The following is a 144,179-nucleotide window of genomic DNA, read 5'->3' as shown; positions in this document are numbered from 1 at the left end:
GATATATTAAAAATACATTTGTGTTGTTTATTTATACAAACAATTTAAAAACAAGTTATCCTTAAAAACATAAAAATCACGAGCAATTAATATACATTTTATTACAGAAAACGAAAGTCGACGCAGCGTTTCGGTGATATTCGATTGATGTTTCACCTTCTTCAGGACAGTTTTCTAAAGAGTGGAAAATATGTGTGTTATTATTCAATACCCGTGTTGCTGACACCAAACTATCATACCTTTCTACCAAAATCCATTCTGATCTATCTCTTCATTATAATTCATTCTAATGTTTACCAAATATACATTTATAACGGCATTTCATAAAGATACATACTGCGATGTACATTCTGAGCATTTCACGAATAAATGTCAAACAAACATATATTTAGTATATCTCCATCTTCACCATTTGAGAACGGAGTTTATTTTAAATGTATGTGGGTAGGCACCATGACATCTACTTTTCTTAAAGCAACAATTCTATTTCCAAATATATCAGTCTATATTATGGTCCATTAAAAGTGTTGATAGACTTTCACCCTACCTCACTGTTTTCGTGGGGGTTCTACAGTGTCTGTGGAGTACTCCTTTACAATGGTGGAATCACTCACAATGAATATCTATAAATAATATAAATTATATTCTCAGACATATAATCATAGCCTCACTGGATTCTACGTCATCTCAGACTGGTGTATTATACATACCAATTATAATGTTTTCAATTTCTAAGGACCTTGGAGGGAGCCACTGTGTCTTTGTATTTAAAAATGCACTGGGCACATGCTGAAACAGCCAACAAAAACAAATAGACATATTGACTCAATGAGACTTTTTAGCTTTTATCGGTAAGTAAAACATCCAATAAAAAGGAAAGGCTATTAACTTGCCTAAAAAACGCAACTATTCAAGGAGCCTGATGTTAATTGGAAGTGATAACCCCCCTTAATAAGGATGCAATTATGATTGTTTTAATAATTATTGACTTATTGTAGCCATGTAGTAAGTCTTCATTTTGTCCACTAATTGCCCGTATAAGCATCATTGACTCTCTAAATATCAGTACTCCGACAATGGATACCATAAACGGGGGAATAAGGGCATATTAGTAGTTATTCACAGCCGCTATGGAGACCAACCCATTAACTTACCTTGGCTGTCCTTGTACAGTGTACCAAGGGTACCCAGGGCATAAGTGTACCCAAGGCCTACCAGGGGCTGCAGCATGTATTGTGCCACCCTTGGCTGGCCATCTAAACAGACACAACTGTCTGGTAACACAGCTGGGGCAAGGTGGTGTAATCACCCTTTGCTCTAGATATATTATACCTCTATCTAACTCCACAATGGACACATGTACTCCTATAAGTCCCTCCTATGGCAGGCCTTATCAATCCTGAAAAAAAAAAAAAATATTTACAACAAGGGGTGGTGAGGGACAGAGTCTCTGAATTAAGCAGAAAGCTCTCACCCAGTCAAGAGATCAGGGCTAGATCCAACACCGTTTTTTAGCTCACTGCACCATCCCAGTTTCAGAACCTGGCTGTATGCAAATTAGTCTGTTCCTGTCCCAGTGCATGATGGGAACAGAGCAAACCAAACTACAAAAGCCAATTCTTACACTGGGAAGGAAACAAGCTCCCAGGGACCGGTTTCTGGCATTACAGCCGTCTTCGGCCCGGTTTGCTTGAATCCTGATGGTGCAATGAGCAAGGGTCTCACATCTGAGAATACCCTTCCACGCTTAGGGTGGACAAAAATATTTACAACAAGGGGTGGTGAGGGACAGAGTCTCTGAATTAAGCAGAAAGCTCTCACCCAGTCAAGAGGTCAGGGCTAGATCCAACACCGTTTTTTAGCTCACTGCACCATCCCAGTTTCAGAACCTGGCTGTATGCAAATTAGTCTGTTCCTGTCCCAGTGCATGATGGGAACAGAGCAAACCAAACTACAAAAGCCAATTCTTACACTGGGAAGGAAACAAGCTCCCAGGGACCGGTTTCTGGCATTACAGCCGTCTTCGGCCCGGTTTGCTTGAATCCTGATGGTGCAATGAGCAAGGGTCTCACATCTGAGAATACCCTTCCACGCTTAGGGTGGACAAAAATATTTACAACAAGGGGTGGTGAGGGACAGAGTCTCTGAATTAAGCAGAAAGCTCTCACCCAGTCAAGAGATCAGGGCTAGATCCAACACCGTTTTTTAGCTCACTGCACCATCCCAGTTTCAGAACCTGGCTGTATGCAAATTAGTCTGTTCCTGTCCCAGTGCATGATGGGAACAGAGCAAACCAAACTACAAAAGCCAATTCTTACACTGGGAAGGAAACAAGCTCCCAGGGACCGGTTTCTGGCATTACAGCCGTCTTCGGCCCGGTTTGCTTGAATCCTGATGGTGCAATGAGCAAGGGTCTCACATCTGAGAATACCCTTCCACGCTTAGGGTGGACAAAAATATTTACAACAAGGGGTGGTGAGGGACAGAGTCTCTGAATTAAGCAGAAAGCTCTCACCCAGTCAAGAGATCAGGGCTAGATCCAACACCGTTTTTTAGCTCACTGCACCATCCCAGTTTCAGAACCTGGCTGTATGCAAATTAGTCTGTTCCTGTCCCAGTGCATGATGGGAACAGAGCAAACCAAACTACAAAAGCCAATTCTTACACTGGGAAGGAAACAAGCTCCCAGGGACCGGTTTCTGGCATTACAGCCGTCTTCGGCCCGGTTTGCTTGAATCCTGATGGTGCAATGAGCAAGGGTCTCACATCTGAGAATACCCTTCCACGCTTAGGGTGGACAAAAATATTTACAACAAGGGGTGGTGAGGGACAGAGTCTCTGAATTAAGCAGAAAGCTCTCACCCAGTCAAGAGATCAGGGCTAGATCCAACACCGTTTTTTAGCTCACTGCACCATCCCAGTTTCAGAACCTGGCTGTATGCAAATTAGTCTGTTCCTGTCCCAGTGCATGATGGGAACAGAGCAAACCAAACTACAAAAGCCAATTCTTACACTGGGAAGGAAACAAGCTCCCAGGGACCGGTTTCTGGCAATACAGGATTCAAGCAAGCCGGGCCGAAGACGGCTGAAATGCCAGAAACCGGTCCCCGGTAGCTTGTCTCCTTTCTGGTGAAGAATTGGCTTGGTAGTTTAGTCTGCCCTGTTCCCATGATGCACTGGGCCAGGGACAGACTGATTTGCATATAGCCAGGTTCTGAGCTGGGATGGTGCAGTGAGATAAATAACGGTGATGGATCAAGCCCTGATCTTTGGACTGGGTAAGAGTAGTCTGCTTAATTCAGACACTCTGTTCATCACCACCCCATTTTCTGAATCGTTATCAATCCTGAAGGCAGAGTGCTTGGAATTATGTGAGATGGTGCTCTAGCATGAGCTGAGCCTGCTGCAGCTTTCAGAACCATGTCCTTATAGCTGTTCCATGATAACGCTATACCATATATATATATATATACACTGGCCCTTACATTCTACGGAATAGAATTAAGTTCTATGCTCCAGCACGGAACTTACGTTCACAAGCCTCAGCCAAAGCAGCCATCACACGGATCAAGCTATCCAGGATGGGCGGACGTGCCTTTTCACACATTGCTGCCAAATGTTGGAATGATCTGCCCATCAACCTCCGACTCACGGACTCCTACCCCATCTTTAAGAAAAAATTAAAAACTGCATTATTCCCCACACCAGAATAACCAATAAGTCCCAGGTAATTGCCCTAGGTTTTACTGCTCAATCTCGCAGCGCCGTGATATCCTGGTAGGATGAATGTTGCGCTTTACAAGTATACATAACAATAACAACAATATACTCTTAAGTGCATTATAATCCTTGCGGTTATTGCTAACTTTGGCATAGCATTATCAAAACATGTTGAGTAAGGTGTCATACGAATTGGAATACTACCCCCTCGCCAGTTCTGGCGATGGGGGTAGCATTCCACCCTTTAAGAGGGACACAACATGTATGTAACTAGAACCCCGGTTAAAGTTAACCCGAGCCTCAGCATCACAAAATGGATGCTGCTGCCACAGACACAAGTCGGACCTCCTGCTGCTGGGAGTCCTTCCAGCAATGGAGGCCTGGACAAAGGATTTCCTGCCTGGGGAGGTGCTAGAACCACCCCAGACAGGACTTTGTGTATCCAGATAGGCAGGGCTGAAAGGAATGAGACATGCCTGGGGCACACAAGGTGTCCCTGTGCATACCCCGGTTCAAACCAGTTGCTGGGTCACTCCAGCCCCAGCTCTGGCACGAAACCGGACAAAGGATAGGGGTGTAACCACCCCCTTCCTGGTCCCACCAATGGGAGGGACCTAGTCACAGTACAGAGCCCTTTAGCAGAAAAAATGTAGGAGCTGGTCCCATTCCAAATTAGATTATCCTGAATTGAAACTACAAAGAAGAAACTCTGGACTTCGACGTTCTGCTCCACAGAAGACTGAATAATTCTCCCTTGTGGCCAAGGAGTGACCACCCTGCATCTGCAGGCACCATCAAGCATCCTAGCGGTTAACTTTGTTGTCCTTCCTGCTGGAACCACACCTCAGAGCTCGACGAGACCCAGACTCCCAGACCTCTTCGACCTCTACCCACATCTGCAGCACAGCTGAGACCTGTGGGTGCGACGAGACACGTGGGACCGGCCATCTTTGAAGAACTGCACTTCGCTTCCAGCACAACCTCTGAGGCACCCTTGAAAAAGTTCTTTGGGGATTGAGAAGCCCCAGCCCCGGGCAGCACCTGCACCAAAGACCAGCCCTCCAGCATCCACGAGATCTGCGTGGGGCCCTTTTGCTTGATTGCTGTTCGACGCGTTGTCTGGTCACTTGCCGGCTGGCTAGTGGCCTCCTAGACGACGAACCTTGAAATCTACACCACTGGTCTGGTTGCTCCATGCTTCCTTCCAAAAGAAAAGCACCCCGGACCCTCCTGGGCCGCACCAGACGCCTTCTTCACTCACCGCGTGGGTTGCCTTTGCCAAGGCTTGTTGACTCCAATTCCGGAACAGACACCGCCAACAGTGAGAGCCTGCGTGGGACAGCTCGTGCCTCCATCCTGGTTGTCGAAGACACCTCCTGGTACACGTGGCTGCAGAGTCAAGCATCCACTCTTCACCTGATCGCGACAACATCATCTGGTTCCTTCCTGGTTCCACGCGGGTCACTGGCTAGTGACTGTGAACATTGTCCCCCCTGCTTTCAGGTCTCCATCTTCCTTGATCCACCCTTGGATCACTCCGGACATCTTCCTCCTGGTCGCCTGCAGCATCTTTCTTCAAGGCTCCATTGACTTCAATGCGGAAACCCGACACACTTTCACACCTATGCACCCGCAGCCCGTGGGTGAGGTAACAAGAGCATTTTGGTGCTCATAGGTAGATTGACTCTCCTAGTGTCCAGGTATCCTGTAGTTTCAGTCTCAACCAGTCGGAACTGTCTTTACTTACCTATTTCGTAATTTGTTCATGCCCATTGACTTTGCATTGGAACCCGCGTGTGTGTTCTAACACTGCACACATGTCCCGTGGGCCTCCTGCTCCTTACCTAGAGTTAGGGTAGTGTAGCCCCAGTGATTCTACAGCCTCTGGGCATCCTTATTTCTTCTATTGTTCTACTTATACCATTTACTTAGTATATGGTTAGCCGTACCCCTAGGGCAACATTGTAATTTGCGCGACTTATTGTATTTTTCTTAAGAGTATTGTTATGTGCTTATCCCTCTGATCTCATAAAGAGTTCAGAGGTGTTTGTTAGTAATAAATATATTGTTTATTTTCATAACAACCTGTGTGGTGTCCTTTCATCTGGTATTCAAGGGGTTATATGTGGTAAAACAGCTGGCTTCACATGCCAAAATAGTTTAGCCTAAGACTGCTTTGTCCATGCTACCATTAGGATAGCTGGTCTATAAGGTTGACTTACAACCAATCACCATAAGGGTTGTTTGGACTGATACAAGGTGATCACTAGCACTAGTGAGCATCATATATCAGGCCAACTTCTCACAATCAGTAGGGTACCTCACTTCCTTTGTAAACGTGTACTGGAGTAAGCCAGCTTTATGCAGGTGCACCGGGTTCCAATACCTGGAACTGGGGTCTTCACTCCTGTAGCAGTTTACCATGGGTGGCTAGCAATGTGTCCCAGTCCCCCAACAATGAGTCAATGTACATTATATTTTGGCAGAAAATCTTGCTGCTCGACTGTTTGGGGGTCAGGTAGAGATGATCTAACAGCAGACTGTATGTGTCTGACATCACTCCAATGAAGTATCTTATTTTTCCTCCCTAACATCTTATTGGTGGTCGTGCTATATCCTAAATGTTATACCTCTTTTCCCTTTTACACAAAGTGCATAGCTGCCAAGCTTTCAGATTGCTCTGTGTGACATTTTCATAATTTCAGTGTAATTGTGAGTGACATTCAACAACTATGAGTGACACTTTGACGCAAACAAAATCAAGCAATGAAGATGAGGGAAACATAAATATAAGAAATTACACCCAGTTGAACAACAAGAAACTCTAAGGAGATCTTAAAACTGCTGCAAAGCACCAGAATTGAACCCGACTATGCCAGGATGTGAGAGGCCATAATGCCTGCAAATGAGTCTCATGTTTCATAAGACCATCCTCTGACAAAAACAGGATAGATCTTCCATGGGTGGACTTAAGCAGACCCATGTGCCTCCCTCTGCATGTGCTGACCATACTGTGCTGAGAAGCCCCTGCACGTACAGAGGCAAGCCACAATAACAAATGCTGGTCTGCAGCTCTGCTGTCTCAAGCAGGCCTCAGTCCCAGCATGCATTGCTTTTCATAAGCAGGTGCAATCCGATTGCTTCCTCAATTATGTTTTAGAGGTGGGCTGGTGGGAAATCTCTGAGCACAACTTATCCCACAATAGGAGAGACTGCTCACACATCATGCAAACATTGTGCATCAGGCCCAACCTCTTTCCTGCAAAGCTTATCTTAGACGGATCCATTTGTTAACAGTAAATGAGGAAATGTGCCACATAAATTGTCAGAAAAGTCATAACTTTCAAACAGAAATAACAAAGTGGAAATAGCTGCAATTCTTGCCTCGAAGTGAGGTTTTCAACAAACCAACACGAAGGCTCTAAAAAATCCCTTTACAACTTTCTTGCATGCCTGTCTCAGGAATATTGCGACCTGGATGGACCGCAATTTTCTAAAACTCAATGCGGATAAGACAGAGGTCTTATTCTTTAACCAACCATCTCCCCTTGCCTCCAACTTATGGTGGCGGGAAGAATTGAACGTTGCCCCTCTTCCCAAAGAGCCGGTCAGGAACTTGGGCGTCGGGTGGGACTCAGGTTCAGACAGGCTCTGCCGCCTGCTTTAGCAAAATTAAAATGATTAAAAAGTTCATTGACTACCTTCCCAGCTATACTCGCAAAATTGTGGTCCATGCACTTATTACATCGCACCTAGACTATGCGAATGGACTTTACCTGGGTCTGTCAGAGGGCCTGCGCCACAGACTCCAGACGGTCCAAAATGCTGCAGCCCGCCTGGTCTGCGGCGACTCGCTCAGACAACATATATCCCCCTTCCTGCGGGAGCTGCACTGGCTCCCCATAACCAAAAGAATTGAGTTCAAGGACTGACACTAGCCTTTCGGGCAGCTAAAGGTCTAGGATCAGCCTACCTTAGAAAGAGACCCCACCCCTACAATCACTCTAGAGCTTTACGATCTAACACCAAGCATCTGCTCGTCACCCCCAGATTTAAAACAAGACAAGCATTTACAATGCAATGGTCTCGGCATTATTAAAGGTAGAGCTATTGGCATTGCTCATGACTTTTTTTTTTAAATAAATCATAAATAAATGGCATTGTCATTTACAATTGCCAATAGCTTAATCGTTAAATAAATGGCATTGTCTTTAGGCAACAGGCATCCGTATACACATTTTATTTACTTCACGCCGTCATTCAACAGTATAAATATGTGCTACATGTTACAAAAGTGCAAGCCTTATGGCCCCCTTCTCGCATCTTCTAGAGACTATTATTGAGCTCCGTCCAAATATATGGGTAAATGTTCAGGTATAGATCAAGAGACCACACAAAACAAGATAGGGGAGCAGAAAAGGAGAGAATGAATGAGAGAAGGTGGACGAGACCGTCAGAAGAGCTGCGAGGAGAAAAAGGCGGGATAGACAGGAAAAAAAAGACAGAAAGGGGTCGAACAGAGATAAGAGAGAAGTAGTAGAAATGGTAGCCACGGAGAGCACTTCTTCAGACAGTCTCAAATAGTTCAGTTGTAAACTGCGACTAGTCCGCTGCCCGCATTTTACTTCGAAGTGCATCAGGAGAGAACAATGTTCTATAGGTTTTTATGAAAGAAAAATGAAGTTCCTTCTCCATGACTGCCAAGTCCCTTCCTCCAGAAGTGAAGGTATGCATAATCTCCCGAGTGACTGGTGGCATGGACCGACATTTGTTGGCGAGCTGTCCGGCGCCATACCACCGTCTTGTCTCTCGAGGGACAAGCTTGCTGGCCTTTTCAAGGTGTGCATGCATGGGCAGGGAGGGAGGAATCTGCAGAAACACGTCCACCCCTTCCTTTGGGATGGTCTTCCCTCACGCCGCCGACTCACGACCTCCCAATTCCACCCTGCTTTCAAAAGCACTTTCCACTCTGTCAGCAGCCCCCCCACCTCCCCTTAACCACAGTGCGTGGCCGGACACGGCAGGCCGCAGCCCCCAGGCTCACTACTCCTTTACTGGCACCTGTGCGTTAGGGGGCCGACTGTGCATCTAAACAGCCTGTTATCCAATGCATACACCGAGGTACGTCACCTGTAGGGACCATTGGAGAGCGATGGTTGTGAGAGCGTAGGAAATGCAGTAAAGGTGCAGCGAGCAAGAGAAAGTGAGTAAAAGAGAAAAACAACGCAAGGCAGATTTAGAGAAAAGGGACGGATAGATAGCCAGGCGGTTGAGTTAAGGAAGGCAAGGCGAAGGAGCGGAAGACACGACAAAACCAGTGGGGTGAAAGAAAAGAAAGGGACGTAGAAAAGTAGAGTTTGAAAGTGAAAGTAAGACAGAAGGGGCGATAGATAGTTACGTCAGTCAGACAGTGAAAGACAACAAAAGCCAGAAAATGGCAAAGAAGCTAAATGAGGATGGAAAGAGAGTTGAGAAGCGGTTTGAGATAGGGCGAGAATATGGGATTAGAAACTGCATGAAGACAAGGCCTGGGAAGTGAATGACCACAGGGAGTGGAGGTAATACAAGATAAGGAAAGCACAGATTATTACGAATGACAACATAAAATAGTGGATGGTAGGAAAAAAGGTTAGCATATTAATAAAAGTAAGAAGTAAAAAACATACATGAACTTCCTTCAAAACACACCTTACTGCAGTGTTGTGTCTCCATTGGCGCACGCACCGGAAGTCAGGCAATGTCGCCTGTGACTGGGGCGGGGCCGCGTCCGGACCGGAAAAGGAGGCAGGCGGACTAAATGCGTATCGCGGCCCGGGGCTCCTGTGAGCGGTGGAGAGCCCCGGGGCCGCCAGCAGGAGGTTACGCAAGTGTTGCGGGGCTCCCTTGACCAAGAGGGAGCCCCTTGAAAGGAGCTGGCAAGAGCCGCAGCGGCGGAGTCCCCCGAGATTGGCCCGGTAAGTTAAAAAGGGCTGGGGGGGTCTTGGTGAACTTGTGTGTGTGTCTGTGTGCGACGGGGGGGAGCACTCGTGTGTGTGTGTGCGCGTGTGTATGTGTGGGGGGGTGTCTGTATGGGCGCTCGTGTGTGTGTGTGTCTGTGTGAATGAACGACAGCAGCTGCCCACAGCGAGCGCGTTCGCGTGCGCATTTCAAATCGCCTCCAAGGCGATGCGCGCGGCCAGGATTGTCTCCTGGAAAGCAGACACGGCAACAATAGGTTCCCGGCGAGAACACGCTTCCGCGCGCTTAACCGAGACCTAAAAACTAGATCAGGAGGTAAATCTTTCGAGGTGGGTGCCACCAAATGATTGAACAAACTTCGGCTTCACCTTCGCCTGATCCAGTCGGAATTTGAGTTTCATATGTCTCTCAAGACCTGGCTATTCTTCTGCCAGGATTAGGTGTGCCCTTGTCCTGCGCCAAATGCTGTCTGTCTACTAGCGCATGGACACCCCATTGGGGTAGCTGCTCCCTTTATAAATACCTAAATAAAATAAATAAAATTAATATCATACATCACTGCCTGGCACGTGCCTCTTAGTAGATGATCAGCATGACCACGCGCTACTAGCGCTATTAATTTAAAGCCATTTTATTAGAAGCAGAGAGAGATTTACCTCACTCCAGGAACTCACTTACCTTGTGTGGCTGGCGAGCAATTCGGTAATAGGCTACCTCAGGGGCGCAATGACTCCTGCGGCAAACGCCGCGGCCGTGTATGAATCCGAGGCTCAGTGCACTTGTGCACCTCTGCACAGAAGTCTAGTGGACTGGTGGCGTGCTCTCTGTGCTGCCGAGGAACCACTCGAGCGGCCGCTGCGGTCCGTGGGGCTCATTCAGCTGCCAGTGGGACGTTGGGTCTGGTCGCGGGATCTGCATTTTTAGATAATTTACCGAGGCACATGCGGAACAGGCAGCACTGCCTATGCAGCCTTCAACTGTATTCTCATGAACTGCAGCCGGTAGCAGCAGGACGTCCCGCCTTGGCTATTAAAGTGTGTGAGTGATATCCTAACCAGACCTCACCTGGCTGGCTTATCTCTCGGGAGTCGTCACTGGGCATTGACTCCTGACGATAGTGACAAATGTATCAAAGCCACGTGGTGCTGTCGGGTGAATATGTCACATTGTGCCAGATTAGCAGCTAGAGCTGGGGACTCTGAGCCAGCCCCCCCCTCAAGCATGACAGGAGCAGTGTGCACAGCTTGTTGCCAGTCCAGCTTAGTTTCAGTCTCACTATGGTGCATGCCTGCTAATGCTCTGGCTTGACAGCTGAGGAGGTGCTATTATGCATGACTTTGCATTTCAGTTCGGTGATGGGACCACCACACTGAAATGCGTTAGTGTAACGCCTGATGCGTGGCACAAGGCAGGGCTGTTTTAAGGGTACATTGGCGATACCGCCAGGGCTGTCCTGGGTCGAGGTTAAATTCAAATATGAGATTGGGAAAGGTAATGCAAGGTTAGGTAAGGTAAACTTTTATTGTTTTAAGTTATTTAAAACCATAACAGTACATAGATACTTGCATATAATAAAAACATAAAAACACATGGTGTCATAATTCATCAATTCAAGCCGGTACCATGCACATACCATGAGGATAAAATCCAGTAACCTCACAATCTGTCTATAGTGCCGCACACTTCTGTCCAAAGGAGTGTGGGTTTAAGTCAATGGATAGACTTCTTTGAAACATCAAGGGAAAGCACTGGACAAATAAGCTTTATAATTATCCCCTTTATTCCCCACTCCTGTCAAAAGAATAAACGAGGATAACCCCTCGTGAAACCAGCTCAGTGCCACTTTGTACGCTTACCACCAGCACAGTTCATAGAGTGAAATATACAGTGGCATCAGGTGGAAGGGGTTATTTCTTCTTAACGATCTCTAAAGATCTTTATAAGATCCTCGAATAGGTTTATTAGTGCAGCAAATAGGGGCTCAGTAAACAGCTTTGTGATCCAATAGATGGTCGTTTATGGCGAAGTCATCGGTTTTAACCAATAGCATCTTACATTTTTTAAGCAGGGCAAAGGCAGATTACATACATGAGGGATTCCTGCTTGAAATCGCGCAGTCGACAATTGTGGTTGGTTGGTGAGATCTTTTAAGCGTCCATATTAGTAAGCTTTTGATGGAATTAGCCCACATCACATCCTTAGCAGTGTCTTTTTGAGGGGCGGGCTCATGGAGTTGGATAAATATCAGGTTTTTCCCTGGTCCTGATAGAAAGACATGGATAGATCCGCATGGGCCATTTGCCCTGGTTCTTGTCGGTCTTCTTCCAATGATATTACTTTTGTATATTTGACTAGCATCTTAGACATTAGTTTGTGCTGCAGTTTTTGTGTGAGTATACTGTGGGCTCCATACAAATTTCTATTCCTGAAGACCACGATTATCATGCCCTGAGGGATCCACCCGGGGCCAGCGTGAGCTCAAGAACCTAGCCTCATCATTACTGCTTGCTTCTTCAGTCCAAATTCGAATCAAATTTGGGACAATGGATTGGCAAATGGCAGAAGAAACAACTTTATAAAAATTCTTATGAGTGCCTTTTCCAGCCATTTGTCAACTCTGTCTTTAAAAATAAGGCATCAGTTAGTAGGGGTTGGGATAAATTTGGGTTCGATTACTTTGCAAATGCCGGTTAGGTCTGGGCAAAGCATGTTTTGACAGTTTCTTGAAGAACATGATCATAGACAGGGAGATATTTTTAAAATATGCTAGATGAGTTGCGTGTTTCCCTGCCTAATTAAAGTCTTTGTCTAAATACCTTAAGCTTGGAACTACCTCCCAGGGTACATCTTTCATAGTAAATTTAACCTTTAGTTTGTTGTACGTGTTGTTACTCCTGGTGCCACGGACCATAATTTTTGTTTTAGAGTGGTTTTCCTTGCAGTACTGTGCAAGAGTTTCCAATGATCGTTGAAGCCCTACTGCAGGATGGTCGAATAGCAGCGTATCAACTGCATATTAGAGACAATGAATGTGGGTGTCAGCTTGTTTGGGAGGAAAGGCTCGGCCTGAGGATAATGCGTCATTTATATCTGCTACATAGAGGTTGCACAGGAGCGGGCCTAATATACATCCTTGGTTCACCCCAGTAGTGGTATATATCTTATGGGTCATTGTTCGACCTGGCACCATTGTTGTGGGTCTCCCTTCCATTTTTCGCTGTTGCCTCCTCTGTTTTTGGTGGCATTAGATGCACTGGGCGCTGTGCCACTGCCATTCAGTGCCACCGGGCAAATGCTCCCTGTGTAAATATGACTGTAAATTGGTAGATCCCTAAATGGCTTATTTGGGTTATCTATTAGTCCCTAGTAGTGTGGCATGTGTGTGCCCAGTGCTGGTAACCCAAATGCTGCTGGTGAGCCTGCAGCACTGGTTTGCGCCACCCACAGAAGCAGCTTGTAAAGTGTACCTCAGACCTGCCACTGCAATGTCTGCGTGCAGTCCAGTAATGCCATCTTGGCTGTGAAGTGCCCACACTTCCCAGCCCCTGAACCTTCCCTTCGCATCATGTCAGTCACCCCCATGGTAGGTGCATTGTGTCTGTAAGGCAGGACGTGGCTTGATAATATGTGTAGCATGTCCTGGTAGTGAATTACCCTCCATTTTGTTTTTCATTGCTTCAAAGCTACCTGTTCTCCATAGGTTAGAATAGGCAGACTGGCTATTACATCTTATAGTCCTTACTGTTCCAGGGAACATGGTAGAAATTCGAGTTTAGTATGCCTGAGCTCAGAATAATAAAATACATATTTTAGCAAAGTTGGTTTTAAAATTCTGTGTTTGAAAATACCACTTTTAGAAAGTAGGTATTTTCTTGCCTAAGCCTTCCAGTGTGCTCTGCTGTTATGTGTATTGGCTGTCTGGGTTTAGAGGGGCAAGGCAGGCTGAGTCAGACCTGGGTGGAATAGAAAGATCTGCATTGAGTATTGGGGAGGGGTAGCTCATTGACCTGAATAGGGCTGTGCCTGGCAAGGTGAATGCTTGCTCCACCTCCTACTGTGCATCTGATGGCAGACCCCTCTTTCTTAAAGGAAGGATGCAGCCTGGTTAACAAAGTGACCCATGCCTGAACAGAACTGGTTCTGGCTGGGTTCAGTGACTAGTGACTTTTGGGGTATAAATATCTGTGCCCAAACCCCTACAATTTGTATTGCTCCTGGATGTCAAGAAGAACCTCTGTCTGTGTCACTGAAGGAATCTGCAGGAGAGGACTGTCCTTGTGCTTGTGTGCTGTTTCTTGGATTGGCCTGCAGTAGTTCCCCTTGGACTTGGAAGAAGAGGGAAAAGGACTTTTGAGAGACTTTTATCTTTGCTAAGCAATCACCCAAGGGCTAGAAGAGAGCTAGCCTCCTGCTGGAGTCACAGGCACATCTGACTCCCCCACCAGCCTCCTGATTCCTCCCAGTGAGGATTTCTATCTGCAGGTGAGGCTCCTGTGAGTTCCAGGGCCTCTAGTTCTGTAACAGAGAAGAGAGTGCTGAAATCGTTGCTAATGCCCGTTTGCGAGCCGCCGCAGCTGAAGAGCGTAAGAAAAATCATCGTGCTGATGCCGCCGAGCGCTCGCAAACCAAAGATCATCGCATCGCACGCTTGCGGGCCACAAAGTGCTCGCTTATCCCAGAGATCATCGCATCACACGTTTGCGGGCTTTTTAAAAGCTCGCTAACCCCGGATCACCGCATCGAGATCGTTGTATCACGACATCGCAGAGCGGGCGCCGTGCGCCCACCATTTTTCTCGCATTGCACCCAGATTGTAGCTCCCTCACGGGGCGCCATTTTCTTTCATTGCAACAAGGTCGCACACGCAACCAGACCAGCGCATCATCCTCCCTTGCGGCAAGGATTTAACGCATCGCTGGCCTAGCGTGAAGAAGTATGTCACTTTGTCCCGCAGACCGGCGCATCGTCCTCCCTTGCGGCAAGGATTCAACACATCGCCAGCCTCGCATGAGGTAAATCATCGCTGCAGCCTGTTTGCGACATTTTTTCTGTTTGCTATGAAATCCAAATACTTTGTAAGTTAAAAGGTCGCAGAGACCCCTGCTTTGAACTGAACCCCTGTTTGAACTTTTTTTCCAGCTATTCAAGAGTACCCCCATTTTTCAGTATTATGGCTTTTTACCATTATTGGTCTTGTGTTAAGTCTATATATAAAGATACTTATTTTTTATAACTACTTGTGTGGTGTCCCTTTGTAGTGTCCTTCACTGTGTTACTGTGTATGATCATAAATGCTTTACACACTGCCTCTGAGATAAGCCTAGCTGCTCGTGCTACGTTACTAGAGGGTTGAGCAGGGGTTATCAAAGGGTTTAGCCCCATTACTCTGACCTAGGAAGAATGGTCCCTACTTGAACTGTGGCCAGCCACTCCCATCTAGAGACCCCCATTTCTAACATTGGTGGTCAGCGGTGAGGATCTGGACTTGCATTTGTGATCGCATACAGTAATTATAGTGTACACTACTAGTGAGTGCAGACCATAACGCAACCACATACATTTCTGAAGTTTTTGATTCTATTTTTTATTGATATCGCTAGTTATTTCTACAATGGGCAAGCCCAGATCCAATGCCTCTGAGGATCTCTTCTGGGAAGAAGAGAGATTAGATACCTACAATGCCAAGCAGCTCAAGTATTTTTGCAAAAGATTCACAGTCCCTATCACAGGCCTCACTAAGAGGGAGGAGTTTTACAAAGCAGTGAAGGCCTGGCTAGAAGCCAGGGATGCCCTTCAGAATGTGGGAGAGCCTGGGGAGGAGGGAGAGAATACAGGAGAGCAGCAGGTGGCAGTAGTAGATTTGGTAGGTGGTAAAGCGCTTTCAGGCCCGGGCCCTAGTGTGTCCTCAAGGGGCCTGTCTCCAGAAGAGATGGAGGACAGGGAGAGAGATAGGCAGCATAATCTGGAGATGGCTAAGCTCAAGATGGAGGGTCAGAGGGACCTAGAGAACAAGAGGTTTGAGGTTGAGATAATGAAGATGAAATTTGAACATGAGAGAGTATTGAGGGAGTTGGAGATTAAAGGCAAAGAGTGTAGAGATCTCCCCCTCTGGTAGCAGCATACCTGTAGTGCATACTGAGAGTAGAGTGTATATACCCAAAGAGGTTATTAAGGATTTCCACAAAAGTGAAGATATTGGACAGTGGTTTGCAGCATAAGAATTAGCCATGGTGTCCCACTGGGTCCCTGAGAAGGATTGGGGAGCTGGGTTGTGGGGGGGCTTTGTTAGTGAGGGGAGGGATACCTTGTTGGACCTACCCCAGGGAAGTAGGATGGTTTATGCCCACATAAAGGAAGGTTTGATGACCCTCTATGGTTTAACTCCTGAAATGTATAGGCAGAGGTTTAGGACCTGCAAGAAGTTAGAGGGTACCACGTGGGTTGAATATGCGTCTTGTTTTTGCAGAGCAATGGAGCGTTGGGTAAAAGGTAGCAAAGTAGAAACTTTTGAGCAACTGTATGATTTGATTGCATGGGAGCATTTATCTAGTAACTGTTTTCCTGAGCTACGCCAGAACCTGATTGATTGCAAGCTAACTAACCCTAGGAAGCTTGCTGAGGAGGCGGACCGCTGGATGAGCACCCGGGTTCGCAAGGGTCCAGTGGGAGATTCGTTAAGGGTGGGCAGGGTCCCCAGCAGAGAAGTGGGGTGGACAGGGATAAACCAAGGGAGTTTCCAAGAGGGCCCCAAAGTAATTCCCAAGCGAACCAAGCAGTGGTCTCCCAGCCTTCCCCAGAGCAGAGGTCAGTGCCCCCGACATGTAGGCCTGTTCAGAGGGGGTCCCTTTCTTGTTATAAATGTGGTCAAGAGGGCCACCGGTATTTTGATCCCCAGTGTCCTCTGAGGGACCAACCTGCACCAACCCGTACACCACCCCGCCAGCTTGCTAGTGTAGCCCTGGGAGAGGAAGAGATGGGTGCCCCAGAAGGGTGGGATCCCGTAGAATTGACCCTTGTTTTATCAGGAGACTTTGAGATGGTCCCTAAACCTGCACTGCCTGAAAACAGTAAGAAGTACAGGCAGTGGGTGACCATCAATAGCCATAGAGTGGAGGCTCTAAGGGACACAGGAGCCAGTGTCACTGCTGTCAGCTCCCGGTTGGTGTCCAAACAGCAGGTTGTCCCTCACGCATTCTACCCTGTAATGTCGGCAGACAACTCAGAGAGCCAATGTGAGGTGGCTCAGGTTCCTTTTCAGTGGGGGGGGGGGTCTCAGGAACTCTTCAGGTAGCTGTGAGGCCCGCCATGACTGTAGACTGTCTGTTGGGCAATGATTTAGAGTACTCCTAGTGGGCTACGGTGGAGAGGAGAGCTCACTTACTAATGTTGGGTCTGCCTGAGTGGGGGTGTGCTACCACTAGGTCCATGGCAGCCAAGGAGGGTGTTGAGAAGGATCTGGGACTGGAGAGTATGGCCCTGATCCCTGCCTTAGAGAGAAGGGGCAGGGGGCACAGGAAGCCGGCCCCCTTGGTTCCCACAGCCCAGGAGGGAGCAGACCCCGAGGGGGATGCCCTAGAGCCTACCGGGGAGCAGAGTGCCAACCAGGGGGTCCTGCCTGAGCTGACCCATTGGCAGCAGGAAGGAGGGCCCACCAGGGATACGTTTTGGGAGCAGCAAAGAGTTTTCCTTTCTCTTGAGGGCATGCAGCAACAGGCTGCAGCCCAGGCGGCAGGTGACCAGCCTGGTTCACATCTGATTTATTGGGGGAACGGTCTCCTGTATAGCGAGCCTAAGGCTGCTGAGCTGGGGTCAGCCTGTGTGCTGGAGGTGCCCGCATGCTTCAGAGCCTTCCTACTAAGGTTGGCTCATGAAAATCCATTGGCAAGACATCTGGGGCAGACCAAGACCTTTGAAAGGCTGGTCACCCACTTTTATTGGCCCCAGATGTGCAAGAGTTCAGACACTCATTGCAGGACATGTGAGACTTGCCAGGCAAGTGGAAAGAGTGGGGAAAAGTTCAAGGCCCCACTCCAGCCCTTTCCAGTTTTTAGTACCCCATTTGAGCGAGTGGGCATTGACATTGTGGGGCCTCTGGATCCCAGGACAGCCATGGACAACAGGTTTATCCTGGTGGACCATGCCACTTGGTACCCTGAAGCCATGCCACTCAGGACGGTGAAGGCCCCCGTGGTGGGACGTGCACCGATGTCGTTTTTCTCCCGCGTGGGGTTCCCCAGAGAGGTGGTGTCTGACAGGGAGGCCAATTTCATCTCCCAGTACATGAAGTCCCTGTGGAAGGAGTGTGGGGCAACATATAAGTTCACCACTCCTTACCACCCCTCAGGTAATGGTCTGGTTGAAATGTTCAACCGGACCTTGAAGGGCATGATTATGGGCCTAGAAGAGCCCCTGAGACGTAAGTGGGACGTCCTCTTACAATGCTTGTTGTTTGTCTACTGCAAGGTGCCACAGAAGTCTTTATGGTTCAATCCCTTTGAACTGCTCTATGGCCATCCGGTAAAAAGGCCTCTGAGTCTGGTCAAGGAAGGCTGGGAGCAATCTCCCAGGAAACCTCCCCAAGATGTTTTCAACTACATCTTGGCCTTCAGGAACCAGACTCGGCATTTCAGAAAAATTGCTACGCCAAATCTGGAAGACAGCCAGGAGGAAATGAAGTGCTGACACCACCAGAACACCACTCTGGTCAGAAGGTTTGGGTACTGGCCCCAGTGGAGCCTGGTGCGCTCCAAGATAAGTGGACCGGTCCCTTTGAGGTGGTGAAGCGCAAAAATCCAGTTGCCACTTGGTGTACTTTCAGTCTCCCAGGAACCCCTTGCGAGTCCTGGATGTGAACCGCCTGAAGCCCCACTTTGCGAGGTCTGAAGTGGGCATGCTTCTGGCCACAGATGCTGGAATGGAAGAGGAGAGTGAGCCTCTTCCTGACCTCGTTTGTGCCGGAGAGAAGGGTGGGTCAGTGGAGGGTGTGGTCCTCTCTACCACACTGACCCCTGAGCAGCAGAGAGATTGTCACCAGCTGTTAGGGCAATTTTCTGATCTATTTTCCCGTGGTGCCTGGTGTCACTGAGTGGTGCGTCCATGATGTGGACACCTGAGACAGTCCTGTCAAGCACAAGGCTTACCAAGTGACTGGCCGAGTCAGGGCCTACATTAAGGAGGAGGTCTCCAAAATGTTTGCCCTAGGGGTGATTGAGTCCTCTAGCAGCGCATGGCCCAGCCCCGTGGTCTTGGTACCAAAAGCTGCCACGCCTGGTGCCACCCCTGAATTCAGATTCTGTGTGGACTACTGAGGTCTTAATTCGGTCATGAAGACCGATGCGCACCCCATCCCCAGAGCTGATGAGCTCATAGATCGGTTGGGGACTGCCCGGTACCTCAGCACGTTTGATCTAAAGTCTGGGTACTGGCAGATCGCCTTAACTGATGGGGCCAAGGAGAGGTCAGCATTCGCCACACCAGATGGGCACTACCAGTTCTGTGTGATGCCCTTTGGGATGAAGAATGCCCCTGCCACCTTTCAGAGGTTGGTTAACCAGGTGTTGGCTGGGCTGGAGGATTTTAGTGTCGCCTACCTGGACAACATTGCAGTGTTTAGTTCCTCCTGGGAGGACCACTTGCGCCACTCTGGGAAGTGTTGATGGCGCTGCGCAGAGCAGGCCTCACAATCAAGGCCAGTAAGTGCCAGATTGGGCATAGCTCTGTGGTGTATTTGGGACACCAGGTTGGGAGTAGCCAGGTGGCAACCCTACAGCTGAAGATTGAAACCATCCTGGCATGGGAGCCCCCCAGGACCCAGACCCAGGTGAGAGCCTTCCTAGGCTTCACGGGTTATTACAGGAGGTTTGTCAAGGGGTATGGAAACATTGTTGCTCCCTTGACTGAGCTGACTTCCAAGAAGCAGCCAAAGATTGTGAATTGGACTGATACCTGTCAGAAAGCTTTTGATGCCCTCAAGACTTACATGTGTGCAGCACCCGTCCTCCAGGTGCCTCAAAGAGGAGGGACTAGACCAACCTGTAGCCTTCATCAGTAGGGGGTTACTTCCCCGGGAACAGAGGTGGAGTGCAATTGAGCGTGAGGCATTTGCTGTGGTCTGGGCACTAAAGAAGCTGAGACCATGCCTGTTTGGGACTCACTTCCGGGTTGAGACAGACCACAGGGCCCTCAGATGGCTGATGCAGATGAGGGGTGAGAATCCCAAATTATTGAGGTAGTCCATTTCCCTACAGGGTATGGATTTCACGGTGGAACACCGCCCTGGTAAAGAAGACGCCAATGGTCTGTCCAGATTTTACCACCTTAGTGAAGAGAACCCCTAAGGAGATGGGTAGTTCTCCCCACATTTCAGATGGGGGGGACACGTGTTAGACCTGGCACCATTGGTATGGGTCTTCCTTCCATTTTTTGCTGTTGCCTCCTCTGATTTGGCTGGTATTAGATGCTCTGGGCGCTGTGCCTCTGCCATTCAGTGCCACTGCGCAAATGCTCCCTGTGTAAATATGACTGTGAATTGGTATATTCCTGATTGGCTTATTTGGGTTGTCTGTTAGTCCCTAGTAGGGTGGCCTGTGTGTGCCCAGGGCTGGTAACCCAAATGCTGCTGGTGGGCCTGCAGCGCTGGTTTGCGCCACCCACAGACGCAGCTTTGTAAAGTGTAACTCGGACCTGCCACTGCAGTGTCTGCGCGCAGTCCAGTACTGCCATCTTGGCTGTGAAGTGCCCACACTTCCCAGCCCCTGAACCTTCCCTTGGCATCATCTCAATCACCCCTATGGTAGGTGCATTGTGTGTGTAAGGCAGGACATGGCTTGATATGTGTAGCATGTCCTGGTAGTGAATTACCCTCCATTTTGTTTTTCACTGCTGCAAGGCTACCTGTTCTCCATAGGTTAGAATGAGAAGGCTGGGTATTACATCCTATAGTCCTAACTGTCCCAGGGAACATGGTAGAAATTCGAGTTCAGTATGCCTGAGCTCAGAATAATAAAATACATATTTTAGCAAAGTTGGTTTTAATATTCTGTGTTTGAAAATACCACTTTTAGAAAGTAGGTATTTTCTTGCCTATGCCTTTCAGTGTGCTCTGCTGTTATGTGTATTGACTGTCTGGGTTTAGAGGGGCAAGGCAGGCTGAGTCAGACCTGGGTGGAATAGAGAGATCTGCATTGAGTATTGGGGAGGGGTAGCTCATTGACCTGAATAGGGCTGTGCCTGGCAAGGTGAATGCTTGCTCCACCTCCTACTGTGCATCTGATGGCAGACCCCTCTTTCTTAAAGGAAGGATGCAGCCTGGTTAACAAAGTGCTCCAGGCCTGAGCGGAACTGGTTTTGGCTGGGTTCAGTGACTAGTGACTTTTGAGAACAAAGACTTTTGGGGTATACATATCTGTGCCCAAACCCCTGATTTTGGTATTGCTCCTGGATGTCAAATAGAACCTCTGTCCGTGTTACTGAAGGAATCTGCAGGAGAGGACTGTCCTTGTGCTTGTGTGCTGTTTCTTGGATTGGCCTGCAGTAATTCCCCTTGGACTTGGAAGAAGAGGGAAAAGGACTTTTGAGAGACTTTTATCTTTGCTAAGCAATCACCCAAGGGCTAGAAGAGAGCTAGCCTCCTGCTGGAGTCACAGGCACATCTGACTCCCCCACCAGCCTCCTGATTCCTCTCAGCGAGGATTTCTATCTGCAGGTGAGGCTCCTGTGAGTTCAAGGGCCTCTAGTTCTACTACAGAGAAGAGAGTGCTGAAATCGTCGCTAACGCCCGTTTGCGAGCCGCCGCAGCTGAAGAGCGTAAGAAAAATCATTGCGCTGCTGCCGCCGAGCTCTCGCAAACCAACGATCATCGCATTGCACGCTTGCGGGCCACAAAGTGCTTGCTTATCCCAGAGATCATTGCATCCCACGTTTGCAGGCTTTTCGAAGGCTCGCTAACCCCGGATCACCGCATCGAGATCATTGCATCACGACATCGCAGAGCGGGCGCCGTGCGTCCGCCATTTTTCTCGCATCTCATCCGGATCGTCGCTCCCTCGCAAGCGCCATTTTTTTTCATCGCAACAACATCGCACACGCAACTGGACCAGTGCATCATCCTCCCTTGCGGCAAGGATTCAACGCATCGCTGGCCTAGCGTGAAGAAGTCTGTCGCTTTGTCCCGCACGAACCCGCAGACCGGCGCATCATCCTCCCTTGCGGCAAGGATTCAACGCATCGCTGGCCTCGCGTGAGGAAAATCATCGCTACGGCTTGTTTGCGACATTTCGTCTGTTTTGCTACAAAATCCAGGTACTTTGTAAGTAAAAGGGTCGCAGAGACCCCTGATTTTTCCAGCTTTTCAAGAGTACCCCCATTTTTCAGTATTGTGGCTTTTTACCATTATTGGTCTTGGGTTAAGTCTATATATAAAGATACTTATTTTTTATAACTACTTGTGTGATGTCCCTTTGTAGTGTCCTTCACTGTGTTACTGTGTATGGTCATAAATGCTTTACACACTGCCTCTGAGATAAGCCTAGCTGCTCGTGCTAAGTTACCACAGGGTTGAGCAGGGGTTATCAAAGGGTGTAGCCCCCTTACTCTGACTTAGGAAGAAGGGTCCCTACTTGGACTGTGGCCAGCCACTGCCAACTAGAGATCTCAATTTCTAACAGTCATAACTCTATTTGCTGTTGTTTTCACTTGGACCCAAGTTCTAGTATAAATTGATCTGATTGCTCTGAGTAAGTTTCCTGATGTGCCCCACTTGAACAGCTTCTGCCAGAACCTTGCTCTGTCCACTTTATCAAATGCTGTTGTAAAATCAATCAATGCGACAAACAGCCGCTCGGCATATTTGATATTGGCAGCTTGCATTAGAGAGGCAATGATAATTAGGTTATTCCTTGTTCCATGTTTGCGCCTAACACCAAACTGGGTAATAGGGATCAAGAACTTCCCATTTGCCCATTCCTCTAGCTCGTTGTTCAGAGATTTTGTGAAACATTTGACCTTGATATCTAAGAGGGCGATTATCCTAGAACTAGCTGGTTTATCGATTGCGCACTTTGCAGGTCTTGTACCTGCGATAGAGGGCGAAAGCCCTGTCGCAGCGAGACCTATTGCTGTCGGCTCTGCTTACAAGGAGCCAAAAGGGAGACAAGAGATGGACACGTGCAGCATGCCGGAATCCGATCAGATCGCGCGTGTGAACACGCGCTTCGATTCCGGCATGCTGTTCACACACACACGCACACACAAACAAATAGACATGCGCACGCACACACACACAGGCACACACACACACAAACACACACATCCCCTCCCTCTCTCCCCACCACTCACCGGGCTTTTTCCGCGTGTCCCTCCGCAGAGGGTCAGTCTCGGCAGCAGGCTCCAATTCAGACTCGGAGCTCAGCGTGACTTCTCCGGTGATCCTCAGCTTGCGCGGGACAGCCGATGTGCACGCTCACGGCGAGGCCATCTCGTGTGCTCCCACCGCCCTTTCAGTTTCGCGCGCTGAGACAATGCCCCCGCTGCACTCCGATGACTCCGTGGGCTTAATATTTTACAGTACCTGGAGGGAAAGGCTGCAAAAGGAGGCACCAGCGGATCCAAACCTAGATGTACATGACACTGCATTACGCCGCTGTAATAAGGTGGGCGTCCTGGCAAATCCACCGCCTTTAATTCCCGCCATTATGTTAAGTATTCCAACTCCCACACACTGGCAACATTCCCCCAGATATAAAAGCCAATTTATGTAATTGGCCTTTCTTCCTAAAATGTTCATTCAAATCACAGAGCAGCAGCTTCTTCCCGAGTAACTGTACATCGAGAGGCGGTGGATACAGGGCTCGCACATGGTACGCGGAGCTGTGATGCCTCCGACGCTGTGACAACATCGATCGGGAGCGGGAGGGGCGCCTGGGGGACCTTATCCCTCGGAGCGGCGCTGCTGATCCGGGGATTATCCGTTTGTCACTGGAGTGGGCCATGGTTTAGCTGTTCACAGGCTGAGCCGGCACCTGGCCGGGAAAGATTGGAGCAGCTCCGACAGCAGGTAACGCGAGTGGACGCAGATCACACTGCCAGGCAGGCAGCGCGCCGAGGGCTTGAGATGCTGTCAGGGAGAAACAGAGCAAATAAACCCGGGTGCCTCTGAAGCTCCTTCCATCCCGGAGAGCAAGTTCTTAATCTGAGGCTGGATGAACACATCACCTGCTTAACGGCTAAATTACTGAAGAAGAACAGGCACTGGTAAATCCAACCGTTCCGGATGTAACCTGGGAAGAGAAGCATGCGCACGTGTGCGTTTGTACATGTGTCAGCACGAGGAACCAACTGAGGGACAGAGATGTATAAAACGGTCCCTCATTTATAGCAATATGCGCTCCTTTGATCTGCAAGGGCGCAGAAATAGCATTAGGAGATAGAAATCCTCCCCAGGACTTAGCAAGATGTGATTGACTAAGTAAACCCAATAGTTTAAAAGGGCCGGCCCAAAGATCACAGTATATATTATGGAAAATAATAGTTCGATTTAATTTAGACATGCACAGAATCCTAAATCGAGCCAATTTGTTGTTTTCCTTCCAAGCAGTGCTGTTAACTGGAGGTATGACTTGGGTGACTTCAGCCACTCCTGGTTTTGTTAAACAAAGACTTCCATCACCTGCTTCCCTAATTTGCTCATCCTTAACTACCCACGTTCTAACTTTTTATTTTATTTGCACTTTTGCATGAAAAAATATTTACTGATTCAAGCATCGGCCACCATCTTGAATTGATAAATAAAAAAAGTAAAGCAAATTGCACCCATGACATTCTTCTGGTGTGCAAGCTTTCTGATGCATGCTCACACATAAGTCATCATGCACCACTGGAATGATGCAGATGTCAGCAGCAGCGCCAGCCACATACCACACCACCCTTCGTCTCTGCCTCGGCATCAGACTTCAAAGGCTGCCGCTCCCCCGCCCCCCCGCGTGCACATCACGCACCACCATTTGTCTGTGCCTCAGCATCAGACTTCAAACTCTGCCGCTCCCCCGGCCTGCCCCCTTCCCCCGCCACAGCAATGCAGAGAACTTGTTTCTGGAGGGAAGTAAAAGCCTACTATGCTTGTTTACAGTAGCCCTGCTCCTCAAATGCTTTGTTGCGGTGTTGCCCGTCTACGCCCGTCCGCGCCTGGACCGCGCCCAGCGCCAGACCCCCTAGTCCTCGCAATACCCACCCCACTCGCTTAACGTATGACGCCGCTACTCTCCTCGCCATTAACCCCTGACGCTCCCCACAATGCTGCGTAGCTACCCCAGGACACACCCAAGGACCTTTCGCATGCCACTCATGCAAGTTCAACTGCAGCAGGACTCACACCAAATCCTCCTCCTTCAAACACAGCTCCGACCCTACCCACCTGAAGTACATCCTACTGAACATCCGCTCGGTCCACAAACACGCCACCAAACTCTGGGACCTACTCGACACCACATCACCGGACATCACCTTCCTTACAGAAACCTGGATGAACGCATCATCAGCGCCCGACATCGCCATAGCCATCCCGGACGCTTACAAGATCATCCGAAAAGACCGCACCAACCAAACAGGAGGAGGCATCGCCATCGCCCATAAAAACACCATCCGAATCACAACCAGCTCCGACGATAACCTCGCAACTGCCGAACACCTTCACTTCCAGGTTCACACCGACCCCAGGACCCCACTTAGAGGCACCCTCATCTACAGACCACCAGGAACCCGCACACAATTTAATGAAGACATCACGGACTTCATCAGCCCACATGCCCTCACTTCCGAGAACTACATTTTACTGGGAGACCTCAACTTCCACCTGGAAAAGAATAACGATAACAACACCACCACCCTTCTAGACAATCTGGCTAATCTCGGACTCAAACAACTTGTTGACACCCCCACCCACCTCGCCGGACACACGCTCGACCCCATCTTCACCTCCAGCAAACATATCACCTTCAATCACACCACGGCTCTTCATTGGACGGACCACAGCTGCGTTCCCTTCAGCTACAAAGAGACCACGACCCACATCCCACCACAACCTATTCCTCGAAGAAACTGGAACAAAATCACCACCGACCAACTCTTCACATCGCTTAACCAAAACGCTCCCACCATATCATCGGACCCAAACCAAGCCGTCACCAAACTCACACAATGGATCACCCACAGCGCTGACGAATTAGCACCCTTGAAAAACCACCAGATCAAACAAGGCGGCAAAAAGGCCCCTTGGTTCAATGATGACCTTAAGAAATCCAAGAAGCTATGTCGCACCCTCGAGAAAACTTGGAGAAAAAACCCAACCACTGACAACTTGACCACCTTCAAGGACGCCATCCGCAAACACCAACAACTGATCCGATCCACCCAGAAATCAGCCTTCAAGGATCGAATCGACAACAACACCCACAACAGCAAAGAACTATTCAACATCGTCAGAGAATTTACCAACCCCACCGCCGGCACAAACGACATCACCCCCTCCCAAGACCTCTGCGACTCCCTATCCTCTTTCTTCCACAACAAAATCGCCGACATTCATAACAGCTTTGAAAACCTGTCCGAAGAACAACCCACCCCACCCACCTCCGAACCAAATCAGCAATCTCACAACCTCTGCACCTGGAACCCAATCACGACTGAAGACACCATCCGCCTAATGAACTCCATCCACTCAGGATCACCAACCGACCCATGTTCCCATCACATTTTCAACAAAGCAGACTCCATCATCGCACCCCATCTTCGTGATGTCATCAACTGCTCCTTCAACACTGCTACCTTCCCAGAAGGCTGGAAACATGCCGAACTCAGCGCCCTTCTGAAGAAACCCACAGCGGACCCTTCTAAACTTAAGAACTACCGCCCCAACTCACTCCTCCCCTTCCCGGCCAAAGTCATCGAGAAAGCAGTCAACAGTCAGCTCGCCGCCTTCCTTGAATCCAACAATTCTCTTGACCCCTCACAGTCTGGCTTCCGGGCCAAACACAGCACCGAAACCGCCCTCATCGCTGCTACAGACGACATCCGAACGCTACTGGACAACGGAGAAACAGTTGCCCTCATCCTACTTGACCTCTCTGCCGCCTTCGACACAGTCTGCCATAACACCCTCATACAACGCCTCAACAACATCGGAATACAAGGAAAAGCGTTGGACTGGATCATCTCATTCCTCGCCGGAAGAACCCAGAGAGTCCGCCTCCTCCCATTCAAATCAGTGGCAACCCAAGTCATCTGCGGCGTACCACAAGGATCATCACTCAGTCCCACCCTCTTCAATGTGCCCATGAGTCCCCTCGCATCCATCGCGCGTCAACACAACCTCAACATCATCTCCTACTCTGACGACACCCAGCTGATCCTCTCCCTCACCAAAGACCCAACCACCGCCAAAACCATGAATGAAAGAAGTAGCCGAATGGATGAAGAACAGTTGTTTAAAACTAAACTCGGACAAAACGGAAGTCCTCATCTTAGGATCATCCCCCTCTGCATGGGACGACTCGTGGTGGCCACCGGCTCTGGGCACAGCACCCACTCCCACAGACCACGCACGTAACCTGGGATTCATCCTAGACTCCTCCCTGTCGATGGGCAGACAAGTCAACGCCGTATCATCATCATGCTTCAACATCCTACGCATGCTCAAAAAAATCTTCCGCTGGATCCCCACCGAAACAAGAAAGACAGTCACCCACGCACTAGTCACTAGCCGACTAGATTATGGAAACACCCTCTACGCCGGAACCACAGCCAAACTACAGAAAAACTCCAACGCATCCAAAACGCCTCAGCCAGACTCATACTGGACACCCCCCATCAAGCTCACATTTCCGGTCATCTGAAAGATCTCCACTGGCTTCCCGTCAACAAAAGAATAACTTTCCGTCTCCTCACCCATGCACACAAGGCCCTCTATGTCCTAGGACCCGAATGCCTCAACAAACGACTATCCTTCTACACACCCACCCGCCAACTACATTCATCCAATCAAGGCCTCGCCACTATCCCGCGCATCAATAGATCCACCATGGGAGAAAGATTCTTTTCCTATTTAGCGGCCAAGACCTGGAATTCTCTCCCCACTCACCTCCGCCTCACACAGAACCACCTCGCCTTCAGAAAGCAGCTAAAAACCTGGCTATTTGATAAGTGATGCACCCTCCCTCACTCAAGCGCCTTGAGACCCTCTGGGTGAGTAGTGCGCTATACAAATCAATGAACTTGAACTTGAACTTGCCATCTCTCTAGGGACACTCAGCTTGAAAACACTCGACTTGCTAGCTGCAATGCTACATCTGCTATGCTTTGCCTCTAGACACGTTGATCCCTCGTAGACTGTGCTGGCTCTGCCCCTCCTGATTCTGAAACTGACCAACGCAGTCACCACGCAGTCTCTTCTCTCTATCTTATGATGTCTACCCTGCCACCATTTACTTTTAGGACCCTCACACCTCCTCACCCTCACACACCCTCTCACCCTCACTCACCCTCACCCACCATCACTCACCCTCACCCACCCTCACTCCCACCTCCTCACCCTCATACCCCCTCACCCTCACACACCCTCACCCACCCTCACTCACCCTCACTCACCCTCACTCACACCTCCTCACCCTCACACCCCCTCACCCTCACACCCCCTCACCCCATCACCCTCACCCCGTCACCCTCACACCCCCTCACCCTCCCACACGCTCATTCACCCTCACACACCCTCACTCGCCCTTACAACCTCACACCCCTCACCCTCACAACCCTCTCACCCTCACTCACCCTCACCCCCTCACCCCCTCACACACCCTCACCCTCACACCACATCACTCAGGGACACCACCACAACACTCAGAGGCACCACTCAGGGGTACCATCACGTCACTCAGGGGCACCACCACATCACTCAGGGACACCACCACATCACTCAGCGACACCACCACATCACTCGGGGACACCACCTCATCACTCAGAAACACCACCACATCACTCAGCGGCACCACCACATCACTCAGGGACACCACCACATCACTCAAGGACACCACCACATCACTCAGAAACACCACCACATCACTCGGGGACACCACCACATCACTCGGGGACACCACCACATCACTCAAGGGCACCACCACAACACTCAGGGGCACCACCACATCACTCAGGGGCACCATCACATCACTCAGGAACACCACCAAATCACTCAGGGACACCACCACATCACTCGGGGACACCACCACGTCACTCAGGGACACCACCACATCACTCAGGGACACCGCCACATCACTCAGGGACACCGCCACATCACTCGGAAACACCACCACATCACTCGGGGACACCGTCACATCACTCGGGGACACCACCACATCACTCGGTGACACCGCCACATCACTCGAGGACACCACCACATCACTCTGGCACACCATCAGATCACTCTGGGGCACCACCACATCACTCGGGGACACCACCACATCACTCGGGGACACCACCACATCACTCAAGGGCACCACCACAACACTCAGGGGCACCACCACATCACTCAGGGGCACCACCACAACACTCAGGGGCACCACCACATCACTCAGGGGCACCACCACATCACTCAGGAACACCACCAAATCACTCAGGGACACCACCACATCACTCGGGGACACCACCACGTCACTCAGGGACACCACCACATCACTCAGGGACACCGCCACATCACTCAGGGACACCGCCACATCACTCGGAGACACCACCACATCACTCGGGGACACCGTCACATCACTCGGGGACACCACCACATCACTCGGTGACACCGCCACATCACTCGAGGACACCACCACATCACTCTGGCACACCATCAGATCACTCTGGGGCACCACCACATTACTCTGGGACACCACCACATCACTCTGGGACACCACCACATCACTCTAATACACCACCACATCACTCTAATACACCACCACATCACTCAGCCCAACCACATCATCACTCAACACCACAACAGCACTGTCCTTGCTTGTTTTTACCTGTCGCCTGCCCAAGATCAGGAAGCAGGCGCACCTCCTCACCACTTCTTGTCAGCCAATAGCAACCCCCATGCCCAGCATACACAGACAACTACACTGCTATGGCACAGCACTACCAACTGCCTGCCTTCCTTCCCCTACACTGTTACCCCACGGTGCAGCCACAGGACAGTGGCTACATTGCACGTGTCTGCCCCGCAACACGTTGTTCCTGCCATGGAGGTTTCCCACAACCGGCTGCAGTTAATAAGTACAGGGACCCAAAGATATGTGGCATCGCAGAATAAGAACGGACGTGGTAAAGGTAGGCTTTTATTTATTTATTGATTTATTCGTTTTCACTTTTATATAGCGCAAACTTTACCTGCAGGTATCAGAGCGCTTTAAATCAGCATGCTTATAACAAGCAAGACTAGAACTCTATATTACTTCCAACTTTGCTTAGCATAAGCAACAGCTAACTATTCACAAACAATGTTTATATACCAATTGCAAATTAAAATAAATAAATAATGCAAAGAATTGTCATTTACAATGCCAGTAACATAAACTTTAATGCTGCGTGACCTATTGACTTTGACCTCCTGAGGCGGAAGCCGGGAGAGTCTAGCTAGCGTTTTTAAAAATTGTATTACTGTGTAATTTGAAGTGATTTTAAACTTTATTTTACTACTTCGAGTGTGTACTTAAGGTGATTGACAACTTTCCTACCTCGATCCCCCTCTGCCACGGGATACTTTCTCGAGTGGACGCCCTGCCCTGGGACACGCAGGCCACGCCCACCACCTGACAGGCCACGCCCCTTTTTAGACGCAGAACGTTCAAATAGCGCGCCACTGCTAGCGCGAGGCAGAACACTTTGACCTCCTGAGGCGGAAGCCGGGAGAGTCTAGCTAGCGTTTTTAAAAATTGTATTACTGTGTAATTTGAAGTGATTTTAAACTTTATTTTACTACTTCGAGTGTGTACTTAAGGTGATTGACAACTTTCCTACCTCGATCCCCCTCTGCCACGGGATACTTTCTCGAGTGGACGCCCTGCCCTGGGACACGCAGGCCACGCCCACCACCTGACAGGCCACGCCCCTTTTTAGACGCAGAACGTTCAAATAGCGCGCCACTGCTAGCGCGAGGCAGAACACTTTGACCTCCTGAGGCGGAAGCCGGGAGAGTCTAGCTAGCGTTTTTAAAAATTGTATTACTGTGTAATTTGAAGTGATTTTAAACTTAATTTTACTACTTCGAGTGTGTACTTAAGGTGATTGACAACTTTCCTACCTCGATCCCCCTCTGCCACGGGATACTTTCTCGAGTGGACGCCCTGCCCTGGGACACGCAGGCCACGCCCACCACCTGACAGGCCACGCCCCTTTTTAGATGCAGAACGTTCAAATAGCGCGCCACTGCTAGCGCGAGGCAGAACACTTTGACCTCCTGAGGCGGAAGCCGGGAGAGTCTAGCTAGCGTTTTTAAAAATTGTATTACTGTGTAATTTGAAGTGATTTTAAACTTAATTTTACTACTTCGAGTGTGTACTTAAGGTGATTGACAACTTTCCTACCTCGATCCCCCTCTGCCACGGGATACTTTCTCGAGTGGACGCCCTGCCCTGGGACACGCAGGCCACGCCCACCACCTGACAGGCCACGCCCCTTTTTAGACGCAGAACGTTCAAATAGCGCGCAACTGCTAGCGCGAGGCAGAACACTTTGACCTCCTGAGGCGGAAGCCGGGAGAGTCTAGCTAGCGTTTTTAAAAATTGTATTACTGTGTAATTTGAGGTGATTTTAAACTTTGTTTTACTACTTTGAGTGTGTACTTAAGGTGATTGACAACTTTCCTACCTCGATCCCCCTCTGCCACGGGATACTTTCTCGAGTGGACGCCCTGCCCTGGGACACGCAGGCCACGCCCACCACCTGACAGGCCACGCCCCCTTTTAGACGCAGAACGTTCAAATAGTGCGCCACTGCTAGCGCGAGGCAGAACACTTTGACCTCCTGAGGCGGAAGCCGGGAGAGTCTAGCTAGCGTTTTTAAAAATTGTATTACTGTGTAATTTGAAGTGATTTTAAACTTTATTTTACTACTTCGAGTGTGTACTTAAGGTGATTGACAACTTTCCTACCTCGATCTCCCTCTGCCACGGGATACTTTCTCGAGTGGATGCCCTGCCCTGGGACACGCAGGCCACGCCCACCACCTGACAGGCCACGCCCCTTTTTAGACGCAGAACGTTCAAATAGCGCGCCACTGCTAGCGCGAGGCAGAACACTTTGACCTCCTGAGGCGGTAGCCGGGAGAGTCTAGCTAGCGTTTTTAAAAATTGTATTACTGTGTAATTTGAAGTGATTTTAAACTTTGTTTTGCTACTTCGAGTGTGTACTTAAGGTGATTGACAACTTTCCTACCTCGATCCCCCTCTGCCACGGGATACTTTCTCGAGTGGACGCCCTGCCCTGGGACACGCAGGCCACGCCCACCACCTGACAGGCCACACCCCTACCGCCGCCACTATTTATCATGTGTTTCCACCGGAGGCGCAGCGGACGGGTGCAGCGGGGGCGCCGTTTGCGCGCCGAAGGCGCGCCTAAGGCAAGCCCGTCTGCGCCCGTCCGCGACCAGACCGCGGCCGGGGCCAGACATGCTGCCGGCAGTGGAACACATGGTGGAAGGATAGCGTGGTCAGGTGAGGACCTTAAAGCGCTCGATCCCCCATTCAAGTGCTGCCCTCACTCCACAGACCCTATGACCTTTGAACCCCCCCAGATCTGTAACAACTGTGGGATAGCTATTGGCAGGGAGGCCTCCATGATACCCCCTAAGCACAAATCCCCACCTCAAACTAGCCTTAGGGCAGGCCTACTTAATTGCAGATCCCTAGCCAAACATGCAGATGATGTCTGGCTTTTATTAGAAGAACAAGAATGGGATATCCTGTTTTTAACAGAAACATGGATCAAGGAGGACAACTTGACCTCCATTGCACTCGCAGTCCCTCCGGGATTTAAAATATGCCTCGCCAACCGCCCTGGGACAAAAAGAGGCGGTGGTGTAGCCATTATTTTTAAAGAGCATTTAGTATTAACATCCTCAGCCCCCACTGCTATTCAAGGAATCGAAGGCCTTCACTTTTGCTTTCAAGTGAGCCCTCAGCTATCACTAGCAGGATTGGTGATATATCGCCCCCCGGTCGGCGCAGACCCCTCCCTAACTACCTTATTAGACACGATTGTTCAGAGCTCGCTCCTCCACCCCCTTTTTATTGTGGTAGGTGATTTCAATATCCATATGGATAAACCCGACTGTGCCCTGGCAGAATTGCTAAAAACCACGTTAAATACGGCCAGTCTCAGACTGATCAATGAGGGCCCTACACACACTGGGGGCCAAACTATTGATCTCATCTTGTCTAATATCAAGAATGTGCTATCTGAGACTCCTCTCCCTCTGACATGGTCAGACCACTCACTCGTCCCTTTTACACTGAACATTGTGAATGACATCCCCGCTGCGAGTAAAAGCTACTACCTGAAGAGGCAATGGAAAAAACTGACTCCTGATACTATGTGCCCTGTCCTAGCGCAATCCTCCCCATCCCTGACAAATAATGCCAATACGGATGCTCAACTACTTAATGAATGGATCGGAAAGATGGTCTCCTCCATTGCTTCAGCCTCTCGAGCTCTATCTAAAAGAGACTCCCCCTCAGCCCCCTGGTTCTCGCAAGAACTTAGGAATGAGAAAGCAGCCTGTAAAAAACTGGAGAGACTCTGGAGAGCAAGCTACGGGCTGGAAGAAAAAGCTAGGTATAAAGAAGCTTCCAAAAAATTCCGGAAAGCTATCAGAAAAAGTAAAAAGCGTTTCTATGCGGACTCGATTCTTCAGGCAGAACAGTCCAGCAAACAGGTCTTCAAAGTGGTACAGTTGTTCTTCAAACCAAAATGCATTGAAAGAGAGGTTGTACCCACAGCTACGCTATGCGAACAAATTTCAGAGTTTTTTGACCAAAAAATTTAAAAAGTATATGACTCTTTTGGTCCAATAATAAAAACTGTGAAGCAGGACATAGCGAATAATGGTGGGCCAGGCGAGATCCTCACCCAGTTCATGCATATCCCCCTGATGGAGGTAAGGCAAGAACTTATCCGCTGCAAATCCGGCTCCCCTGACGACCCCTGCCCAGCTAAACTATGGAGTGCCATAGCGGACTCGGTCGCCCCCACACTTCAAGGTATCTGGAACTCCTCCATCATGTCGGGCATATTCCCGGACGTCTGGAAGCACGCTACTCTCCTACCCCTAAAGAAAAAACCTAATGGGGACCCAGATGACCTTACGAATCTCCGCCCAATATCCCTATTAGCTGCCCCGGGAAAAATGCTGGAAAAAGTTATACAGCGCCAACTGAGCAAATTTGTAGAAATCAACAACATTTTGCATGAAACACAATCTGGCTTCCGTCCCGGCTTTAGCACAGAAACGGCGCTCATCGAAGTTGCCGAGTCTGTGAGGTGGTCGATGGATGCAGGAAACTCCGCAATGCTGGTACTCCTGGATCTGTCGGCCGCCTTCGATACGGTGGACTACGCCAGACTACTCAGCCGGCTGGCGGAGATAGGTATTCAGGACAGAGCGCTGGGGTGGATAAACTCCTACCTATCTCAGAGAACACAGAAGGTGGCACTTGGAACGATCTCTTCTACTCCCAAAACCCTCAGCTGTGGAGTCCCGCAGGGGTCGACCCTCAGCCCCCTTTTGTTCAACATCTACCTGGCTCCTCTCTTTACGCTAATTGCCAACTGGGGTGTCAAGGCAATCTCATATGCCGACGACACCCAGTTGGTATTTCCTTACTCTGAGATGACGCAGGAGTCTTTCTCTAATTTCAAAGGCTGTCTCCAGGATATAGCACACTGGATGAACACTAATAAATTAAAACTGAATGCCAACAAAACCGAAGTCATTTTCTTCGGCAAGGGTCTCTCCCCCCCCCCAGATCTCTGGTGGCCAACGGAGATGGGCCCGCCCCCTTCACCCAGTCACTCGGCAAAAAATCTTGGTGTGAGATGGGATGATAACATGTCCTTTTCATCCCATATCCAACAAGTAGCCGGATGCTGCCTGAGCAAGCTGAGAAACCTCCGAAAAATCCTAAGATTCCTACCAGAGAGCTGCAGAAAAACGGTTGTCCACGCAACTGTCACCTCCCGACTGGACTATGCCAATGGTTTATACCTTGGACTCCCAAAATACCTGACTCACAAGCTTCAGGTAGTTCAAAATGCGGCTGCGAGACTACTACTGCGAATCCCGTTCAAGCAGTCAGTCTCTCCGCATCTTCGAACCCTGCATTGGCTGCCAGTAGCCAACAGAATAAAATTCAAAGCTCTGACGCTGGCGTTCAGATCTCTGTATGGCTCCTGCCCACAATACCTGAAAAACCGCCTCCCAAGATATTTCCAAAGTCGTGCATTACGGTCCAACGACCGTGTCCAGCTGGCCGTCCCGCGCACAAAAAAGGCCCGACTAGGCGGTCGGACCTTTTCAGCAAACGTCTCCGCTCTGTGAAACTCATTGCCTCAAGCAATCCAACAGGCCCCCTCTGAACCCTGCTTTAAGAAACTACTAAAGACCTGGCTATTCACCCAGCCACGCTAGCTTTCCTATCTTCAGCCCAGGTCATTTGTGTTCCACTAGCGCCGGGACACCTCCTTCGTGAGGTAGCTGTTCGCGCTGTATAAAATCCAGTATTATTATTATTGCATGGTAAATGCTTGTTATAAATTGGTGTCAATATGGCTCCTTTCTTTTGTCGATATGCAATGTGTAAAGAAAAGACTCAGCAGGGAGGCCCATTGCGCTGTCGCTGATTTTGAGGTCGGGAAAGGACTTCCTGGAACTATCTGCTAGTAAGTCAGCTCTCTGATTTTCTGGTTGACTTCCATGTTTCCCTTGTATAGTTGTGCCTTCGACCCTTATTCCAGATTTGTGCCTTTAAGAGGCCAATGTATGTCTCCATGGGTCAATGTTGAGAACTCTATGTGTCGATTCCATGTCTGTAGCATGCAGTTCACCATTGAGTTGTCAGTCTTCGACTTAGAGCGCCAGTGTTTGTGGAGAATGTCTGCATTTTACTTACTCTTTAAGTTGCTACATTCAGTTGCAACCCATGGTGGAGTATCGGGTACCACCTATTAAAAATACATTAATTGGGGGGGCGTGGCTTGCGCGCCGGCGATAGAGGACGTCTCCTCCGTGAGCTCCGCTTTGGACAATCCGCGGATGCCGTGAGACATCGTCAAAACCGCTCGTCGGACGGTTTTCTTGACAGATATCAGCATCGGAAGGTGGGGACTCCACAATGAAGCACTTTACCGGCCGGAAAGAGCTCATTTTCAGGGACAATTTGTTTTGGTAAATATTCCTTCGCTGCGCAACGCGAACGGCCGCCATTTTGTCTGCTGCCGATTCGGCTATTTTCTCTGCGCTGTTCCTGCTCTTTCTCCCTTCGCTCTGGCGCTACTGTGGCACTATTACTACATATCATCCTAATTCACTCATGGGTTGCTGTGGTCTATTTTTCACTGTTGACGCTACTACCGCTTTCCATTTTAAAAGCGCAATTTTTTCTCTGAGGTGGAACGGCCGCCATTTTGTGCCTCTGGTTGCCTGACCTCCTACTAATGATCAAGGAATGTGATGAATGCCTCAGCGTCCCTACAGGTTTCTTGTTCTTCTCACCTCTAATGTCCATCGGTCTCCTCCAATTACCTTAATGCACTGTCTATGCCTCCATGTGAATGTCTTGGTGCTCTACTTCATTTAATCTGACAATCCATAATGCCATGATGGTTTGCCGCAATATCAAGCCTCTGAGTTAGTGGACGCTTCCTGTTTGTCCTCGTGTGGCTGCTTCCTCACTCGCACACTGATAAATAGTGTGTCTCAGTGCCTTCTTTTTCGCCACAAGGTGTGCCCCTTTCACGTTTGGGTGTCCACGCTCTATTTCATATTCAACAGCATTACTGGACAAAGCTTCCTTTCTTCAACCAGCATCATGGCAAATATCTCTACTTCGCCGAAGTTATCGCAAACAGGAACAAAACCCAAAAGACAAAAGAATGACCCACCCTCCCCCATAAACTCTTCGACTAATCCTGTTCTGGATTCAATCCTTGAGGAGGTGCGTGGTCTTCAACCGTTTATGACTGCTACCAACGCTAAACTTCAGCAGATCGAGGAGCGCTGGGTGGTCATGGAAAATAAGGTTTTGAACTTAGAGCAACGTGTCAGCGATGTCCAAGACCTCTCAACCAAGATTCCACTTTTGGAACAAGAAATCCACAAACTCAAATTGCACACCGAAGATTTGGAAAATAGAAATAGACGCAACAACCTACGCGTTTATGGTGTTCCGGAAAATTTGGAGGGGTCAGACATGGTCTCTTTTATTCGGAAACTTCTTCAAGAACTTTTGGAACTCTCCCCATCGACTCATCCTCTCAACATCCAGAGAGCGCATCGCCTTGGTCGTATCAATTCCAACGCAACCAAACCACGTGGAATCATCATGCTATTCTTGGAGTTCACAGAACTCATGGCTGTTCTAAAAGCTGCCAGGGCCAAACGTCGTCTCCAGTGGTCTGGCCACAACATCTTCATTTCCCAAGATCTCTCTTCTGCTACCAATGCTCGACGTAAGGAATTCCTGAACCTTCGTCCCACGATGAGACAACTCAACATTCAATATGGAATTCTTCATCCCTGTTTCTGTAAGATCACACACAATGGTCGTACCAAGTCGTATGATGATCCCCAGAATCTTCGAGACTACCTGATGAGCATCACACCGTCCACCATGGAAACTGCCAGCTAATGCTCTTTCGTCTATCAATGTTTTTCCTCTTCCAACGTTACTGCTTTAATTTATATATCTTCACTTATCATATCTCCCCCTTCTATTTTGTTCTAGACTTTCTTCTCACATCCTTGTGTTTATCCTTTCTAATATGTCCGTCTATGGATTGCTCGTGGGTCATGTCCTCTCTCTGGTGTACCCGCGTCTCACAAATTTTGGTTACTGTTCTCTTTTCAGATCAAGCCTTTGTGCCTTGACCTGTTTTCTAATTCTATCTCCTTCTTTTATGTATCTTTCCTCTCTCTTTCTCTTCTCTTTCTTTCCTTACTTCCTTCTTCTCAAGCTAACTCTGCTGTTTTATTTACTTTTCCGTCTCTTCCTTCCATGCTATTTCATTTCTCATTCTCTTCTTGAAATGAGCGTTCTCCCACTCCAATGTTTAACCGTTATTTTTTGTCTCCCCCTATATAGTGATCTCCCTGCTGTGTGTTGCCTCCACTCTTCGTCCATTCCTTCCTCCTTCCGACATGTGTAATTTTGTCTCTTGGAATGTTCGTGGTCTTGGTCATCCTGTCAAGCGTCAGAAGGTATTGTCTCATTTAACCAAATTTCATTCACAGGTTGTCTTTCTTCAAGAAACTCATTGCTCGGACATTGATTCCCTTAAATTAAAAAGACAATGGGTGGGTCAGGTTGTCTTTTCTCCTGCGGTCAACAAAAAAGGAGGGGTTGCTATATTATTTCACAAAGCTTTAAATGCACAAATTATCTCTTCTCAAAATGATGATGAAGGTCGTTGGGCAATGGCAAAGGTTGTTATTCACAACAAGACGATGGTCTTATTGAATATTTATGGCCCTGTTCGTCCAGATCCCAAATTTTGGAAAGACATTAAACTGCTTATTGCATCCATTGACTGTCCTAATTTCATCGTTGCTGGTGATTTTAACCAGTGGTTGGACCCTTTTTCAGATCGTTTGTCTTCGAGTAAATTCCAACCTGATAAAACCCATAAGGCCTTCCAATCTGCCATTGCCTCTCGTCCTCTTTATGACTCGTGGAAAGTGTGTAATCCTGATTTACTAGAATATACTTTTTTCTCTAATGTCCACCATACACGCTCAAGGATTGATTACATTATGATCAGTAAGTCTCTCCTTCCCTCCCTTCAAAAATCTGTTATTGGCTCTATTTTTATTTCTGACCATGCACCGGTTTACACTACCCTGGATCTATCCATTAGTCCCTCCACTTTTAGTCGTTGGAAATTTAACTCTTTTCTTTTATCTGATGCCACTTTTATGAAAAAATGTACTGAGTTTTTTCATGAATATTTTTCCTTAAATGATCCTGTGGATACTTCCATCCCTAACACTTGGGATGCTTTTAAAGCTTCTTTTCGTGCTTTTACGATTTCCTATGTTTCTGCCAAAAAGAAGCTTAATAAGCAAAAATATGAAGATCAACTTAAACACATTAAAACACTTGAACACACTTACTTTTCCTCCAAATCCCCATCTGCCCTTAAGGACTTGATCCATGCCAAATCAGACCTTAATAAAATTATAACTAATGAAGCTTGTCATACTCTCCTTAAAATAAAATCTAAATATCATGGGGGGCAGAACAAAGCAGGTAAAATGTTGGCCAACTACTTGAAAATCAAATCTGAACGCAAAGCTGTCGGTCCAATTTTTAACGATTCACTCAACAAGTTAGTCACTTCCGATGAAGACATTGCTGAAGTTTTTCACAACTACTATCAAGCCTTATATACCGATGATACTCACCCTTCTGATGCTAACTTAACGACTTTTTTTGACGGCCTCCCATCCCCCCCAGCCCTCCCTGTTGAATTTTCACACCTAGAACGTGAAATTACCCTCCAAGAGATTACCTCAGCTATTCAATCCCTTAAGAAATCAAAAACCCCTGGTCCTGATGGCCTGCCGATTGAATTTTACTCCTCCTTTCATTCGTTTTTTGCTCCCAAACTCCTTCAATTATTTAATTCTTTTATTTTTGAAGCTAAGGCCTCTGGGTCGTTTTTGGACGCCCTCATTGTCATCATCCCGAAACCTGATAAGGATCATTCCCAATGTAAGAATTTCCGCCCCATTTCCTTAATAAATTATGATTGTAAAATTTTTGCTAAAATCCTTGCCTCTCGCCTTGATTCCATTATCCCTCGCCTAATCAACACAGACCAAGTGGGGTTTGTTAAGGGCAGACTTGCTGCGGATAATGCCCGTCTTTTTTCCAATGTCCTTTCTCACAGCAAAAATGTCAAAACCCCATTAGCAGCCCTTTCCCTAGACGCTGAAAAAGCTTTTGATCGTATTAATTGGCAGTACATGTTTCGAACCCTTACTTGGTTTGGCTTTGGACCAAAGTTTATAGCATTAGTCAAACTCCTTTATTCCTCTCCCCGTACCAGTATTTTTGTTAACAATCAATTTTCCAGATTTTTTTCTTTAACAAGAGGTACAAGACAAGGCTGTCCCCTTTCCCCTTTATTATTTATCCTATGCCTTGAACCCTTTTTGCAACGTATTCGTTCTAACCCTCACATCACGGGTTTAAAATTCCCCTCTGTCGAAACTAAACTTTCAGCATACGCTGATGATGTCCTCATTTACATGTCCAATCCTGAATCTTCCCTCCCTCCCTTTTTAGATGAAGTTCAGTTATATTCCTCAATATCAGGATATAAGCTCAATTTATCCAAAACTGAAGTGCTTCCCCTTAATTCTTTGTGTTTTCAATATATGTTTAATAATACTGATTTTGCATGGTGCCCTTCTAAAATTAAATACCTCGGCATATGGTTTTCTTCCTCTCTAAAAGATACCCTTAAAATAACATTTGATTCGTTATTTAAGAAAATTCAATCCCTTCTGCAGATTTGGTCTCCCCTATTTCTTTCTTGGTGGGGTAGATTAGATACCATCAAAATGATGATTACCCCTCATGTTTTATATACAGTCTCTATGCTCCCCTTCAAAATCCCTAAATCCTATTTTTCCCGTATCAATTCAATATGCACAAAATTTTTGTGGAACAATAAACATCCCCGCATTGGATTACATAAGTTGGTTCGCCCTAAAAATGAAGGTGGTGTTCGTTTCCCTGATTTTGGCTCTTATCATTCTGCCTTTCTTATCAAACAATCCTTCTCCTTGGCATATGATTTCCTTGATACTCCTGTTCCTAAATGGGTGCTCCTGGAACGCTCTTTTTTGAAAGATTTCTCATTTCAACATGTTCCTTTCATGTCAAATTGTACCTTTATATCCAAGTATCCTATTTTGAAACATTGCCAATCTACCTTGCAAAATGTTTTTACCTCTTCCCTTTCCCCTCTACAATGTTTTTTATCATCTGTAGTTTGGTACAACAAATTTCTTAGATATAAAGGTAAATCATTTTACTTTAAACACTGGAAAGAAAAGAATATAATGTTTGTACATCAATTTTTTCTTGATTCTACTCTCCTTTCTTTTGTGGATCTACAAAACAAGTTTAACTTACCCTCCTCTTTTCTTGCTGAATATTCTATTATAATCTCTGCTATTCAATCTCATTTATCCTCGTTATCCTCTTCCTCTGATTCTTTTTCTTCTTTTACTCCTGTCACCCCACTTTACCCTCTTTTTTCTACCCAACAACCTAAAGCTGCTCTTGTATATTCACTCTTATTATCTAATTGTTCTGTCCGTTTTAAGTCTATAGTGGAGACTGCTTGGGAAACTGATCTGGATGTCTCCTTTGACACTGCATTGTGGGATCGTATATGGTCTCGACTCTTCAAAGTTTCTGTTGCTGCACGCATTACCCAATCCCTACTTTTTATTTACCACAGAGTTGTTATTACACCGGTTACTATCCATAAATTTTCTCCAACCTCCTCTCCTTTATGTTGGTCCTGTTCTAAAGACCCTGGTACTCTACAACACCAACTTTATTATTGTTCCCCAGTTTTATCTTTTTGGACTGAAGTTTGGAATATATGTATGAAAATGTTATCTCTTTCTTCACAATTGTCTTTTACACACATATTTTTAGGTTCTTTAGCTGATGATATTGATATTAGTACACCTTCTTCTGCTAAGTTGTTAGACCTTTTTATTGCACTTGCATTTAAAGTTATTTTATCGTGCTGGAAAGACAATTCTAAACTCTCGGTCCACACATGGTGGAATTATATATGTGATGAACATAGAATTTCTATTGCCTCTTCTACCTCTATCCCTTTGAAAATTAAATCTGACTTATTATGGCTTCCCTTTACTTCATATCTCTCCTCCAATCCTCCTTTCTTACCGCGTGCTCCTTGTCCCTCATGATCCCTTAATTTTACTTTCCTTTTCTCCTCTCTCTCCCCTCTCTTCTTTCCCTGTCTTCTGCTTTCTTCCTTTTCTTTTCTCCTTTCCACTCCTTTCCTTTCTTCTTTCTCCTTTCTATCTTTTCATACCTTTCTTTTCTCTATATAAATTTCTGTAGATTGATGTCTTTCAATTATTATTATACTCATATGTACTTTTTCCTAATTTTTCATGACATGTTTCTTGTATCATTTTTTAATGCTTAATAAAAATTTCTTAAACAAAAAAAAAAAAATACATGAATTGTGGCAGGTGATTGGTCAAGTAGCATGAGCCTGTATGACATGGCCCCCAGATTCTGTATGTGCATGTAGTTTGCTCACTTGCACCCTCGGTCTTCCCCCACTGCACACAAATGTAACGCATGAGAAGTTCTGTACCAACATCACCTGCTTCTGAACAGTGGAGATTGAGTACATCTTTCTTTCTTCTAGACAAATCCCAGAAGAAACACTGGCGCATTTGTCAGCCACCTCACAGCATGCAGAACAGACTGTCAATTTTTTTTGTTTTGGTACGGTCATAGCAATTCTTTTGTTTCACTTAATGTCCCAGGTAGCCTGAGCGCGTTCAACCATGCACGACAATTGTCGCTTATAACAGGCGCCCGACTTGCGGTTCATTTACTCCCGCCAGTCTACACACATCCTTGATCCCCACACAGAAGGTGAGGTAACACATAAGGGGTTATTTAATTATCGTTTTATGGGGCCGCGATCTTGAGTATTAACACGCTCATGGTTCTACTCTGCACCTATACTCACGTACTGCAAACGATGCCCCTTATTTTTTTTTTTTAAACAGATTTTATTGGTCAAATAGCACATAAGGAGCAGAGCTCTGAACCCCAGAAGCTTCTGCATAATAAGTTTACATCATCATGACTTTGACTTTTGCAAAAAACATAATCAAGAAAAAATGGAAAGCAATACAGATGAAAGGAAACAGATCGACAAAGCAAACAAAACATAACCAATTCCCCCCTGTTGCAATAAGATTTTTGTTCAATCCGCAACTCACTCGGAAATACAGACACATCATAGGCATCATCACTCTATTACACCTGAATCCATATCTTATACCAACAGAAACAAAATTATACTGAGACAAGGGGCCCTGCTATAGTGGTGGATTCCAACTGCAGGCCACGATAGTCCGCCCATCGCTTCCAAATTTTAAAATGTTTCTGCGGGTGGGCAAGGATGCCCCTTATTGATGGCACGATCGTAGCAATTCTCTTCCCTGAGTTTAATTAAAAGAGAGCCTGAGCACGCTCTTGCATGCGCAATGATTGACGCCCAGTACAGGCGCCTGACTCGCGCCTCCATGAATCCCACCAGAGTCTCCAATTATCACAAATTCACATGTGAGGTGAGGCTACATGTAAAATGGTCTATTTACCGTTCCTGTGAGCTGCGGTCTGGGTTGTGACTACTCTCTAGAGCAGTGATACTCAAAGTACGGCCCGGGGCCCACATGCGGCCCTCCTGAACTTTACATGTGGGCCCCTGGGCAGCAGTAGCACTGGGCTGCTGTTTATCCGACTCAGTACTAACATGGAAAAAAATGTTAAATATAGAGCAAGCCCTTATTTAAAGGTTAATTGCAGTAAGGGAAAGGAAGTAACTAGGCCCTTAACTTTGGGAACACCTTAATTTTTAAAGACAGCAACTAGGGGCCCGATATAGGTAGCCCTTTACCGATCCGAAACGGCCGAAAATACCGATTTTCGTCCGTTTCCGATCGGTAAAGGACAACCGAGATGTAGGGGCACATTTTCGGTAATTTTACCGAATCGGTATCATTACCGAATCGGTAAATTTACCGAATCGGTAATATGTACCGAATCGGTAAAATAATTACCGATTCGGTAATATTTACCGATTCGGTAAAATTACCGAAAATGCTATGTAGGTAGGCAATGTACCTTCTGCACATGGCTTACAGAATCGGTATTTTACCATGGAATACAAATCCATGGTAAAATACCGATTCCGGTGTGCATGCACATGTGTGCATGCACACCTATGTCATGTGACAGGCAGACCTGCCCTTAGGGCAGGTCTGCCTGCCACATGGCACCTGTGCCTATTTTGGGGGTGCCAGAGGGTGTCAAAGTGATACCCCCTGCACCCATGTGAATTCTTTAATTACCGATTCGGTAAATACCGAATCGGTAATGCCTAATCATTCCTATGGGCTTCAAAGCCCATAGGAATGAATGGGCATTACCGATTCGGTATTTACCGAATCGGTAATTAAAGAATTGCTAAGCATTCGGTAACGAATCCAGATGTTGGGACCTACATACCATTTACCGATTTTGAAATACCGAATCGGTAGGATTCGGTATTTCAAAATCGGTAAATGGAATTTGCCTACATCGGGCCCCTAATGTACAAGCTTTTGCTTCCCCTACACTCACTTTTCACCCCCCTGCCGGCATTAGTACGGCCCTCGGTCACACCAAAGACCAAAGTTTGCGCCCCCGCGAAAATGTTTGTGAGTACCAATGCTCTAGAGGCTTTGTTCAATTGTTATCACAACCAGTTGTTTTTGATACCAGACAACCATACCTTGGGTGTCAGGGCTTTGTTTTGAATGTGATCAGCTTATTCCTTAAAGCTATATTTATGCATTCACATGATTCCCCACCAGGCACTGACTTGGCCCGTGCATAAACGTTTGATTGTCCTATAAACATTGTTGCTTTATGAGGGATACACTTAGAATACAGTCGGAGTATTAGGAGGGAACAATGGGCGTATCACCATAATAACACGCAAAGTATTCCCTCCACTCCGTTCTATTCACTTTTACCTCTATATTCATGCATAATTTTATTCACTGATTGATTTTAGATAAGATTTAAGTATTTGTCCACCTTAATACTGTGCTTAGTGCTTTTGGAAATGTGTGTTTTCGATGTGTTTCCCTTCATCTTTACTTATGTTGTTATACCTTATTAGAGAGCTTTACGTGTGAAAAGACACAGCAGAAGGTAGAGTTGGACCTTACACATTGCCCTTGGGTAAAGCCCTTATATACAATCCTCGGGAATATATATACACGATTGGTTAAGGTGATGGTGCACATTGTTTTTTTTCTAAAAAATTACATTAATGCATATGTTTGATATGTGCCTATCTAGGATTCCTTTGTAGGGCCAGCTGACCCACTCATCAACTCGTTGCTACTGTGCCCTGTTGGTCAACATCTAGGCTTGAGTATAATTTTTATATTTTGACATTATTATTTACACATGTTTATGTAGCAGAGTGACACTACATTATGGTCCTGAAGAATGCCTGGAACATCTAAGTCACATATGGCAGAAACATGTTGACCGTATACAGAGTGAATATCCATAACCCTGTCTCACTATGATTAGGACATGGGAATAAAGTTGTTTTGCACTTATTGAGATAGTTTTAAGCCACTTTTTCTGTTGCACTCACTATTACCTTAGAGGGATTAACATAGAGACGTGCTATTAAAAACACTCCTGCTCCTTTCCTGTGGGAAAGTTGTAGCCCACACTGGGTGCCCTGTGGTCGCAGTGTGTGGAGGAACCCAATGATGAAGCATGTCACCGTCAGGTGAGTGAGGGTTCTCGTCCAAACACCTGGACTGCCCCCACCTTCTGTTCCCATTTCTTTTGTTCTTCCTGCACTACTCTATACTCTGTGTGAGCTTAATCATTTGAAAAATACACTTTTGAAGGAGCACCACAGTCCCAAGTTACAGCAGGTTGCAAAGTGCTTTTTCTGCTACAAACTCTTACACAAACAAAGGAAACCACATCTTTGTGGTGGCACGGTTTGTGCATACGGTGGACAATCAGGTGGACACCTTGGCTAAGCAGTGTAGGACAGCCTTTGCTTCATCAATGACACTTCATGTCATTCCTTTTGCAAACAATCTTTTCTCCGTGGATTTTAATTTCAGAGATCCACAAGTCAACTGTACATTTGAGATCCTCATCCACAGGAGAAGATTAACAGCAGGAGCAGGTGTGCCAAGGAGACAGGAATCCTAACACAGCCTTTCCTTTTGACTTACGCTGAGTGAGCAATATTCATAGAGAAATCAGTGAGTATGTATAAAGTTAGTACCTACACTTTAAGGATTCCTAACTACAGTTAGGTACTTCTTCTTTCCATGTATGGGGCCTGGTCTTCCTATTCCTTAGGGTATTACCGGATGTATTATCATTCATTTGAGTGAGTATATTACCTCAACTATTACTATGCACACCCATCTGGGCTTCGTTGTAGGCCGAAACATGTCTACTTATGGATGTGGGTACAATAGGCGTTATGTAATATCTACTGGTTTTTAATCTTATCAGTGGCACTGCTAATAGAATTACATGAGGCTCCACCAGGTAATTTTAACAATAGCTCTTATTATCCCACTTATTAGTAATGAGAACATCTTCGAGAGTTCCCAGTCTCGGTTGAGGCCATTCAGGCAAAGACGTGCCTTGAATGTGGACAGTTCTCCAGGACGAGGCATGCCACTAACCAGTGGACGAGGGTTCTTTGCTCATCACACAATTCCAGCACCACGCAAGTGCCGGTCACACACATGATCTTCTCTTTTACAACAAAAAAGGGAAACAGCAAAACAATACAAACAATACAAATACAAAACAATACAATACAATACAAATACAAATACAAAACAATACAATACAATACAAATACAAATACAAAACAAAAAAATATATACAAACAATACAAAACAATACAAAGTATGTGACGCACCTCCCTCTATGTAGAGGAGAGTATTCTCTATTCTCATACCCTAAACGAGTCAAACAAAGATTGAGCACTATGCTCCCAGGGTGTGCAGCACCACTGCCCCTGCCGTTTCCAAGGAGCAGTCAGAATAACCTAAATAAACACTTTTTTACAACTGTGGGCTGCACCACAAAACCATGTATCCAAAAATAATGATTAAATGTCCATCCAATGTTGGAAATGTTGGAAATTTGGTATTTATTCTTCCTTTCTTTTATTCAAAGTAGAGCACCAGGCAGCCAACGCGTTTCGTTTTTTTAGACAAGAACTTCGTCAGGGCTATCAGACTGTTTGTGGTTATATTCAAAAAGGGCAAAATTTACCAGGCTGGCTCAAATAAGAACTCCGACCCGGACGTCACCCTCCTTTTCCAAGGACCAAGGAAAATTAAATGGCTGTTGTACCCATCAATCTTGTTGGTGGCTAAATTCTCAAAACCAACGACGAAAACTATTAAATGGCTGTTGTGCCAGAGCACAGCATATAGGACGGCGAAACATACGTAAATCTGAGCGCTCATTTACGTATATTTCGCCAGCAACAAGATTGTTAGGTACAACAGCCGTTTAATTTTCCTTGGTTCTTGGAAGACGGTGCAGCAGAGGCCAGACTCAGAGAACTCCCAGATACCTCAGCCAATTACATCCAAACAAGGTTGGATTGGCAAAGCGGGCATTCGGGCAATGGCTGAGGGGCCAGTATCGAAGTTCCAGCTGTGGGCTGCTTTTCGGCAGCCTGGGGGGCCGATTTGGGCTGCATCTGGTGTGTCCAGATGTCGGCAGCTGCCCAGTATAGCCGTGGGTGGCCTTTCTGGAGACAGATGCGCGTCCATTTCTGTAGTGGCGCAGTCTAGTGGTTGCACGTCACGTCGGCGACGTGACGTGCTGGCGGCCATGTTTGGGGCTGCGCGCGCTGTGAGAAGTTGGCCTGGTATATGATGCTCACTAGTTCTAGTGATCACCTTGTACCATGCCAAGCAACCCTTATGATGATTGGTTGTAAGTCAACCTTATAGACCAGCTATCCTAGTGGTAGCGTGGACAAAGCAGTCTTAGGCTAAATTCTGAAATGCATGTGAAGCCAGCTGTATTACCATATACAACCCCCTTGAATACCAAATGAAAGGACACCGCACAGATATATATTGAAAATATATATAGATTTATTAACTACAAATATCCCCTGGACTCTTTATGAGCACAGAAGCACAAGCGTTAAACACAAGACAGTTTAAAATACACAAAAGTTGCACAATATGGATGAGCCCTAGGGGCCACCTAAACCATATTCTAAGAAAGTGGTATAAGAGATACCAATCGGAAAGGAAGTAGGCCTAGGGCCTTGGGAATCGCTGGAGCTGATCGGGACTAGCAGTGACTAAGTCGGGAAAGGCCCGCGGGACTCGGGTGCAGTGTTTAAAGTGCACGCACTCACCAATGTTAAGTCTATGGTGCGTAAAAAGTACAAAGTTAGTTAGTTCGGAACCTTCCGAGTGACCTAGAAAGCTGAAACTTAAGACACAGGACCTAGAGGTGTGTACCAGTGTGGGAGCACCAGCGTTGCTGAGTTACCTCACCCACAGGACGCAGGTGCACAGGGTCGAAGTAGTGTCGGGTTTCGTCACGCTGGTCGATGGTGCTTGGAGCTGGAGATGCTGCAGGCGGCTCGATGTGAAGAGTTCCGGTGGATCCAAGGGTGGATCTGAAGATGTGAAGACCTGAAAGCAGAGGGGACAATGTTCAAAGTCACTAGCCAGTGACTACCGTGGAACCAGATTGGAACCAGGCGATGTCGGGTGCAAACAGGCGTCGAGGTGTAGCTTCTCTCTGCAGCCACGTGGACACCGGGAGTCGAGGACGTCCGGAAGTCGGTCATGAGCTGTCCCACGCAGGCTTCTCGCTGTTGGCGGTGTCGGCAACTTGATCGGAGCAAACAGGCCTTGGCTAGTGCAAGCCACGCAGGAATCGAAAAAGGCTTATCACTCGGACCAGCAAGGTTAGAGCAAGTGCTCCCTTTTACAGAAGCGAGGGCAAGTCTGGAGCAACCAGACCCGCAGTGTAGTTTGTAGTTTTAGTCGCCAAGATGGCCGCTGACCACGTGGCTAGTGGCCGGGATGGTGCGTCAAGTGGCACAATGCAAAAGGGCCCCACGCAAATCGTGGAGGTGCTGGGGGGCTGATCTTCGGTGCAAGGGTTCTCAGTCCCCAAAGCACAACGTCGAGGATGCCTCTGATACTGCGCAGTCAGCTTTTCGGGGGTCTTCCAAGAGGTCCGGTCCCACTTCTCTCGGGCCTCCACAGGTCCCTTCTTTGCAGGGACTGTGGATCGGGCTGTGAGAAGTCTGGGAGTCTGGGTCTTGTCAGGCTCTGGGCTCGGGCTCCGGCGGGAGGCGGCGGCAAAGCAGACGTTGAGTTGCTGGTTGGTACCTGTGTTCACAGGGTGGCTACTCCTAGGCCACAAGGGAGATACTCTTCAGTCTTCTGAGCAGCAGAATGTCGAAGTCCAGTCGTCTTCTTAGTTTTCAAGTTGATTCAGGATGATCTGCTGTGCAATGGCACTGCTCCCACTCTTATTCCCAATCTGAGGGGTGGATCACCTGCTAGGTCCCTCCTCTGGGTGGGACCAGGAAGGGGGGCGGTTACACCCCCTTTCCTTTGTCCATCTCCTCGCCAGCCCTGGGTCTGGAAAGTCCCAGGACCGGTTTGGACTGGCTTATGCACGGGGACACCTTGTGTGCCCCGGGCATGTCTCAATCTATTCAGCCCTGTCCTACCCAATACACAAAACCCTGTCTGGGGTGGTGCTCGCAGCTCCCAAGGCAGAAAACCCTTTGTCCGAGCCCTCCTCGCTGGAAGGACTCCCAGCAGCAGGAGGTCAGACTTGTGTCTGTGGTGGTTAACTTTAACCGGGGTTAAGGCTATGTACATGTCGTGTCCCTCTAGAAGGGTGGAATGCTATCCCCGTCGACAGAACTGTCTAGGGGATAGTATTCCAAATCGTATGACACCTTACTCGACATGTTTTGATAAAGCCAAACCAAAGTTAGCATATAACCGCGAGGATTATAATGCACTTAAGAGTATATGGTATGGCAATATCCCGGAACAGCTAAGGGAGTTGTTCCCGACAGCTGCAGACAGGCTCAGCTCATGCTTGTAGTGACCGGGTTTTTGGCTCTATTTCTGAGTGATGGTGACTTTAAGTTGCTACCATCCTAGATCCCTATTCTTAGCTTGTGTTGGTCCATTTCAGGCCTGTTTCCAGACCTAGAAGCATAAACTAGAGGATAGCTGCTTAATATGATGATAGATCCCTTATTCTTGACTCTAATCCATCTATTGCCTATTGGCTTTGACATAATTATGTGTCCTTTCATCATCCTACCTATAGTAGAGGGTGGATCCTGTAGTCCTGACTTTATATTACATATTGGTATGGTTTGTGTATGTACTCTGATAGAGCTAAGTGTTATTTCATCCTTTCAAGGCCTACAAGGCCCAAAATTAGAGAGACTCCATTTTGCTTTCTGTCCCTGCAGACTGAGATGCTTGCAGGGTAAAGGTGATGTTTTAGTTATGAGGTGTTGCTCGCCCTTTGCAAACTGGAGAGAACCGGCCAGAGCTGAATCTAATCAGGAAGTGTCTCTGGGCTCAAGTCTCTAGACGAAACAAGCAGCTGGTCACTGTGGGAGCGTCTAGAGCAAGGAGCCTGGTACATGGAATCGGTGGGAGGAGGCTGCTGGCTGGAACTTTCCATGAGGAGAGAGCATTCCATATTAGTGAAGTGCAGAGGCGGAGTTAGGGGAGTTGGAGCAGAGGAGAGAAGAAGACAGTCGATGCTTGGAACAGAGAGAAGTCAGTCAGTCAGACAGTCAGTGAGTTGGAACTAGAGAGAGAAGCCAGTTGGTGTTTGGAACAGAGAGAAGTTTAGTTGCTTTTATGTGAATAGAGAGCAGATGATGTTTGGAGCTGAAGACAGCAGTCAGAAGCAGTTATTTATCAGAAGGAGTTGTGATCAGCTGGAGTCTGAAGTGATGCCTTTTGGAAGAGACTGAAGTTATATCGTGGATTAGTCTGTGGGAGCAGCTGGAGTGAATTGGACATTGGAGCTGAGATAATCAGACAGAGTGAAGAAGCTAGTGGAGCGAACGTTATCAGAGCGGCAGAAACTATTAGACTGAAGCTGGAAGGTGGAGAGAGTTCGTGGGGGAGAGGAATCCAGTGCAAAGTGATCAGCGCAGATGTGTTATCCAAGAGTTCAGGAGAGAATCTGAGATGAGCCAAGGCACAGACGAGAGAGGAACCCAGATGACAGCTAGAACAAGACTTCATACTAATCAGGTGATATCAGTCCTGTCCTGTTCATATATATCTTAACCTTGTCCTGTATTTCCTAAGCTAGATTCCCTATTGTAGTGTTACACTGATTAACCCCTTTTCTTTCAGCGGTGTGTAGTCTGTTACAATCCAGTTCTATCTACAGTCTTTGTCAGTTACATGTGGATGTGTTATAGTAATAAAGAGACCCCGCAGATCTATGTATGTGTCTATTCCCCTTTACTTTTTAGGCTATGTGTGATAGTGCAGTATTATATTGTTGATATTGTTATAATGAAGGAACCCCAGTTCTTAGTGAACCAGTGTGTGTACCTCTTGTTTTTATACAGTAAAGGTAACCTTGTCTTCTAGTCAGGTACTATCACATGAACAGATGCTACCCCTGATCAGGTAAATGGTAACTGAATAATGAGGGAGAGAGGAGCCCTTGAAATAGAGAATAAGTTGTACACCATGTAATTTGGCCATTCTTGTGTCATAAAATATATGAGACATTCCCAGTAGGTATTAGAGAGAAACTTCCCAACAGAGAGAGAGAGAGCTGAAGGTATTCATAGGAAAGTGATTGTTGTTGTAAGGCGGCGTTAATGAGAGCATAGGGAGGGATACCGATGTGTAATGAGATCGCCTCTAGAGAATAGGCGTTAATGAGAGCATTGACTGCGGTCAATGTGTATACCCACAGGATTGTGGCTTGTAGGAAAGTGAGAGCACCAGGGGGGACACTGGTGTTTATACCCACAAGATTGTGGCTTGTCTAATGAGGGCACTGGTTGCGGTCAGTGTGTAATGGTAAGTAATCAGAACTGCCCCAGGGTAGATTAGTCTGGGCCCATGTGGTCGCGAGACTATGAGGTATGAGTGTGGTGTAGGGCATGGACGTCCTTAGTAATCAGTGAGTATTCCTAGTAATCCCTATAGATTTAGTGGTGATTTAGAAGATCTAAGCTTGTATATTGCTAATTCCCCATCCTCAGGTAGGTACCCAGGTGCCTGGATAGATGGCTCCTGAGGAGGGAGGTGGTTGCGTTTCGGCTGGATTGGTGGTGTTCTAGTCTGATTCTATCTGGTCTGAAAATCCGGTCGTTACAATGCTAGAGCACCATCTCACATATTTCCAAGCACTCTGCCTCCAGGATTGATGAGGCCTTCCATAGGAGTGGCTGATAGGAACATATGTGTCCAGTTTAGGTTAGGTATAGGGATACTACACTTAAGCAAGAGGTGATTACACCAACTTGCCCCAGCTGAGTGATCAGCCAGTTGTGTCAAAAATGGAGGCCAGGCCAGGGGTGGCATAATACATGCTGCAGCCCCTGGTAGGCCTTGGAAACACCTATACCCTGGGTACCTAGGGTACACTGTTACAGGGGCCAATAAGGTGAACCAGTTCCAATTCGTAATGCACCTAAAGTGCATTGGCAGTAATTTAGAGAGAGAGCAGGCTGTGGGTCTGATTAGCAGGCCCACAGCCACATTAAGTCATAAACCAGTGAAGCAAAAAGCAAAAATTTGGGGTGACCATAGGATAGCAGACCCTACTCTCCTACACAACCCCCCCCCCCCCAAACGCAGGGACATTAGACTAACCTTGACCAGTTGTGTCTTCATGTTCTAAGTGGAAGTACCTGGAGAGACCATCTGCGTTGCCATGGTCAGTCCCTGGGTGGTGCTCCACTGTAAAGTCCATCCCCTGTAGGGAAATGGACCACCTGAGTAGTTTGGGGTTTTCACCCTTCATCTGATTAAGCCATAAGAGGGGCTTATGGTCGGTCTGAATCTTGAAGTGAGTGCCAAACAAGTATGGTCTCAATTTCTTCAGGGCCCACACCACAGCAAAGGCCTCCCTCTCAATAGCTGACCAACGTTTCTCTCTGGGGGTCAGCCTTCTGCTAATAAAAGCAATGGGCTGGTCTTGACCATCTTTATTAAGCTGTGAAAGCACTGCTCCCACTCCCAACTCAGAAGCATCTGTTTGGACAATGAACTCTCTTGAGTAGTCAGGACTCTTCAGGATAGGTGCAGAGCACATGGCCTTCTTCAGGTCATCAAATGCCTTTTGACAGTTTACTGTCCACTGAACCTTTTTGGGCATCTTCTTAGATGTCAGATCATTAAGAGGAGTCACAATGGACCCATAGTTCTTAACAAAATTCCTGTAGTACCCAGTCAGGCCCAAGAAAGCTCTGACCTGAGTCTGGGTAGGTGGAGGGGACCAGTCCTTTATGGTCTGGATCTTACTCTCCAGTGGTTGAACTTGGCCTCCACCTACAAGGTGGCCCAAGTATACAACTTTACTCTGCCCTATCTGGCACTTGGTTGCCTTGATAGTGAGGCCTGCCTTTTACAGAGCCTCTAGCACTTCCTTCAGGTGGACCAAGTGATCCTCCCAGGTGGAGCTAAAGACAGCAATATCATCCAGATATGCTGTGCAAAAGTCATCCAACCCAGTAAGGACTTGATTCACCAACCTTTGGAAGGTGGCAGGTGCATTTTTCAAACCAAAGGGCATCACCACAAATTGATAATGCCCACCTGGGGTAGAAAATGCAGTTTTGGCTTTAGACTCCTCAGCTAACCTGATTTGCCAGTAGCCAGCTGTCAAGTCAAATGTGCTCAAATATTTGGCAGAAGCCAACTTGTCAATGAGCTCATCTGCCCTTGGAATAGGGTGTGCATCTGTCCTGGTGACAGCATTGAGTCCTCTGTAATCCACACAGAACCTCATCTCTCTCTTGCCATCTTTGGTGTGAGGTTTGGGGACCAGAACCACTGGGCTAGCCCAGGGGCTCTCTGAAGGCTCAATGACACCTAATTCCAGCATCTTTTGCACCTCAGTCTTTATACAGTCCCTGACGTGGTCAGGTTGCCTGTAAATCTTGCTCTTTACAGGAAGACTGTCACCAGTATCCACCACATGGGTACACCAGTTAGTCTGACTGGGTGTCAAGGAGAACATATGCCTGCAAAACTTGTCTACAGTCACGTTGCTGATGTTCAGTGAGGCTGCCATCTAAGGCCACACCATCAACTGAGCCATCCTCAGGGTTCTGAGTGAGCAGGTCTGGGAGAGGGTCACTCTCTTCCTCCTGTCCCTCATCTGTAGCCATGAGCAAGCCCATGTCTTCCCTGTTGACATATGCCTTTAGTCTGTTGACATGGAGCACCCTGTGGGGGCTCCTGGGAGTTCCTAGGTCCACCAAGTAGGTAACCTCTCCCTTTTTCTCCAGAATTGTATGGGGTCCAGACCATTTGTCTTGGAGTGCTGCTGGGGCCACCGGCTCCAACACCCATACCTTCTGTCCTGGCTGATACTCAATCAGGACAGCCTTTTGGTCATGCCAAGCTTTCTGTAATTCTTGGCTAGCCTCAAGGTTTTTGGATGCCTTTTCCATGTACTCAGCCATCCTGGAGCGGAGACCAAGTACATAGTCCACTATGTCCTGTTTAGGCTTTTTGAGAGGTAACTCCCATCCTTCCTTCACAAGACACAGGGGTCCTCTTACAGGGTGCCCAAACAACAATTCAAAGGGGCTGAAGCCAACCCCCATTTGTGGGACCTCTCTGTAAGCAAACAGAAGGCAGGGTAGAAGGATATCCCATCTTCGCCTGAGCTTTTCAGGTAATCCTTTGATCATACCCTTTAGGGTCTTGTTAAATCGTTCAACAAGCCCATTGCACTGTGGATGGTAGGGAGTGGTGAACTTGTAGTTGACACCACATTCCTTCCACATAGCTGTCAAGTATCCTGACATGAAGTTGGCACCTCTGTCAGATACTACCTCCTTAGGAAACCCCACTCTGGAGAAAACTCCAAGTAAGGCCCTGGCCACAACAGGAGCTGTTGTGGTCCTAAGTGGATTTGCCTCTGGGTACCTGGTGGCATGGTCCACCACCACCAGTATGAATCTGTGCCCAGATGCTGTAGGGGGATTCATTGGTCCAACAATATCAATCCCCACTCTTTCAAAGGGCACCCCCACCACAGGTAGTGGTATCAGGGGGGCCTTTGTGGTACCACCTGCTTTGCCACTGGCTTGGCAGGTTACACAGGAGCGACAAAACTCCTTGGTGTCTTCAGACATGTGGGGCCAGTGAAAGTGAGGGACAAGCCTGTCCCAAGTCTTGTTCTGGCCTAGGTGTCCTGCTAAAGGAATATCATGGGCCAAGGTAGGAAGGAAGCCCCTAAATTGCAGAGGTATAACCAACCTCCTGGTTGTACCGGGCTTGGGGTCTCTACCCTCTGAATAAAGGAGCCCATCATCCCAATACACGTTATGGGTACCTTGAGCATTCCCAGCAGCCTCAGCAGCAGCCTGCTGTCTGAGGGGTTCAAGGGAAGGACAGGTTAACTGAGCCTGCCCCAAGTCTGCTCTAGAAGGTCCCCCTGTCCCCAGAAACTCAACCTGATCAGGTTCAAGTTCTTCAGGGACAGTTCCTTCAGGGGTCTCCAGATCAGCTTCCTGTGAAGGCTGATCCTCACTTGTAGGCAGTTGGGAAGGCGCCGCCTTTACCCTCCTGTTCTTCTTCTTGGAAGGTGCTTGGTCCATTGTTCCAGGATCCAAGACCTGAGGTTCAGAGAGGCACTTTTTGGCCTGTGACCTGGTCACAGCAAGGACATGTGATGATATCCCTAACATCTCTGCATGAGTCCTGTACTCAACTTCTGACCATAGAGAGCTCTCCAGGTCATTGCCCAACAAACATTTAACTGGGAGATCTGCACTAACCACAACTCTTTTTAGGCCAGTTACCCCTCCCCAGGAAAAGTTAACAATTGCCACACTATGGCCTTCATTAGGATTGCGGTTTTTCCGCATCCTCCGGGCTGGCGGAAGTGTCCGCCGGCCCTGAGGATGCGGAAAAACCACTGCGGAGCCTTCACAGACCCCCCGCCAGATTAGGATGGTTGGGGGGTCAGGAAGACCGTCCGCAGCTTTTCCGCCGCGGTCGCTTTCCGACCGCGGCGGAAAAGCTCTAACATGTCTGGCGGTGTCTATCAGACACCGCCAGGCATATTAGGATGTCAGCATTTCTATGCCTTTCCACGGCGGCATTTCCGCCGAGGAAAGGCATACGGACTTTTGTTTGGGGGCCCGTTGCGGGCCCCCAGGGGTGAAGGGGGGGTGGGGGGTGCACATGGGGGGTACCTATGGTACCCCCCTGCATTTGTGTGCACGAAGCGGCAGGCACCTCGAGGTGCCTGCCGCTTTGTGCATGCAAATGCACTGCTTTCATTTTTAACCTTGCGGCGGGTGCTGCTAGAAGCAGCACCCGCCACAATGTTAAAAATACAGGATGTGACCGCCAGGGTGGCGGTCACATCCTAATTGCACAGGAGGGACCGCCGCTGCCCCTGCGGACGGTCCCTCCTACTCTGGGGTGGCGGACGGACGCAGGTCCGTCCGCCATCCTAATCGACCCCTATGTGTAGTAGTGACATTGCTGGCATTGGTCAACAGGTAATTATCACCTGGTATGTATTGTCCAGGGTCCACAAAGCTAGGTGTCACCATAGTGACACTGGCACATGTGTCCCTGTATGCTTGAGCCACTTTTTCATTAATGAAAGGCGTCTGCCTGTACTTGCCCAGATTACTGGGGCTGACAGTAGTGGACAAATCTATTTCCACATCACAAATCAGAACAGCCTGTGCAGGGGTTCTGACTAGGCCAGAATCTCCCTCAGTTCCCAAGGTGATACCCACTACCCCCTTAGTTTGTGGACCAACACTGCTGACTGTACTAGTGGGTGCAGTTGCCTTAGGGGCTGCAGTGTTGGTGGCTCCACCCTTTTTACACTCACTGTTCCAGTGAGAGGTGTTTTTACATGTACTACACCAGGGTTTTCTTTGACCTTATTTCTTCTTCTTCTTGGAAGTTTGGGACCCACCCTCAGTATTAGTTTGGGGCCCTGTTGAAGACTTCTGGTCTTTAGCTTTCTGCTCCCCACCTTTCTGGTCTGTTTTCTTTTGGTCACCACCCTGGTTCTGGTTCCGGTTATTTTGCTTAACTCTGGTTCTAACCCATTTGTCTGCCCTCTTTCCCAATTCTTGGGGAGAGGTCAGATCTGAGTCAATCAGGTGTTGATGCAACTGCTGGTTCTGACAATTATTTAAATTTTGTTCTCTCATCAGTAAATTGTACAATCCTTCATAGTCTGTAACCTTACTTCCCAGCAACCATCCCTCCAGAGCCTTAGTGGCACATTCAACAAATTCAGACCAGTCCTGAGTCTGTGTCTTCTGGGTTTCTCTGAACATTAACCTGTACTGTTCAGTGGTTAAGCCTAACCCATCTATCAGAGCACTCTTCAGGACTAGGTAGTTTCTAGAATCCCCATCACTAACTGTGAGGACTCTGTCTCGGCCTCTACCTTAAAAGGAGAGCCACAAGATTGCTGCCCACTGCTCCTGAGGGATCTGCTGTACTTTGCAGGCTCTCTCAAGTGCAGTCATCCATTTGTGGATGTCATCCCCAGCTTTGTAGGGGGGCACAATCTTACTCAGGTTTCTGTTATCAAAAGACCTGTCTTTATCCTTAGGGATAATGCTGCCACCAGTGGATCCTAATCCACTCTCTCTAGGCTGTCTTGCTTTAGCAAGTTTCTCTTGGGCCAGGGCAACTTCTAATTCTTGCTTCTGGATCCTAAGCTCAGCCTCTCTCATTTTGACCTCATGTTCCCTCCTCTGAGGGGTTGCCATCCTCCTTCTGGAGTGACCATGAGAACCTCTAGAAGCATGGGAGGTGTTGGGTTCACCTGAGTGATTCGTTCTCCTCCTTTGCTCCTGGTTAAGTCCACCTGGGGATCTGAATGGGTTGGACCCACTCTCAGTCCCAAATAGGCTTAAGTTAGCCTGGTTACGTCTGCTGACTAGCACCTGACTATTTCTACCATCATCAGAGTCACTGCCCTCCCCTTCTGTCTCCTCTTCTTCCTCCTCCTCCTCAGGCTGAGTATCTCCAGTGACTTGGTCTTCCTCATCTATCTGGACAACAGGGACAGGGGTGTCAGTATTATCATCTTCAGTGGGAGAGCCTCCATCCACATTCCCTGTGGGGTCTGGTTTGGAGGTCTTTAGAGCTTCAGACTGGTCTAAAAGCTCTCTGAGGTGGTCTGCTGTAGGGGTTGGACCCGTCTTGATACCTCTTAAGGTACACAGCTGCCTCAGTTCTTTAAAGTTAAATATAGCAAATTTGAATGGTGCCCTTGGAGGGTTACTCACAACAGGGGTAGGTCCAGTGGACCCCTCTACTCCAGACATTGCTCTAGTGTGGGTGGATATGTTGCAATCTACCTACACTAGTGTTTACCTACTAAACCTATCTAGTAGTTGTAGTTAGGGTGTGCTACTCCCTATCCTCTACAACAACTAAGTTCAGTAGAACTTAAGTATACTAGTCTTGTTTTATATGTACCTAACAGGTACATGTATGATCTTTCAAATGATACTCTCAAAGATTGTGATGGTAAAACAACAGCAAGCTCAAATCCTAACCACTGCTCACCAATGTGAGAAGTTGGCCTGGTATATGCTGCTCACTAGTTCTAGTGATCACCTTGTACCATGCCAAGCCAACCTTATATATTGGTTGTAAGTCAACCTTGATAGACCAGCTATCCTAGAGGTAGCATGGACAAAGCAGTCTTTAGGCTAAACTCTGTAAAGGCATGTGAAGCAAGCTGTTTTACCATATACAATCCCCTTGAATACCAAATGAAAGGACACCACACAGATATATATTGAAAATATATATATATTTATTTACTACAAATATCCCCTATACTCTTTATGAGCACAGAAGCAAATGCGTTAAAACAAAACACAGTTTAAATACACAAAAGTTGCACAATATGGATGAGGCCGGGTGGCCACTCAAACCATATACTAAAATAGTGGTATAAGTATCACTAATGGGAAAGGAAGTAGGCCTAGGGCCTGGGGAATTGCTGGAGCTGTTCGGGAATAACAGTGAAGAAGTCGGGAAAGGCCCGCGGGACTCGGGTGCAGCTCTTAAAGCACACGCATGCACCAATGCAAAGTCAATGGTGCTTAAAAGTTACAAACTTACTGTTTTAGGAGTCTTCCGACTGGACTAGAATTACCAAACTTTATACTAAGGCACTAGAGGTGTATACCAGCACAGGAGCACCGGCGTTCATGAGTTACCTCACCCACAGGAAGCGGGTGCATAGGTGCCAAAGTGTGTCGGGTTTCGTCACGCAGTTCGATGGTGCCTAGAGATGAAGATGCTGCAGGTGTCCAGGAGGGAAGTGTCCGGTGTGATCCAAGGGTGGATCAAAGATGTGAAGACCTGAAAGCAGAGGGGACAATGTTCAAAAGTCACTAGCCAGTGACTGGCGAGGAACCAGGAAGGAACCAGGCGATGTTGGGTGCAAACAGGCGATGAGGTGCAGCTTGTCTCCGCAGCCACGTTGACACGAAGAGGTCGAAGACGTCCAAGAGTCGATCACGAGCTGTCCCACAAAGGCTCTAGCTGATGGCGGTGTCGGCAACTTGATTGGAGCAAACAGGCCTTGGCTAATGCAAGCCACGCAGGAAGTGAAGAAAGCTTGTTTCTCGGACCAGCAAGGTCAGAGGGGCTGCTCCTTTTTACAGGAGCGAGGGCCAGTCTGGGGCAACTAGACCAATAGTGTAGATTGTAGATTTCGTTGCCAAGATGGCCACCAGCCAACGGGCTAGCGACCGGGATGACACGTCGAGTGGCAAAGTGCAAAAGGGCCCCACGCAGATCGTGGAGATGCTGGGGGGCTGATCTTCGGTGCAGATGCTGCTCGCTGGTGTGGCTTGTAAAACCCCAAAGCACAGCATTGAGGATGCCTCGGGTGCTGCGCAGTCAGCTTCTCGGGGGTCTTTCAAGATGGCCGGTCCCACGTGTCTCGTTGCCTCCACGGGTCTCTTCTTTTCAGGGACTGTGGATTGGGCTGTGAGAGGCCTGGGAATCTAGGTCTTGTTGGGCTCTGGGCTCGGGCTCCGGCGGGAGGCGGCGGCAAAGCAGACGTCGAGTTGCTGGTTGGTACCTGTATTCACAGGGGGGCCACTCCTTGGCCACAAGGGAGATTCTCTTCAGTCTTCTGTGCAGCAGAATGTCGAAGTCCAGTATTCTTCTTAGTTTCAAGTCGAGTTCAGGATGATCTGAAGTCTTGGGACACAGCTCCTACTCTTAAGGGCCGGATTACCTGCTAGGTCCCTCCTCTGGGTGGGACCAGGAAGGGGGGTGGTTACACCCCCTTTCCTTTGTCCAGCTTCGCACCAGGGCTGGGGCTGGTGAGCTCCAGCACCGGTTTGAACTGGCTTATGCACAGGGACACCTTGTGTGCCCCAGGCATGTCTCATTCTATTCAGCCCTGTCCTACCCAATATACAAAATCCTGCCTGGGGTGGTGCTAGCCCCTCCCAAGTCAGGAAACCCTTTGTCCAAGCCTCCCTCGCTGGAAGGACTCCCAGCAGCAGGAGGTCAGACTTGTATCTGTGGTGGCAGCATCCATTTTGTGATGCTGAGGCTCCAGTTTAACTTTAACCGGGGTTTAGGTTATGTACATGTCGTGTACCTTTAGAAGGGTGTAATGCTACCCCCGTCACCAGAACTGGCCAGCGGGTAGTATTCCAATTCGTATGACATCTTACTCGACATGTTTTGATAAAGCCAAACCAAAGTTAGCAAGTAACCGCGAGGATTATAATGCACTTAAGAGTATATGGTATGGCAGTATCATGGAACAGCTAAAGGACGTGGTTCCGAAAGCTGCAGACAGGCTCAGCTCATGCTAGAGCACCATCTCACATATTTCCAAGCACTCTGCCTCCAGGATTGATGAGGCCTTCCATAGGAGTGGCTGATAGGAACACATGTGTCCATTTTAGGTTAGGTATAGACATACTACACCTAAGCAAGAGGTTATTACACCAACTTGCCCCAGCTGAGTGATCAGCCAGTTGTGTCAAAATATAGAGGCCAGGCCAGGGGTAGCATAATACATGCTGCAGCCCCTGGTAGGCCTTGGAAACACCTATGCCCTGGGTACCTAGGGTACACTGTTACAGGGGCCAATAAGGTGAACCAGTTCCAATTCGTAATGCACCTAGAGTGCATTGGCATTAATTTAGAGAGAGAACAGCAGGCTGTGGGTCTGATTAGCAGGCCCACAGCCACATTAAGTCATAAACCAGTGAAGCAAAAAGCAAAAATTTGGGGTGACCATAGGATAGCAGACCCTACTCTCCTACACGAGCATCGCGTGACATTGGCGCGAAGAGCTGGGTACGAGCAGCAGTGGCTCGGTGCTCTTTAGGAAAAGTTGTAATAAATAAGTAGTTATCTACACAGTGGCTGCAGCGTCTTCCTTGGGGGTTTATGCAACATTACAATGGCGACGAGGATGGGATAGTAGACCCCCCCCCCCACAGCAAGGAAGCACCGAGGGAAACAGCAACTACACCGGTGGGCAGAAAACACCAGCAGCAAGCAGGACCACGGAGTCAGGTTCCCAGAGGAACAGAGGGCCAGGAAAGACCAACAGCTACCACACAGGTACCCTAAAGAGCGTGGCAGAGCCCAAGAGCGCCCAGAAGGGTGGGACAGCTTAACCACAGAGGGTGGACAGACCCCAGAGACGCACAGCAAAGTGCGCCAGACCACGCTACGACCCACAAGACAGGGGGAACCGCGATGGATACCTCACAAAAGAGCGAGGGGGCTGACGCAGGTAGTCCCCAGGCCCACGCAAGCAAGGAACAGCAAGACAACATGTCGGGGAGCCCCAGAAGCCAAGGGAGTGTACAACCACGGTCAAGAGCGAGAAGATGAGCGCGCAAGCTGGATATGCAATGGCGCCGGTGCAGTTTCTACCCAGACCCGGAGAACCACTCATGAAGTGGGAGGACTGGAGAGAATACATTGATAATTTCATAGGAGTCTTAGAAGACGAAAATGAAGAGCAGTTCAAACCCACGAGAAAAAAACGCATCCTGTTGCTAAACCTAGGCCCGGAAGGTCTGAGAATCTACAAAAGCCTGGTACCAAAACAGAGAGCAAGCACGGACGATGATGTGTACGCCCACGCAATTGATGATCTAAATGAACACTTCAGACCGGCGGTGTGTGTATCGGTGGACAGATTCAATTTCCAGCAGAGAAAGCAACGCCCAGGAGAGACGGTGGAAGAATATGTGGCGGCACTGAAGCGGCTGGCGTCCAGGTGCAAATACGACAACTGGGAGGAGGAGTTCATTAAGAATCAGGTGGTGATGCACACCACGTGCACAGCAGTGCAGGACAAACTATGGGCCAGCAGGGACACCACACTAAAGGAGGTGATGGTCATTGTCAAAAGAGCGGAATTGGCACGCAGGTGTGCGGACGCGACGAAGAAGAAAACAGCACCTAGCACCATAGTGAACAGAGTGGACGATGAGGAGCCCCGCAGAGACTACCAGAACAAGAGGTCGTCGGAGAAAGGACCCAGCAAATGGCAAGGCAACGCAGGTATTATTCTATTCTGGTCCCCCGGGAAAACAAGTGGGAAACAACAGGAAGCCATGCTACAGGTGTGGGAGCTGGTCACACGAGGCGCACGACAGGAAGTGCCCAGCATTCCGCGCCAAATGCATGTATTGCGGAATAGTGGGCCACTATGAGAAGGTATGTCGGAAGAAGGCCTCCAAAGGCACGGTGATATACGTCGGTCAAGGAAGCAACGAACAAGAAGACGGGACTGAGGAGGACGTTGTCACGGTACTCTGCATCTACGATCAGGTGTTGAGCATGGATGGCCAAGTTCTGGGTGTCGACGGCAGAAGGACAATGAAACCGGTCCTAGAGATGTCGATAGGAGGAATTCCAATAAGCGTGGTGGCCGACACGGGCTCGCCCTACACCATCGTCCAGAGAGCGGTATGGGAGGAGAGCTTTGCACCGCGTCTAGGCCCAGAACTGGAGAAGCTGGACATCCGCCCGGTCACGTATAATGGTGACCGCATACCAATGGCAGGATTCAGACCATTAAACTTCGAATTTAGAGGCCGGTCCGCTTACTGCAAGCTCTACGTGTCAGAGAAGGGTCCTTCGGTCCTAGGATGGTTAGACCAAGGCGACCTGGGCATCAAGCTGGATCCGGGAGGCAAAGAACAAATACTACTAACGGAACCGGAAGCATGGCCAGACCTCGACAGATGGAGAAGTGAATACCCCAAAGTATTTGGTGGCACAGTAGGAAGATTGGAGAAATTCTCACATAAAATAGTTCTAAAGGAAGATGCCATACCAGTAGCCCACAAAGCGAGAAATGTGCCTTTGGCAGTGAGAGAAGCAGTACGGGATGAACTTCAGGACTTAGAGAGAAAGGGGATCATTGAGCCCATCACGTTTGCTGAGTGGCTGGCGCCTCTGGTGGTAGTTAAGAAACCCAGCGGGAAGGTCAAGCTGTGCGTCGACCTGCGCGAACTGAACAAGAACATTGTGGTGGAGAGGTTCCCCTTGCCCAGAATAGAGGAGATGCTGGCCAGCACCAGGGGAATCAAGTGGTACTCCACTATAGACTTGACCTCAGCCTACCACCAGATTGCACTACACCCGGAGAGCCCCAAACTCACATCGTTCATCACCCCGTTCGGGTGTTATCAGTTCCGCCGCATGCCGTTCGGGCTGGCCTCGGCGGCAGCAGTATTCCAGAAGCTGATGCACCAACTGTTCAAGGACACAACCGGCGTCCAATACTTCCAGGACGACATCCTGGTGATGGGGCGAGATAGACCTGACCATGACGTAAAACTCATCAAAGTACTGAAGATCCTAGAGGGAAAGGGCCTCACTGCGGAATGGACCAAGTGCCGGATTGGAATGGAGTCGGTGACCTACTTAGGACACGAAATAGGAGTGCGAGGAGTGACTCCGAAAGCAGAGAACGTGAAAGCGATCTGTGAGGCACCTCCGCCCACCAACAAAGAAGAAGTCAGGTAATTTATAGGAATGGCGGAGTATTATAGCAAGTTTGTGCAGCACTTCGCCTCCAAGACCCATCACATGAGGCAGTTGGCGAGAGACAATACGGAATTTTGCTGGTCAGAGGAAGCGCAAGGGGAATTTGATGTCATCAAAAAAGAAGTGGCAGGAGCAGTACCACTCCAAGGGTACGACCCCCAAGGGAGGACAGTACTGACCACAGATGCCAGCGATAAGGAGCTGGATGCTGTCCTGATGCAAGACCGAAGGCAAGGAAGGATGGAGACGCTCAGTTTCGCATCCCGCACGCTGAGCGAAACAGAAAAGAAGTACAGCGTAATAGAAAAAGAAATGCTGGCAGTAGTGTGGGCTACGACCAGATTCAGGCAGCTCCTATGGGGCACACCGTTCCATATGAGGACGGATCATAAGCCCCTACTGAAAGTGCTAATATCGAGTGGGCTTGCCGATGCTACTCCCAGAATCTCCAAAATGACGCTGAAATTGCTCGAATTCAGATATGACGTGGAGTATATCCCAGGCAGCAAGAACAGAGTGGCAGACTATCTGAGCAGAGCAGCAGCCATGGAGCCGAGCGAGGAAGACAAAGCGGGAACAGAAGAATGGGTAGCACTCACAGAAGACCAGGAAAACACCATAAGCCATCAAGAATGGAATCAGGCGTACGAGGAAGACCAGATCCTAGAGGAAGTGAAATCATATATCACCAAGGGATGGCCTGACAAAAGACAGACCCGCGGGGACCTCAACCCATATTTTGAAGTCAGGGAAGAGTTGTCGATGGACGACCGAGGAGTATTTGTGTACAGGGGAGAGAAGGTCATTCCCCAACAGGCATCATCCCCAAACTATTGGACATGCTCCACGAGGGACACCTGGGAATTGGCAAACTGAAATTGAGGGCCAAGCAAAACTACTGGTGGCCAGGAATGGATGTAAGGGCCGAGAGACACGTCAGAGACTGTTCATGGTGCCAAGGCGCATGATAAGACTCTCAAACCTCTGCGTCCAGCTCTGGGCAAATTTGACCCCCCGAGAAATCCGTGGGAGGAGTTGTCGGTGGATATCCTAGGCCCGATCTTAGATGTACATGGAGTCCAAAAGTATGTATGTGTTCTCGTGGACAGGTACTCGAAGTGGCCGGAACTGAGGGTAGACGAGGCAATGGACACAGAGACCATTATAAAATTTCTGGCCGACACTTTTGTGAGGGAAGGTATCCCAAAGTCCATCCTAAGCGACAAAGGCCCCCAATTCAGATCAGAGAAATGGAACAATTTCATGCAGAGGAACGGCATCCTAGCAAAGCACACGTCCATATACCACCCCGCTGGGAACGGTCTAGTAGAGCGTTTTAACAGAGTGGTGATGGGGTCGGTTCAAGCCGCCATCTCTGACAACAAGGACTGGGAAAAGGAGATATGGCACATGGTGTGGGCGTACAGGATCACCCCCACAGGGACTGGTTACAGCCCCTTCCAGATATTGAGAGGCCGCGAACCATTGACCCATGACAATCGGGTGTGGAAAGAGAAAACAATAATGAGTGAGTGGTCCCCAGCAGTGGTGCGAGCCAACTTGGAGAAGGCACAAGCCGTTTACACTAAACACTACGACAACCGGAGGAACGTAAAAGACACTGGATTGGAAAAAGGGGAATGGGTACGAGTAAAGTTGGCCACGCTACAAAGGAAAGGAGAGAGTAAATACAGCAAGCCCATGCAGGTGAAGGAAGTACTGGGCAGAGCGGCTTTGCTGAGCGACGGAAACGTATGGTCACAGGTCCGCATGACGAGATGCAACAAGATTCTAAGTTGGGACCAAGGCGGAGCAGACTTAGGAGATGAGGAAAATGGAACTGTCCAGCAGGAACATCCGGAGGCAGAACCGGGTGTGAGAGGAGGAGAACAGCAAGGGGAAAGGACTGGTGACGGCGACCAGGAGCAGGCGGTCGGAGAGGACCTGAGTAGAGGAGAAGGAAGCGCGGCTGCGCTAGGAAGCAGTGGAAGAAACGAAGGGGTGGCCCCCACTACCCCGGTGAGACTGACCCGGAGGGGTAGAATGGTGGTCAAGCCAGCAAGGTTCCGAGACTTTGACAGGAACGGCGGACTGTGAGTTAAAATGTTTCTGTGTTGGAAAAAAGGGGAGATATGTAGTGGCGCAGTCTAGTGGTTGCACGTCACGTCGGCGACGTGACATGCCGGCGGCCATGTTTGGGGCTGCGCGCGCTTCGCGCGACATTGGCACGAAGAGCTGGGTATGAGCAGCAGTGGCTTGGCGCTCTTTAGGAAAAGTTGCAATAAATAAGTAGTTATCTACACAGTGGCTGCAGCGTCTTTCTTGGGGGTTTATGCAACATTACAATTTCCTCCCTTTTCTCAGCAGGCAGAGGTGTGTCACTATCTTTCTCTCGCTGGGCCGGCCAATTAATGTGTGCATACTGAGCGTGGGCAGGGGGACTGAGCAGATGTGACGTCCCTTGTTTTCAGGTGTTTATAAAATTTCACCGAAACAGTGTTTTGCGGAAAGGCAATATGGAACTGTGGGGCACTTTTTTTGCGTGCCCTGGCGATTTCTTATCCCTATCCAACCCTGCATGTGTCTTTTGGATTCGTTGCAGCTGAAACCAGGGATTTAAGTGGGCCGGGTCTCACCGGGTCGGAGCACCAGCAGTTTTTTAAGGGGGACTGGAAACGGGTCTCTATCGGGCTCTGTTTTGGACCATGTCACAGGAGGTCCGTTTTTTTCTAGCGTTACAGGGGAAAGGAAATCCTTTAAAGAGAGTCATTTTCTCTCTGAATTTCTCTTCTCTTTTCGGAACTGAGAAGCAGCAACATTGTTGTGGTGTCACCAGGGCTTTATGTGGAATCTTTTTCAATATTATATACAAGCCACAGTGGCTGCTTATTTATTTTATACAACTAACAACCATTGGCAAAGCAAATAGTCTTGACTTGTAGGTCTGATGTTACTTGTTGTATCATATATCTGGATGCAATGACAGAAACAGCAAAATACCAGTCTGGCGGCACACTATGCTAAACACACATTTTTAGCTTACGTGTTTTTAAGCCATGCCCTTAATTACAATGGCCACGCCACGCGCACTTGAGAGCCCCCCAGTTTTTTCATCCCACTTAAAGCCCTGGCGGAAACGCAAATATTTGCACTTTGACAAAATATATTGTGATCCTGGGCAACTCTTTTTGTATCACTTTCAAAACCGGTCTCTGTTATTGATGTCTGTACCCCGATGCTGTAGCTGTCTGTGTCAGTAAGGGGGCCTCCTCTCGCGCTGACTCTGAATGCTTCTCACAACGTGCTCTCGAACCGCTGTAAAACCTGTCCGAGCAGTCGCCTCCTGTTGCCAGGGCCGCAGGGCGCATGAACTTGCTGTATTCATTTTCCACTGTTCCAGTTCACTGGAGTCACATTCCACATGGTTCACACGCGTTGTCTAGGGCGGTGCTTGGCATTCACCAGGGTTACGTCACACGGCTCTTGTGCACTTCCTGAAGCTCGTCTGCTGTGAAGTGAGCCTGAAGTTTCGGTTTCATTTCTGGCTCCAGAGGCACCATGGCTGCCGCGAGCCCCCTGCACACCCTGAAGGCCGACGCCTCGTGCCCCATCTGCCTTGAGTTTTACAAGGACCCGGTCATCACCGAGTGTGGGCACAACTTCTGCCGCGCCTGCATCCTCGCGTGCCCCCCGGGGCCGGGCCAGGCCCTCCAGTGCCCCCAGTGCAGAGTGGCCTCTGCCCGGGGGAGGCTCAGGGCGAACCGGCAGCTGCAGAGCATTGTAGAGTCGGTGAAGCAGCTCTCCCTGCAGGCAGAGAGGTCAGGGGAGGGGGCCCTGTGTCCGGAGCACGAGGAGAAGCTCAAACTCTTCTGCCAGGAGGACAAGAAGCTCATCTGCGTCATCTGCAGGGAGTCCAGAGACCACAGATCACACACTGCGCTCCCCATCAAGGAGGCAGCCATGGAGTACAAGGTAAGGAGCCTAGAGGCATCAGATCACACTGCGCGCCCCTTAGAGGAGGCAGCCATGGAGTACAAGGGAAGGAGCCCAGAGGCACCAGATCACACTGTGCGTCCCATAAAGGAGGCAGCCATGGAGTACAAGGGAAGGAGCCAGAGACCACAGATCACACAGTGCACCCCATAGAACAGGCAGCCGTGGAGTACAAGGGAAGGAGCCCAGAGGCACCAGATCACACTGTGCGTCCCATAAAGGAGGCAGCCGCAGAGTACAAGGTAAGGAGCTCAGAGGCACCAGATCACACTGTGCGCCCCTTAGAGGAGGCAGCCGTGGAGTACAAGGTAAGGAGCCCAGAGGCACCAGATCACACTGTGCACCCCATAGAGGAGGCAGCCATGGAGCACAGGGTAAGGAGCCCAGAGGCACCAGATCACACAGTGCGCTCCATAAAGGAGGCAGCCATGGGGTACAAGGTAAGGAGCTCAGAGGCACCAGATCACACTGTGCGCCCCATAGAGGAGACAGCCATGGGGTACAAGGTAAGGGCCCAGAGACCACAGATAACATAGTGCGCTCCGTAGAGGAGGCAGCCGTGGAGTACAAGGTAAGGAGCCTAGAGGCACCAGATCACACTGTGCGTCCCATAGAGGAGGCAGCTATGGAGCACAAGGTAAGGAGCCCAGAGGCACCAGATCACACTGTGCGCCCCATAGAGGAGGCAGCCGTGGAGTACAAGGTAAGGAGCCAGAGAGACACCAGATCACACTGTACGTCCCATAGAGGAGGCAGCCATGGAGTACAAGGTAAGGAGCAGAGAGGCACCAGATCACACTGTGCGTCCCATAGAGGAGGCAGCCGTGGAGTACAAGGGAAGGAGCCCAGAGGCACCAGATCACACTGTGCGCCCCATAGAGGAGGCAGCCGTGGAGTGCAAGGTAAGGAGCCTAGAGGCACCAGATCACACTGTGCGTCCCATAGAGGAGGCAGCCGTGGAGTACAAGGGAAGGAGCCCAGAGGCACCAGATCACACTGTGCGCCCCATAGAGGAGGCAGCCATGGAGTACAAGGTAAGGAGCCCAGAGGTACCAGATCACACTGTGCGCCCCATAGAGGAGGCAGCCGTGGAGTACAAGGTAAGGAGCCAGAGAGACACCAGATCACACTGTGCGCCCCATAGAGGAGGCAGCCGTGGAGTACAAGGTAAGGAGCCTAGAGGCACCAGATCACACTGTGCGCCCCATAGAGGAGGCAGCCGTGGAGCACAAGGTAAGGAGCCCAGAGGCACCAGATCACACTGTGCGCCCCATAGAGGAGGCAGCCATGGAGTACAAGGGAAGGAGCCTAGAGGCACCAGATCACACACTGCGCTCCCCATAGAGGAGGCAGCTATGGAGTACAAGGTAAGGAGCCCAGAGGCACCAGATCACACTGTGCGTCCCATAGAGGAGGCAGCCGTGGAGTACAAGGGAAGGAGCCCAGAGGCACCAGATCACACTGTGCGCCCCATAGAGGAGGCAGCCATGGAGTACAAGGTAAGGAGCCCAGAGGCACCAGATCACACTGTGCGTCCCATAGAGGAGGCAGCCGTGGAGTACAAGGTAAGGAGCCAGAGAGACACCAGATCACACTGTGCGCCCCATAGAGGAGGCAGCCGTGGAGTACAAGGTAAGGAGCCTAGAGGCACCAGATCACACTGTGCGCCCCATAGAGGAGGCAGCCGTGGAGCACAAGGTAAGGAGCCCAGAGGCACCAGATCACACTGTGCGCCCCATAGAGGAGGCAGCCGTGGAGTACAAGGGAAGGAGCATAGAGGCACCAGATCACACACTGCGCTCCCCATAGAGGAGGCAGCTATGGAGTACAAGGTAAGGAGCCCAGAGGCACCAGATCACACTGTGCGTCCCATAGAGGAGGCAGCCGTGGAGTACAAGGGAAGGAGCCTAGAGGCACCAGATCACACACTGCGCTCCCCATAGAGGAGGCAGCTATGGAGTACAAGGTAAGGAGCCCAGAGGCACCAGATCACACTGTGCGTCCCATAGAGGAGGCAGCCGTGGAGTACAAGGGAAAAAGCCCAGAGGCACCAGATCACACTGTGCGTCCCATAGAGGAGGCAGCCGTGGAGTACAAGGGAAGGAGCCCAGAGGCACCAGATCACACTGTGCGCCCCATAGAGGAGGCAGCCATGGAGCACAAGGTAAGGAGCCCAGAGGCACCAGATCACACAGTGCGCCCCATAGAGGAGGCAGCCATGGAGCACAAGGTAAGGAGCCCAGAGGCACCAGATCACACTGTGCGCCCTTAGAGGAGGCAGCCGTGGAGTACAAGGGAAGGAGCCCAGAGGCACCAGATCACACTGTGCGTCCCATAGAGGAGGTAGCTGTGGAGTACAAGGTAAGGAGCCAGAGAGGCACCAGATCACACTGTGCGTCCCATAGAGGAGGCAGCCATGGAGTACAAGGGAAGGAGCCCAGAGGCACCAGATCACACTGTGCGCCCCATAGAGGAGGCAGCCGTGGAGTACAAGGGAAGGAGCCCAGAGGCACCAGATCACACTGTGCGTCCCATAGAGGAGGCAGCCGTGGAGTACAAGGTAAGGAGCCCAGAGGCACCAGATCACACTGTGCGTCCCATAGAGGAGGCAGCCGAGGAGTACAAGATAAGAAACACAGGCTACATTTATCAGCCATCTTGTACAACCTCCCCATAAAGCAAATCCCAAATAGGATCTGCTGTGTCAACAGTCAAATCGTGACACTCACACATCCTTACTCACTCAGCTGCACACACACTAAATACACACACATGCAGCATCCACTCAATTGGATACAGTGAGAGACACTCTTGCAGGTGCTGCCAGATCTTTTTAGAGGTAGAGCCTGAAAGGTAACTGTCCGTATGCTGTTGACGATAGAAGGCCTGTCCTGCTGTATGGATACGTTGCTGCCTCCGCTGTCTGAGTCTGACTCATGGTACTGTATTGTATTGCAGAATTTATGTAATGCTTACCAACCCTATGTGTGACACTGAAGTGTTTGCCTTCATGGTAATTAAATGGTGTGCGCAGGATGGAAAAAAGCCCAGCAAATGACCGTAGAATTTTCAAAAAGTTCTTTATTAATCAGATTTGTAGATTGATTCAAAGACAAAGATTCAGCCAACGCGTTTCGTTCTCTTGAAAAACTTTGTCAGGGCTTCTCAGGGTAATCGCTCTTCTGAAGGAACAATAGCATAGATTTGCGCGTGCGTCGTGAAAAAATTTGCATTCAACATGCACTGAGTGGGGAACCAAATGACTTAAGGTGTTCTTTGTGCAACAGAATTCAAAAAGTGGTCAGGGTGCCATTCTCAGAAAAAGTGTCCAATAAGGTTCATCCAAAAGGTAGATTTGTAATAAGTCTTAATGTGTCTTAATGCCATTATGCATTATACACGCAGAATTGTGGTCCCTCAGACCCTAATTTGGCCTTGGGTTAATTCTCTTTATCACTCCAGAGTCACTGCCTGGAGCTTCTACTACGGTGTGTGTCAGCGCGATTAATACACAGATTCAGCACACGCCTATATCGCTAAAACACCTTTTTTGGATACTCTTTATTGAGAATCTTTATTTATCTTAATTTGATACAGATTATCAAGACTTCTTATCTCTCTAATGAGCCTTACTGGATGTCTTTCACTGAGAATGGGACCATGATTATTATATGAATTTGTCACATTAAGACTTATTACAATTCTGCCTTTTGGATGAACCTTATTGGACTCCTTTTTTAGGTCGAGGTAATATCCGGTCTGCCGAAGGCAGACCGGAAGTCCGAGATTTAATGTTGTTTAGTAGGGCTTCAGAACCCGCCTCCCTGCCCTGTCTCTCCACCATTGGCTGGCTTCCTAAATGGAGGCCAGCCATTGGAGGAGAGAGCCATCCCTCCAAAGAAGCTCCGTCTTTTTCAGATTCGGGGGCGTGATTTTTTGCGTTCCTTACCCCTGTGACGTCGTCCGTCACTCAGGGCGCAAAACCACGCCCCCGATTCCGAAAAAATCGGAGCTTCGCGGCAGCCATTTTCTTTGGGGTTGTTGTTGTGAGGATCAGCGCAGCTGCCACTCCAGGTAAGTTTTCATTTGTTTCTTGCTCACTTTGTGTCATAGTGTTTTCAATGTTACTTCCGAGTACGGCATTTTGCGTGTGTACGTCTTAGATACCTACATTGCCGTTTTTCCTGCCCCCCTCCCTGTTTGTGCCGTTGTTTCTGGCCTCTTACTGCTTGTTTGTGCACCCCTTCCCTCCGCAGCTCTCCTTTGTCCCGCTTGATTTCACCGGCACAGAATCGCATAGCATAAATTAAGCCAAGGAAGAATACGTGCGGAAAGCTCCTTTTTTGTGTCCTCCTCCCCCTTTTGCCTTTACCACCCCCACCCCCCTCGCCCGTTTCTCTCCGTTTATCGCGGGTTGTTTCAAGAGCCCCCCTCTCATAAGAATTGTCGCGGCTGCTGGAGGTGTCTATTGCGAAGCCTTAGCCCAGGGAAACCCAGCGGAATGGTCTTGTTCGGTCTGCTAGTGACTCTAATGCTCCCTGACGCCGCGCTTCGTGGCACTGCAGCCTAACAGTATGTTGATCACGGAGTCGGGGGCTTAGCTTTCAAAAGTACCTCAGGTGTAGTGTAACCGACGCCCGTGGAAGTGAGCGGGTCCCCATAACTGTGTTTTTTGTGCGTGTGTTTTTTAAACATATATAGTAGGATTTTTGGGACCTGATGCCCGTGCATGCGATAGAAATGCATGTTGGGGTGGGAGGGGGTATGACATTGCACGGTGGCCACTGGGACGGGCGAGGAACTAGGCTAGTTTGATCGGTGCGAAACTAACTCTGGTGAGTGGTGGTTCGCCACCACCTGGTGTTCTCTACCCCTTTCTGGTGCCAGGTTCACTAGTGCTAAAGAAAACAAAAGCTTGCCTGGAGCAGGCAGAAGGGAAAAGCCAAGCCTCGGGCCAAAGAAAATAATCAGCTCTGGGGGAGGGGCCCGGGGTCTGGAGAAGGCTTCGGACGGCTCGGTGGCCAAGGAGGGGGAGGGCAGCCCTTCTGGACCATGAACGGGGGAACAGTCATTACCCCTGCCATAGGTGGGGGAGAGGAGGCGGTGCCAGTGAGCCTTGATGTGCCACGGGGCGTGGGCTGTCCTGGGGCCCAGGAACGAACAATTAGCGCCGGGATTGATGAGAGGGGGTTAGGTGGTAAAGCCTTCAGCGACCCCAGGATGAGTAGTGTTCTCTTTGGGGTTCTTCAGGTGCACGGCGGGTCGATTTGTCTTTGCGGGGAGAAAAAGGGGTGCGCGCCAGGGTATCAACTTTTCTTGTGTGTGTGTGTTCATGTAGCCTCCCCGCCATCCTATAAAGGCTTCCCGTAAGCTCTCGCCCCCTCCCGACTTGTTTCAAGTTTTTTCCATGCCTGGTGTTGGCAGCAGGCAGGGCGTCAGGAATGTGATGGTGTGTTTGTGACTGTTCTGTTAGGGGGCGGTGTGTGATAAGATGTGGGCCAGGAAGGGTTGTTTTTGTGCTCATGAGTGACGTGTGTACGACGGGTGCAAGGAGTATCTTTTTGGAAGAGGGGACAACGTGTGTTGGGAGTGGGTTTAGAAGAGGTCGTACGCTGAGGAGAAATTGTGTGAAGCATAATGTAACTTTCCCTTTCCTACACGAATGTGACCTGCTCCAAACCCAGCACTAACGAAAATTACACATTAACATTACTCCTGGTCTCCTGCCCTGAAGTCACATTACCCCTGCCCTAAAGTCACATTACCCCTGCCCTAAAGTCACATTACCCCTGCCCTAAAGTCACATTACCCCTGCCCTAAAGTCACATTACCCCTGCCCTAAAGTTGAGCAGAGTGGCGATCACTCTATAAATCATACAATTATTTCATGTAATCCACAGCTGTAATGTCTTTTTGCATGTATTTAAGCTGCAACTCGCGCCATCTCCTGCAAGAAAGTAAACCACACCTGTCTGTCTCTGCACCTGGCACCGTGTGATTTACGCTGGTATCCCCTGCACAAATGTAACCTGGGCCCACATTAATGTAACCTACATTTGGCTGTACGTTCCCCACGAATGTAACCTACACCTGCTGCATGTAACGCACTCCTCTTTCTGTCTCCTGCTCTGACCTGGCCCTCTCCTGGCTACGAGGAAATGCATTGGTGATGGGTGGATGACTGCAAACAGTCTCAAACCCTGCCAGTCACTTGGGTCGTATTTGAGGCCATTTGTTTACTCCCCCTCCCCCCCCCGAACCCCACCCACCCTGTGGCACAACAGAGACTTGGTTTGGCGCCAGTAGAGAAGTCCAGCCCAGTCCAATCTGCCAAGCCAGGCCCCCTCTGAATGGGAACACAGGCGGCCCCAGCCACGTTTTGGGGTACTTGGCCCCGTATGGTATAGCTGGAGTCATGTGGCACAGGACCTGGTTGTGTCATATGCACTTCTGAACCTGCAACTGGGTCAACTCCTTCATTTCTACTCCTACAAACAAACGCCAAAATCTGGCACTAATGTAAGCAAGGTTCGACTGGCCTATAGGCGCAGGGCCACTGGAATTATGCAACGAGAGGCTCAAATTATGTGGCGAAGTTGAGCACATATAATGTGGCACCTTTTGTAAATTGTATTACTTTGTTATTTTTAAACTTGTAACTGTCAGGGCCTTGGTTGCACCTCATTAGTACCAGTTTAATACCCAAATTTAGCATTAAGCAAAAGAAAGGTGACCAGTCCTGCTTTGCCCTGCACTGGAACACGTTTCACTGCAAATTAAGTAACTTTTGAACCATTTGAGCTAGAAACAATTTTTTTGGGTCAAATTCCCAAGATTATGAGGCCCATGATGGTTTGTTCAGCAAATCTATTATTATGTGAAAATCGGTTGCACAATCGCATAATTCCAATAGCCCTGCCAATAAGGCAGTCGGGCAGAGCTCATGGGCTGGTCTGACAGGTCAGTTTTATGATATTCTGAGTCTGTTTTGATTTAACATAATGCACTGTAAAGCGAGCACCCCGGCGGGGCCTTCCCCGGCCTCCCGTCTCAAACCGCCTGTCAATAGTGGGAAAACAAGACCCACTACTCTCGGGAGCAGCCAGTTCAGCGGGGCAGGTAAGACGCAGGCCGTACTCTTCCTATCCTTTTAGGGAATACTTATGAACGTTAGCTGTTAATATGGACCGTATTCCCCCACCGTCATACGTTTTTGGGGCCAACATCGTAACATGTTGTCATAGAGAGCATGTTTCTGTGTGGATGCGTGTTGTTTGGCTGCTTCCTCCTGTTTGTCCAGATGTGATGGCCAATACAGGGATACCTCTGTTCATTTCACGGTGGAGGATCTTATTCTACGTAATATCTTCGTTTGGTTTCTGGAACACTGTGCTTGCACATACAAATACATTGCTTTTTTCAGTTTGCAAAGCATATGCATGCTTTTATTCATTCCGTGTTGTGCATGCAGTGCATTTTTCAGTCACTTTATTAATGTTGGTGGGATATTCTCAGCTGTACTTGGTAAATGCCTTATATGTAGGCTTCGTTATAACTTTACACGTTTGATTTACCTCTGGATTGGCTGAAGTGTCCTCTTAAACAGTATGGTAGATGGCATGAACCGATCTTCAGGACGCTTTAATAGCATTTGCTCCAGGTTTAGCAATAGTGCCTGTTTGGGGCTGAGCACAAATCGCCTTCTCTTGTACTGTGCACACGTACATGCCCCCAGATGGTATCTGGTGCTAAGGGCCTGCTAAAAAAGACAAGCAAACAAGCAAGCTCAAATAATCCACACATGCACTGTGCATTCATTGATTGCATTTACGAGCTATTAAGCTATTGGCATTGTAAATGACAATGCCATTTTTTTAACGATTAAGCTATTGCCAATGTAAATGAAAATGCCATTTATTTATGATTTTTTTAAAAAAATCATGAGCAATGCCAATAGCTCTACCTTTAATAATGCCGAGACCATTGCATTGTAATGGAAGAAAATTATGGTGTCTTTGGAATGCCATTTTTTGTTTGCTCTTTGAAGCTCTCTGGTATTTCTGATCCGGTGTCGCCCCTCTCTGCTTTTGACAGCATGTTAAAAGTCAAGTCGAGTGGTTGTTTTGGTGAACTGTGATCTGGATTTCAGCACTTCAAATCCCAGTCCGGGCCTCTGTTTCCCCTTAAAGCCCCATTAACTAGCTTGGACCTTGCCTGTTCGCTGTGGTGCCCTGGTCCTTCCTCACCTCCTGTTTGGGGTTTTGGGAATGTGTTTTGAGGAGATCACTTTACAAAAGGCGCTGCAGCCTCTGAGGGATCCCTCTAACCCAAGGCCTGTTCCCAAGTGACAGCAGGCTCTCTCGATAGAGACAGGCCAAAGCGGGCCCTCCAACTCCCAGGGGTGCTCCCCTCCCGCTGTCTGTGTCTTTTTCCCGCCCCCTCCCGCTGATGAGGTCGCCGCTCTCGTTTCTCTTATGCCTGGAGAGTTTGGCGGTGTATCAGGAAACTGTTGCCTTTTATGCCAGGTTCATGATGGGCAGTGGAACGAGCGCTAATGAGCCTGGGATAGATTGTTCTTGTTTCTCCTGACAGCTTGTGTGCTGATCAGCGGCATGAGAGGTAAGTGCCGGTCTTGGGGTGGGAGGTATTTGTAGCATGTTTGTTTGTTGCTTATTGTTAGCATGCATTCCACATCACTCTCAAACACACTACCTCACAACTTTACTCTCTCTATCTCACTAGCTCACTCTCTCTCTATCTCACTACCTCACTCTATATATTTCTATCTCACTCTCTCACTCTCACTACCTCACTATATCACGACTCACTCCCTCAAAAATTCACTACATCACTCTCTCGCTAACTCACTCTCTATCTCACTACCTCACAACTTCACTCTCTCTCTATCTCACTCTCTCTCTTTCTATCTCACTAGGTCACTTTCACTCTCTCTTTCACTAGCTCTCTCTATCTCACTACCTCACAAACTCACTCACTGTTTCTATCTCACTACCTCAGAAAATCCCTCTCCCTCACTACCTCACTCTCTCACTACCTCACTCTCTGTCTCTCACTACCTCACTCTCTATCTACCTCTCTCACTACATAACTCTCTCTACCTCACTACTCCACTCTATCTATCTCACTACCTCACTATCTCACAACTTCTCTCTCTCAAAACATCACTACCTCACTCTCTCACTACCTCACTCTCTAGCTCACAACTTCACTCTCTCTCTCTAACTCACTACCTCAATCACTCTGTATCTCACTACCTCACTCTTTCTATCTCACTAACTCACTTTACTCTCTTTCACTACCTCTCTCTCTATCTCACTACATCACTCTATGCTTATATCTCACTACCTCACAACATCCCTCTCCCTCACTACCTCACTCTTTCACTACCTCACTCTCTATCTCACTACCTCACTCTCTATCTACCTCACTCTCTCTCACTACCTCACTCTCTCTCTATTTCAATGCCTCACTCTCTCTCTCTATCTCACTACCTCACTCTCTCTCTGCTAATGCAATAGGTATCACATACGCAAAAAAAAGCTAATGCCAATAGAAATGACAATGCCATTTATTTAGGGATACAAAAAAGATTAAAAAAATAATGAGCAATACCAATAGCTCTACCTATAATATTGCCGAGACCATTGCATTGTAAATGCTTGTTCTGAGAATGGGACCCTGACCACTTTTTAGGTCTCGGCTAAGCGCGCAGAAGCGCGTTCTCGCCGAGAACCTATTGTTGCCGTGTCTGCTTTCCAGGAGACAATCCTGGCCGCGCGCATCGCCTTGGAGGCGATTTCAAACTGTCACGCGCACAAGTACTGCTGTCTACGCATTCACACAGACACACACACGAGCGCCCATGCACGCAGGCACATACATACAGACACACACCCCCGCACACATACACACACGCGCGCAAACACACACAAGTGCACCGAGCCCCCTCTTACGCCGTCGTACACATACATACACACACGAGCACACACACAAGTGCACCGAGCCCCCCCCCCCCACCCACCAGCCCTTTTCAACTTACCGGGCCAATCTCGGGGGACTCCGCTCTCTGCACGCCAGCTCCATTCCCGGGGCTCCCTCTTGGTCAAGGTAGCCCCGCAACACTTGCTTCTGCTGGCAGCCCCGGGGCTCTCCACCGCTCACAGGAGCCCCGGACCGCGAGACGCTTTCACTCCGCCTGCCTCCTCTTCCGGTCCGGATGCCGCCCCGCCCCCGTCACAGGCAACCTTGCCTGACTTCAGGTAAGGCTTTTTTTTGCTTCCGTGGACGTCAGTGAGTTCTTGTGCTTTTGGAAGTGACGTCAGTAAACAAGCTGTCTCCGTGGCAGCGGCCTGAGCCCTACCGAAGTGGGAGCCGAGGAGCCGGCATGAGAACAGGTGAGATGAGGGGCAGGTGGAGCAGAGCTAGAGCTGCAGGGTGCGGGGGCACAGCCTTCTTATTAACGTGTACAAGCGGACCATGCAAATACCCCCACCCTAATGCAGCATTCGAAAGTGTACGTTGTCTCCATTAAACAGGTTCATCGCCCACATCAGAGTTGTCATTCGGAGGGTTCCAGCATACCTGTCGGAATGGTAGCTCTGAGAAGTATAAGAGGGCGAGTGGAGGAAGAATACTTCACTGGAGAGCAATATTGGTTTGAAGAAATCGTCATCTCATTCGAATTTATGGATGATGAATATAAATGAAAACATTTCGACAAGCCCCATATAGGAATGAGCTGGCAAGCATGCTGTACAATAGAAGGCAGTATGTTACGCTGGTCTCATTATACACACATTTTTACCAGCTCCAAAAAAGTGGATCTAATCAGAGGGATGTAGAGGCACTCGTTCGAAACGAGTAAAACATGTTAACATTTTATATTTTATGCCTCGGGTACCTTCGTGATAAACAAGGATGAAGGGATTAGGGAAAAGATAAGAGTGCAAACACTAACTCAGGTGCGGGTGCCACTAAGCAGGTTAGGATAACAGTTCGGGTGGCAAGAAGCAGGTAAGCGAAGCAAGTTAGGATGGCAACTAACTGAGCAGGGGAAGAGACCAGGCAACGTTACTATGACACAGAAGAAGAATTTGCAAGGACAAGGAACAGACGAGTGCGGCTAAAAGCAGGATTAGGGAAAGGGGTCAGGGAAGGCAGCAGTAAGGCAACAATCAGAGGTGACGTAAGTAAGAACATCAAGAAGCACACTAGAGTGGCGTGACCTCGGGTAGGGTGAAGACACTAGTGATCGCATCATTTCAGGGGCCTTAACAGTATGATTGTATGGGCAGGGAAGAGCAGATTGAAGAAAGGGACCGTAACAGCTAAATCAGACAATTAGTAGTTTGGGGGCATGGAGTGAACTAAGAGACATAAATCAGATACAGGTTTGTGGAAAGAGGACGTAGAATGACTGTGCAGTGGTGGGGAGGACACGATCTGGTAAATGAGGTGGCCATTAACTTAGCAAGACGGTTGGGACCAAATCAGTTACTGGAGGAAAAGTGCTTGTGAGGGGACAATTGGGTTGAGCGAGTGCTCAGTTCTTACTGGCGACTACTTATTTCAGATGGCCTATAGCCTGCTAAGCGCATCTCCGATGGACTGTGTGGTCACCAATTGTAGCTACTTTTGCGAGTGTGTACTGGAAAAGGGCTCTGATTCTGTGTGCTCCACAGCGGTAGAGAGGTTCTCAGGTGAAAAATGAAATATTAATACTTTCGTTACCACATCATTTTAAACCGAAATATTGTTAGGAGAGTCCACTCACACTGTGAAATTGCATCCACCACAGATGGCACAACCTCCTCTGGACAAGCCACCAACAATTCATCACTGGTTGTTCTGGCCACCCCACAGTTCCATCTGAAGCCCCTAAGACTCTACACGTTACATCAGAGTTAAAGGGGCAGAGGCAGGTTACAACACATCTCCCCCTCAATCATACGCTAACTAGCCAATTGTAATAATGAAAAAAAAGTTAAAGTTCCAAAAATATAACAGAAAATATGACCAACAAAACTCATTGGGATTAGAAGTCAAAGGCTATCATGTTTTTAGGAGATAAACAACACATAAAAAGTTAAGAGTTTACTTATAATACTATATTTGGTTTCAGTAATGTAAAGTAGAATACGTCTAGACCACAAACAGTGCCTACATAGGGATAAAACGTTAAAGCATAATCCTTGAGGCAAGCAGGTAGCTTCTTCAGTCTAGGTTTTTTTTTTTCGTGGACAACTTGAACCCCTATCCTTGTGATGCCTTGTCTTGTTTTGTAGGTGGCTCTATGTGTGGGTGGCTCTGTCTGTGTGAGGGTGGCTCTGTGTAGGTGGCTCTGTGTGTGTGGGTGGCTCTATGTGAATGACTCTGTGTGGGTGGCTCTGTGTGGGTGTAAATGCAATAGGTCATGCATATGCGAGCGATTAAGCTATTGCCATTATAAATGACAATGCCATTTATTTAACAATTAAGCTATTGGTAGTGTAAATGACAATGCCATTTATTTATGATTTAAAAAAAAAAAGTCATGAGCAATGCCAATAGCTCTAGATTTAATAATGCCGAGACCATTGCATTGTAAATGCTTGTTGAATTCTGTTGCACAAAGAACACCTTAAGTCATTTGGATCCCGCTCAGTGCATGTTGAATGCAAATGTTTTCACGACGAATGCAAATGTATGGAATTGTTCCTTCAGAAGGGAGATTACCTTGAAAAGCCCTGACGAAGTTCTCCAAGAGAGCGAAACGCGTTGGCTGAATCTTTGTCTTTGAATCACTCTACAAATCTGATTAATAAAGAACTTTTTGGACATTCTATGGTCATTTGCGGGACATTTTTCCATCCTGCACGCACCATTTAATTATCTGTTAAGGATCTGGAGCACAGTGACACCATAGGACGGTTGGTGTTTGGGTTTGTTGCATGGGATCAATTCAGAAGATGAAACTGGTATAGAGGTGCAGGAACGACAGTCCACCGTCATCTCTGTCTTCTTGTTTGCCTACATGGGTAGCACGCTATAACGTGTAGGGTGTGTTGTTGGAAGGATGTTGTCTTTGTTTTGATCCTATGCGGGAAGTGTTTCCACATCATGTGTGAGGACCGCCAAGGCGTAGTTATTATATGTGATGCAGCGCGTACAGTGTGTGGATGAAGTGTGAGAGACAGACGCTCAGTTTATAGTTTTCAGTATGATGGCAGCTTTGAACAGCTCTGCAGACGCCTTTATAATATTGTCTGCTTAGCTGGGTCCTGCACTGGGTTGTCCAAACTAGGATTTTGTGTATAGTTGTGGTCTTGAGTAGTCACATGGTACTCTTTTTGTAACCAACAGCACTTCACTGCTCTCCTGTGGGTGTTCCCTTCTTAACTCATTCTCTACACTTCTCTTCCATGTAAAGTGCGTCTGTGAGCTAGAAATATCGTCCACTTTTGCACTGCTGTGTGTGTACATATAACAGTGAAAGTATTAGCTGGTGCTGTGCTTCCCAAAAGTTTTAGAACCACAACCCAATTTTTAGAACGATAAACTTTTATTGCTCACACTACCTTTAAGGGACATTAGGAGTGAGATTATGTTATGTAACTAAGCAGTGTGTAGTACCATACTGTCAGACAGACCGCACATTTCCCATTGAAATGGCCACTAAATTTGCACAGACATACATTTTTACTAATAAAGCTATATTTCGCACAAATGACAAGGTGTGGAAACTGGATTTCAGTGAATATTTATCATTTGTTTATCACCAAGGTAAAGTGTCTTGATTTGCTTTGATTCTATAAAAATCTGTGTTTGCATCACACTTCAGAATGATATAAAAAGAAATGTGCTTCATTTTTGCCTTCCTGACTGCTGAACGGTTACGGTTTATTTACAGGTATTTACATTTACTTGTGGCACAAAAATGACATTGTACCGCCTTTCCTTTCACACCACCTGTACCCCAGTGAGAGTGTCGCATAATTCACTTTACTTTTCTTTCAATAACTGCAAAGTGACAGTAGTTTGTAAACTTCAATTCCCATGTTAAGAAAATAAGCAGGAATTTGTCAGGAGACATAACCTGACTTTTGACCGCTGTCTTTGAAGTGCAGCAAATCTGACAGATAAATACAGAATTTAAAGGCATCTTTATTTATTGCTTGGACTTTCATGACCTACCAAAACATCGGCTGCCGACCCACCTATGGGTCGCGACCCACAGTTTGGGAAACACTGTGCTTGTGCATAGGCACCTTTGTTTGTGTTCCTTTTTCCCAGATTGCCACTTGACTGTGCAGGTGCAAACTTTCACCCCATGACTTTTCCACTCGGCAGGATGAACTCCAGAGCTGGCTTCGTCTTCTGATGAAAGAGAAGGAAGGATTCATGGCATCGAAGCAGAAAGTAGAAGGGGAATTTAAAGCCATAAAGGTGAGAGGATACTACTACGTCAACGTAGTCATGTGTGTGTCTGTGTGCATCTCTGTGTCTGTGTAGGCATGGTGGTTGTTGGCTGTGTTTTGTGGCTGCTGGTTATTGGAGCTGTCTGGAGACTTCTAACTCACTCCTGAACTAACGTCTCAACAAGAACCCTCGAAGGACATTGCTTTGCGGTGTCTATTAGAGCTGTCTAGAGAGAGTTCCAACTCATTCATGAACTAATGTCTCAACAAGAGCCTTATAGGACTTTGCTTCTCAGTGAATCTCTTCATGTTTTTCATTGGTCCACAACAACATCACTTTCTGATTGGATGTTGAATTGTCTATGCATTCACCAAAGAGAACGCCTGTCTTGTGTGGCATTCACAGTTGGGTTAGGTGCTAACACAAAAAGAAATGCAGCAGTCATACTAATTTCACACCAGCAAATTACTGGAACCCTCCCTAGTTCCTTATCATCTCTGACCACTCCACTGCACTACCATATAACTGAACTACCCTTCCGCACTAGCAAGGCACCACACTACCACCTCCAGCACTACACTTTTAATAATGGGGAATGGGTGTACAATGCTGCGTTGACATAACTGTGTTAGTGTTGTACCATACAGTCAGGTTGTATATTGTGGTGGGAGAGGTGAGAGTGCCAAGCGTGCGGTTAAAGCGTAGTGCCCGAAGTGGGAGTGTGGTGCTTTGGTAGTGTGGAAGATTAAGGTGGAAATGTAGTACTGCATACTATTCTATAATACACATACACAAATCTACCATCCCTACACAAGTGGATAATGATCCCGCTGTCCTGATGAAATGCCGTCATCCTTTGGACTATAATGGGCATGAAACATGTTGACCCTTTTTTCTTTTCACACACACCAGCTAGGGCCAGAGAGGTCCATCATACCCTTCTCTCAACTTGATTTTCAAATTTTTTAATCATAACAAAGGAACACAGTGAATAAAGAATCTTTGGGAGTCCTGTAGTTATTTTCTATTTTACACACCCTCCCTTTACTTCTACTCAGACACGTTTACTACACGCCCCAACACTCCACTCAACTCGCATTGGCAAAAAGAAAAGACCTTCTGCAAAGAGTCCCCCCCTGCGGGACCTGTTCGGCATTACAGCGCCAGCCCAACGAGGAGCTGCCCGATAATGAAGCATAACACCCCTTGAGGTGTGTGAGGGACCTTGCTCCTAAAACGAGAGCCCCCTTCTGTACAAATCTAGAGCTCCGTTACCCCCATAGGAACTGCATATTTTTTTCAGTGTATTCGAATAGACATTCGAATAGACCTTGCGCATAACCTAGTCCTCAACTCCCTGCGATCTAATGGAGGCTTCCAGTGGAAAACATAACTGTGTTAACAAAACTCAATTTCATATTTGAAAGTGGTTCCTCAATTAATATAATTGAACTTAAACAATTTACCAATTTGGTGTTGTCCTGATATATAGCAGCAGCTCGTCTTTTATGAGTCTCTTAAATATTTGGTCATCGACCAACCGAATCGACAACTAACTTATCCTTCCTCCCGACAGAACAAGTTGGTGGCTGCGAGGCAGAGAACTGTGGCTGAATTTCAACAACTGTATCAGCTACTGAAAGCACAAGAGCAGGCCATGCTCAGGAGACTGGCGGAGATGGACAGGAAAGTCACCATGTCCGAGAACGCGAAGGTGGCCAAACTATCAGGTCAAATATCACCTCTCGATGTCCTGATCAAGGAGGTCCAGGCGAAGTGTCGGCAGTCAGCAGAGGGCTTCCTGCAGGTGAGGGTCTGGGGGGGAGCACAATGTGTGAAGCTTGTGCTGTTCATTGTGTAATCTGGGAACATGTCTGGAGTATTGTATCAGTTTTGTTAATAATTTATGAACAGCACACAGGCATATTTACTACCCTTTCGCGTTCCATGTAAGGAAGAGCATAATGCGTCATATATAAGAGATGTTGCACTTCTGCTCTCTTCTAGTGCTGGCGCCACTATGTTTTGCCCAAATCCAATGCAGGCCTCCTTGTGTCATGCTGAAAGGGGGCCTGCATTACAGGCAGGACGGTTTTTGTGCAGGAAGGAATGCCATCACAATGCAGCACACATAGAAAGAGGAAGTAATGCAGAGATATTGCTCCTTATTACGCCTCTTTCGGGTAGGCGCACCATTTTGGCACAAAAAGCAGGTTTACACATCTTTGTAAATCTTTCTTTGCGTCAAAATACATGGGTGGATACACGAGATTGTCCATGCTCCTTCCATGTTACGCCTACCCGACGCAAAGTAATGCAAGGAAGAGATATGTGCTGTGTGGCGTTACTTTGTATTTACTAAACCAAGCAGTGCCAGGTAAATCGACTTTGCATGGCTTATGACAAGCCAAAACTGATTTGCGTCAGGGCTGCACCACGAAGGTGAGGCGACCCCTCGCAAAATCGTAGTAAATCTGGGCCCTACTATCCGAGCCATAGGGCTTATTGCATCTGTTGTACGCTTTGAACACAGCACATGTCGGCATCTTCTGCTCACACAGTCCACGCCTACACTCTGCACCGAACTTCCCCTGCAGTCAATCTTTGAACGTATCTTTGCCTTTGACACTGTACTTCGCTTCGCTGTCTTTTTGCTGGGTTCGGCTATACAAGTACTGTATAGATACATACATTTATATACTCCTATTATGCATTCAATGACCAGAATGAGTTACAGATCGTTAGTTCCAAGGCATGCGGAGCACACTGTATTCAGACAGCCTGTATTTCCAGGGCGCGTGTTAAAATAAACCTGTACGTCCTGTGGGATGAAAACTACAGGCAGACGCAGAGCACAGGTTCTGATGACAGAATGTCATCTGCCCCACACACCACACAGAGAATCGTTGCACCTCTAGACTGTAGCTCCTTGTTTGTGCTAGCCACCCTACCTACCTCTAAAAGTATAGAAACTCGCTATTCCAGGTGGGGCCAGGGGAATCTTCCTTACTTTTAAAAGCATTGTATGCAACCAAATGTATTGTATGTGTGCCCAGGTTGGATGCTAAACGCCTTTTGTATGTTTGATAATCCCTTAGTGTGATGGTTGGGTTCTGCCCCTCGATTTTAAGCAGATTTAGTTTTCAATATTTATTTTCAGGTTAAGACATATAACCATCTCATCCCTCTTCATTGTCACTACCCTTATATTAACTCATGCCAGCGAAACAGACAGCTGTGTTAGCCATTTATATTTTTCAAAAGTCTTGGACCTCCCCTATGCTATGGGGACATACAAATCTGACCCTTCACCCGGAAGCCCTGTTTGTAATATCCAAGTAGTACCTCATAGTTTGGAGAGGATGGGGGGGGGGGTATGGCATAGTGACTGGAAACAGCAGTACTCACTGTAATGAGGACTAGTGGTAAGGGACTATTTGGTGATCCAGCTGTTGTGTTATGCATATTTGAGGAGTGCGCTGTCACTGGGGAGGGGCGGTATCCTGGTGCTTAGCAGGTGTCTGTCTAGCCAAACCTAGGACCTAGTAGGACTGCTTGAAAAGCGAGGTCTTTAGCTTCTTGCTAAATGCAAGAAGTGAGAAGGGGCCTCGTATGTATAGCGGTAGGCCCTTCCATGCTTTAGGAGTGAAGTTGGTGAAGGCTCGGCCACCGGATCTGGTTCTTTATGTGCATGGGATTTGTGCAAGTAGATCTCCAGATGAGCGGAGGTGTCTGAAGGTCTGTGAAAGCAGATGCAATTGTTGTGGTGTGCTGGGGCAGTGTTATATAGAGCCTTGAAAGTGTGAGTGAGGAGTTTGAATTGCGCTAGTTTGTTAATGGGGAGTCAGTGGAGATACTTCAGGTGTGGTGTCAAGTGAGTGCGGTGTGTGAGGTTGAAAGTGATTCTGGCCGCCGAGTTCTGAATGGTCTGCAGCCTTCTGGTGAGTTTTCTGTTGATTCTGGCATAGTCCAGCTTGCTTGTGACCAGGGCGTGTGTGATGTTTTCTAGGGGCTGATTGGGAGCCATAGGAAAATCTTTCTCAGCATATTCAGTGTATGGAAGCATTAGGGGGTGACGGCGTTGACTTGGGTGGCCATGTCGAGTTAGCTGTTGATGATGATCCTGAGGTACTTGGCATTGATGGTGGGTGTCGGTCTAGCTCTGTTGGCCACCAGGTGGAGTCTCACGGTAAAGTGCTCTTCCCACAGATCACATTTTCCATCTTGTTGTTCAGCTTTAGTCAGTTGCTCTTCATCCAGTGGGTCTTTTCACTCATGCAGACATTGAACTTGATCTGCATACTGTCTTGTCCTAGAGATAAGGAATACGTTGCGTGTCGTCAGCATAAGAGAGGACATTGATGCCGTGAGAGCGGATATCCTGAGAGCTGCACTCTCTAACCAGATAACCTCTGACATAGAAATCTTGTGGTCTCCCAGCCCATGAGCGAGGGCACATCCTTCACCCCATACTTCATTCATTCAAAAGGAACTGGCCAGTGTCCCACCTTTATCATCAATCCCTTGGTGACGTCATGTGTCTTTCAGGTTTGCGGGCTCTCCAATCAGCAGTCTTTCAAGGAATAAAATCCACCCAACAATGGAATAGCCTGAGTTGGATCTCTCTGAATGGCTGCATTTCTTCAGCAAGTTTGACACTCCCTTTCTTACCCAAGACAACTGGTCTTTATTATAAATATGTTTGTGACTGTTTTCAGATTAAACCTAGAAAGTATGGCTTTGGCTACCTGTCTCTGGGCCACAAAAAGAAAAGAATTGAGAACACTGCCAATGGTATATTCAGGAACGTTATACAAACTGCCAAAGCTTATCACATACATGCATGTATGTTTTTATTAAATGATAATAAACACATAAACAAGCACTGGCGTTGCCAATAGGTCTCGCAGTAGGAAAGTTGGAGCTATTACAATTGCAAATAACAATGCCTTTTATTTTTGTTTTCATTTTAAAAACATAAAGGGCTTTGTCATTTACAAAACCAATAGCTCCAACTTTCCTACTGCGAGACCTATTGGCAACGCCAGTGCTTGTTTTTCTAGTTCTTAGTACTGCCGCCTGGTACACGAGATGGTTTGTGGGTGGGCCTATCCCTTACAATGTCTTCTTGAACAGTGTAACTCTGTGCCTTTTCCTGTCAGGTGTACCAATCTCCGCGTCCACAAGCGGGGTGTGTTACACTATAAAAATAAGGTGGTGATGTTGGTGACTGTGCACTGCTTCCAGGGGAGGAGCTGCGGCTGTGTGCTCACTCTGCACGCCCCCCTCTGTCACTGGCTGGGAGACCTGCACTGCCTTTACATGCTGCTGTCTCCACTTCACTTAATGTGTGTTTCAAGTCGGCGCATCTGGCGGGGGAGTCGCCCACCCTCCCCCACACCTCACTGGAATTATCAAGGACGCAGCCAGCCCCCTTGCTTTCTGTCTTTGCAATCGCAGTTTGGACACGGTCCCTAATGTCAAGTGATAGTTAGGCAACCGAGTGGAGCGTTTTGGGTGCAGTGAGTGGTATCGCACCCTGGGCAGGGAATCTGCACTCCTGATCTTTCAGACACAAACATTTCCTGTGCAGCGGGGGAGATAGCTGGGGGAAGAGGCCGCCTTGGGCTATCAACGAAACCGGATCCTGTGTGTGCCTGAACTTCCTGTAACAAGCTCTGTTTGTATTTGAAGATGGGACCGGGTACCCTCTCAAGCGAATCATGCGCTCCACCATCTTTACGCCATTTCCTTTTGTGAAATGAAAGTTATGGAACTCACTGAAGTTTAAAAGCCACGCTGCCTCGCCTCCTAGATTTCTGGCTAAAGGGGCGGGTCTTTGGGCTGTGTTTACTGTCTACTGAGCTGTAGCCAGCACCTCCCCTCCGCCTTTTCCAAAGTTTGGGGGTGGGGGGGGAGGACGACGAGCTCCGTGTGGGAGGGGGCGGGGTAGGAGTTCAGGGGCTGTGTGTATTTTCAGTGAAACGTGAGCCCTGGCTCGATTGTGAAAACAGACCCCTGAGGACTTGTTTTCTCCTACATTGTGCACGCTGGTCATCTGGGGACATTGCTGATTTTGCAGGGATACTTTGAGGGCCCAGCGTTCACGTGCCTGGCTAAAATGTTGAGTGTCGAGAAAAAGAAGTTGGGCTTTGGGGCTCAGAGCGAGAGCGCGCGGGAGCCTCATTTATGAGCCTCTTTATGCACAAATGACACAGAGCTGCTCCATGTTGACTTTTGCCAGCTAGAACTGAACGCAGGCCATCTGCAGACCCTCCTGGTGCCCCCGCAGTCGCAGGACCATGAATGTTTGTGACATGTAAAAGTTTCAGCCCCCCCATCGTTTACTGTTGAAGCCATTGGTTGATCAACCTATCCCGATGCTTTTCATATTTAGTATCCTGTATGGTGACTACATTTTGAAACCGGGATTGGCTAGACATGAGTTGGGCCGTTGGTTTATTTGTTTTGCGTATAAAACCAATGTTACCTCTGCAGCTCATTGAATACTTTTTTGTCGCATTCAGAGTTACTAATGTAAAAGCGAAAGTGTAACTAGCAGGGCTTTGCAAACGATAAAACAGGCCAGGAGATCTGTATCCTGTTGCCGTTCCGTGTGACCATGCCGGAAGATCCTTAACTCTTATCGCGGAGTATACCATACCTACTGGACCGATGTCTAGATCCTCGACGCAGTCTTTGAACCCAATATTCTCCTAAATACCCAGGAGCACTTTCACTGGTTGCAGAGAAATCCTCTATTACAGAAACTACCGTTTTAAGATTATTGTATACATCTATTTCAACCGGCTATTACGGCGACAGGCCAGTTCTTATCTATTGATAACCAGGCACCCAGATCTGCTCCTTCTAATTCTTCTAGACACTTTGTCAACTTTATGGTGCCTGCTCAACTTCACGCTCATTATACTTCGGTATATTTCATATTACAGATCGAGCCCTGACGAAGTTTTGATACGTAACGAAACGCGTTGGCTGTGCATGTCTTTTGGTAAAATTACCCAAATAAAGAAAAAGAAAACTCAAGAATACAAGTATCACCGTAATTTCTTTGAGTGCGCCTTCCATTCTGTTTCTAAAACAGGCCAGGATAACCTGCCTGAGATAAAGAATACTTTTAAATGAAGTTTAAAAAGGATGGAAAGATGCGGGAAGAGAGAGAGCGGAACACAGACGTTGAGAGAGTGATAGACGGAGATGAGGAGAAGAGGAGAGGAGAGAGAGGAGGGAGAAGTGGGCAGAAAAAGAAAGGGAAATAATGAGAATGTGAACATAGTATCAAAGTCCATCTTCATTCCAATGAGCTCACCGTCATACTCCGAAATGTATGAAATAGCGTGTTTCCCGTGCACCGCAAGCGCTTTGAAGTCTCGCCAGGTGTATGAAGGGAGTGAGTGGAAGGGGAATGTCTAGGGTGGGAGAGCAATAGAGACGAGAGTGAGTAGGTCAATGAGAGCGGTGCGGGAGAGACAGAGAGGTGAAGAGACAGTGTGGGTGACAACGAGTAATAGACAGAGAGGCACAGAAGGGACGTAGGAGAGGAAGCAAGGGTCACAGGAAAAAGAAAGATAATTATGGTGTGTGTGCGAGAAAGTTTAGAGCGAAAGATGCGGGAAGAGAGAGAGCGGAACACAGACGTTGAGAGATTGAGGGGTGACAATGAAAGAGTGCGTGAGAGACAGAAAGAGGAAACGGAAAAAATAATGCGTCACCAACACGTACCTGATAATGCAGAGCGGCCGGGAAACTGAAAGTACGGCCGGCCAGCCAGCCATGATTAATTAGGGGAGGAGAAGCCGCAGAGGCGCACGCTGGGCGAAGCCCTTTGATGTGCTGTGCGGCCGTAAATGCAATTAGGAGGGAGGGAGGCTGATGTGCGTGCTTGTTTGGTCATGTGATTCACGTGAACTTAAAGAAAACTGCACGAACGAAACCCTTGGTTTCACGAGCGTTTTGAGGACATGAATTCTCGCTCCGCTCAATGCGCTTGCGCGCATTGATAGGTCGCGAGACCTAAAAAGTACAGCCATAAAGACAGAACACAGCTGAATATGCTGTTACACCTCCAAACTGAAAGACTCCAACACATCTTGTGTTAATGCATTGAATAAAGCTTTACCAAAGGCTTATACTGATTAAACTGAATCTGCTAACAACCGGATATTCAAAACGATCTATGGCCTTTAAATGCCACACTTTCGGATTCCCAGATTATCCCCTTCCTGTTTCTACGTAATTCTCTTTTAAGGGTTTTTTTCTTCAATTTTTTTACAGTATAGGGGATCCGATTTAAGCAGGAGGCGTCTGTGCCCCAAGTGATACTCCTCACAGCAGGGTAGTCTCCAGCCTGAAGTATCTACAGCAAACGCAGAAAGAGGTGTGAGCTTTGTGCATTGGGCTATTGACAACCGCACCAAATAGTAATAAAAACGATACAAAAGGGACCTGACGCACCCTTGTCACTATGAACAAAAGAGAGCGGAGTCTTTAAAATGGCGGTGCTCATGAAAAGGAATCAGCAGCTCCTCACAGCAAAATGAGCTAATCATGTCCAAAGGAGCCCTGTCTCCTCTTTCCCCACTTTTATGGCTTTGTCTCCTCCCTTCAGCTTCAGGAATGTCAGCAACAAACTTCCACTGTCTGGGAAAAAAGCTCCCGTACATCCTGTGCACAGGACCGAACCACAGGCTTCCAAATAGAACCTGTAGGCCCCCCTTCCTGTGCCTCACGTGCACACACAATGCATGTGCCACACAGGCCACCTTCATGCTCATGCATAGCATACCATTGGAATGTTAGCACTAGGATCTGGGCTGGCGAATAGAAACAGCGATTTACAAAAGTGTGCAGTGGTCAGTACAATAGATTCACAAATCGTGGCTTGTCGCCACCCCTACTGTCCATGCTGCACCCACGACAGGGGCAGGAGTTCGCTTTTGTGACAGTATTTAACGACTGTATGTTAATGTGTCCCTATGGTGTTCTCCCTGCTTGCCTGCAGGGTAAATGTCAGCTGAAGGTGTGGGGTCAGCGATTTGTGCTCCTTTGCATTAGCTCTCCCATCTCTCTCCGTTGGTATGCGAGCCTTGGGGTTTGGTGTACCTTGCTACAATTAATCACACGCCCATCTCCGTCTGGTCTCTTGCACTCATTATATAATGAGCCTAGAACCCCTGTGGCTGTCAGTTTTTATCTAACGCTGATGATCAACATCTGTTAAAGCGAAGAAACGTTGTTATTCTATGATATGTTTACCTCTTCCGTATAGGTTATGCTGTTTGACTTAATTATTTATCACAGATAATGCAATACACAGGGATAAAATGGAGTAGGGCACTTTTTAGGTCTCGCCTAGGCAGTGCATGCGCTGTCTCTCCGAGACATCAAGTAATCTATATGTTGGGTGAAACTCCTCCCATTGCCGGGTAATATCGCCTCCCACTCGCCATTTCTTTAACATTGGCATACCTCTTGTTAGCTGGGTATTTACTGGCTGTTGAACTGATACTGACTTCCGTGTAGTCCGGAAGCAGCAGTGCCTACCTACTGTTTTCGGCCGCTTTTGTGTTTGATGCATGTTTCATAGGGGAACTTTATTTTACGTGTTCTTAATGCTTTTCACCCTTGGCGGAGCCCTCTCACTCCCGCAGTGCAGCGTTAGTTTTACACATAGCTGTACATATTAATTGTTAGCTGTTTTTAAAGGCCATCACTTTCCCTTATTCCCAGTTATTTCCTGTAACTGCCTCGGGCGACCCGCCGCTCATCAGTGCTTGTTTGTTTAATAACACTGTACCCCCTTAACAATGGCGCCTGGCACATGCACCCCCCTTGGGCGCCGTGCTTTTATGCTTGCCCGTAACTTGAGTTCTTCTGTCTATATGAGGATAACATGCTTCAGAATGGTTGCTGGATGTTACACGCTCCTACCTCGGTGCACGGGTTAGGAGTTTTCAACTTCAGAGGCAAATATTTCCCACATTATATTTGTTATTTGGTCTGAATTATGCATACGTAGTATTGAGGCATTACATACCCCAGGATTCCTTTCCATGGTTGCCGTGATTGGTGGATTAGTCAGTCATGTATTAAAAGTATAGAGGCACTACAATTCCCATAATTCCCCACCATACCTGCTTCAATTGGTTGATTAGCTTGACCGAGTCCGTTACCTTGTTACTTAAATAGGCCTGTGTTTTTTAGATGCTGTTTGGACGGGTGGACTTGCGGGATATTTCACCAACTGTGACCACTAATTTGGGTTCTCAAGTAAGGAGCGCATATGTAAATTTGAATGTGGTAAAGTGTTTGTTGCTTACCTATTTTTATAGGAACTACAAGGATACATTTCTATCCTTTTGGTTCAGCCGTAGTTTTCTATTTCCATATCATAACTGTTTTGGCGCATTTACTGCAATGTTTGTTTTAATCACTATTCACTAAAGGATGGTACTTTTTGCTTCCTCCTTTCACTTCATCATAAGGCCTCCCCCCTAACCTCTAAGGACGAACGCACTGCTTCCCTACATTAGAATGCTCTGCCTCCCTCGCAAAAATTAGAGCCGCTTATTTTGACTTTCATATACACAGGACATCACATGTGATCTGCAGTCTACATGAAAGGGGAGGACTGTGCTTAAGCATAAAGAGGGAGGACTAGCCTAATGTCTAAACCATCTCATGTTACTGGAGTGTTGGAGCTGATGCACCTTGAAATGTCACAGGATTAAGGCAGATTAAAGGTACCAATTACACAAAAGTCATTTACGCGAGTTTACGCTATTTGCGTTGTAAATGACAATGCCTTTTATTTATGTGTTGGTTTTGAAAACAGATAAATAAAAGGTTTTGTTATTTACAATGCCAATAGCTTACAATTTCGCAAATGCAAGACCTATTGCATTGCAAATGCTTGTTTAATTTCCTCGTCTTATGTATGTAAGTATAGTAGACTTTTCTGAGGACATATATGCATGAATAATGGATGCATACGTTTAACATAAGGTCCGGCTTCAGACCTTGCTGCATGTACCAGTGCTTGCCTTGAACTGATGTTAGTCTGGTCTCTCTCTTGCAGGACTTCAGAAGCACCTTGAGCAGGTAAGTGGTTTATGGTTTCACCTTTTCTGTTACTGACAATTGAACGAGCCAGGCTGCAGTTCTCCAGTGGGGGGGGTGTTGGTAGTGGTGGTGGGGAGGGGACGGGTGGGTGGCAGGGGAGTATTTCATCTTCCTGGTCAGTAATGTTTACGTCTGATTTCCTTAGGGCTTTGAATTTTAAGACCTAAGTTGCTGCCGCCTCTGTATTCTGTGAACATGAGGACAATTATGCTCATTAGCACAGCACAGAAGCTCATGAACTGTAGATCTGGTTCTGGAGATAGGGACACGATTAGTTGTCTTGTCAACCTCTTCTAATAAAAAATCAACAAAAATACAAGCCTATATATGCATATATTGAGGAGATTTGGGGTTAGACCTTTTCATCCATTGGTTTGTTCAACTGCCCTACACACATGTTGCTTCTACCCACCACAGCGTACAGGTTGGGGAAAAGGGTACGCCCACTTCTGCCATTAAGAGTGACAGTGCAGATGTACGCATTTACATGAGAAATAAGTGAATTTCAGAGCTAGGGCTTGTGGACCAATGCTTTTATTTGGAATTGCATTTATATTTCTTTTTGTTGCGTTTCTAAATATTTTAGTTGTCCTGGTACGTTTCATCAAGGTCTTATTATTACAGTAATTCAAATCCAGTAATAAATGTTCTTTGCAACAATAAATCATATTTTCTGTGAAGTGCATTTAGCCGAAAAAGGTTTGTGGAGAGGATGTAGTCTTACAGTTAGAGCTGTCGACCTCGAAGCTGGGGAACCGGTTCGAGTCTTGGCAACCACGCTCAGCATCCTGTGATTCTGGGCAAATCACTTAGTCTCCCCGTGTGTAACAAAAATGAATGTCTCCGTCTGATACCCGATCTCTCGGGTCTAGTTCGCTCTATATAAAACTCTTTAAAAAAAAATAAAAAGGATTTGTATAGGTTTGCTAACTAATCCTTCCTCCTGGACGCACAAAAAAAAGTTCTATTAAAATTATTATCAATCAATCAATCAATCTAAGACATTTATAGAGCGCACTACTTACCCGGAGGGTCTCAAGGCGCTTGGGGGGGGGGGGCTGCTACTGCTCGAACAGCCAGGTCTTGAGCTTCTTCGAGGTGGTCTTGGGTCAGGCGCAGGTCGGGAGGGAGGGAGTTCCAGGTCTTGGCGGCCAGGTAGGAGAAGGACCTTCCTCCTGTTGCTGTTCTTCGGATGCGGGGGATGGCGGCGAGGGCGTGACTGGCTGATCGGAGCTGGCGTTTGGGAGCGTAGAAGTTGATGCGGTTGTTGAGGTAGCTCGGGCCTTGATCGTGTAGGGCTTTGTGTGCGTTGGTGAGGAGACGGAAGGTGATTCTTTTGTTGACGGGGAGCCAGTGCAGGTCTCTCAGATGTCCGGAGATGTGGCTGTGTCGTGGGATGTCGAGGATGAGTCTGGCTGAGGCGTTCTGGATCCGCTGGAGTCTCTTCTGGAGCTTGGCGGTGGTTCCGGCGTAAAGGGCGTTGCCGTAGTCCAGTCGGCTGGTGACGAGGGTCTGGGTGACCGTCTTCCTGGTCTCGGTGGGGATCCACCGGAAGATCTTCCGTAGCATGCGCAGGATGTTGAAGCATGACGAGGAGACGGCATTGACTTGTCTGGTCATGGTGAAGGAGGAGTCCAGGATGAAGCCCAGGTTGCGTGCGTGGTCTGTCGGTTTGGGTGCGGTGCCCAGGGCGGGAACCCACCAGGAGTCGTCCCAGGCGGAGGGCGAGGGGCCCAGGATGAGGACTTCCGTCTTGTCTGAGTTCAGTTTCAGGCGGCTGGTCGTCATCCACTCGGCTACGTCTTTCATCCCTTCGTGAAGGTTGGCTCTGGCGGCGGGGTCGTTGGACAGGGAGAAGATCAGCTGGGTGTCGTCAGCGTAGGAGATGATGTTGAGGTTGTGTTGGCGTGCGATGGCCGCGAGGGGGCTCATGTAGACGTTGAAGAGGGTGGGGCTCAGCGAGAATCCTTGAGGGACGCCGCAGATGACTTCGGTGGCCTCTGACTTGTACGGTGGTAGACGGACTCTCTGTGTTCTTCCGTCGAGGAAGGAGATGATCCACTCCAGTGCCTTCTCCTGGATTCCGACGTTGCTGAGGCGCTGCACTAGGGTGCGGTGGCAGACAGTGTCGAATGCCGCGGAGAGGTCTAGGAGGATGAGGGCCGCTGTTTCTCCGTTGTCCATCATGTCTCGAATGTCATCGGTGGCAGCGATGAGGGCGGTCTCGGTGCTGTGGTTGGCTCGGAAGCCAGACTGTGAGGGGTCCAGGGATCCATTTGTCTCGAGGAAGGCGGCCAGCTGTTTGTTGACGGTCTTCTCGATGACTTTGGCTGGAAACGGGAGGAGCGAGATGGGGCGGTAATTCTTGAGTTCGGTGGGGTCCGCTGTAGGTTTCTTTAGAAGGGCGCTGAGTTCGGCGTGCTTCCAGCTCTCCGGGAAGGTGGCGGTGTCGAAGGAGGTGTTGATGATGTCCCGCAGGTGGGGTGCGATGACAGCGTCGGTCTTGTTGAAGACGTGGTGAGGGCAGGGGTCGGTCGGAGATCCGGAGTGGATGGAGTTCATCATGCGGACGGTGTCTTCGGTGCTGATCGGAGTCCAGGCGCGGAGGGTGGTGGTGGGGGGCGGTGGTTCGGTCGTGGTGTGCGTCGGTTGAGTGCTGAAGCTGTTGTCCGCGATCTTGTTGTGGAAGTAGGAGGCGAGGGAATTGCAGAGGTCTTGCGATGGGATGATGTCGTTGTTTCCGGCGCTGGGGTTGGAGAGCTCTTTCACGATGTTGAAGAGTTCCTTGCAGTTGTGTGCGTTGTTGTCCAGCCGGTCCTTGAATGCAGTTTTCTTGGTGGCGCGGATCAGTTGGTGATGCTTCCGGGTGGCAAGCTTGAGGGCGGTCATGTTGTCCGGTGTTGGTTCCCTTCTTCCCTATTAAAGTTTTTCTTTTTTTAAATTACTAATGGCTTACTACTACACGTTTTCTGTTTATTTTATTTTTTTCGGGCATATGCTTCTAATTCGGTTTTTAGGTTTTGCCTGCGTAGGCTGCGCATGCGCAGTCTCACTGGCAAGATCTAATGATTTTGAGGAGCTTTCACTAGCGGGCTTTAAACCCTGCCCCTCTTTCCCAGTGGCCGGCATCACCATTTATGCTAAACGGTGGCCAGCCATTGGGAAAGAAGTGTCGATGACGTACACTTTTCTCTTTTTCTGCCATCCCACTTGGACGGCCTGGCCTGACTTTCTTCTGGCGTAAAAGGTTTCTTATCTTTATGGGGCTAAACACATGGCCCCATAAAGATAATAAACCTTTTACGCCAGAAGGAAAGCAGGCCGAGGCCGTCCAAGTGGGATGGCAGAAAAACTGAAAACTCTACGTCGTGGCGGGTGCTTGTTTTTTTTTTGCTTTTCGTATAATCGCGGCACCCGGGCTTTATTTTTAATGTTAAAAGTAAAGCGCGGGTGTCACGATTATACCAAAAGTAAAGAAATAGAAACGAACATCTATTTCTTTACATTTGCTATAATCGTTGCACCCGCGCTTTACTTTTAACACCTTAACCAAGGCCGTTATTTCACGGCAGTGCGGCGGTTCCGTGGAGTGGGCGGGGCCGCGGCAGCCGTTGGACGTTCGCAGCACCAGCGAGGTAGTGCTTGCGACAGCCAATGGCCGACGGCAGCAGGGAAGGGGTTAACATTAAAAGTAAAGTGTGGGGGCAGCTATTATAGCAAATGTAAAGAAATAGATGTTTGTTTTTATTTCTTTACTTTTGGTATAATCGCGGCACCCGTGCTTTTAACATTAAAAGTAAAGCGCGGGTGCCGCGATTAAGTAAAGAAATAGAAAAAAAAATATTTCTTTACTTTTGCACCCGCGCTTTACTTTTAATGTTCATGTTAAAAGTAAAGTGCGGTTGCCGCGATTATACGAAAAGTAAAGAAATAGAAAAAAAATCTATTTCTTTACTTTTGCACCCGCGCTTTACTTTTAACATTAAAAGTAAAGCTTCGGTGCTGCGATGCTTATTTCACCTTCTAGGCCCTTCCTGGCTGCCGCTTCTCGAGCCCCCGCCTTTCGCCGCCCTCCCCCACCATTCCCAGGTTGGTATTGTGTGGCAGGGTCTATAACCTGAGGCTATTGCCTTGGAGGAAAGTCAGTCCCGACCATTTCAAGTAATGCCCTCCCTTTCACACTCGGAAACATCTTCACAGTGTACAAAAGCGACATTTGTGCTTTCTTTAACATGACTGTGAGTGACCATAGGCGGTTACAATACTGTAGTCGAAGTGTGCATCTTATTACAATGTTATTTAGATGGTGCGACATTCTGTATACAGGCTCGGGTGCTTGTTGCATACTGTGTACCGCCCCGTACCGCTCATGATGGGCTCTTAAGAGCGCTGCAGTACTTTTCACGGATGCGCACCAGGCGGAATGTGGCTCGGAGCCATTATCATACTGTCAATGCGACAGAGCTGAGCCACACGGTTATTTAAACTGTTCAGTGGTGCTGTGAATATACACAGACTGTTTAATACTAAACACAGCCAACGCAGCTTTTTTATGTGATTTTGTTATGCGTACCCACCTTAACGCATTCGCAGTCCTGTGAATTAGTCACTTAACCAAATGTGCTTAATTAGAAAAAAACACACTCACTGTCTCTCTTTTTTTAAAGGACACCGGCCATGATGCGGAATTTAAAATTAAAACTGGGTTTTACGTAGAGCTCAAGGCGGAAATGGTCAAGCGATTTTTTTAAATGTTGACTCGTAGGGGGAGTCATAGCCGTAGCTACGGCGGGGCCTGTGGAAGCCGGACCAGCCATGCTTGTTCTGGCTATGACCCTAGGATCGTCCCACTGTGTCTGCTTCGGTGAGTCCATGGGGTCCTTCCAGAGTCTCCCGGTCTAGTGGTTTGCACTGTGCCGCTTCCAGTTCCTCGTCCCCCTCCACACACCCAGAGTCAGTGGCGTAACAATGGTGCTGAGTCGGGAGAGTGGGGAGGGGGGGGCAGTCCCCAGGCTCCAGGGGGCCAACTCCGGTGGCTAAAAGTACCTGCTGGGTCCAGAGGAGGGAGGGGGCGTGCTAAAAACCCTTCGGGAGGCCCCCCTCAAGTTTCGTTATGCCATTGCCCAGCGTGTCCTCGTGGACCTTCTGTGACCGCCCCTCTTATGGTTTTTTTTGTTGCAGTTTTTTATATTGGGCAAACTCGACCCAAAGGTATCAGAGCGCTTTACATGAGTGCCAGTTACATAACACAAGGACACATTAAACTTTTGGTAGGCACGGGGAGTTTACGTGATTTGCCCAGAATCACAGGATGTTGAGCCAAGTCTCACATTCTCTTCTCAAGAGTTGCTGTACCCACCTCTGTTAATTACTTCTCTCTCATCTTCTGCCACATTCAACTACCCTGTATCCGCTCCCCTAGCAATGCGCCCACCATTGCATGTCCAGCCCTCAGGCCAGATCCTGTGAAACTAATAGTCCACCCACATGGGCATAAGAGATTGTGTCTGCTCAGCACAAACATTACTGGTTCTCCCACACCAACTAGTGGCTAAAGACATACTTTCAGGAGTCATATATTGCAATACAAGAATCACTTGCAGCGAATCAAACCAACTCACTTGCATCGTACCCCATCAAGCTAGTTTGATTTGTTCCACACACTCATGGTAATCTACTTCTCCAACAATCACCGCATAATTGAACAAATAATTTGTCAGTGAATCTCCTTTTCTGCACCATGGCTGGGGTAACACATTCTGAAGCTACGCAATCTACATTCCTGGAACTACCTGGGCCACCCAGTGAACACTGGAGTCAGTAGATCAAAAGCTTCGTGCTGCATTTGGTGGCCACTGAATGAAGCACAATACAGCAAACAGGTTATGCAGTACAACTGTTTGGGTGCTGAGGGCAGACTGTTTTTTGATAATATATCACCTGTTGAAAACCCGAGGGGGATGGAGAATGGGACCTTCACACAGAGGTCAAGAAAAGAATGGAGGAATATTTTGATATTAGTATTAACATCATAATGGACTGTCACAATATTAAACTCCGGGCAAAAGAGCTAAGGGATGCTGGCAACATAGCACATGCTTGCATCAACCTGGGAATTTGGCAATACGCGCACGACGTATGTTAAGGCTAAAACAAATTCCTGTGCCACAAAAACCCAAGCTTCGACAAAGGCAACAACACCATCAAATGCAGCAAAGGTTCTGCAAAAGGATTGAAAATGCTCAAGAAACCAGAAGAACGTGACCACGAAGTGAATCTCGTGCGAACTACACAACCTAGAGGTGACCGTACTAAATGGAGAAATAAAGAAAACAGTGTCAGGCCTGATAAGTCCAGCCACGCTGAAAGTTACTATTGTGGCTCAGGAAGCCAATTGGCATCCTATAACAAGCATTGGCATAGCCAATAGGTCTCGTCTTGTGGACCTTATAAGTTTTTAGCCATGCAACAGTTGATGTTGTTGCACCAAGGATATTGTGCTGCGTAACTAAATACTTAGAAGGTTCCGAAGGCGAGACCTATTGGCTATGCCAATGCTTGTTTAATGTAACTGTCACACCAGCTTGCCAGAGCTATTAGCTTTGCCAATGTCTGTTATTAAAATAGCATTTATTTTATGTTTTTGGTACACTGTCTTTATTTTGAAATTAACTGTAAAGAAATGCCATCTCCTCACCTTCCTTGTTTGCTGCTGCTGAGGCAGAGACACACCGATGCCTACAGGCCAAAATCTCAGACATTTATTTTTCTCAATTAAAGTATGCCTGAATTTCTCCCTTGAGGCAGCAGATAACAGCAGATAATCATGTGACATTTGAAAGATAAACGATTTTGAGGTTTCTTTGTGAGATGAAGTTTATAAATCATTTTTTGATACAGAATTATTAAGGGCTGCCTAGATCCAGCCAGCCAACACACCAAACACATAATTCCTGCCTGGGACTACCTTGCAATTCATGAATGTGCTTGTTAGAGGTGACCTTGTGTTAACAATTCCTTAAGAAAGGCCTCACTAGAACTGTCCACATAGCCCTGTCCAGGAAAACTCCTTAGCCTGATTCAGCCAGACCAGGGTTCCTTGGGCTCAGTGGGCACCCAGGAGGTCCTGCTGGCTTCCAGCCAAGATAGTGGGCAATCCCACTGTCCTGCCGCTCTCTACCGGTTCATCTCCATGTGTTGAGAAGGCTGAGGAGCTCTTACCAACCACCAGAAGCCTCTGCCATTATGTGAGTTTCTATGGTCTGAAAGCCACAAGCTAAGGACTTGAGCAGTGTTTTTTTTGTTTTGACACTGGACGTATGTACTTTGGAAATGAACAAACTCTAACAAAAGCGGTGCCTTGTCTGTTTAGTGCTGCACTCAGATCCACTGATTTGGGGACAGTTCTAGATTTTGATGCCTTTCCTCTGACAAAGCCGCTAAATGTGAGCCGAGCGAGAAAAGCATCTTTGTGCTTCTGGCTTTCTTACATCAAGATTCGACCATCAAGAGGAATTTTCTACTGGTGGAAGCTTCTCCACAACAATGAGTGTTTTTGAAGGATAAAGTCTTATGGGAGCAGCAAAAGATATCCCAGTATCCACACATTGTATCTGTCTCTGGTCTTCAGGATGGTTTGTGCAGCATACATATGGCTGTCTCTGATGGGAGAGTGGTTTAAGATTTAGGAAACCTAAAGACAAGGCATTGTACTCCAAAGCCCCTGTTTGGTAACTGGCACCGCTTGAGTGCGAGTCATGTCACCAAGTATTCGAATGGTGGACAATGCCTGGAAATCCAAGGTACCTCCCACGGTCCCCATTATTAGGATGGGAGTGGATGTTGAGCCAGTTCCATGTGTTGAACAGACCTTTTGGGGCTACTTGAAGATGCTGAGCCTGCCTTCTGAGCAATACATGAAGAACTTTTACTGGTGGAGACTCCATATTAGGGTCAGGCAAGAGGGAAGAAGAATTTGAAGGCCATATTAGAATAAAGCAACATAGAACACCCACTTGTTAAAGAGGAGTTTGGGCAGATTAAATTGAAAATAAAGAGTGTGTAAGGCACACAGAATGCTAATTCGTATATGGTTTACAGAAATATAATTTGGCACAAAACTAGAAAAAGGTCATTCTCTAAAATTGTGTTAGGGAGATATGATGAGTTTGTGTAATAGAATAGCTCGCTGTTCAGGTGATATTGAAAGGAAAAGGATAGATTCAGGGATGTCAAATTGCAGCACATGGGACATGTGCAAGGTTATAAAAGGGGAAGAAGAAAGGTTAAACTGTACAGCAAATGATTGCATGCCTTCAGCATTTTTTTATTTTATTTCTTCTTTATTTTTAATTCTGCTATTTACTTACTCCCATTATCTGGCTCAGGTGAGCTTTAATCCCAGCCTTCCAGATCAATCTGATTGGACAGCGGTGCTGGGCAATGGATGCAGCGTCACACTCAGTTTAATATTCCTCTCAGCCACCCTGGTACTGTTGACCCTGCGGTGATCTTACAGTGTTTTGTACCTTGGGACCGGTCACAGAGGGCTGTATGAATCCTTTGCCACTTCATACCCGACAGGAGTTGTAAGGTCCAGATCGGTCAATTTCTGGAGAACATTAGCTGCATCTAAGCTGAATGCTTTCAAGATAAAAGACTGAATTCAGCAAATCTTTCCCAATATTTCATGTTCAGGGTCTTCGCTTCTGGGGATAATTAACCCTTTGAGACGGACCCCAGGTGTGCTGTTGAGTGCACTCTGCTTACTTCACCCTTTGCCCCATGGATCAGCAACGCTGTCACAAGCTGCTCCTTCCAAGTACAGTTCTTTATGGCTTTATTGTTGTGATTGATTACATATTGCAATCCCATCTACCCCTGCCTACAATTGATGTACATTCTTGGGCTTTAGGGGACCCCAAATCTGCCACTGCAGCTGTCACAGGTGTCCAGGTCTGAGAGGAGAAACTCTTAATTCCATAGTGGAGGTTAACGAGTGAAGCCATTAGTGGTGTAAGGTATAAAATTGGGCGGGCCCCTGACATTCCCATATCTCAGATACTCATAGGTTTTGAGGTGACGGCAGTCCCTTCAGGGGTGACCTCCACTCTCCTGTGCCGCAGTGGCAGCGTGGTCCTACGTCATGTGTTAGGAGAATACATCACAACTGGCTGCTTAGTTTTAAATATCTTCACAAGGCAGCTGCAGTTTATAAAGTAGGAACACCAATGAAGTATGTCAAAGAGGTTGGTCTTTTAAACTCTTCTTATATTCACTAATGTGACACTTGAGTCCAAGGATCAATTTCTATTAGAGACGCACATTTTTAGTCTGATTGACTTACGACAGCGTTTAGTCATTTCAAATTTCTCATCTCCTTCAAGAACCGTATAATATACCTCATACCCTAAGTGCACCACCCCGCCTTGCTGAAGATGAGCTGTATCTAGACTTACTGTTGGCTTCCTTCAGTGGGAGACCATAGTCTGGTGCCTGCCAAAGGTTAGCTGATGGATGATTCTTCAATCTCTCCATTTCTCCGCCTCGTTTAGAGCTCTGGGATGTGTGGATATCCAGATGGTAGGGTCCTGGTTGGTCTACTATCAAGAGACCTCTGGGCGGATCGAGCGTACGGGGCATGGCCTGTTCGGGGCACACCTTCCAACACTATGCCTGCTGCATTTTCCTATCTGGGACTGCAACTCACTGGCAGGAAAATCTCAACACAGGCAGCACATATCTTTGGTTTTGGGGGGTCAGTGATCAAATAAAACCAAGCAAGTGGAGACAACCATGCCAGCATGAAGCGCAGTCCCCTTTTTATTCTCAGCAGTTAACTTCAGAGGGATACATTCTACCAGCCCAGCAGCATGCTCTAAATATGTCAGGATGGCAGCTGCACAGTAAGGCAGTTGAGGCCTTTGATGGGACATACTCCTGTAGCAGCATGGTAGACCCTTATCCGCTCTTTGCTTGATAAGGACAAGTGTAGGTAGAGTTGACTCGAGAGTACAGGTAAAGAAGCTGCTTAACGCTCTCTGTAAGGAACAATATTTATCTGATGGGGTGTGGGTTCTTCCTAAGTCTTTCTGAGGGCCGGAGAGGGAACAGCAGGGCATCTTAGCACAGCATCTAGAAGGGCGTGTCTTCTCCGTAATGTCGAATGTATGACATCATATCGACAGCCCAAATATTTGATACAAAAATTTCACTGAAAATATTCTGAGGTCCAAAATATTGACTAAACATACATATAACATGAAGTACCAAAATATCAACCACAAAAATATTGTGATCCAAAATACAAAAAAAAAACCGTACATTCATTTTTTTAAAAGAAGATAATAAAGCTCTATTAAGATGTGGGATTTACCTTTAACAGGAGAGAAATGATAGACGTCATATCTAAAATTGCATAGCTTTTTGACAATTTTAAAATTACAATTATGGACATTCGACCAATAAATAATAAGGACGAGAATCTAGTTAAAGTCCACCTGGACAAATAAATATTTGAGAATGTCATATCTGTACTGTAAGACTCCCTGTGAGATGTACTTGTGCGACAAGGGGTTATCTATTCCCTCTGTGATCCTGAGGTCTGTGCAGTTCGTAAGATGGATTGTGTCCTGTTCACCCTTGATGTTCTGAGAGCTGTGATTGCTCTGTTTTGAGTAAAACGTATAATCTTCTGTTCCAGATGTGAAAGTGCGAAGTTTCGGAAACCAGAAAAGATCGTTCATGAACCTCGAGAACCCTGGTGGAATTATAAAGGTAAAGGCATCTCTGTGTCTTCTTTGAGCGTGCAGTACTTAAAAAATGAAAGGAATCCAGTACATTATCTCTCTTTTCTTAGCGGTTTCGTCAATAAATAAATCAATCATATCATTTGTAAAGCGCACTACTCAACACCTGTGAGGGTCTCAAGGCGCTGGGGTGGGGAATGCTGCTACTGCTAGAAAAGCCAGGTCTTGAGGAGTTTTCTGAAGGTCAGCAGGTCTTGGGTCTGCCATAAGTGGATGGGGAGGGTGTGCCAGGTCTTGGCGGCGAGGTGGGAGAACGGTCTACCGCCAGAAGTCGCTCTTCGGAAGCGGGGGACTGTGGCGAGGGCGAGGTAGGCGGAGCGGAGCTGGCGGGTGGGGGTGTAGGAGCTGAGTCGTCTGTTGAGGTACACTGGTCCGGTGTTGTGGAGTGCCTTGTGTGCATGGATGAGGAGCTTGAAGGTTATCCTCTTGTTGACTGGGAGCCAGTGCAGGTCTCTCAGGTGGGGTGTGATGTGGCTGCGGCGAGGGATGTCGAGGATCAGGTGTGCAGAGGCGTTCTGGATGCGTTGGATCCGTCTCAGGAGTTTGGCCGAGGCTCCTGCGTAGAAGGCGTTTCCGTAGTCCAACCTGCTGCTGACGAGGGCCTGGGTGATAGTTCTTCTCGTTTCAGTGGGGATCCACTTGTAGATACTGCGGAGCATGCGGAGGGTGTTGAAGCAGGAGGAGATGACATTTACCGGTTTAGTCATGGAAAGGGTCGAGTCGAGGATGACCCCTAGGTTGCGTGCGTGGTCAGTGGGTGTTGGAGCGGTTCCCAGTGCGGTCGGCCACCAGCCGTTGTCCCAGGCTGAAGGGGTGGATCCGAGGATGAGGACCTCCGTCTTGTCCCAGTTCAGCTTCAGTCGGCTGTTCCTCATCCATTCAGCGACGGACTTCATTCCTTCGTGAAGGTTGGTTTTGGCGGTGTTGGGGCCCTTGGTGAGGGAGAGGATCAGCTGGGTGTCATCGGTGTAGGAGATGATGTTGAGGTTGTGACGACGGGCGACATGGGCGAGCAGTGCCATGTAGATGTTAAACAGAGTTGGGCTGAGGGATGAGCCCTGGGATACGCCGCGGATGATCTCGGTGGCTTCGGAGCAGAAGGGGGAAGGCGGACGCTCCGTTTCGGGTGTCGCATTTATAAGTGTGAAGCGTAAAACACAGCACAGAGCAATATGTACTATGAACAGCCTGCGTCTGCTGTGATCCTCTGCACGCCTGTCTTACTCAATGCACAGCCCCGCATCATGGTGTAGAAGTGAGTGTGCGCTGTCTAGCAATGGATTTGTACTGAAAGCATACCATTCCAGCTCATACTCATATGCCGAGGCAGAGTCAGAAGGAATGAATGCATTGGGTGCACTCATAAACGTCAGCACGCATGCAATGCAGGGTATACATTGCGAAATTAAGACATGTCCCTATGTTAGCGTCTCTTTCAAGGAGGTGTTATTTTTTAACACAAACCTAGATCTGTCTACCTTAGTTGATTGTGCTTTGCGTCAAAACCTATGGGTGTTTGCACTGATCTGCCCAAGTAACTCCCCAGTAATGCTTCCTTGATGCAATTTGACATAAAGTGCGTTTTGCATTGAGAAAAGGGCAACTTCCAAAGCAAAAGGCTTTTTGAACTAGAAAGTACACGCCAATGCATCGCTCTGCATTTCCTTGTATCACTTTCCTAATACCCAACACCTTTGTAAATCCCTGTCTTGACTTTGTGAGGAATACACATACATGAAAAGAGACTCCTCCTGAGAAGACAGCTAAAGGTTTGTTTATCTCCTCCCCTGGCACAAGTCTAAAGGAAGGTCTTTCTGTGCATCAGCATCACTGCCAGCCGGTCCCACATCACACGTAAAACATTCTTACAGTCCTGTTTCTTTTAGCCAACAACATGTTGCATTCTGGTACTGGCAGTTCTGCTTGCAACATGGCACTGCTCATGGAAGCACGCGCTGTTCACTCACAAGACTGGGCTGACTGCAGATGGCACATTTGACATGGGTCTACATGTCAGGAGTGTGTTAACGGCATGTAGTTAACATTTCTAGAGCTCTCTAGGTTGCGAATGGGTGTGTGTACTCACAATATGTAAGCAGGACATAAAGTGGGTGTGATATGAGGACAATCCATGGGGCTCCCTGGGCTCCCGGGGCTCCCAGGATCTGGTCCCGTCAACCAATCATATTGAAGGTCAACCTGGCCTTGGCCTAAAAGTGTGAGAGACAACCCACATGTGTTAATGAGAGAACTCAGAATACCAGGAAATAATTTTCCATCATGGACAGTAAGTAACTATCAGTTAGAGGAGTGCTTTACCATTGGACTCCAGCAGATGACACCAGAGAGCTCATTCCCATGCTGGTGACAACAGGGTTGTTGAGGTGAGTACTCGGGCAAAAGAGGTCTGCCGGGGGCATGTAGTCAAGGCCTCGAACTTATGCACCAGTGGAGGACCATCATCATCATCATCATCATAATAACTTTATTCGGTCATTTGTACAAAACACCAACAAAGTATACAAAAATAAAAACAGAAATAAATATAAGATTAAAATAGTATTAAACCATTACAAGCGTAGGTACAAATGACACCCGGATCAATTTAAAAACAAACGTATGAAGATACATAAATTAATTCGACCTAGTCGAGTTAAAAGGGATGCTATGCAACCTCCAGACTTTTAGGGTAGTATACCATATGTGCCGACTTGGTATTTTAAGATGCATAAGTAGCATATGGGAAGAAAAAGTAAAAAATGTACTTCATTGCTATACTAGGAATGTTTTGCGAATCAACCAGAAGAAAAATAAAAAGCGACTAAGGGCAAAAACTATTGGCCCTGAGGTATCTGCTTTTAAAATCCTAAACGCAGTCTGGTACTGCCTACCACCCAGATTTAGGCATACAGGTCGAATCCATCTCCTGCGCAGCTGCCTGTACTTAGTGCAAAAAAAACAGGATGTGTTCTTCAGTTTCATTGACTTCGCGGCAAGCCCAACAAAGTTCTGGAGCTAGGCCAGTCGCTCTTTCCCCGGGAATTTCAATAGCAGATTGCCGTATCTAAACCTGATGTACAAACTCTTAGCAAGAGGTGGTGAAATCAGGTCAAGAAAGGGTTCAAACGAAGAGCTTGATTTGATATTTAAAAATGTAGATGATAACTGTCTATTTCTTTGGTTATTAGTATAGTTTTGCCCTACTGCACTCCAGTACGTGGCCTTGAGGGTCAAAAGATCACATTTGGTGGCCCTTTCTGGGTGCTCCCACAAGGCCATCAGGTTCAATCATTTGCACCACTTGGCGATATGTCTGAACCAGGGTAGTTGTTTTGCCCCATTAAGCACTAGTCAAGTCAAGTCAAGTCAGGGAATTTATATAGCGCACTACATACCCAGAGGGTCTCAAGGCGCTTAGAAAGGGGAGGAGGATTATTTGTCAAATATCCACGTTTTAAGTTGCTTTCTGAATGCTAGGTGGTTCTGGGTAAGGCGAAGGTAAGCGGGGAGTGAGTTCCATGTTTTAGCAGCCAGGTATGAGAAGGATCTGCCTCCCATGGTGGTCTTGTTGATGCGAGGTACAGTGGCGAGGGCTTGGCTGGAAGAGCGTAGTTGGCGGGAGGGGGTGTAGAAGGACAGTCGTGAGTTGAGGCATTCTGGTCCGATGTCGTAGAGTGATTTGTGTGCGTGGGTTAGCAGTCGGAAAGTGATTCTCTTATTGACGGGTAGCCAGTGGAGGTCTTTAAGGTGACCAGAGATGTGTTCGTTTCGTGGGATGTCTAATATGATCCTGGCTGAGGCGTTTTGGATTCGTTGGAGTTTCTTCTGGAGTTTGGCGGTAGTGCCTGCGTAGAGGGTGTTTCCGTAGTCCAGTCGGCTCGTGACCAGAGCATGGGTGACTGTTTTCCTTGTTTCGGTGGGGATCCAGCGAAATGTTTTTCTGAGCATGCGAAGAATGTTGAAGCAGGAAGAGGATACGGCGCTGACTTGTCTGTTCATTGAGAGTGAAGAATCCAGGATGATGCCTAGGTTCCGTGCGTGGTCTGTCGGGATGGGTGCTTTTCCGAGGGCTTCCGGCCACCAGGAGTTGTCCCATGCAGAGGGGGAGGTACCTAAGATGAGGACTTCTGTTTTGTCTGAGTTCAGTTTCAGACGGCTTTGTTTCATCCATTCGGCAACTTCTTTCATTCCTTCGTGTAGGTTAGTTTTGGCGGTGCTGGGGTCATTGGTGAGAGAAAGGATTAGTTGAGTGTCATCCGCGTAAGAGATGATGTTGAGGTTGTGTTGGCGGGCGATGGCCGCGAGGGGGCTCATGTATACGTTGAAGAGGGTGGGGCTGAGTGAGGATCCTTGTGGTACGCCACAGATGACTTCAGTGGCCTCGGACTTGAATGGTGGGAGGCGGACTCTCTGGGTTCTTCCGGTGAGGAACGAGGTGATCCATTCAAGTGCTTTTCCTTGGATTCCGATGTTATTGAGGCGTTGTAAAAGGGTGCTGTGGCAGACTGTGTCGAATGCTGCAGAGAGGTCGAGGAGGATGAGGGCGACTGTGTCTCCATTGTCCAGTAGAGTTCGAATGTCGTCTGTTGCTGCGATGAGGGCGGTCTCAGTGCTGTGTTTTGCTCGGAAGCCAGATTGTGAGGAGTCGAGGGATTTGTTGGCTTCGAGGAAGGCGGCGAGCTGGTTGTTGACAGCTTTCTCGATGACTTTGGCCGGGAATGGAAGGAGCGAGATGGGGCGGTAATTTTTGAGTTCGGTGGGGTCCGCTGTGGGTTTTTTCAGAAGGGCGGTGAGTTCAGCGTGTTTCCAGTCTTCCGGGAAGGTGGCGGAGTTGAAGGAGCAGTTGATGACGTCTCGGAGGTGCGGTGCTATGACGGAGTCTGCTTTGTTGAAGATGTGGTGAGGACATGGGTCAGTGGGGGATCCTGAGTGGATGGAATTCATCAGGCGGATTGTGTCCTCAGTGGAGATTGGGTTCCAGTCGTTAAGGGTGTTCACGGGGGGAGAATGTTCAGCATGTGGTTGGGTGGGTTGGGCTCGGGGTTGGTTGTCGAAGCTGTTGTGGATGTCTGCAATCTTGTTGTGGAAGAATGAGGCTAGGGAGTCGCAGAGGGCTTGAGAGGGGGTGATGTCGTTGGAGTTGGCCGAGGGGTTGGAAAATTCCTTGACGATGTTGAAAAGTTCCTTGCTGTTGTGGGCGTTGTTGTCAAGTCGATCCTTGAATGCTGTTTTCTTGGCCTTACGGATTAGTTGGTGGTGAGTGCGGGTGGCGTTTTTGAAGGCGTCCTTGGTGCTAGTGGTTGGGTCTTTTTTCCAGGCCTTTTCAAGGGAGCGGCAGAGTTTCTTGGACTTCTTAAGATCATCGTTGAACCATGAGGCCTTTTTGCTGCAAGGTTTGCTTTGACGTTTTTTCAGTGGTGCTAAGGTGTCGGCGGTGTTGGATAACCATAGGGTGAGGTTGGCGGCGGCTTCGTTTGCGTTAGAAGAGTGGGCTGGGGTGTTTAGAAGGAGCGATGCGGAGATCTGGTCCGTGGTGATTTTGTTCCAGTTTCTTTGCAGAGTTGGTTGGAGGTGGTTGGTGGGTTTGGGCTTGTTGTAGGTGAAGTGAACGCAGCTGTGGTCAGTCCAGAGGAGATCCGTAGTGTGGCTGAAGGAGACATGATTGCTGGAGGTGAAGATGGGGTCGAGTGTGTGACCTGCGATGTGGGTGGGGGAAGTGACCAGTTGTTTAAGTCTGAGGTTGGTGAGGTTGTCCAAGAGGGTGGTGGTGTTGCGGTCGTTGATCTTTTCAAGGTGAAAGTTGAGGTCTCCCAGAAGGATGTAGTCTTTGGAGGGGAGCGCGTGTGGGGTGATGAAGTCTGTGATGTCTTCACTGAATTTTGCGCGGGGTCCTGGTGGTCTGTAGAGGAGGGTGCCTCTGAGTGTGGTCTTGGGGTCGATGTGGATCTGGAAGTGAAGGTGTTCAGAGTTAGCGAGGTTGGCGTCAGAGCTGGTAGAGATGCGGATTGATTTCTTATGGACGATAGAGATCCCTCCTCCTGTGTGGCTGGTACGGTCCTTGCGAGTGATCTTATATTCTTCAGGGATGGCAATGGTGATGTCTGGGGCGGAGGAAGCGTTCATCCAAGTTTCTGTTAGGAAGGCGACGTCTGGAGAGATGGTGTCTAGTAGATTCCATAGGTCAATGGCGTGTCTGTGGAGCGATCGAGTGTTGAGAAGGATGCACTGTAGGTGGTTGGGGTCGGGAGTCTGTGTTGTGGTCGTAGCGGAGATGTTGTCGGTGCCGATGAATTTGCAGGAGTAGCAGGAGAAAGGTCCATGGGTGTGTCCAGGGGCGGCTTGGACGCAGTTGGGGGCGCGACCGGGGTTCAGGGCTAGGAGGGTGGCGGCATCGTAGGTAATGCGGGAGGGTTGAGCAGCGCGAGGGGCAGGGGGTCTGGCGCTAGGCGCGGTCCAGGCGCGGACGGGCGTAGACGGGCTTACCTTTGGCGCACCTTCGGCGTGTCTGTAGCGCGTGGACGCTGCGCGTGGGGACATTGGCCATAAATGGATGTTGGAGGGGGCGGAGCGTGGGAGGGGCAGCAGCTGGGAGGCGGTGGCGGGAGGAGGGGCGGGCCAGGGGAAAACAATCAACAAAATGGAGGGTCAAAGGCTAATGGAGCCAGGGGCAGCAAATACACTCCAGCGCCGAGTGTGCAGGACAATTGCGAGTGAATACACAAGCCTCAAGGTAGCACAATCAATCAATTCAGCCAGCCTCAGCAAGGTCGCGCTAGCAATTAATTATTTAAATAGTGAAATGCGGCGCTGCGCGAGCAAAGCGCTTCTAGGCTGCGAGGGTCAGACAAATATGTAAATACAGCTGGAAATGCTAGTTCACACAACGTTACCGCCAGGAGATAGAGCGAGGCAGCTGCAGTTCAGCTGGAGCGTGGGGGAGCAACCGGTCTGGAGGAAGGTCCAGGCGATTACAATCTGCTCGGGGGAGAGGAAGGGTAGAGATCGTGGGTGGGAGGGGCAGCAGCTGGGAGGCGGTGGCGGGAGGAGGGGCGGACCAGGGGAAAACAATCAACAAAATGGAGGGTCAAAGGCTAATGGAGCCAGGGGCAGCAAATACACTACAGCGCCGAGTGTGGTCTCAGGGCTGCTAAGTCACCTATTCTTTTTATCCCAAGATCATAGAAGAGTGGTGTGAGCGGTGTAGTAACAGGTAATGAAATGAGAGCCCTTGCAAAATTATTTTCGCAAATCTTTAGTTTATTTACAGAGATAAATCCCTAAATCTCTGCTCCATAGAGGGCACCACTTTGGGCTTTTGCACGATAAATTTCAAGGGCCGGTGAGAGGGGTTGGGTATATGATTTTTTTAAAAATCTTAATATTGATTTAGATCTTTGGCATAGTAATCCCAACTAAGGGGGTCATTACTATGTCGGGCGGATTGCCTCCGCCAGGCTGGCGGTAGCCACCGCCGGCCTGGCAGAGGCAATCCGCCCGACACTGTTTCCCAAATTCCCCCTGCCATATTAGTATGGCGGGGGGGACTGCGGTGAACGGAAAGACCGTCCGCCGCTTTTCCGCCCCAGTCGCCTTGCGACCGCGGCGGAAAGGGCATAACATGGTGGCGGTGTCCAATGGACACCACCAGCCATATTATGATGCATACAAATAGGTGCCTTTTCGCGGCGGAGATGCCGCCACGGAAAGGCAGGCGGTCTTTGCTTTGGGGGGCCACTGCGGGCCCACCTGGTGAAGGCCGAGGTGGGGTTGCACAGGGGGGGGTACCTATGGTACCCCCCTTCATTTGCATACACAAAGCGGCAGGCACCGTGCGGTGCCTGCTGCTTTGTATATGCAAATGTGTAAATGCATTTTTAGCATTGTGGCAGGCGGTGCAGAGTGCACCGCCCACCTCAATGCTAAAAATTAAGGATGTGCCCGCCACTGTGGTGGGCACATCCTAATTCCTCCATCTGGACCCCCGCCCTCATGGCGGGTGGTCCACGAATACCGATAGGGTCATCCTAATGAGGCCCTAAGCATCTAATTCAAACCTTTGCCTAAATAATCAAAACTTTTTACCCGCTCCAAAGGTTTGTGTAGAATCTTAACCTCTCATATACCGCCTGTACTTTTCTGAACACCATAAATTTAGTTTTCGAGGTGTGCAATTCAGGTCTCCTCTCTTTGCAAAAGCACAAAAATGTATCCAGTAGTGCCTGTAAACACATGGGAGTCGTAGATACCAATAAAGAGTTGTCAGCGAAGAGCAAGATGGGAACTTTAGTGTCGTTCATTGAAGGGGCATCATTCTTACAACCCATTAAATAACTAACCACATCATTAATGTACAGGGAAAACAATGTGGGGGCGAGAACACACCCTTGGCGCACCCCACGTTGAATTGGAATCCTCTCTGTCACTTCCCCATTTTCCCCCCACCTGATCTGGGCATAATTATCCTTGTGCAATCTAGCAATCATAGACACCAAGTTGTTCGGGGCTCCTTGATCAAGCATGGTCTTCCATAGCAGATTACGCGGAACCAAATCAAATGCGGCCCGCAAGTCAACAAATGCTCCATAGAGCTGCTGTTTCCTGAGTAGCACGTACTTCCAAGTCAGCAGGGAAAACCTAAAGGCTTGGACGCACGTGCTAATTTTTGCACGGAAGCCCGCTTGAGCAGGGGACAATACCATATTAACATCCATCCAATCTTGGAGTTTGTCTAAAACTTGCCTGGCAGAAATCTTTAGAGATCATCGATTAGGCTGATAGGTCTATAATTGGAGGGGACAGCAGGATCGCCCTTTTTGAAGATCGTTATTACCTCTGCCCCCCTCCAAGTTTCAGGAATGTCCCCACGAGCCAGTAAACAGTTTATGTATGGTCCCCATATAGTTGGTTCTGATTTTTACAAATCCCCCGGTATCAGATCAGGTCCTGGGGCTTTGCCTGCTTTTAATTCACTAATTGCAGACATAGTATCCTCTAAGCTAAAAACTAGCGGAGGAATATTATTATTTGCGATCTTATTGAAAACAGGGTTATCTATGGTTGGAGCAGCCTGATCGGTGTGTGAGTCCGTCGTCAGAATAATAACGCGAGAAGTGTTCCACCCAAACTTCCTGTTGAATATGGTGATTATCAGGGGTAGAGTTTTCCGCATTGCCCTTAAATACAATAAGCCAAAACATGCGGCTATCTCTGGCATGGGCTGCTAAGACCAGATTGTTCCAATTTTTATCAGCATGTTTGCGCTTCTGCTCTGCTGAGTGCTAACCTATAGGTGTTACGGCAGAAACTATATCCAATCTGTTACACTCCCTGACTTCTTTTTTAATGCCTTTTTGGCTTCCTTACAATCGTTGTTAAACAAGTTGCAGTCCCTTGCGCTAGCGGGTCTTCCAGCGCAACTCTGTTTTAAAAAAACTGATTGTAGGGCCGTGAAAAGTTCTTTATGTGCTAAGGTAACATACGGGGCATCGATTAAATCAATACTATCATTATGGCTACACAAGTTAGTTAGAGAGGCAACTAAAAGCTCGTAGATTCCAGGTTTGTGGTCCTGGTCTGCTTGAACTTTCGACCATGTGACTCTTCTACCATTATTGGTTGGGTTTGTCTCTATTGATTTAGAAATATAGCGATGAGCATCCCTATCCAAGACCTTGCCCTTCAGTTTTAAAAGCAAGGAATTATGGTCACTATCTGTCCTTGGTTCAATGATCATATCCTCTAGTAATGACCATATTCTGACGTCAACAAAAATATAATCTATTATGCTTTAGTAGGTACCCCTCTTGTAAGTAGCCTTCCGTCCTATGTCCGATTGTGTTCTTCCATTACAAGCCCTCCGGGTCCTACCAGCAGTTAGGGAAGCAGCCTGTAATGAAACATTTGAGTAGCGTTTGCAACCACATTGGGGATGCCCCAAATCTCGCCCTCCTCTTCATAGGAAGCACTCTGTAGAGCAGTAGGCTCAAACGCAGTATTAAAATCCCCAGCAACTATAATTTTGGAGTTCACTTGAAAACTCTCTACTGAAGCATCTAATTGGGAAACTACCATAGACTCACTATGGAAGGGTTCTGACCTTGCATAAACATTTAGCACAGTCAGAACTAAACCAGACAGAAAGGTAAGCTGAATGCCCATGATATCAAGTGAATCTATCAAGAGTTGCTTGTATCTACAAGCTCAGGTGTTTTTAACCAAAATTAATAGGCCACCGCTAGCCCTACCTGACGTTTTGGGTGGAAGGGCATCCACACATTATGAGGTATAGTCATTAATGTGCACCTTGTCTACAGCCCACGTTTCTTGGAAAACACAAATATCAGAATTTCCTAAAGCAATAAACCAATCGGGGTCTTGGAGTTTCAAGTGTATCCCTGCTAGGTTCCAGGATAATAAAGTTAAACTATTGTTTGACCTGTTTCCACCAACAGGAACACCCTCGGAGCCATCAACGACACCATCGGTTATATGAACAATTCTATCCTCCGTAGGCATATTTGGGAAATTTACAGCAGCGTGTCCAATGGAACAGTTATCATCTTGTGACTCTTGGATTACAACACTGCCAGTACTCTGGTAATCTACCGCTAGCTCTACAATGTGTGTATCAAAAATATGTACAGGTTCCATACATGGGCTACCTGTAGTAGATTTAGCAGTTCGGGCCCCTATCATAACTACATTCTCCAATCTTCCACTATCCCGTGGGATCAGAGAAGTCAGTCAATCATTTTCGTCTAACAGGTTGAAAATGTCAAATTGATTTTTGACTGGGATTGTGTATCTAGGTTGCCTAAGCCCCCCCCCCTCCATCGAGTGTTAGTGCCTGTGTCATAGAGTGATGTTTATAAAAATAACCAAGGGGTAAAGCACTGATCCCTTAATGTGCCAATGACCAGTTACCTGCCCTTTCCAAAATCACATGAACTAAGTCCGGTGAACCGAAGGAGACAACAACACAGTCGCCTTCTCTAGACTTATTTGAATTCCCAACCCAACCAACCCCATCTCACCGGGAGTAAAGTGGATTTCCTAATCTTGTCCTGAAATAAGGATGTATTTTTCAAGCTAAAACAAGGTTTGCCTGCTCCCGGGGACAGTTTGGGAACGTTGGCTAGTACAATCGTGTAGGGTGTAGCTTCCGGGGGTAAATCAAGTATATCGTTTGCTGTATGTTCACTTCCTAGTTTTTTATAAGCACCAGGATTCCTTTGGGACTGTATTTCCTCAGTGCGAGTACGTTTAGGGAGAGATATTTGATGGGTGTTTAGACACTGGTCCTGTGTACTTGGGGCAATGGATATGTGTGTCTCCCTCAGTTGTATTGCCCCCACAGAAGTAGTATCTTTACCCCTAAGAGAGACCACTGGGAGAGCTGCACCTAGACTTGGGCCAGGATTAATAGATTTGCTGTTGGAACTACGGTTAAACCCAGTGTTCTGAATGGGTTTAGAACATGTAGAACAAGTCTGGGTTAACTGTGAGGAGTAGGTGTTCTTAAGATTTGGCTGCTTCTGCATGTTGTCGGGATTGGCAGCAGCGCAAGAAGAAAGAACGCCACTAACCTTGTTCTTGTGCCAAGCGGAGACGATGTCTGAAGCTAAGCCCCCCAATCCCTCTTGACACGACCCCCAACAGTGAAGAATATACTCTCTGCGTGAATCCGTGCCCCGGGGGAAAAGGGGAACTTTATAAAATAATAAAGAGGCTGTGGTTTCTGTATTCCTCTCAAGGGCGTGGTATGCACTCTGCGCTGTGTCAGAAAGGCCTCCAATGCTGTATCAAAGGGCGACAAAGCAGAAGATTACCCTCTGTTCACTTGTACTATTTATACAAAGTACTGTTCGTCCCCTCCTCCAACTCACCAAAGTTTCACAGATATTGCAATAATTCGTATTCCGCAAGTACTTTCTAATCTAAGATCAGAAATAACTTCTGCCCAATTTTCGAGGGTTAATGTCAGCAACAAATCGCTTCCCCAAAAGGTGCACAGTCTTAGAACGCTGCCAAACACAGAAACATAAAAAGTCACTAGAAAAAGGGTATTTGTCTTCTCTTCTAACAAGCAGTTGTTGCAGTCACAACACGGATTCCATGGATCATGTAAAGTAGTACCACTTCGTGTCCGTAATTCAGAGCAATTGTCTAGCTCTTTCAAAACATGCTCCAACGGAAATGAAAATAAGCTGTGCCCACAAAACACTAAGGTATTCTTCACTAAGAATGCCTCCACTAATACTGAAAGCAATTGCACCGAACGCGTCTTACTCTAAGATGCGGTACGCTGTAAAATGCTTTCTTTTACTCGCGTGCCATTGAAACGCGTCTCCACACATTTAATTGCATCGCGGCTTCTCTTTCCAAAGGGATTTACTATTCACCAGAAAAAGGATTGATGTAAAGGAGGCGAGCCCGCTCTCCTTCCACAGGAACTGCGTGTCGATTGTCTCAAACACTCTCCGTATCTTCAGAGGTCAGGGTTTCACCAGGTCCATAACAAGAAAACGAGAAGTCTGTAACAAAGCTTGAATCTTCACGCTGGAATCCGGCGGGGAATACCATCCGCCATTCCTCTCTGGAAGCAGGTTAATTGACAAGCACCTTTCCCCTGTATGGGAGGGGCTTATGTCTGTGGAGAAGGCCCCAAGGCATTCTGGTAGCTGTAGTCTTAAGGACGTTTCCCGTTTTCCGTGCATGATAGGGAATCAGCCCCCTTGACCACGTAATCGCTACACTTGTTTAGGGAAACAGCACTTGTGAGCCTATTGATTTCCTTTTCCATTTTAGACAGCTTTTCTATCAAGAAATTCAATAAAACTGTTAGAACATCGCCCAGTTTAGACCAGAACCCTTCACTATCAATGGAGGACAACAGGGGTAAAGGTTATGGAGAGGAGATAGTGTTAACCATATTAGTTTCAGCTACATTCTCTGTTTCCTCAACAACCCCTCTTACCGCACCTCTAAATCCTCTTTTAGATAATGGGTATGATTGTTTACTAGGACCTGGTCCTTTCCGTTTCTTAGACTGCGGTACACTACTGCCCCCTTGTATAGACTTAGTTATTTGATTTCTAGTGTGGAATTTTGGTCTAACAACCATTTTGCTTGTAAGCGGGCGGCACTTAACACAGGAATCTTAGGGGGCGAAATAGCGGTTATGTGTGGGGGGACTTAGCAAGAGAACCTAGGGATGTAAAACCAGAGGTATGATGTTGTAAAGGAAGGGGTTGGGGATGGGTTCAAGAGAGAGTCTGCGCTCTGTGAGGGCAATTTCATGGATAAGGACAGATTCAGCCCTCTGGAGGAAGGCATCAAGAGTCCCTACCACCCCTTGGCTTGCACACCTTCTTGCTTAACTCCTTCTGTGCCATAGTGGCATAGAAGATGTTACCCCCTTTGTTAAAGTTTACACACAATTCAGTTCTATTAAGTTCTATACTCATCCTGTACCTTCAGTGTCGGTGTCAATCCTTTCGGACGCAAGTCACAATCACAATACTAGCTTTCCATGGCAGGAACGTATGTGGCGTGATGAGTAAATCCAGTCCGGGGACATAAGCCAAATGGTGTGGCCCAGCCTCCTCTGGGTTCTGACGGGCGCAGATGAGCCAGTCCTTGGCCAGGGCTTCACCAGCGGGCGTCACGCGCTTCGGGAGCCCGCGTCCATTTTCAAGGCGCCTCCAGGCGCTGTTGCTGACGCCAGAGGACGCAGGGAAGTGTGGATCTTGTGGTCCTCCTCCTGGGACCAGCGGAGAAAGTCGTGGCAGGAAAACAGCAAGTGGAGGACCACATTTGTGGCAAAGGATGGATTATGTGGCAGGTGCGGCAAAATCATTTTAACTGGGAGCATCTCCCACTGCAGGACTGTGCCTGCTGTATTAAGTATTACCTGCTGGTTAAAATTCACTGCTGTCTGCACTAGACGGAGACTGCATCCTATGGATTGCCTGACATGGGCCACCATATTCCCTGGTGCTTTGTGGTGAGGGCAGGGAGTGTCAGTAACAGTCTTACCTGTTCAAAGAGGCTGGTGACCTGTTCCTTTAAATGCCTTAAATGTCATAAGGAGTCAAAAGCCATACATATATAAACTGTTATCTGTGTAAAATGTTATATGTTATCATTCTTGTGATGTATCTTCCTGTGAGGTTATTGTTATGCTAATTAGTAATACTGAAACCCGGGAAATCTAATCTATTTCGAGGCATGTAATGTTGACAATATGTATAACCAGATTAGCTTCCCGGCTTTGAAGTCGCTTTTCTCCAGTTTCCATTTCTTCTTAAGCTCCCAATACTCATTATACACAGAGTACCTTTATTGAACAACACATCTATGTTTTTTCCTTTCACTCACACATCCTGTTTATCAGCTAAGGTTATTCCGAAATCACGGGCAAGTTCTTGTTTCTTACTTTTCTGTCTTGCTAGTTAGATTTAAAGCGTTTTGGTTCATCAAGTAAAGACGTGCGTACTTTGGTTTCACCAAAATATTGGCCCATTATTAAAAGTATCTACTATGCAGTATATTGCTGTTATGCCTTTTAAGTTCACCACTTACAGTGCAAACTTCATCTTCTGAATCTTTTTGATTAAACTTTTCTTTGAGGGTACAGTTTAACTCTTCAAATGCAGCCTCGACAGCAAAAAGGCCCTAATTCCAGGTTCAATATTGTTGCGAGTTAAAAGGCAGCCTTCCTTCTAGGGCAGCTGAGATCCACACACACAAAGCCACTAAACTACTACCTGACTTCAAGATTCCAAAGTGATTTGCTAACACAGGGTGGTCTAGGATGACAGATTACTGTATAATGAACCCATGGATGCCGAACCCTGAGCCAGCAAGTGGTTGGTAGTTTTACAAACACACATAAACCTTCTTTGTCAGGAGTGCATGATGTAGCATTAGCAGGGTACATGGGCCAAGACAAGCAAAGACAGGTTAGAACATTTGCTTAACCAGGTTTGGACTACGAGAATTCACAGAACCTGCCCAATGTAAGAGTGTGACATGTATGAGGCCAAACCAAGGCATCATTGGTACCTCTACCAATAGTTATTGTGGCATTTGAGAAGGTGGGCATAGGCATAGTAGATCCATCCTCTGCTTCAGGCTACAAGCATAGTTTGGTTGTGGCGGATCATGCCACCAGGTATCCAGAGGCAGTAGCCCAGAGGAGCATGATTGCAAAGCAGTGGGGAGGTTCGTCTTTGCAGTCTTATCCAGGGTCGTATTCTCCAAGGCTGAGGTGTCCAACAAAGGAACACATTTCATTTCCTCATATATGAAAGTGATATGGGAGTAAGCTGGTGTAAATGATCCCTTCTCCACTACATACCATCCACAATCCAAGGGTTGGTGGAACACTTTAGCAAGACGTAAAGAGCGTGATAGAAACTCTGCTGGATAGCTTCAGGAGGAAGTGGGATCCCTTTCTGCCATATCTCTTGTATGACTTTGAGCTTCTGTTTGGGCACCTTGTCTGTGGTCAACTTACTGTGGCCTGATAGAGCATGGAAGACATTCCTGAGTCCTCAAGCCATGATGTGGACTATGCTCTGGATCTCAAAAACTAGATGGCTCAGCTTATGAACAAAGCAAGGAAAAAAACAGCCAAGAGCTGATGAAGGATTGGTATGACCAAAAGGCAATACTAATGGTACCAGGACAAGAGGGTCTGGGGCGAGGGTGTCAGTACAGTCGTCGATCCACTGTCTGAGGTTGCGGGCGGTAGTGTCAGTGTCGGTGGGGTCAGTGGGTGGGATCTGGACGAGGGTGGTGGTAAGCTGTTCTTTGGTGACTTTGCTCCAGCAGCGGCGAGGCATCTGTTGGGTGCGGTGGTGCGTGGTGAGTTTCCGAAAGGTGAAGTGGATGCAGCGATGGTCAGTCCACTGGAGTTTGGTGGTGTGGGTGAAGGAGACGTGGGGACTTGCGGAGAAAATGGGGTCGAGCGTGTGGCCGGCAGAGTGGGTGGGTTATGACGAGTTGTCTGAGTCCGAGGATGGCTAGGTTGTCAATCAGGATGGTGGAGTAGGTGTCGTTGTTGTTCTCGAGGTGGAAGTTCAGGTCCCCGAAGAGGATGTAGTCTGTGGAGGCGAGGGCCTGTGTGCTGACTAAGTCTGCGATGGAGTCGCTGAACTGTGGTCAGAGTCCAGGGTGTGTGTAGAGGAGGGTTCCTCTGAGGGTGGTGTTGGGGTCGGTGTGGATCTGGAAGCGCAGGTGTTCGGAGCAACTGAGGGTGTCGTCGGTGTTGGTCGAGACTCTGAGGGTGTTCCTGTGGACGATGGCGATTCCTCCTCCTACTCCGTTGGTGCGGTCCCTGCGGGTGATCTTGTAGCCTTCCAGGATGGCTCTGGCAATGTCGGGTGCCGAGGAGGGGTTCAGCCAGGTCTTCTTCAGGAAGGCGACATCTGGGGTGGTTGAGTCGAGTAGGTCCCAGAGTTCAACAGCGGGTTTTTGGGCGGAGCCGGTGTTGAGAAGAATGCATCTGAGGTAGTTGGGTTTTTCTTTCCTGCTCGGTGGGTTGGCGGGCCGGGTGCTGGTGAAGCTGCAGTTCCGGCAGGAGAAGGGTCCTTGGATGCACTTTGGGGCGGCCAGGAAGCAGGTGTATGATTGTCCGGCGTTGAGTGCTTGGAGGGTGCTGGCTTCGTAGTGGGGCGGGCATTGTGGCATTAGTGGGGGCCAGGGGTGTGGTGCTGGTGCTGGGCGTGGTCCAGGCACGGACGGGCGCAGACGGGCTTGCCTTAGGCGTGCCTCTGTGTGCGTCCGCTGCGCAACCTCCATATGAGGGGAGGTGGGAGGGAGGAGCAGCTGGGAGGCGGGAGCGGGGTCGGCAGGAAAGAAACGGGTGAGGGACCGCAAGGAAAACCGGGCACAAGAAATGCAGAAGGGAACAAAAATTAGGCAAGCAAAGCAAGTCTGGCAAAAGCAATGCAGCAGCGTGGCGAGTGACCTGCCTGCGAGCAGGATCAGAGGTCGCTCCTTTCACCGCTGCGCGGCCTCCCTATGAGGGGAGATGGGAGGGAGGAGCAGATGGGAGGCGGGAGCGGGGTGGCAGAAGGGAGAGCAGGGGGGCGAGGGCGCAGCGGCAGGAAAGAAACGGGTGAGGGACAGCAAGGGGAGCTAAGGGAAAACCGGGTGCAAGAAATGCAGAAGGAAAACAAAAATTAGGCAAGCAAAGTCTGGCAAAAGCAATGCAGCAGTGTGGGGAGAGACCTGCCTGCGAGCAACAAAAAATCTCCCACCTCCAACCATCCAGCATCCAACAATATCTTGGTGCCACAATAGACACCTCAAAAGGCCTTGCATATCCCAATCCAGCCAGGATAGCAAGTATGCAGGCCCTCATAACAAAATTCCAACCGCAACACTTGCTGCCAGCTTGAGTGTTTATGCAACTAATAGGGATGTTGGCCTCTTGCATATTCATAGTACCTCACGCAAGACTCCATATATGCCCCTTACAGGAATGCTTAGCACGTCAGTGGAACCAAGCTCAAGGTCAATTAACAGATCTGGTGTTGGTGGACGACCGCACACATTGCTCTCTGCAGTGGTGGAACCCCCAAACCCTTTCCAAAGGGCAACCGTTCCTAGAACCGGTTCCACAAGTCGTGTTAACAGCAGACGCATCGCTCACCGGCTGGGGAGCTCATCTACTACATCACACCATACAGGGCAGGTGGACACCACAGCAAAAGCTACTCCACATCAATCATTTGGAACTCCTAGCAATATTTCTGGCATTAAAAGCATTCCCAAAACACGTATCAAACAAAGCTGTTTTAGTTTGGACGGACAATATAACAGCGATGTGTTATCTTCAAAAACAAGGAGTGACGTACTCTTTACAGCCCTCTCAACTAGCACAGAGCATATGGAGATGGGCAATTCCTCAAAACATATTCCTTTTAGCCCAACATCTTCCAGGAATACAGAATCAGATGGCTGATCTATTAAGTCGTCAGACACAACAGATTCACGAGTGGGAACTTCATCCACAAGTCCTCCAACAGTTTTTACAAATGTGGGGACATCCAGAGATAGATCTCTTCGCCACACATTTAAACACAAAATGCCCAATCTTCTCTGCCAGATATCCACACCCATTGTCCAAAGGAAATGCAATATGGATGAATTGGTCAGGCAGATGTGCCTACGCTTTTCAGCCTCTCCCACTCATTCCACTAGTGGTAAGCTGACTGCAACAACAGTCACTAACACTGATCCTAGTTGCTCCAACATGGGCCAGACAACCCTGGTACATAACCTTGCTGGAACTATCAGTAGTACCACACCAAATCGACATCTCTCCCCAAAACTCTTAACAGTGGAGTGGTGTGGCTCACTGGTTAGAGGCGGCAGACCCGGAAGCAGAGAACGGCCCGGGACCAGGGTTCAATTCCCGATGCGGCAGGGTCGTGGACCAGGGTCAGCGGACTTGATAATTCTCGCCTCGGTGCCTACTCTAACCAGGGATCACACGCGGCAACTCTGGGCATTAGCTTGCCTCATCTCCACAATGGCCCCCTACATACGCCGGGGATGCCTGGTTTCACCTTGGAGATACCCAGAAGGGAACATCTCACAGGGAAAGCCAGGACTGGTTCCCCAGCGGTCTTCAGCGCCAGGACACCCCGAGATGGGGTAACAGTGCGCTTTACAAGTATCATCATTACATTACATTACATTACATTACATAACACAGAACCATGGGGAGAAATCAGACACCGAGATCCAGCACAGTTCAACCTGGCGATCCGGCTCTTGAAGTCCTAGACTTTGGTTATCTCAATCTTCCACCTGATTGTATGAATGTCATCAAAGAAGCTAGGCATCCCACCACTAGAGCCTGCTATGCAGCCAAGTGGAAAAGATTTGTAATATACTGTACCAATAACACAATCAATCCTCTAGATGTGTCTATTCAACACATCATGTTACCTGCTGCATCTTCAAAGATGTAATTTAGCATACACATCAATCCGATTACATCTCGCTGCCATAGCAGCATATCTGCAAAATAGACAACATCTATCATTATTCAGGCTACCTGCCATTAAAGCATGTATGGAAGGCCTCAAAATAATAATTTCTCCCAGAGTACCACCCTCTCCAGTGGGGAATCCAAACATCGTCCTCACTAGGTTAATGGGTCCTCCATTTGAACCTCTGCATAACTGTGAGCTACAATTTCTTACATGGAACGTAACTTTCCTTGTCGCTATCACATTTCTCAGGAGAGTCAGTGAGCTACAGGCACTAAGTATTACAACTCCATCATAACAAAGTGGTTCTCAGAACAAATCCCAAATTCCTTCCAAAAGTTATTACTCCCTTCCATCTAAACCAGTCTTTAGAGTTGCCAGTATTCTTCTCGCAACCACAAACAGTTGCAAAAAAAGCTCTTCATACACTACACGTAAAAAGAGCACTTCTCTACTACATTGATAGAACAAAACCTTTTCGTAAAACAAAACAACTTTTTGTTTCCTTCTTACCACCACATAAAGGCAATCCTGTATCAAAGTCTGGAATTGCAAGGTGGATTGTCAAATGTATACCAATTTGCTATCACAAAGCAAAACATACACTTTATATTCCCCCTAAAGCACATTCCACTCTCAAAATAGGGGCTTCCATGGCTTTTTTAGTTAACATTCCCTTAGATGATATCTGCAAAGCAGCTACATGGTCTACACCGCACACATTCACAAAACACTTTTGTGTAGCTGTGCAAGCAAAACAACAAGCTAGTGTGGGCCAGGCTGTACTCAAAACACTATTTCAAACTACTGCAATAGATACTGGTGGTCGCCGCTAGGGACAGTACTGCTATGCAATCTATGCATAGTGTGTGATCTGCAGCTCATATGCCTCAAACGGAAAATGCTACTTACCAGCATGCATCTGGTCTTGGCATATAGAGCTGCAGATTCACCCACGCCCACCCACCTCCCCGGCTACCTTTATCTGTTCCAGTATTATCCTAATTAGATACAACATACATGAACATCTCTTTCTGTTTTCACAAACTCCATCATTTCCCTTCTTGGCGAAAAAACAATCTGAAGATGGAGTTGATGCCCATGCACACTATTGTCCAATCGAGGAGTCACCTATCTCGTGACTTCCAAAGACTTGTTCAAAGACAATAACAAACTGCAAACATCCGGGCCCAACACCAGATGGCGATCTATGCATAGTGAGTGAATCTGCAGCTATACATGCCAAGAACAGATGCATACTGATAAGTAGCATTTTCCTTTAGAAAGGGGGTATTTTCTAACTACCCAAGCCTGCCTCTGTTAGGTTGTGTATTCCATGTCAGGTTTGTGAGTGACAGGGGCTGGGGTGGCTCCAGGAGACAGGACGAGTCAGCACACGGCTGAATAGACCTATCTGCATGTAGAGTGGTGGGAGGAGTAGCACCTAGACCTGCATAGGACTGTGCCTGCCTTCCGCAATGCTGGCTTCATCCCCTGTGGTTTGTATGAGGACCCTGGCCCACACTGACAAAGGAAGAAGGTGTACACTGGCAGAATGCAACCAGAACTGGTTTGGGCTAGGTACAGGACCCTCTGCCTTCAGAGGACAAAGGATTTACTGGTATAAATAGTGGAGCCCAGACCCCAGGACTTTAGATCACTTCTGGGAAAACAAGACAAACCTTTGCTAAGGAGAAGAACCAAGGAAGCTGCAGGAGTTTGGGCTGCCCCTCTGCCAGTGTGCTGTTTGCTGGGTTGGCCTGCAGTGGTTTCTTTATTGCCAAGCAAAAGAGAAGGAACTTTTAAGGAACTTTTTATCATCTTGCTGAATATTTCAAACAAGGGCTTGAATTTGAGCTTGCCTCCTGTCTGAAGTCTCAGGGATACAAAAGACGTCACCTCTTCTGTTTACCTGCATCTGGAACTTGCTGTTCTAGCTGCTACAGAAGGAAATTGCAACACCGACACCGGCGAGCGATGCTGCACTCTGCATCGAAGCCGTGAGTGCTGCTCCGACTTACAACGTAGGCCTGACGCCAGCCTCCGTGCCACATCGACGCCAGCTAGCGACATCATAACCTGCCATAAGCCGTGAGCACTGCTCCGAGTTGCGACGTAGGCCAGACGCCTGCTGTTGTGCCGCATCGACTCCAAAGCCGACATCGCAGAGCCGATCCTCGACGTGGGTGATCGAGAATCCATCTACATCGGGACATCGTACGGAACCAGGGTTTCGGCACCATCGTAACGTCACCTCCTCTCCGGTAAGGAACTGACGCCTCCCCTGCTTTGCACAAGCATCGAGGATCTGACGCATCGCCTCCCAAAGCAAGGAACCGACGCCGCACAGCGCCAACGACACCACATCTCCCCGATGCAGCTAGCTGTCTTTGTTTTCACTTTTACAAAATACTGTTTTGTGTGGGTTTGTTTTGACTCCGGGCCCGACACCGCGCACCTGGTGGTCGGCGCCGTACTTTGGGATTTCTTTGACCTTGACGTCGTGATAACTCCAGTTGGGGTTATCTGTTGCTAAAGACTGCTTTTAAGTGAATAACCTATTTTTTAACTAACTTTACCATCTTGAAGTATTATTTTCGATGACAGTATTGTGGATTTTTGTCGTTTGTGGTCTTGTGTTAAGTCTATATAAAGAATACTTATTTTTATAAAACCTGTGTGGTGTGCATCTGTAGTATTTTCACAGTATTACTGTATGTGTCACAAGTGCTTTACACACTGCCTCTAAGATAAGCCTGTCTGCTCATTGCAAGCTACCAAGGGAGTGAGCAGGGGTTATCCAGGAGTGTAATCCCCTTTCCCTGACTAGAAGCAAGGCTCCCTATTTGGTCAAAGGTGCAAACCATTGCCAACTAGAGACCCCCAGTTCTACTAGGCAAGATACACTTTGAGCAGTTATTTTGAAATATAAGGAGCATTCTCATCCTGGATATTCATGCATAACCTTTAACAGAGGCCCTTAGAATGAACTAATTTGGTGCAGGGCCTTTAGTTAATTTTATTCACCTGTACTTAGACCAATCACCTCTATAATCACAACACAACCCTACATTAAATGCAAACCCTGACTTTGGAGAACATTAGATATGTTAAGATATGTTAAGATATGTAACTGACAGAGCTCTTGAGGCAGAAGCCGGGAGCAGGGGAAAATTGTTTTTAAAAGATTACTTTTTAAAAATTTGTGTGTGATATTCTTGTGCCTTTTAAAGTCCCATCTGATTGCTCTTCCCCCGATCTTCTCCTCCCCGCGCAGCCGAGTCAGGCGCTGCAGCGGGTTGCAGGAGGATCGCCGTGACCCCCGGGCACCGCCCACTGACCGAGGCCGCGCCCCCCTACTACTTAAGGCGCGCTTTCAGCCCGGCGCATTGTAACTGACAGAGCTCTTGAGGCGGAAGCCGGGAGCAGGGGAAAATTGTTTTTTAAAAGATTACTTTTTAAAAATTTGTGTGTGATATTCTTGTGCCTTTTAAAGTCCCATCTGATTGCTCTTCCCCCGATCTTCTCCTCCCCGCGCAGCCGAGTCAGGCGCTGCAGCGGGTTGCAGGAGGATCGCCGTGACCCCCGGGCACCGCCCACTGACCGAGGCCACGTCTCCCTACTACTTAAGGCGCGCTTTCAGCCCGGCGCATTGTAACTGACAGAGCTCTTGAGGCGGAAGCCGGGAGCAGGGGAAAATTGTTTTTAAAAGATTACTTTTTAAAAATTTGTGTGTGATATTCTTGTGCTTTTTAAAGTCCCATCTGATTGCTCTCCCCTCGATCTTCTCCTCCCCGCGCAGCCGAGTCAGGCGCTGCAGCGGGTTGCAGGAGGATCGCCGTGACCCCCGGGCACCGCCCACTGACCGAGGCCACGCCCCCTACTACTTAAGGCGCGCTTTCAGCCCGGCACATTGTAACTGACAGAGCTCTTGAGGCGGAAGCCGGGAGCAGGGGAAAATTGTTTTTTAAAAGATTACTTTTTAAAAATTTGTGTGTGATATTCTTGTGCTTTTTAAAGTCCCACCTGATTGCTCTCCCCTCGATCTTCTCCTCTCCGTGCAGCCGAGTCAGGCGCTGCAGCGGGTTGCAGGAGGATCGCCGTGACCCCCGGGCACCGCCCACTGACCGAGGCCACGCCCCCTACTACTTAAGGCGCGCTTTCAGCCCGGCGCATTGTAACTGACAGAGCTCTTGAGGCGGAAGCCGGGAGCAGGGGAAAATTGTTTTTAAAAGATTACTTTTTAAAAATTTGTGTGTGATATTCTTGTGCTTTTTAAAGTCCCATCTGATTGCTCTCCCCTCGATCTTCTCCTCCCCGCGCAGCCGAGTCAGGCGCTGCAGCGGGTTGCAGGAGGATCGCCGTGACCCCCGGGCACCGCCCACTGACCGAGTCCACACCCCCCCTCCCTGACATATATCAGAATGTGCTGTTTCCGGAAGCGCAGCGGACGGGCGTGGCGGGTGCGCCGGTGGTGCGCCGAAGTCACGCCAAAGGCAAGCCCGTCTGCGCCCGTCCGCGACCAAACGGGACCAGGGGCCACATCCCCTGGGTCCCACACATCCCATGGCTCAGCAGCCATCCACAACATCGGAACTACAGCTGTTGCATGCTGCACACACATCTACTCACCAGCTGAACTCCCTCCCCACTGCCTTGGCTGCAAACATCCCTTCTACAATACTATGTTGCCAGCTACGACGCAGGAATATTGTATGTATCTGCTAAATTGTAGGTCACTACCGAGACACAGCACGCAAATTGCTTTGCTGCTAGAAGAGTGCAAGCCGGATGCCGTCTTTCTGACGGAAACATGGCTTACATCCCAATCTGAGCCATATCTAATCTCAGCCTTACCCCCTGGTTTTCAAATATACAGATTAGATCGGACGGAGGAGAGAGGAGGAGGCTTGGCTATTATACTGAAAGACCAGTACCGCTGTCGCACTACAGCTGAAACAATCCCTGAGTGCGAGAGCCTAGCATTCAGCATTGATTTCACTGCTAATAGCTCCTTTTCCGGCACTCTGATATACCGTCCCCCAGAGCCGGCAAAAATGTTCCACAGATCGCTTCCAAACATTATCGCCGAACGAATCATGTCCACAGCTAACTACACGATTCTGGGAGATCTTAACCTTCATTTTAATACTCCCACAGATCACACTGCCATGGAATTAACAGACGATTTAGCAGCCTTACAACTAACCCAGCTTGTCACAGCCCCTACACATGAAAAAGGCAACCTACTTGACCCGATTTTTAGTAACAGCACCGATCTGGTGGTGAGCTAACCTATTCCCCTCCCCTGGTCTGATCACTCCTTAATCCCGTTTAGGTGACACACCTGTAAAGCCCCTCTGCCCACCCCCCAAGTCAAAATTAAGAGGAACTGGGCTAAACTACCCATGGAGGCTTGGCTAAGCAATTTAGACTCCACTTGCCCATCCCTCCGCACAGACCCCAACTTGGCAAATAAGGAATACGAGAGCTGGATCGCGAAATCTCTGGATACTATTCTCCCCTTCCGGAGTTCCATATCAAAGAGACTGCATAAATCAGCACCCTGGTTCTCAGATACCTTAAGAGAAAAAAAACGCCTCTGTAGGAAACGAGAGAGAGCGTGGCGTTTAGACTTCCTACCCGAGAAAAAGCTCCAATATAGAGAGGCAATTAAGGCCTATAAAGATGAGGTCAGGTCGGCTCAAGCTGCCTTCTTTGCGGATAAAATCATGGAAGCCAAATCCAAACCTAAGGAAATCTTTCACTTGGTAAAAAAACTTACTAAAGTCAATAACACAGCCCCACCCTTGGCAAAAACGCAAGCACAGTGTAATGAGCTAGCGGAATTTTTCCACAACAAGGTTACCCAGATCTATTCCTCTTTCCCGACAGTAGCCATAAATCCAGGAGTAGTCGACCAAATACCTCTGAAACTTCCTACTCTCCGTGACCGGCCAATCCTTGAACACTTCTCCCCTTTAGATCTTGAAATTCTGAATCAATTGGCCCGCCAAGTCAAATCTGGCTCTCCACTTGACCCAGCACCTCCGGAGATCATGTTGCAGGCAAGCCAGGCCACCCTGCCCGCAATTCTGGATCTGTTAAACTCTTCCATCTTATCTTGCACAGTGCCCACTGTATGGAAGAGAGCCATGGTGCGGGCACTGCTAAAAAAAAACAACCTTGACCCAGAAGATCACTCCAGCTACCGCCCAATCTCACTGCTCCCCTGGGTAAGCAAGATCTTGGAGAAATATATAAACATCCAGCTAATTCAATTTCTCGAGAACAACTTGCTTCTGGATACCACTCAAACAGGCTTTAGACCCAAGCACGGAACTGAAACCGCTTTGTTAGCGGTTACCGAAGAGTCACGCAGGATACTGGACCAAGGAGGATCAGTGGCAGTGATCCTCCTTGACCTAAGCGCAGCTTTCGACACGGTCAGCTATACCACTCTGCTGAACCGTCTATTTAGCATCGGAGTAACAGGCAAGGCACTTAGGTGGCTTGACTCTTTCCTGAGCAATAGATCTTTTCAGATCTTTGACGGGGACACAGTGTCAGCCAGCAAACCACTGAGTTGTGGGGTTCCGCAGGGCTCCTCCTTGAGCCCTGCGTTGTTCAACATATATATGAAACCACTGGCTGGGGTCGTCGAACCGCACGGTATCAAGATCATATCGTATGCGGACGATACCCAGCTAGTGGTTTCCTTGGTTCAGGATGGTAACAGGCAAACCTCGGAAGGCCTGATGAAATGTCAAGGAATGGATGACAGCCTCCTCTTTAAAACTTAATGGAGATAAAACAGAGCTCATGCTCCTGGGCCCAGTATCACCAGTGCCATTTATCTCCCTCTGGCCTCCCTGCCTGGGCACCCCTCTTACCCCCAAGGAAAGTGTAAAAAGCCTGGGAGTGTGGCTGGATAAAAATCTCTCTTTTACCATCCAGGCCACCAAACTGTCTGCCACGTGCTTCGGCTTACTCAGAACACTGAGGATAGTTCTGCCTCTTTTGCCAATGGAAGCCAAACAGGTGGCAGTACAGGGCTTGATACAGTCCCGGCTAGATTTTAATAACGCCCTTTACGTGGGTGCCCCAGAACTGACCTTGCGGAAGTTGCAGGTTGTACAGAACTGTGCAGCCCGTACCTTGCTACAGATCCCCCGCACTCAGTCAGCCAGGCCCGGACTAAAAAGATTGCACTGGCTGCCGGTGAAGCAGAGAGTCGCATTTAAGGCATTGTGCATCGCCCACTGGGCCTTCTGGAAGACGGGCCCAGCAATTAATGACAACCTAGTCACCCGCTACCACCCAAGCAGGAATTTTCGCTCTATGGAGGCTTTCTTGGCCGTAGTGCCCAAAGTTAAAAGAGATAGAACCGGAGGCAGGATGTTCTCCCTAAATGCCTCCAAGTTGTGGAACTCACTTCCAGCACAACTTCGCTCCAACCCTAATCTGCTCTCATTCCGCAAACAATTAAAGACCCTTTTGTTTGCAAAGTCCACCGAGGCCTAGCTTCTTCCTCAACGCCCAGTTCTGTCTAGAGACTCAGCGCTTAGACGCCCGTGGGGCAGCAATCGCGCTCTATAAATCGACATACAATACAATACAATACAATATTACTATTACATATTTTATTTATTTATTTGAAAGGTTTTATATAGGTTAGGTCAAGACTAAATGATCTCTGGCAAAGATTTCGCGTGTGGGGCCCTTTGTGCCTTGCAGAGCCTGTCCAAGGAGGAGCAGGGCCCAGTGATGAAGCTGCCACCTCTTGGAGGCGAGGGCTCGTGCTTCAAAAAGAAGATGCTTAGCATGACCCTTATAGTCACTGAACATGGAAGGCCAAACCTTTACAGCGGAACTGCACACTCAACAGTCTAACAATATGTGTAGGCAGAGTGTGTGCTGGTCCACAACTTCTCTCTGTCCCTCCCAGTTTTGGGATATGTTATCATTCATGATACAGCTGCTGACATTAGTCTAAAAACCTTCTGAAATGCTTGACAATAGCTCAACATAAATCGTGAGCTATCATCTCTTTACCATCTTGACAAAAAAAGTGCACTGAAAACTAACTCTAAACTACAAAGTTAAAAATTATAATGCTGAAAAAAACAAATCGCTTCTAATCTTACTTTAGTGGGGGATGTGCAACTATTGTGCAGATAAACTACCAGGACCTGAATGTACTAAGTGTGTTCATTATCATGCTGCACTAAAAGCCCACAGCTGAAGGTGACTTGTGGGCAGTCAACTTTGGAATACATTTTACGCCTTCCGCTGACTAATGCCAGTGTGTGGGCAAACATGCTCTATGCCCAGCCCCCGCTACGCCAGGCAGAACTGGTACATGACATATGGAACATGGTCTATCAAACACCCTTGAAAAACCTCTTAAATGTTAGTTATGGTTCACGGTACACAAATAGAAAGCGCCCTAAAATGTGCCAATTATGGTATACAAAGCACATCATAGCTCACCCCCGCCATGCTCAGTACACCCCTGAGACAATAGCATGAAAAAGGGCTTTCTACAAAGAGTAAACATGGTGAGATATGCTGAGCATCATACAATAACTGGTGAATTTCAGGTCTTTTTCAGTTTTGGGTGTGCAGAATCATAACTCGTGTTTTCAGTGGAAAAAAGACAGACGGACAGACAGACAGACAGACAGACAGACAGACAGATAGATAGATAGATAGATAGATAGATAGATAGATAGATAGATAGATAGATAGATAGATAGATAGATAGATAGATAAATAGATAGATAGATAGATAGATAGATAGATATGGCCGTGTTCAGCTGCAGGAGTCATCTTATACTGTGTCCCACGTTACAAGGCAATGGCGGTTACTGTAATATCTGGGAAAATTTCTTAGGCCAAAGTGTGATTCCCCAGGTGGGATGAAAGTGTGTCTGTCAAGGGCTATAGGGACCAGAGCAAAGGCTTTACTGTTGTGTAGTTTGACAGCACTACTTTTATTGACTTTGTATGGCTAAGTAAACATAATCTAAACTGCCAGTCCTGACATAGAATTCCACTGTGGCACTCTATGCACCAGGACCACCTCTACAACCTCAGCTCTTTCTGCAGTCCTGGTCTGTCTGTGTGTCGAGTACCAGTATGAGTTCTGTGGTCACAGTAAATCTAAAGTCTCTCCTCTTTCTGCAGTGCCTGTCACTCTGGATCCAGACACAGCCAACAAGGACCTGGTCCTGTCTGAAAGCGGGAGACGTGTGAGATGGACAGACAGAGAGCAGACTGTGCCTGACAACCCCAAAAGATTCACTTCTGACAGAAGTGTTTTGGGGACGGAGGGGTTCAAGTCAGGGAAGCATTACTGGGAGGTGCAGGTGGTGGAGGACGGAGGAGGTTGGTTTGTGGGGGTTGCCAGAGAGTCAGTAAGTAGGGACCCTGGATTACCTGGGGGCGGGATCTGGGCTCTGTGGTGGTATAATAATGTTCACATGGCAGTCACCGCCTATCTATCCTGCTATACTGGTACCTCGTCTGATTACCCCCTGTTTCTCAACGATCACCCCAAGAAGCTGGGTGTGTACCTGGACTACGAAGCAGGGCGGCTGTCTCTGTACAACACTGACACCATGGAGCATCTCCACACCTTCATCAAGGCCGCCTTCAATGAAAGAATCTTTCCGTTCTTCTGCCTCTGGGGTGCAGAGGTACGCATTCTATAGACCCTACATTGTCCATCCATCTCCACCTTGGTGTCCCATCTTCTCTTATTAGCCATTTACTCCCATCGGAGGTGTTTGTGGAAATTCTGTCACTACCGACTTTAGGTGGACTTACGACTCTTTGTAATTGTATGAAATACAAGGTTTTGTTTTTTCATGTCTATGTCTTATAGATTGTTTTCTTTAAAATAAAAACATATCACCTGTTGCCATTTCCCTGTTAATGTTATCTGCCAATAGCAAAGACTAATCATTAAAACATTAACCATCATTGTCGCTGCTGGTCCAGTGGTGTGTCCTCTCAAGGTGGTATCACCTTTCCAGCAGAGTTATCTTACTTTGGCTGTGACACATACACTGCCCCTTAAAAGCATTATTGTCCCATGGGACAGAGATGTCGTCCCCATCAGCATCAGCTCATGCAGTTATCACTGCAATCAGACTCAATATACTTTTCTAAAGATGTCAAGGGACAACAAGAGGTTTGACGCGGACACTGACCAAAATTTTCAGTCCACTCCTCTGCCGGACTACTCAATGGGTCAAATTTGGCTGCAAGTCAACTAATGCTCTAAGAGGGAATGCCCCTCACACATGTAAAGCACCTTAGTGAGTGCTACACATTTTTCAAAATCACACAATCACTTAAAATCAAGTAATTTGCACCTACACACTTTGGTCCTGAGGAAAGCCAGTTTTAATCATAAAGGCCTGGCTGAAACATGTAGACCACACCTGGATGTAGAAAACCCTAATTAACACTCCTATAACATCCAACAGCCTTTTTTAATGCTAACAGTGACCCAGTTATTAAAATATAATTTACCCTCAGGTACTGGGACCCCTTTTAAATTTTCACCTTCACGTCACTACACTGCACACTCAGAAACATACCTGCTCCGCTGTATTCAGGCGTCGAAGCACAACCTGGGCACACTCGGTGTCACTAGGTGGGCCCGATGATGAAGGATGTATGACGTTACAACGCATACTTTTACCACGCATACCATTACAACGCGGTATTTACAACGAATACCGTTACAACGCATAGCGCTTAGAGGTGCTGGATAGTGGTAAGTATAATTTTATATTCCAACTCCAGTCCCCGTGGACACTAGGGAAGGTGTTGGATATAAAATATACTTATTCCCTATCCTGGAGCGCCCCCCAGCGCAATGCGTTGTAATGGTATGCGTGGTAATGCCTGCGCTGTAATGGTAGTGCATTGTAAAAACTTCGTTGTAACAGTTGTATACCGATGATGAAGCATGCCACCAACCAGGTTGGTGGGTGAGGGCTTCATGAACAAACAAAGGGTTTGTACCCAGTCTTACAGTCTTGAGTCTATGTAAATTCACAAATAGGCTAGTCCTTTTTGATCTCACATATAAAACGCCGGGGATACGGACTAGCTACCGAGTCCTCTCTCTCGCCTTTGATAGTGAGATATAAGATGCGAATACAGTCAGGACATCCATCGTGAAATAGTCGTGCAGTACTCTGACTCACTGGGGTAAAGGTGAGATCTACAATTTGGGAAGTGACGAAGCTTTCACAGCATTTGTGTTTCTATTAAAACCTAGAATGGCATTTTCATGTTCACTAGGTCACCTTGTTAAAGAGTCAGTCTTTAAAGCAGCTGACCTACTAGGCAAAATGATCAGTATTATCTTTTAAAATGCTAATGTATTGTACTTTTAAAGAAAAATAGGTATCATAGGCCAAGTGGAAGCAGGATATTGCAACGTCATGTAAAGTTTGGCAAAGAGAAACAGAGGATGAATATATTAGCAAAGTAAACACATATGGATTTTTTTTTTTTTAAATGAGAAGGCATAGCCGACAGAAAGAAATATTTTGGAAAGGAGTACACGTGCGCAACTCAAGACATTCTCTGTTTGTATAAACATGAAATATTTTCAAACCTAATATCTATCTATTTACACACACACACAAACACACACACATATGTATATATGAGTCGGAGGGCTGGCAGGTCCCTGGTTTATCTTTTCTGTATTTCTAAGCAGCGCATATCATTGGCATACTTAATATGTATTATCGGCTGGAACGACTAACTTAGGAACGTAAGAACAACTGCACCATCAAAAATAACGAACAAACGCTAAGTCACGCGAGTGAAATATACAGCGCAATCAAGCAATAACTTTGCAGCATGTATTCAGACCAAGCGCGCCGAGATACAGCGGATGACATCTTCCGCACAGACACAGTACAAGGTGCAACAGCGAGTAGCACAGAGCCTCAAGTCCAAAGTCCCCTTAAAACATTATTCACAAAATTAGAGAGACTGTTCGAATGCGAGATCCGCAAATGGTGGGAAGCAACTTCACTTCAGAAATATCTGGAAGTAAATCGTATCCCACGCGGACTCCGTGTTTACACGGTACCCGCATATGAAAACCCAGACCCAAAATTTTTGGACGAATGGGCAAATTATACAGCTGAAATGTCCGGCGGGATGGTAAAGATTCTGATCAAATTTGCGTGGAGCGATAGGGAAAAATTCCAGAAAGACATAGAAGCATTGGAAGCCCTAATTGCACAGGACCCAGATTCTACACAATGTGCTGATTTACGTGAAGCCATGAAAAAAAGACTTTTGGCATATGAAGAAAAAATTAAAAAACGTAAACAAACGAAATTCCAAAGAGATGCACGCGTCTATGCACAAGGGCGTATCTTAACCTTCGCTCGCAAGTTTGATGCTCCAAGAAAAGCTTTAAGAAGTGGAGCAACCAAAACAATTGCCTTCAGAATCTGAAGTAACAGATAATGAGCAATCCGACGATGAAAGAACAGCAGTACAAGGAACTGCTTCTAGCCAGTCCCATTTTCGCGAGGAGTTTCAATTAATGCGCCAGTCTCATCAAAGAGGGGCAAAAAGGAAACCCCCAGAAACAAGACAAACGCCAAGACAAGACAAGACAAACATGGCGAGGGGGCTTCAATCTCAGGCAATCAAGTGATGGCTACCCGAACCAGAAGCCAAAGAGGCAACAGGAGATAAGTGCTGAGGATGATTTGACGATTGTTAATCTAACCACATACAAGCTTTCACTTAAGAACATGTTCTCAAGAAAGGATTGACATTTTGCCTAACAAATAAGTTTAAATATACCCAGACCAGGATTGATCTGTTTCTTTTCACACGTAAATTAAAGCTAAAAAAAATTCATAAATTGAAGAGCCTCACAAGTACTGGCACTGAAAGAACAAGTGATTCCATAACGACAAATCTTGATGTGGATGATTTGAATCTACTAGAAGTCATGGCAAGTCAAAGGAGAGATTCTGATGAACAATCAATTGCCAGCATAGACACTGCAGCACAATTTGGAATAACACAAACAAAAGCTGCGACACAGTTCAAACCTCCATCAAAGTTTATACCGATAATGCCGCATGATTCCATTGACGTGTTCGAAGAAACAGTCAAAGCAGACCTGGAAAAACTGAGAACCACAGGATCCATCAATTCCAATAACAAACAATGGAATTTGTCGTTGATTCAAAGAACAGACTGAAATCTAATCCCAACATTGTATGTAAGCCATCCGATAAGGGAGGAAATATCATCCTAAGGACTAGGGAATACTATTGCACCGAAGCATTAAGACAATTGAAAGACGACGACTGCTATACTAGAATAAGTAAAGATGAATACCAGCAGGATGTATGACATTACAACGCATGCTTTTACATCGCATGCCTTTACAACGCGGTTTTTACTACGCAAACCTTTACAACGCATAGCGCTTTGGGGTGCTGGATAGTGAATAGTTTAATTTACTATTCCAACTCCAGTCCCCGTGGACACTAGGGAAGGTGTTGGATAGTAAATTAAACGTATTCCCTATCCTAGAGCGCCCCCCAGCGCAATGCGTTTTAATGGTTTGCTTTATAAAAGTTGCGTCGTAAAGGCACTGCGTGGTAAAAGTTGCGTTTTAAAGGATGTTTCCCGTACCAGCACAGCATCATTAAGTACCATGAACTCATTGACAAGTGGGCAGCTGAAGGAATGCTCAACACGAATGAACTTACATTTTTGACATGCCAGCAACCAATCACTCCAATGTTTTATCACTTACCAAAAATACATAAACATGCTACCCTGCCCCCGGGGAGACCCATCATCTCATCAAAAGGTAGTTTAACCGAACATATGTCACAATATTTGGATTCATTTTTGGTAGAACATGTGAAAAATCTGGCATCGTATATAAGAGACACTTCGGATTTCATTCGTATCATCTCAGATATAGTCTGGGAACCCGACATGTTAATGATTGTACTGGACGTCACAGGATTATATACCTGTATAGCACATAATCATGGAATTGATGCAGTCCAATATTTTTTGAAAACAGGCTCTTTAAAATTGTTGCACCATAACACCATGTTGATTGAATTCTTGCAATTTTGCTTAAAATAACATCCCTCAATGTCAAAGGCCTGAACCACCCCATTAAACACAAGAAGATAGTGGAATATCTAGCAAAGTCCAAAAGTGATTTAGTGTTGCTGCAAGAAACAAATTCTGGATGTGGAGGATGCTAAGCTAGTCAAGGCCAACTGGATAGCGCAGGTAGCGAGCTCACTGGCAGACAAAAAGAAGAGGGGGGTCCTGACCATGGTCTCCAAAGGCTCGAAGCCAACAAAAGACTCACACACACACACACGACAAGGAGGGCAGACTACTCATCACAAACCTCTCAAGAGGAGAGGAACGGCTACATATAGCAAACCTATATGGCCCCAACACAGACGACCCTACATTCTGGACAGAGGTATCGGACTCACTAGCCAAAATCCTGCAGGATGAACTCATCATTGTAGCTGGAGACTTTAACATCCCTTTAGACCACTTAATAGACGCACAGTCCTCCTGTCAATACCACTCATCAAACTCCCATGCAACATTACAGAACATATGCTCAAAATGTTATCTCAAAGACGTGTGGAGACTACAACACCCCGACACGAGGGACTACACCTTCTACTCCAACCCACAAAAATCACACTCAAGGATAGACTATATTCTAATATCAGGCAGCCACACACACTTGATCGAAGAATTGGCAATCGAACCAAGGTTAGTCTCAGACCACTCAGCCATCAATCTAAAACTAAGCGGCTGCCATAACAAAGCTATCCCCAGAAGGTGGCGGTTTAGAAACAACACCATCTCGAATCCGAACAACAAAAAAGAAAAAGAAGAAGCCATAGAGGAATACATAGCTAACAATGACAATAAGGAGGTTAGTACTAGCACACTATGGGAAGCACTAAAAGCAACAATCAGGGGCAACATAATCAATATTAAGGCAAGAATAAACAAGAAAAAGAACCTCAGGATAACCCAACTAGAGGAGGAGATAACAAAGTTAGAGCTGGACCACATAAACGCCAACCACGACAACATAATTGTACACACCCTAACGCAACGCAAAGACGAGTACAATAAAATCATAAGCAAGAGAGCAGGAATGTGGTTCAACAGATGTAAAGCTCTGAACCTATGCGAATCCAATAGAGCAGGGAAACTGTTAGCCTCATACCTGAATCACAAACGCAACCAAGTAGTGATCTCAACAATCACGGACACACATAACAAAACCCACACAAGACATGAGGAAATCCTCAAGACGTTCAAAGACTACTACTCTGAGCTATGCAAAACGGATTGGACACTAGACAAGGAGGAATGCACAAGATACATAGACAGACGGAGACTCACCAAACTAGACCAAGCAGACAAGGCATGACTAGGACAAGAAATCACCCGCACTGAGATAGAGATGGCAGTGAAGTCCCTGAAAAAGAACAAGGCCCCCGGCCCAGAAGGATACACTGCCGACTTCTATAAAGCCTTCCTACCCCAACTAACCTCAACCATGAAAAAGGTCTTTAACCAAACAGCATCCTCAGGTATGGTGCCACTATCCATGACAGAAGCAACAATAATAGTTAGCCCGAAAGAAGGCAAAGACCACCAACTACCGAAGAACTATAGACCCATATCACTCATTAATGTAGACTGTAAAATTTACACCAAAATTCTGGCGGCCACACTGAACAAGCTCCTACCAAAACTAATAAGTAGCACCCAAGTTGGCTTTATGAGGAACCGGATGGCTATTGACAACACACGACTATTCTGCCACATACTAGAACAGGTCTCAACGAGACCGACACCAGCAGTAGCCATAGCACTAGATGCACAGAAGGCCTTCGATAAAGTTTCCTGGGCCTTCCTGGAGCAATGCATGCACGCCTTTAACCTAGGGGAGGATTACATTAGGATGACAATGGCACTGTACCAGTCCACATCAGCGCGTATCACAGTAAATGGGTCACTCTCAGACCCATTCAAGCTCCAACAAGGAACCAGACAAGGGTGCCCCCTCTCGCCGGCACTCTTTCTCCTCGCTCTCAAAGCCCTAATTCAGGACATAAAACTTAATTACAGCATACATGGGGTCGATTATTAACGGAACAACAGTAAAACTGTCCGCCTATGCGTGACGACATACTGATAATGGCACAACAACCAAGGGCTTCAATAAAGTGCTATTGTCCACAATAAAGGAATATTCCAAATTCTCAGGATACAAACTTAACAACGAAAAATCTGAATGTAAACCGCTAAATATCCACTGCAATAGAGACATGCTGGGGGTCAGGTCTGGCCTGGCAGACTGGGCACATCAGATACTTTGGAATCCTCTTTGGCACTGATCTGATAACCACCTTACGCCACAACGAGAAACTCATACTAGAAAAGATCAAGAAACAACTAGAAGCCTGGTCACCCAAGTTCATGACATGGCGGGGGAGAATTGAAACACTAAAAATGATGATTACCCCACTGATAAACTACTTGGCAGGCATGCTCCCAATCTTCCTGACAGATGACTTCCACCAAAAAATAGACAAAATGTTCACCAAATTTCTGTAGCGTGACAAGAAGGCGAGGATCAGAATTAAGAAACTAAGACTCCCGAAAACACAAGGGGGGGTGAACCTAGCAGATTTTAGGCTCTTACAGCTAGCCTTCATAGCTAAACAAGGTACACACTGGGTCTCCCAGATAGCGGAATACACGCCGGTATGGCTACACGTGGAAAAAGCCATCCTGAACAACCTGAACCCACTAGCCCTACTAACGATAAATGCATACCCACAAGCGGCTAACACAATCCTGAAAAACACATAGATACCGCTAATAAAACTGGACAGGAAAATGGAGGTCAGCATTAAAGAGTCCAAATCAGAAGCCCTGTGGCCGAATAACAAGATCAAATACAAGGGGAAAACCCTCAATTTCGAGACATGGATAGAAAGGGACATCTCACATCCACACCAACTGGAGAAAGATACATCTCCGAGTTCCAAACATCCCACCAACTAGAGGACCTGGACCTGTATAGATTTCTAAAGCTGAAAGCAGCCCTGTCAAAATCAAAATTAGCGGACACCCAACCATCGATCTTTCAATGCGTAGCAAACATAAACAAAATAGGCCACTAAGTCTCGCAGCTATACAAAATACTTTGGCCACAAAAATCCAAGCTTAACAATAAAACGAAGGAATACTGGGATAGGCGCACACAACCCCCGCCACAATTAGGCTTGCGGAAGGTTAAGCCTCATGAGGATTAACTTTCCGCAAGCCTAATTGAGTCAATCTCTAATTATTCAGGCTTGTAACCATACTGTCCTGATGATGATCCAACTATTTTTTAAATAGGACTGAAACATCGTCGACTAATGTAAACAGTTTGCACATTAATCGAATCTGATAGAAAAAGTATATTTACTGTTTCCTCAAGCTTGTTAGAAATTTGGGTGACACTCTTCTGCCATAGTGGATGAGCTGCCACTCGGGGTGCATCACCCACAGGTGCTAAGCCTGGGCCCGACTCGACCTCCGGGCCTCCTCTGCTACGTGTCCCACCTTCTCCTCACCTTGACATTGACAGCATGGTGCAATCCGTTGTACTCTCTCAAAATCTGTGATTCAGCTAGCTGGAACCTCAGCCAGGCGGGATTTCACAAGCTATGGTACAGCAGTCGCCACCAAGTCCGTTGGGGAACCTCCTGATTCAGGTGATGCAACAGGGCTCCCTTCGGCGTGAAGTTACGTCGCTTCTGCCACAAAAGTTTGGCGCAGCTCAGGGGCCTCACCCTCCACAGTGTCCGGTCAGCACAACATCCAGCGGTCTGTGATGCAGAGAGGCGTTGTCCACCATTGGTAATCTCCTCCGTGCACCCCGGTGTAGTGGTGGCGCGTGATAAGTGATGCAGACTTCCCTACATTGGTGTGCAGGAAGGCCTCACCTATCCCGGTGGTCATGTTTCCTTGGGATCATGTTTCTTAAGGGAAGTAGGTTTGTGACAGCATTGCAGAAGTTTTAAAGCCTGTTCTCTAATTTGAAATTGTACAAAAGCAACAAATTTCAGTCGTTTTTTTTTCATGGGCATTATGCTTTATTGTATGTGCCATAAAGTGTCCCTTAATGCATCATGCCAAGGCCTTGAAATGTCACACGTGAGCACCCTAGACATGTGAGACGTTAGGAAGTAAAATACAAGGCACCTTTCAACATTATCTGTTTTCGTTCGATTAAAGATAATGGTAATCATGGATCTTCTGAGTTTCTTCTGCACCTGTTATCATGGCAGAGTATTGTATAAAGTATCTATCTACCTCCTCAATAATTGCAATGTAAGTAGAAACAGATCATAAGGGGGATAGGGTATATACAAACTAATTTTGCAAGTACCATTGTGGTGATCTTCTGAAATGACCACTTACAAACTCAGAATCCCGTCGATTTATAAATGCATTGCATCCTAGGCACTCTTTCAGTTGGATCCTTGTCAACCACAAAGGGCTTCTTACAACCTCTCCAGCTTTCAGAAACCTCCAAGGCCCTTTCTTAGTTCTAGGTGGCTCCGGAGTTGATGTTCCAGGATCCCTCTGCCATTTTTGTATTAACTCCCACATGTTGGTACTTGTAGTTCTGTATTTCTAATAGAATAAACAGGTCGGCAGGTACCCGAGGACAAAGATAAATATGTGAAACGGATGATCTGCTCACGCATAGAACACTGGATCTTAACCGCTCTCCAACCCTCCCCTTCTTGTGGGTGACGGCAATGTTGCGTACGCTTGATTTATGGTGTATGATCACTTTGCACAATTGTGACCCCATGATCAGGAGGCGTTCTGTAACTCTGATCTCTGCATCTACTGAATGTCATCATGGTACTCTCTGTCCTCATGTTATGTCTCTATGGTCTCTCCTCTTTCTGCAGAGCTGGTGACTCTGGACCCAGACACAGCCAACCATAAGCTGACCCTGTCTGAGAGTGGAAGACGTGCCAAATGGATACGCGAAGGAGAGGTCTTGCCCGCTAATCCCAAGAGATTCACCCGTGATGGGTGTGTGCTTGGGAGGGAAGGATTCCTCTCAGGGAAGCATTACTGGGAGATAGAGCTGCTGCAGGCAGAGTATTATTGGATCATTGGGGTTGCCAGAGAGTCTGTGAGCAGGAACAAAGGTCCACCTACGGCAGGGATGTGGGCCTTGTCGTGGTATATCAGAGAGTATGAGACAATCACTGATAATCCTTCCTGCTTGTCCGGCTACTCAGAAGTCCGCATACGATTGCATGACCGCCCCAGAAAGCTGGGGATGTATCTCGACTACGAAGCAGGGCGGCTGTCTCTATACAACACAGAGAACCTGGAGCACCTCCACACCTTCACCAAGGCCGCCTTCACCGAGAGAGTCTTTCCATTCTTCTTTCTCTCACAAACAGAAATTCGTATTATATAGACTCTGCAGTTTCTCTCTCATTTCTATAATGGGGTCCATTATTTCTGGAAGTGGTGTGTCACACTAGTAATTTAATCCTGCATAAGGGGTCTGTCTCCAGAATCTTTGAGCTGACTTGTGAATCTTTTGAGTGCACAAGCGTACTCAGGATGTATGCATGAGGTATTTGTATACTGCAAACCTAGCCTAACCGCAGCAATGCGCTATGCAGTGCCTTTGGCAACGATACCGTCAGTGAATGATGGGAGGGGGTAGCTGGTCTGGGAACAGATACAGACCATGAATGCATTGTGATGAAGTGTACTTTAAAGAGGGGTGTCTACAGCTCTTTCCTAACTGATTTCCTGAAAGGAAGGGGCAGTCTTGATGGATATTTGGATGCCGTTCCTGGGTGCATAGATGGTTAACTCCTGCTGGGATTTTTTTTTCCTTTTGGCTATTTTGCATCTAATGTCTGAGGACATAAAGAAGGCAGCCAGATATGTGGGGGTTACTGGTCATTATGGCTTTGTAGAAGATAGGGTCCATTCACAAACGTACATTTTCACATGAGGAAATCTACACATGTATGTTTACTCTTACATTTTGGAGTGACTTTACTACTTTGGGCTTTTCATCATCACTCAAAAGTGTAGGCTTAGCTGTTACTCATCAAATTTAGGAATATCAAAATCCTCTAACCAAATTGGAGTAGTAGTAAGTCCAGCCCACATATAGTCAACCACTGACACTGCAACAGCCTTCCACAGAAAATAATAGAAGTAGAGACTTAGGGGCCCATTAGGACGGTGGGCGGATCGCCCCCGCTAGGCTGGCGGTAGCCAACGCCGGCCTGGCGGGGGCGATCCGCCCGCCATCCTATCCGGAATGACTCCCCGCCATCTTATTATGACGGGGGGACCGCGGCGGACAGAAAGACCGTCTGCCGCTTTTTCGCCCTGGTCGCCTTGCGGCCGGGACGGAAAAGGTTTAATATGGTGGCGGTGTCTATCAGACACCGCCTGCCTTATTAGCATGGGCATTTTCCAATGCCTTGCCGCCACAGAAAGGCATGCAGAGACACCCTGCGGGGGCCCGTTGCGGGCCCCTAGGGACTCCAGGAGGGTGGGG

At 47.7% G+C, this 144,179-nt stretch overlaps 2 protein-coding genes across 3 annotated transcripts; one reads left to right on the top strand and one right to left on the bottom strand.

Annotated features, from left to right (window-relative positions):
• Window positions 1–57,488: 57,488 nt before the first annotated feature.
• On the bottom strand, window positions 57,489–58,376 carry LOC147725619 (uncharacterized). Its single transcript, XM_086964471.1, has 2 exons — window positions 58,110–58,376; window positions 57,489–58,049 (listed from the first exon to the last, which is right to left on the bottom strand). The coding sequence occupies exons 1-2, from the start codon at window positions 58,374–58,376 to the stop codon at window positions 57,489–57,491; spliced, it is 828 nt and encodes a 275-aa protein (XP_086820597.1).
• A 9,221-nt stretch (window positions 58,377–67,597) lies between these two features.
• On the top strand, window positions 67,598–143,838 carry LOC147725618 (E3 ubiquitin-protein ligase TRIM7-like). Of its 2 annotated transcripts, none has more exons than XM_086964310.1 (6): window positions 67,598–68,085; window positions 82,456–82,551; window positions 84,101–84,331; window positions 93,623–93,645; window positions 104,369–104,442; window positions 142,546–143,838. In XM_086964310.1, exons 1-6 carry the CDS (start codon window positions 67,672–67,674, stop codon window positions 143,067–143,069), a joined length of 1,362 nt encoding a protein of 453 aa, XP_086820436.1. In that variant the 5' UTR covers window positions 67,598–67,671; the 3' UTR covers window positions 143,070–143,838. The 2 variants fall into 2 exon arrangements, with proteins under 2 accessions (XP_086820436.1, XP_086820435.1); XM_086964309.1 differs by lacking the exon at window positions 142,546–143,838 and adding an exon at window positions 132,674–133,408 and having other exon boundaries at window positions 67,603–68,085.
• The last annotated feature ends 341 nt before the right edge of the window (window positions 143,839–144,179 follow it).

Source organism: Lissotriton vulgaris, chromosome 3_2, assembly GCF_964263255.1.
Source record: "Lissotriton vulgaris chromosome 3_2, aLisVul1.2, whole genome shotgun sequence".
Classification (NCBI taxonomy): domain Eukaryota; kingdom Metazoa; phylum Chordata; class Amphibia; order Caudata; family Salamandridae; genus Lissotriton; species Lissotriton vulgaris.
This window is presented reverse-complemented; position numbering and strand designations above follow the sequence as displayed.

Coding starts and splice junctions, on each gene's coding strand:
- LOC147725618 (XM_086964309.1), top strand. CDS start 67,672: ATGGCTGCCGCGAGCCCCCTGCACACCCTGAAGGCCGACGCCTCGTGC. Junction 68,086..82,455: donor AGGCAGCCATGGAGTACAAG/GTAAGGAGCCTA, acceptor TCCACTCGGCAG/GATGAACTCCAGAGCTGGCT. Junction 104,443..132,673: donor ACCCTGGTGGAATTATAAAG/GTAAAGGCATCT, acceptor CTCTTTCTGCAG/TGCCTGTCACTCTGGATCCA.
- LOC147725619 (XM_086964471.1), bottom strand. CDS start 58,376: ATGTCTGGAGTAGAGGGGTCCACTGGACCTACCCCTGTTGTGAGTAAC. Junction 58,050..58,109: donor ATACTGACACCCCTGTCCCT/GTTGTCCAGATA, acceptor GAGGAGGAGGAG/GAAGAAGAGGAGACAGAAGG.